Source organism: Amblyomma mixtum, chromosome 2, assembly GCF_055824585.1.
Source record: "Amblyomma mixtum isolate Tamu chromosome 2, ASM5582458v1, whole genome shotgun sequence".
Classification (NCBI taxonomy): domain Eukaryota; kingdom Metazoa; phylum Arthropoda; class Arachnida; order Ixodida; family Ixodidae; genus Amblyomma; species Amblyomma mixtum.
This window is the reverse complement of record NC_143013.1, coordinates 261402869-261530115: the sequence shown is the minus strand read 5'-3', so window position 1 is coordinate 261530115 and position 127247 is coordinate 261402869. Positions and strand designations below refer to the sequence as shown.

Genomic DNA, 127247 nt, shown 5'->3' with positions numbered 1-127247 from the left:
GGATCTTCCGTCGGGTAGGCTGCTGCACCTGGTTTAATGTGACCAAGGTGCCTACGAACCTTTCCGTTTCTGTGTTGAGAAGTCTCGTGGACTTCTGCGGAGCTCGTCACTCCCTTGAGTCCTCGCTGCTGCCTTGACGCACTTTTTGATGGCAGGGCCAGGTCCAAAGCACGCTTCTGGTGGAGACGATGTTGCAGACGTTGTCGTCAGCACTCCAGAGTTGCAGTCGGCTGTCAAACTTCTGAGGCTGCGACGTAGCTGCTGATCGAGTGGCTTTCTGTCGGCGTCGTCGATGTTGCATGCGTTGTCGTCAGCACTCCAGGGTTGCAGTCGGCTGTCAAACTTCTGAGGCTGCGACGTAGCTGCTGATCGAGTGGCTTTCTGTCGGCGTCGTCGATGTTGCAGGCGTTGTCGTCAACACTCCAGGGTTGCAGTCGGCTGTCAAACCTCTGAGGACTGCGACGTAGCTGCTGATCGATTTGCTTTCTGTCGGCGTCGTCGATGTCGCAGGCGCTGTCGTCAGCACTCCAGGGTTGCAGTCGGCTGTCAAACTTTTGAGGGCTGCGACGTAGCTGCTGATCGACTTTACGCCAGTTGGTCACGTCGCTGGAAACGTTACGGCTGTACAGCTCGGATGGTCTGCCATCGACGTGCTTCTGGAGAAGTGTGACTAGGTCTCCATAGCTTACTTCTCCGGGTGGTCTAGGATCGAAGTGCTTCAGGAGAAGTGTGACCATAGGTATCCATAGATGACCTCTCCGGGAGTCTAGGATCGAAGTGCTTCAGGAGAAGTCTGACTATAGGTATCCATAGATGACTTCTCCGGGAGTCTTCGGTGTGACCAGCACGCGAGCAGTCTCGAAGGTGTCGGTCCGCATAGCGTCAGGAGGAGCGCGTGCTTCTTTGCATCGTCGGGGACATCGTTTGCCACGAGGTAGAGTGAGGCGCTGAATCCACGATCCACAAAAAGGCTCGATGACACCGTGCAATCCTCCAGTAGCCATCGGCGACACCTCGAACTGCGTACGCTCTACATCCCACTTCTCGTCGCCAGTGTTAATGTTGAGTTGGTGCGGGGTGTGGGAGCCCCGCATGCGAGGAACCTCTCAACACGGTTGCTTATCGGAGACTGGAGGTTTATTTCAGTGAGTGGGAGAGAGAGGGGAGAGTGTAAAAGAAAGCACCTTCGCTGCTGTGGAATGCAGACGGTCACGGTAAGGGAATGGGGAATGCGTCAGTCGACGGGGCTGTGGGGATCAGATGCCGTCGGGGAAGACGCCTGCTAGCTTTTGTGGGTGCTAGCTTTTGTTGGAGCGGCCGGCCCGCGCTTGTTTCTGGGAAGCGGGCGGCGAGTATGCGCGGAGGAGGCAAAGGCTGTTGGAGCGGCCTGGCGTCGCTTGGTCGACGAACACAACACTCTCCCTGTCCTTCTTGTGGTAGACTCCCCCGTTGTTCCTCTCCCGTGTGCTTTTCTTTTGCCTTTACTATGTACAGGTGAATGCCAACCTTAACCTCGCGATTCTTGGCCGATCCCCCGGTGTGGGTATGTGCCATTCTGTCAAAGGCTACAACAACAACTTCCTGCACCAATGCCTGGTTCTCAAATAAGAGGTGTACGCAGTATTTCGCGAGGTTGTCACAGGCGTAGGAGGCGTTACGAGCGAGAGAAACGGGATGTTCTCCCACTTAAGTGGTAAGAAATTCCTGTTTGTCTTTATATGTGCATTAAAGTCCCCACTCAGCCTGGCACTCTAGCAGGTTGCAGGTAATGGTTGATCGCGAGAGTTCGATTACCGTTGTCTGCACTAACGCATGCAGCCCACATATCTCCGATCACTCCAAGTACTTATAGGCGCGATTCAGGCCCCGCTGACCCAGGGAGCCAGTTAGGCCCATTTCATTTCCTTATAATGATCGAAGAGTGAAACGTTGTCAACGCCAACGCCAATAAACACAACGAACGCCGAAAGCCTATGTCTTCAGCCCCGCGTTTCTGGCAGAACGTTGTCAATGCCTGCAGACCAAATCTCCGTCTCATTACCCTATGTATATGAGCGCGATACAGGCGTCCAATGTTCTAGGGAGCCAGTTATACGCATTTTGTTTTCTTAATATGATCGGAGTGTAAAACGTTGTCAACGCCAATGAAGACAACGAACGCCGAAGGCCTATGGCTTCAGCGCCCCGTTTGTGGCACAACGTTGTCAATGCCAACGCACGCAGCGCACATCTGTCACTAGCGCCACGTAGCTTAAAGCCCGATTGAGTTGTCCACTGTTATATGTACTTCCAAAGAACATATAACAGTGGACAACTCAATCGGGCTTTAAGCTATGTGGCATTAGTGACAAATGTGCGCTGGCGCCTGTGTGCTGTGCGATGTCAGCGCACGTAAAAGATCCCCAGATCCTCAAAAACCAATTTACCAATTTTTGTTTTACTACTGTTCCAAGAGGGTAGTAGTTATGCGGGTTCCTTCTGGTTCAGGTGTCCATCGAGATGTGAGAGACGGATATTGCGCGATTTACTTTCGTCAAAAACCAAGTTACCAATTTTGCCCTCTGCTTTGCAAGTACCTGCTCCATTGATTTCGCAGCTTAAAGCGCGATTAAGGTGTAAACTGCTGGTTACAACGGACAACGGGGACGGTGAGGGACAACGTCGACGGCGACTCCGCGAAACGCAGAAACGGGCGCGAAGGACGCTTAAGCTTCGGCTTTAAGAATGGAACGCGACAGTGTGCCATTACTGCCAGTGAGTCCAGGGAGACAGAGAGAGAAAATATTATTTATGGAGGCTTTGACGAGGTGGTGGTGGTGGTGGTGAAAAACATTGTTAATACTCAGAGAGAGTTTGGGGATCAGAAGACCCCGCTACATGGTCGGTATCCTTAGTCCGGGACACCGCACGACGAGGCACCATCTCGCGCCCGCTTTACCAGAGCCCTTTGGGACTCCAGTGTGGAGCAGGTGAGGAGGGCAGTCTCTCATGCCTCTCGGGTGGGGCTGGTGAAGGGGGAAGGTGAGGATTCTGAGTATATGTCCACACCATGTGAAAGATATCGCAGATCTCTCCGCAGTGCGGGCAGCGCCCATCTGGGTTCGGATCGAAGTGTTTTGCTATGGCAGGACAGAGAAGAGTTCCTGTCTGCAGGCGCCGCAGAGTTCGCTCCTCCGCCTTACTCAGCCCCTTGGCAGGTGCCGGGTAGAGGCGGTGGCTGTCGCAATAATGAATTAGGATTTCGCGGAACCGCAGAAGTGGTTTTTGAGCTCCTGAGCCAGGAGAGCTAGGATGAGGAGCCCGGTGTGTGAGCGCTCGGGCGGCCGCATCAGTGGCCTCATTGCCTCGTAGACCCTGGTGGCCAGGAGCCCAGATCACTGTTGTGCGAGTTGGATCGGCGGAAGCGCGTCTTAGAATTTGGGAGGCTAGAGGTGATATTTCCCCTGCAAGATAATGAAGGCTCCCTTCGGGCACAGGTAGTCTACTGTGGCTGGGTGGCCTTGATCTCTTGGATCTCGGCGGCTTGGTCAGCTCTCTCTGTGAGCAACTTTTTGCTCGAAAAATTGGCTGTGGTTTCACCAATGGCCATCCCGAGTAGAACTGCAGAAGCAACGGCGCGGCAATCGCATCGGCGGCGGCATCTCAGACGGCCCTTTGACTGTCTAAAGTGCGTAGAGGCGAAAGCGTTTCCCCGCACCACTTTGACTGCCGCTGTGGCACTGGTAGTACGTCACCACTAAATGGCGTCACACATAGTTAAGTACTTATTACTAAGGAATGACAAATTGCTAATTAATGGCTAATTACTCATTCATGTCTAAATACCAATTAACTGCTAATTAATGACGCTTAAGCTTCACCTTTATGAGTGGAACGCGACAGCGTGTAGAGGAGTATCTGTTCTCGCGTCGGCGAGCGCGGCTTCGGCCGCTTATGTTTTTTGAGCAGCGTCCGATCCGGCGGACGCAGCTGTTGCTGCGACGCGCGTCTTTTCTTTCTCTCTTTCCTCTGATCTTTTAAGGCGGAAGCCTTTAATGTCTCATCGTTGTAAGCAGCAGTTGTCGACAGAAAATGTCACGCTTTTCAATTGGTGGAAACGGTCGTGACGTCACAGTGCGCGAATTTCAAACGGGGCCAATTGTATTTTGGCTAGTAACCATGCAACCAATTGAAGGGATCTTATAGTGATGCTCCAATTAAGTGAGACTGAGCTTAGTTAATTGCTTAATTACGAATTAGCCTAATTAGCTGTACTAGTCAGGCCATATAAATAAATAAAACCGATTAAGAAATTGGTCGAGCTCGGGAATCGAACCCTAGTCTTCGGCGTGACAGACGAGCATGCTATCCACTCCGCCATGCCAGCTCGATGGTTTGGAATGAACAAAGGCGCGTCTAGTAAATACGGTGTCTTCACTCACTCTCATCCTCCTCCATTCCCTTCCGGCGAGGTTTAGGTGTCCACCGACAAATGAGAGACAGATACATTTCCTTTCCTCAAAAACCAATTTACCGACGAGCGAGGCGTAGAATCGAATGGGCGATGGCGTTCTATGGACTCCTTGGCAGCGTTACAAGACGCTGTCGCGTTCTACTCTTAGGGGAGAAGCTTAACATCTTAACCACACATCAGTGACCGCACTTTAGGTCAAAAAAGTGCCCCCCTGAATTTTGTGAGACAGTTACTGCGTAATTTCCTTTGCTCAAATACAATTTTCATTTTCTTCATTACGGCTCCTCTTTATCTATCTTCTTTCACTCCCCCTTCCTTCCTTCCTCTACGGTGCGGTTCAGGTGTCCACCGAGATAACAGAGAATTACTGCGCCATTTCCTTTCTTCAAAAAGCGTTGTGTTCAAAGGGCAAGGCATCGCGCTGAACGGGTGGTGGCCTTCCGTGGACTCCCTGGCAGCGCTACAACGCGCTGTCGCGTTCCACTCCTAAAGGCGAAGCTTAAGCGCCATTAATTAGTAGTTAATTAGTATTCCGACATTAATCAGTAATTAATCATTGATTAGTGATTTGTCATCACTTAGTAATTAGTACTCAATTATATGTGACGCCACCAGTGCCACAGAAACAGCGAAGGTGGTGCGGAAAACGCTTCCGCCTCTACCCACTTTAGACAGTCAAAGTGCCCCCTGAATTTTTAACCCTCCTCTGTCTGCACGTGGCAGCGGTGGTGGCTCGGGTCTAGCCAGTAGGCACGCCCGTGCAATTTCCTTATCATCCTTCTCTCAGTCACAACAACAACAGCGTGTCGTAGCGCTGCCAGGGTGTCCAGGGAACGCCACCACCCGTTCGGCACGATGCCTTGCCTTTTGAACGCAACGCTTATTGAAGAAAGGAAAAGGTGCAGTAATTTTCTGCCAGCTCGGTGGACACCTGAACCGCACCGTACAGGAAGGGAGGAAGTGGGAGTGAAGGAAGAAAGAGAAAGGGGGCATAATGAAGAAAATGAAAATTGTATTTGGGGAAAGGAAATTACCCAGTAACTGTCTCACATATCTCTGTGCACAGCCATCATTTGTTTGAAGAGGAAGGAAGTGTGAATGAAAGAAGAGAGAGAAAGAGGGGCCGTAATGAAGAAAAAGAAAATTGTAGTAAATCAGAGGAATGTCCCCTTTGCAGGCTACAAACTATGTCTTTCAATAATAAAGCTACGCTTTACGCCACTGAGCCCGAGTCCTTTTCAAAAAGCATAGTGCAAATTTTGTGGCCAGAAGGCAAACTTGTACCATACGGTATAGGCTTGTCAGAAAAATGAGAGCATTGTCATCATAAATCAGCCAACGCGGGAGGGCTGGGAGGCGACCCTGTCAAACTCGGACCTCGAGGAACAACGAGCCCTCGTTGCCAGAGCACGGGCAGCGGCTTTTACCAACGGCGTCCGGACTAGGGACCCGATCAGCCTCCCCTTCAACTAAGGCATTGTGGCTTTAATAAACGTTTTCATCATCATCATCATTTGAGGAACGGAAATTACGCAGTAATTACCTCACATTCGCTCCTCGCGCATGCGCAGTTGGGGCTCTCCGGGGCTCCGCGCAATCGCTCATACCTAGCTTAGTGTTGCTTCCGTAACGATTGATTGATTGATTGATTGATTGATTGATTGATTGATTGATTGATTGATTGATTGATTGATTGATTGATTGATTGATTGAGTGAGTGAGTGAGTGAGTGAGTGAGTGAGTGAGTGAGCGAGCGAGTGAGTGAGTGAGTGAGCGAGCGAGTGGGTGAGTGAGTGAGTGAGTGAGTGCGTGAGTGAGAGAGTGAGTGAGTGAACACATCTTTATTTGCTCAATATTCTTAGCGCATGTGGGTGGGTGCTTAGTCCGGTAGTCCACTGGCTGTTGGTGCTGCGCTGGCCCTCCCCACGAGCCAGCGCTGACGGTCAGGATCCCCGCTGAGCAGGAACACCAAGGTTCACACAGAGGTTTAGCGAAGATGGAGGTTAGGAAACTGTGTTCCGCGAAATTTGGCAGGAAAGGAGACGCGGTTCTCTGCCTTTTGGCCTACCGCTGCCTCAAAGGTGGTTGGTTGCATTTATCAGTGACCTGCTGTGAGTGGGGTGGCAATGCTAACGTACTCAGAAAGACTCCGCGTTTTAACGCGATAGCTTTAAGGGCCGCGTGCCGCAGGAAAGCCGGTGTCGTAGTCGCCGTTGTTGGCCGTGAGCGAAAAATCCCAGATGCATTAATAAATAAAAGTCTTTCGGGTGGTAGCTTGGATTAGCCTACAAGGTTTCAACTGAACTGATCTAGTGTATTGGCTACCAGGACGTCCTGTCAAAAACAAAACTTGTCTTGCAGGCTTTCGTCGGTACGGAAATGCGACTCCCGCGTTCGCCGTGTGCCCCTGCAAATTTCTCAGCATAGTGGGGGGGGGGGGGGGGGGGGTGATTGAAGCACACAGCCGAACAAACGTGTCACACTGCTGCTTCTTCCATTTGCTTTTACTTCACTTCACTTTATTACCTTAAAGGCCCCCAGGATTGGGAGTATTACATAAGGGGTGGGTTACATTGAAAAATCAGATTGAATAAACAAAGAAAAAACGTAAGATACAAATATTATTCCCTGTTAAAGGTAGCAGTTAAACAGACCCTCGTGCCCCTGTGCCTTGATGTAAGGCACGCGTGAGTGCCCCGGCCATATTTTAATCTCTACTTCCACTGCTCATCTGCATCCTAGCGTGTGATGTCTCACAACCCGCACATCTCTTACTCTGGGACTAAGGTCCCGCACATCTCTTACTCTGGGACTAAGGTTTAAAAAAACAACGAAAGGCATGACGGTCACCACTTGTCACCGCGATATTCAGTGACAGCTGTTAATGTGATATGTTGTGGTTGAGAATATTGTCACGTTGTAGTGACGGCAGTCCAGCAGTCAGTAAAACAGCAACAAGGCTTGCAAACGAAGCTCTTTATTTGGGCTGACTTGCGCCCGCAAAAGAACTGAATCACTCGGCGGCGGCGTAAGCAACAAACGTGCTCGTCAGTCGTCGAACTACGAATGCCCGGTGCTCGCGGCATCGCTCAATTTAAAGCCGGCAAGGAAACTTCGAGATAACAGGTTGAGATAATCTAGAGTAATCTGGAAACACGTAGATGCAGCTGTTCATGGCTGTGAACAATCGAGATTAGTCCGGTCGCTTCTCGCGTCACGAACAAAAATGATAACACCCCTTTTCTACGGCCTTGCGCGAACGAACGGACGATACAATGATACGTGGCATTACCCCCCTCCCAAAGGAGCGTCGCCTCGATGCTTTAAAATGAAAATAAACACGGAGAATGCAAATTTCGAGTTCATTAGCGTTCATAATAAGGTTTAAGGGCGATGGTAAAAGCTTCGAGTCTGGCCGTGTCGTCGGTGTCATCGTTTGTCGCCGTAGTCGTCGTAGTTGTCGTCGTAGTTGTCGTCGTAGTTGTCGTCGTAGTACTCGTCGTAGTTGAGGCATGGTCTTCTATTTTCGTCGATGGAGGATCTTAGTTCTTGCGCTCAGTAGCAACCTCACCTCCAAAGGCTACTTTATTCAGTTTAACCTGCGGGGGCTGGGGAAGCGTCCACGCACTGCGTAGCGTCGGCTAGGAGATACATAGCGCGGTGACGATGGCGACGGAGAACGCGATAGGCGACTCGGCGATGAGTATCCTTCCCGACGCAAAAAATCCTCGATTTCGGCTGGTCGCTGGCCGGGTCGGGGTCGTGGGGCGTCGTAAGAGAACCCTCGGATGCCCATTCTCCTGTATGGGCAGTACAGGAGAATGTGACCGGCTTCGCAGTGGAAGCATAGTGGGCGGCGCTGGTCGGGTGTGCTCCACCAATACCTCCTAGAAAGGTATTGGCTCCACCCGTCGCATTTGCTCGGCCGTGTGCGACGCTCGTAGGACGGGCGAGTTGGGGCGAGAGGGTGGCGCTCTAGCGCAGCTGGCTAAGGGCGATAGGGGCTTGGTTCCCGTCGTCGAGGTACAGGACGGCGCACTGCTGCGGCGTAAGTCATGGCTGGAGGCTCCAGAGGCTGCGTGGTAGACTGGAGTGAGGTCTTCCGGTGAATAACTCAAAGGGCTGGCGTCACGGCTTCTAGGGGGTGTCCGAAACATGGAAGGTTACCCAGAACCTCCACCAGATGTCACGTTGTAGTGACGGCAGTCCAGCAGTCAGTAAAACAGCAACAAGGCTTGCAAACGAAGCTCTTTATTTGGGCTGACTTGCGCCCGCAAAAGAACTGAATCACTCGGCGGCGGCGTAAGCAACAAACGTGCTCGTCAGTCGTCGAACTACGAATGCCCGGTGCTCGCGGTATCGCTCAATTTAAAGCCGGCAAGGAAACTCCGAGATAACAGGTTGAGATCATCTAGAGTAATCTGGAAACACGTAGATGCAGCTGTTCATGGCTGTGAACAATCGAGATTAGTCCGGTCGCTTCTCGCGTCACGAACAAAAATGATAACACCCCTTTTCTACGGCCTTGCGCGAACGAACGGACGATACAATGATACGTGGCAATATGAGCGCGACCTCTTATCTGCGTAGTGCTATGGAGCTCTTTTCGGTTGGTTGGTTGGTTGGTTTATAGGGTTTAACGTCCCAAAGCGACCAAGGCTATGGGAGACGCCGTAGTGGAGGGCTCCGGAAAATTTCGACCATCTGGGGTTCTTTAACGTGCACTGACATCACACAGTACACGGGCCTCTAGAATTTCTCCTCCAAAGAAATTCAACCGCCGCGGCCGGGATCGAACCCGCGTCTTCCGGGTCAGCAGCCGAGAACCATAACCACTGAGCCACCACGGCAGCGGGAGCTCTTTTCAGTATCCCACAGACAGTCGTTTACGGACGCGTCGGAAAAATGTCTATGATGCCAACCGTTTGCCGCAGAATGTTCCAGATGGTGTAATACAATTTAGCGTCTTGAGCAGCATAAACGTACCAGTTAAGTTAGAGAGCTTGCGGCACGAATTCAAACCGGCGACCTATAATCGGGGCTGCGGGTGTACACCGTGATGTGTGAGACAGTTACTGCAACTTCCTTTCCTCAAATCCAATTTTCCTTTCCTTCATTGCGGTACCTTTTTCTCTCTCTCTCTGGCACCTTTCATTCAAGCCTACCTCCCTTTCCTCATGGCTGGGTTCGGGTGTCCACCGAGTTGTGAGGCAATTATTTCCTCTCCTCAAATATGCTTAGCGTTCAAAGCTGTTTCCAACGGTCAAGGCGTCGCGCTGAACGGGCGATGGCGTTCCGTGGACAACCTGGCAGTGCTGCAAGACGCTGTCGTGTTCCACACTGATAGCGAAGCTTAAGCGTCCTCTAATTTTCATAGTGCTAGCAACGTGTAGTCTGCAATCAGATAGTCGAGGACAGAAACAGACTGCAAACGCACAATGGCGGGCAGAGGCTGCAGAAATATGCGTGGAAAGACTGGCTATTTCCGGAGTGTGGTGACATTGTAATGCTTCATACCGACACTTTTTCCCCAGAACACGTTTTTCAGGCCGGTAAGAAGAGAAATTTTCCAAATATATAAACGGAGGGTACTAATGAACACGTTTTTCGGGCCGGTAAGAAAAGAAATGTTAGAAATATATAAATAATCACTCTCGACATTTTCACGAAGCACTCAAAGGCGCTGTCAATTTTGTATCCCCTGGAGCGCAGTGAGTGTACTGAGCGCACAAGGAACTAAAGGTGTGTGTTGTAGTGACGGAGGTTGCAGCCTTCGGGCTACGGCCACGTTTTTTCAGCCAGCGTCCGGTTCGGCGGACGCGGTTGTTGCGACGCGCGTCTTTCTCTATCTCTTTCCTCTTATCTTTCAACACACTCCTATCTGCACATGGCAGCGGTGGTGGCTCGGCTTGAGCCAGTCGGCAGGCCCATGCACTTTTCCTTTTCATCCTTCTCTCAGTCGCAACGAACCAACCAGACGTTCATAGCGTTTATTAAACGTTGAGTACAATAACAACATATATGTCTATTGGACGTGCGAAAGGGCGCAGGGAAGATCCCGGAATCATCCTGGGGGCTGACTGCCATGACCAGGCGCCTCCACGTCCAGTTGGCCCGGCGTGAAATGACATGCGCGCGACCGGGACCCTGCGATGAAAGGAGAAAACAAAATTCAGGGGGCACTTTGACTGTCTAAAGTGGGTAGCGGCGGAAGCGTTTCCCGCACCACCTTCGCTGTTTCTGTGGCGCCGGTGGCGTCACATATAATTGAGTACTAATTACTAAGTGATGACAAATCACTAATTAATGGTTAATTACTGATTAATGCCTGAATACTAATTAACTTCTAATTAATTATGCTTAAGCTTCGCCTTTAGGAGTGGAACGCGACAGCGCGTCCACGGAACACCACCCGTTCAGCGCGATGCCTTGCCCTTTGAACGCAACGCTTTTTGAGGAAAGGAAATGGCGCAGTAATTCTCTGTGATCTCGGTGGACACCTGAACCGCAACGTAGAGGAAGGGAGGAAGTGGGAGTGAAAGAAGATAAAGAGGAGCCGTAATGAAGAAAATGAAAATTGTATTTGAGGAAAGGAAATTACGCAGTAACTGTCTCACAAAATTCAGGGGGGCACTTTTTTGACCTAAAGTGTGGTCACTGATGCCCCTAAGACTGGAACGCGACAGCGTCTTGCAACGCTGCCAAGGAGTCCATAGAATGCCATCGCCCATTCGGTTCTACGCCTCGCTCGTCAGTAAATTGGTTTTTGAGGAAAGGAAATGTATCTGTCTCTCATTTGTCGGTGGACACCTAAACCTCGCGGGAAGGGAATGGAGGAGGATGAGAGTGAGTGAAGACACCGTATTCACTAGACGCGCCTTTGTTCATTCCAAACCATCCAGCTGGGATGGCGGAGTGGATAGCATGCTCGTCTCTCACGCCGAAGACTAGGGTTCGATTCCCGAGCTCGACCAATTTCTTAATCGGTTTTATTTATTTATATGGCCTGACTAGTACAGCTAATTAGGCTAATTCGTAATTAAGCAATTAACTAAGCTCAGTCTCACTTAATTGGAGCATCACTATAAGATCCCTTCAATTGGTTGCATGGTTACTAGCCAAAATACAATTGGCCCCGTTTGAAATTCGCGCACTGTGACGTCACGACCGTTTCCACCAATTGAAAAGCGTGACATTTTCTGTCGACAACTGCTGCTTACAACGATGAGACATTAAAGGCTTCCGCCTTAATAGTGCGCATGCTTAGATTTCCACCACACCAACACATGTGTGGGTATCAAAATAACAGACTGAGAAGTTACGCAAGAGTCTTAACAATAACTCTCCACATATCCTTTACGCTTGAGTTAACTTGCGCCCGATCGGCTGAAGCACTCCTACTCGCCACGTGCAGTTTGTGGCGGGACTTGTGTCTCATAGAATCTATAGCTACAGTCGAGCAACACTAAAACAAGGCGGACGCAGCAAGTTATGGCCTGCAGGAAGATTCTCTCCACCTATCTGTTTTACATCGCTAGCTGTAGTAGCTTATATTCAGAGGCAAATATAGGGGGTTCAACGGTGGAATAAGCGTTACACCAAGCAGCATCACGCATTGAACTGTGGAAAGGAGGTAGACCGAGGGAGAGGAGGGGCAACCTGAAGGTTCTTGATTAATGCGCACCAAGTCGGTGAAAATCGTCTTTTCTGGGGCTAGTTGGTTTTTCAAGCTGTAGGTGCTAGCAGCGCACACGAGACAAGGACGGACAGAAAAAGGAAACGAAACAGCGCTGTCGGTGAACTTAGCTCGAAAATTTTTTTTAAACTCCAGTTAGAAATTTAATTCAAAGACGTGCTTCTTCGAAGGCGGGAATGCGTGTACTGATTTCAAAACTTTCTTCAGTGAGATCAGTGCGCTGAGTCAGTATCAAGTAGATAAGGCTATGGGAGCTAAAGAAGAGTTCCGTTGTTGGCAACACAGCCATGACCCTCCGACTTCTGGTCTAGTTTGCCTGCCGAGCGACACAGTGGACAATTCCTCATTACTGTGGGAGGGAAGACCTTAACAAAGGTCTTTGAGGACAAGCAAACGTACGTGTTCTATTAACGTATATTTCCAGCGAAAGCAAGAACCAGAATGAGAGGCACTATGTGAATCAGTGCTTTGAAACAAGTTACACTGCCCGGCGTTCTCAAAGGGCCACTGAGAGTGAACTGCAGTTGATTGGTTTGGTTTGATTTATTAAGGCGGAAGTCTTTAATGCCTCATCGTTGTAAGCAGCAGTTGTCGACAGAAATGTCACGCTTTTCAATTGGTCGAAACGGTCGTGGCGTCACAGTGCGCGAATTTCAAACGGGGCCAGTCGTATAGCGTTGCTCTGAGTAAGTGGGACTGAGTTTAGTTAGGTGCTTAATTACCCAATTAGCATAATTAACCCTTCTAGTCAGGCCTGATAAGTAAATAAACCGAGTAGGAAACTGGTCGAGTTCGACAATCGAACCCCGGTCTCCACAGTGCAAGACGAGCACGCTACCACTCCGCCATGCCAGCTCGATAGTTTGGAATGAACAAAGGCGCGTCTAATGAATACGATGCTTTCGTTCACTCCCATCTTCCTCCCTTCCCGTTATGGCGAGGTTTAGGTGTCCACCGAGATATGCGAGACAGATGCATTTCCTTTCCTCAAAAACCAATTTACCGACGAGCAAGGCGTACAATCGAACGGGCGATGGCGTTCTGTACACTCCTGGCAGCGTTGCAAGACGCTTTCGAGTTCCATGCACTCTCAGAGGCGAAGCTTAGCATCTTAACCGCACAGCAGTGACACAAGCAGCACCACTGTGCTTAAGGTCTTCGCCTCACCGCACTTTAGGTCAACGAAGTGCCCCCTGAATTTTTGGGGTTTAACGTCCCAGCGACTCATGCTACGAGGTACGCCTTAGTGAAGGGCTCCGGAAATTTCGACCAACTGGGGTTCTTTAACGTGCGCTTTCCCAACACAGCACACGGGCCTCTAAATTTCTGCCTCCATAGACATTCGACCACCGCGGCCGGGCTCGAACCCGCGTCTTAAGGTTCAGCAGCCGAGCGCTATAACCACTGAGCCACCGCGACGTTGGCCTCTACCCCTAGTTTACCATGTTCTGAGAAGAAAAACGCTACTGTTACCTAAAAAGGAGAATTTTATACGCTACACTTCGACAAAAAATGGTATTGAGCTCGTCAGTGGCATTTTAAGAATGGAGGCCGAACAGACGAACGAATCCACATACCTTTCAAAGTCACACACGCGCTTCCGCGGCACTCAGTGGCGTTCGCCTGAAGGAACTTTTCGCCTTCATTTCGCATGCCTGGCTTAAGATGGATGGTTCTTTAAGGCTTGTAGCAAACCGTTCAAATATGAGCTTCACTCATTTGTGGCACATCATATCCCTGTAGGCGCAGTCTAATCCGCTCATCTTACAAACTGCAGACACGAACGCCGAATCTTACATCTTACCTCTTATCAAGAAAGGCTATTTTACTATTATAAAGCTCAACAGTAGATTCGCTGACACAATCACGCCCATTTTTCTCCCATAAATTCACGTGTGATAGTGTTGCGGCTCTTGCCAAGGATTCTGCCACAGCAGTGGCCTGCAGTCCTGGTAAGTCAGGCAATGTTTAGGTAAATTTTTACCCTCCCCCGTTGACAACAATAGCTTATGTTCCCGTGTACGATCGTTAACGCAGCAACCCATCTGGCCTATTTTCTTCTTAACACAAGTTAATGGTATTTCGTATGACTCCGACGATGACGCACACCACAAACGACTTAGCGTGCCTCTTACCATAACCACTTTTCTTTGCTCCTTGTATGGTAATGCCGGGGCATAGCTTTGCCAGTTTTAATGGCGCAATAAGCGCCAATGCCACTTGTGCTTGTCCACCACGTTCTTTAGGTTGTGCGTCACCTCATGCACACAGAGCATAACTATCGGTCTTCCCCTGCTTTCTGACCACTGTCGAGCTTTTCCTGTCATTTGTTTCAAAGATGCGCGGTTCTGACAGCGCATGCCTGGTTGTTTTCTGCTCCCATCAAAGAGGGCCGGGTTCTGCGAATTTGGCAGTTTGCGCTCGTCCTGTACCTTGTCTCGTGTGTGTGTGCTTTTTAGCGCACCTTTACAATGTGAGAAGTAATTCACCATCTAGCCCGACAATGTGTCGTTCTTAAGTATATCCCTATAGGTGCAGGAGTAAAGAGTAGAGAGCCTTTCGTACTGCCCTTACTAGCCGAACGAACTGAGCGCTGCAGCCAGGCCCTGTTCCTTACCGGCTGCCCTGCGACTGTTCATGGATCCAGGGTGGCCGTTCCTGAGCACCCATCACGCCGGTCTTGGAGGTCGCCCTGGAACGCTTCCTTTGTAGCTTCCCGCGCGTCCTCCAGCAGCGGCACGCTCCCGCGGAGCTGCAGGACCGGGGTGACCAGGCGTCGCGCCTTGTCTAGAGAGCGCCTTTCGCCTCCACAGGCCTCCGGATGCCAGTCCACTGAAGCCGTCGTGGGACAGCTGCAGGAACTGCTGTTGCCGCCGACGATGAGGTGGGGCGGCTGGAACGGCGATGTCAAAAAAATTTGCTGTCGTAGAGGATTTCGCAAAATCTCTCTTTTGGATAATTGATTTGAATCGAAATGGTTCTCAAACTTTCAGAAGTTACAGCGAGTGCTCGCAGGTTACTCGAGAGGAAGAGATTTTGGTCTATTGAAAATACAAACGAAGCAAAATAGGCAGTTGAGGTAGCAGGTAAGGTATTCCTCAAGTGAACTGTGAAGGAAATGTGCATTTCAGAACTGCAAACAGGCATTTTCGACGCTACCTTGCCTTAAAATCTGCCAACAAGAAACCACAGGAAGCCCTAAATATATTCTGCGTTCATTGAAGGTTATTCAACACACGAAAGACAAGGTTTTATGGACTAGTGTATTAAAAATAAATTACTTGAAATTTCGTGAAGGCAATCGAAGCTCTAATGCCGTTCATATATAAAAAAATGCCGGATTGAGTTCCGCGCACTCGGAAAGAATTTCTTTTGTAAGAAGCTTGCAGCCGAACAGATGAACATTTATAGCATTCATACGCGCTGAAAATTTGCCTAGACAATGCCAAGAATTTATTAGGTATTTAATCTTACGCACTAAATAAATTACATTAATCATGTTTACGCAGCAAAACGTATCTTGTCTTCCGAGAGACATTGCTGTGACAGTCCAAAAATGTTCCCATATGGTTATCGAATGCCAACCAAGGCTACGGTACGTCAAGATGGGGGTTATCAACTGAAAGATTCGTCTCCCTTTCGCTTGACTGGAAGACGTGAAGGCGATAGCTCCGCGGCGTCTTAACTCTTTCAATTCTTAACCTACCATCCCATGCTTCCACTCAAGGCCAACATTTCGTCACATTAAGGCATATTGGACCATGTCGGGGGAACCCATTGCCCTGCCCAAGCATTCCTTGAAATGTGACATTCACGTGGATTTAACTGGATTAAACTAACGTTCACCAGTAGGAAAATTGCAGGGTTTATCGCTAGGTCATGCTATACCGATAGCAATGCCGTGCACTCCATTAATAATAAAACAGTAATTATTCACTGACAACCACCCGAACGCAGCCGTATAGCTGCGCTCGGGTGGATGTCATGCTTGCGATGCGGGTTGATGTCACGCTTGCGATGTCATGTAATCCATGATATCGGTAATAGATAACATGGTCTAACCACTGTCGCAGTTCCTCCATGGTCGACGCTCTTCCCCAGGTAAGTCAATGCGAGAGGCAAATAGAAGGTAGGGGGTGGGTGGCAGCGACCGCATGGAGTAGACTACGGTACCAACAACGTTCTCGAGAAAGCCCTCACGAGCTAAGAAAGGAGGCCCGCAAAAAAGCCCCGCAAAAATACGCTCAGTTTATGGGATGGGTTAGTGACTATGGGGGTCAGACCTTAGGCCTAAGGTCGCGGAATGGAATCCAGGCAGCAGCTGCATCAATTCGATGGAGGAGAAATGCTACGTTAACTTGGAGAGAGAGAAAAAAGGTGCGGTTCAACCACAGCTAAACCTGGTTAAAGGGCGAAAGCTGTCGCCTGTCAGGCAACTGTAAAGGGCTTGGCGTCTGTAACTTCGATTGCGTTCCGGACACTGGATAGGCAGCGAACCTTCCCAGCCACCCTGGCAGGTGGCACTTAATAGTTGATCGCCAGTCACCTATAACACGAGCGCTAACGCATGCAGCCCACATCAACGTCTCTCATCAACCCACGTATACCTATTAGCGAGATTCCGGCGTTCACTGACCCAGGGAGCCAGTTACGTGCACTTCCTTTCCTTAAAATCGCCACAGTGTAAAACGTTTCCAACGCGAATGAATGCGATGAACGCCAACGGCGTATGGTTTCAGTACCGCGTTTCTGCCAGAACGTTGTCGATGCCAACTCATGCACGCACATCTGTCACTACCGCCCCGTAGCTTAAGGCACGACTGAGGTGTCCACTGTACCAGGACGCCAGTTGTGCGTCTTTCCTTTGCTTTCGAAGCTGAACGTCATTTGAAGGGCAAATTTGCATGGTCCGCGAATGAAGCCCGAGGACCCGTAGTGAAGCTTTCGCTTCAAAAACAAGTATAAAAATTTGTTCAAGCCGTTCGCCAAACCTGCGTGTTGTGCGACGTGAAGCGAGGACACGTCCAAAAACTCGAGGCTGTCAACTTTCTCGACAGCGTCTGTCATGGGCCATGTGCACGTGTAGGACATTTAAACCCATCATACCATTCTATGCCGTAGTATCTCGTACACCATACCTTACCATGCCATATCATACATACACAATACCATATCATGCACTGACATATCCTGCAACATTTTGCAATATCTTACCAGATAAAAGAGTTTTAGGTAAAATCTGTAGAATGTGAAAGGGAAGAATAAATAAATTATCCTGAAGAAGACCTATTTTCAATGTTTACAGAACTGAACACAAGGCGCGCGAAATCCAGAACCTTCGGCACAAGCGTGCCAATTCCGAGTTACGTATTAATTTTATATAGAGTTACGTGCTAATTTTACAGGAGGATCAATTAGCCGGCGCAGCAAGCGATCACTGGCCAAGCGAAGAACGGAATGTGCATGAGCATTTTGGATTGGCCCTGAGTTGATTGCGTACGTTTTATTTGTTTAGGGTTGACTTCGTTGTCTTATCGCGTAAGAACGCCCGTTTGTGTAAAACTCACCTGATAGCAGAATAAACAAAACTGACACTATCCAGGAGCTGCTAAGCTTAATCTCACATTTGCTGCTGTTCCTAAATGGTAGTGGAGTAGCCACCTTTGTACGGAACGCAGAGTTAACCTACAACGCAAAAAAAGATAGATGCACCTGGGGTATCCAACTGAATCATACATCCCTCCATGCCTATTTTGAATCTAACAGTGCTGCTCAAAGCTGCCGCAAAATGCTGTTGACGCTCGAAGCTTTTCCTGTTAAGCATATTATAGACTACGCATGATTCGTTTCATACCGTCTCGGCCTGTGGTGTCCGTTCCTGCTCCTCCTGGATGAGAGGCCCTGCGGAGGTTACTGCAGCATCCTTCCGTGTCCCGTCCTGGACAGCGTGCTGTATTGCATGCCGCAGCATGCGTAGCTGCGTCCTCTCTGGGAGATTCAGGCGCTGGAAGCTCGGACGCTGAGCAGGGGGGCGCACGAACCGTGAGCCACCCCTGATGGCTTCCAGGTTCCAGGAATTGGCCGGGGTGCAACTGCGGTAGCTATCGAGGGTGTCTGCAGCCGTGATGACGCGACTGAAGACAACCGCGTCGCCGGTGTGCCCCAGCATCGATCTGTTCCGTGCGCTCACACTTGAGGGTGAACTGGCAACTGACTCAAGAGCGTCAGCACCTTTTGGCGTCTCCAAATCCGTTCACTTCCAGTGCCGTCAGCGTTGCTGCCGCAAATGACCCCGTACTATTGGCCCCATTTTAATTGGCGCACTGTGACGTCATGACCATTTCGACCAATTGAAAAGCGTGACATTTCTGTCGACAGCTCCTGCTTACAACGATGAGGCATTAAACGCTTCCGCCTTAATATCATCACCCGTTCGGCGCGATGTCGTTTGTGGACTCCCTGGCAGCGTTGCCAGACGCCGTCGCATCTATCCCCCACAACCCCACCAGAGAGGACTGGGAGGTGGCCCTGCTCGGCTGTCAAGACCTAAAGACCCAAAAATCCTTGCTTCACCGGACGCGGGTGGCGTTGCTTGCCAATGGGGCTTCGGAATAGGGGCCCCACCTAGTATTGTTAGGGGAAAGGGCCAATAGGGCCTACCCCAATCACCTCTGTAAAAATTTAATGCACGATAAATGTTTTTCACCACCACCACCGGCGCGATGGCTTGCCCTCTGAATGCAACGCTTTTTGAGGAAAGGAATTGGGGCAGAAATTCTCTGTCATCTCGGTGGACACCTGAACCGCACCGTACAGGAAAGGAGGAATTGGGAGTGAAAGAAGAATGAGAAAGAGGGGCCGTAATGAAGAAAATGAAACTTGTATCTCAGGAAAGGAAATTTTCTCACACATCTCGGTGGACACCCGTCATGCGTTTATAGAGGAAGGAAGTGGTAGTGAAAGAAGAAAGAGAAAGTGGGGCCGTAATGAAGAAAATGAAAACTGTATATGAGGAAAGAAAACTACGCAGTACCTGCCTTGAATACCTCGGTGGACACCCGTCATACAGGTGGTGGTGGTGGTGAAAACTTTTATTTTGGGAAAAAGAGTTTGTGAGCCACAGAGTGGCCCCGCTACATGGTCGGCGTCCCTAGTCCGGGACACCGCACGACGAGGCCCCGTCTCTCGCCCGTTTCACCAGAGCCCTTTGGGACTCAAGCGAGGAGCAGTTGAGGAGGGCAGTCTCCCATGCCTCTCTGGAAGGGGTAGGGAAGGGGGGAGGTGGGGATTTTGAGTACATGCCCACACCATGTGGAAGATATCACAGGTCTCCCCACAGTGTGGGCATCGCCCATCCGTGTTAGGATCGTAATGTTTTATTATTGCAGGACAGTGTAGAGTACCTGTCTGCAGGCGCCTTAAAGTTCGCTCCTCCGTCTTACTCAGCCCTTTTGCAGGGGCCGGGAAAAGGCGGTGGTTGTCGCTATAATGTGTTAATATTTTCCTGAATCGCAGCAGCGGCTGGTTAGTCTCCGAGCCAGAAGAGCTGGGATGAGGAGCCCGGTGAGTAAGCGCTCGGGCAGCCGCGTCAGCGGCCTCATTACCTCGTAGGCCCTGGTGGCCAGGAGCCCAAATGATTCGTTTGGGTGTTGGATCAGTGGCAGTCCGTCGTAGAATACAAGCAGCTAAGGGGGAGATCTCCCCTGCCAAGTAATGTTCACATGCTTTTCGGGAGTCCGTGATGATTATTCTCGAATTGGCATGGGCGGCAGCAAGCGCTATCGCTACTTCCTCGGCCCGCATTGAATTCGGGGCTCGAAAGGAGAGTCCATCAACGTGCATTTCCTGGTGAACGACAGCGGCCGAGTAAAATCCCGTGGGCGATGGCCCTGTTACGTCAACATAATATACACCGGGTCGGGAGCCGTGTTGTCTCTCAAGAGCCCGAGCCCGCGCTTGTCGTCTGTTTTCATGCATGTCGGTGTCCATGTTACGGGGGAGCGGGGAGACCCAGAGCATATGGCGCCATAGTACTGGGATACGCTCCGCCTCCTCTGGAGTGCAGTCGTGTTGGATGTGTAAGCGGTTTAGCAGGCGGCGCCCAGGAGCCGTCTGCGTGAGCCGCGTGTATTGGTTCACGAGGTGGGCCTCCCGCAGCTCCTGGTAGGAGTTTAGCACCCCCAATGCCTTGAGTTTGGCATTAGAGGTAGCCACCGGGAGATCCAGGGCTCGCTTAGTTGCCTTGCGGATGACGGCGTCTATTCGCGCCTCGTCTTGCTTAGTAGTGCGGAGATATGGCACGGCGTATAGGATCCGGCTAGTAACGAAGGCGTAGACGAGCCGAAGCGCGTCCCTGCCCCGCAGACCACCCCGCTTGTTGGAAACGCGGCGGATCATGCGCCCTACCTGTTCGCCTACTCTCTTGAGTTTCGCAATAGTGGAGTCCGGTCTGAGTCTCTGGTGAATGAAAAGGCCCAGAATACGGAGCTCCTCCACCTCTCTAATAGGACCTCCTGACAGAGAGATGTGTATTGCTGTCCTATCCTTTGGGTTCGCTCTGACATGCAGAAGCTCTGATTTCGCTGGAGCACATTGGAGCCCAGAGTCATTAGCATACGCATCGACTATGGAAGCAGCCTGCTGAAGGCGGTCCTCCATGTCCCCAAGGCTCCCCTGAGTGGTCCAAATTGTAATATCATCTGCATATAACGCGTGTCATACAGGCGCTGGTTGTAACACCGGACGGACTAAAGGGAGAATGAGCCGTTAAAGGCTTTCGCCTTCATATATGAGACCTGTCTCTGTTTGGTTGAAACCACCTGTGAGACAGTTGGGGCGACAGGAGGGCACGTTCCCAGACGGCTATATTCGGAACTCGCAGCCGGGGCTTCCTAAATGCCTGGCAGTCCCTGACGGTGTGACATGTTCCCCTCATAGCGTGCAAATGGCACTGTAGCTGGTAGGGTAAACTCGCTGGTAGCGCGCGAGGTTAGAGTAGCTGCCGGTTTGAAGTTGGAGAGGGGAAACGTTGTCTTCGCTGTGGAGGCGAGGATGAGCATGGTGGTATTGGCGGCATTGGTAGCGATAATGCTCTAAAATCTCGAAGAGTAGTGGTGTGAGGTCGTAACGGAGTTCCGGGTCAGCGGGGGCGGCGGATGTGAGCCCGGTTAAAACGAGCGCGGGCCCAGGCATGCGCCTTTTGATTACCCTCAAAAGCTTCGTGGTGTGCGATCCAGGTCTTAGTGCGAGACGAATCTCGAGGAGTTTGGTGACGGAGGAGTCGCATAACATTTGCGGTCTGCGGTGAGATCGCGGAAGCTTTGGCAAGCACAACGGGAGTCGGACAAGATGTAGTCACAATGAGCGGATCTAGGAATTGTCATGGCGAGGGCCGCTGCGAGTTTCAAGACCACTACAGGGTTCGAGGAGTGAATGGAGGCAGCCGTGAGTTGGCGACCATGACGAACAACTACGACCGATGGAAGGCAGGAAGGGCGCGGTATACGCTGCACTGTCTACGTATGCAACGGTGTCAAAGGAGCCGTAACCACGTTTCAGATAAGGACTGGCCTTGCGACGGCCAACATTAAGGACGGGGTGCATATGGACCGGGACGGCAGCGACGACCAGCGATGAGCTCAAGGAGCGAGACATGGTATTAGGGAAGCGACAACCGGGTGGAGGAGCGAAGGCCAGGGTAGAGAGAAGTTGTCTTCCAGGGGCGGAGAGAATGAGGCGGTAGTGAGCTTCGGTGGCGGTGTGAACTTCAATACTTGGAGCACTGTTGTGAAAGCAGAGTTGGAGGAGAAATTGCAAGTGCATTAGCGCACACTCCCTAACCTGGTCCTTAGGCGCGCAGTACACCACGTGCCCAAATGAATTGTTGCATTTTCTTCCTTTACGTTGATTTAAATGAGATCAATGCAAGGGACATTCGATGATTAGTTACTTCGAAACTACCCCGACGATGCTGCACTCCTTTATCGAAGCCTTTTGCACTGCAATCACTTTGATTGTGGTATACAAGGTGGAACTGGCATGCTTGAGCGAGCTGTAGTGTATAATGTCATAGATGTTTTCGCGAAAGGTGCGTTTTGCCTAAATTCACTTGAAATTTTGCGCTACCAAGAGGAACGGGAACGGCATGCGCGCTGGATGTGGAAATTTAGCGTTGCCTTTCAGTAAACAAAGCCAGACGGTATACTCTTTAAGTTAACCTATGGTGATGTATTGCTTCACAATGTTCTCTCAAAGACCAGCTTGCTGGTGTGATCGATTCTACGTTTCAGTGACCAATTGCTCGCTCTTCTCAATTTGATTACAGCAGAAAATCTGAACGATTGCTTCCGAGTATGCCTTGAGAGAGAGAGAAAGGAATTTTAATGAGGGAAAGGTGGAGAGGTCGGCCGGTGGTAACATGGTCCTGGCCTGCTACTCCACAAAGTATGCCTCGAATGCGTCACAGACTAATGTGTAAATTATCCGAGTTGCGGTAGCCTCAATAATTGGGCGTCGATCGGCAAATGCGTTTCCATAGTTACGCAATTTTTCACGGCTGTGATCAAGATTTTTGATGTAGGATGAACGCACACCTTACCCAAGGACGAGGAGGTAGCCTGACCAGCGTGGAGCTTTTATTCAAATCATCGGTCGGTTGATCCACGCGTATCACGGCCGCAGATATGCCGCGTAAAGAGCTCGCGCCATTTAGAAAAGCACGGCCTCTGCAGAGCCGGAACTTTCCAAGCTCATTTTGCGAAACGTCAACGCTTCTCACATGCGTTATCTTGGTAACATTGCTCTAAACATAATCGGTGCCTTATTGAAAGAATCCTCGGAATTTCGGACACCCATTGTCATGTTGATAGAATACAGTGTCATCTCGCTAAGTGGACCATTTAAGATGGGAAAAAAGTGGACAATAAAATGACATCAACGTTGAAGATGGAGAGGGCGAAAAAGTAATTGATAAACACTCACGACTTTCAATCAACATAAATTATATTTATTCGCCTATAAATTCGCATAATACCGCGCAGGCATTTTTTCGCTGCGACAATACATCAACCATAATCGAATTTCTTCACCGAATCTGCTGAAGAAAGTGGGCCATCGCATAGTGCTGGTGCACCACTTAAATCGGCAACACCTACGTATGATGGCATATATGTCTGGCAAAATGTGACGCAATCCGTCACGCAGTTTCCAGTAGCACGAGCTTCACTGGTGACAGTAATGAGTAGCATGTTATGACGAAAGCTGGGTTTGTGCTGGCATAGCCGGCGTCTCTCTCTGTGCAGTGCATCCACCGTGGTCTTAACGCCGTGGCAATCCTCTTCTCCTTGGCATTTTCTTGACGCAAGAGGCTGAATTTCTTCCCCCCCCCTTCACAGGTCTTGTGTAGACTGTGTTCCGTGTAATCTCGGCGCTTGAACGTAGACGCCGCGGCATCTGGGCAGCCCTAACTTCCGCCTCCCTCCCAGTTCGTCAAGACAGCGTGCTTGATCGCACTAGGCTGTATCAGGAAACTCTGCGTGTTTAAAAAAAAAGGAAGGAAAGCAATACAGAGGCATTTAATATTAATGCAACAATGTAACAGGTACATTTTCACTTCTGTCTGTCCGCGGAATTTTCTCGCTCCACCCTTCAACAGCATTACAAAATCAGTAACTCATACAGGGAGACCATCACAGCCGCGTGCATACAGAATGTAGTTGGCAGAAATTGATGGCAAAGAAAGATCATTTACGCCCAGGTGACTCGTAAGGCAGGCACCACCAGCTCGGTGTAGTATTTCATCTACTTAAGCGTCGTGTCCAGGTGTTCTCAGCAGCAACAGCAGCAGGTATCCCCCAATGAAGCATCCCCCCACCCCCCGCGCCAAGCATACAGTTCTTACAAGCCTATGGAAGAGCCGCCTGCTTGCGTAATAATTACCTTACAAAATCTACCACAAAATAAGACAACAGCGTTCACTATAACTGGCTCTAATGCAGCGAAACAGAACCAGGAAAATAAGGATTTTTATAATACCAACTGCGGTGGAACAGTATTTAGGACGGCCAGCTGCTGAGCTGGAGTACACGCGGGTTCTAACGCGACGGCGGAGGCCGCGTTTCGATGGAGGAAAAAGCTGAGAAGACGCCCGTGAGCAGTGGGGGGGTGGTGGCGAAAACATTTATAAGGCTATAAAATGTTAGCGCACATAAAAGATCCCCAGATGGCCGAAATTATTCCGAGGTCCTCCACTACGGCACCTCTTTCTTTCTTTCTTTCACCCCAATATTCCTCCGTTCTCTTACGGCGTCGTTCAGGTGTCCAACGAGATACGTGAGATAGACACTGCGCCATTGAAAAGATCTGTGACTATCTAAACAGATTATATGAACAGATCTTAGTCAACTTCTCTAGTAATAAACTGGTATCAGACATTTTATCTACGCCAGTAAAATCACTATGATCCTGAAAAATTTAAGTCAGAATGCCCATTGTTGAAAACTCTTGTTCGTTACCGAAGACACACAGTTCAGAAATTTCAGAATGCATTACAGGCAAGAAAGTAATCGAATATATTCTGATTCAGTTTGTAACCTACTGAAGATTGCGGGCTCCGGTTGGCTGGGCGCTTGAAGCTTTCGGAAGTAGGAGGAACAGTTGGAGGAATAGACTTCTCTTGACATACCAGGAAGTAGTATATTTGTGTATACGGTTTTATGACGCATAAGCAACACTGACCACAGTGCGCCAAATGCATGGTGTAATTTCTTTCAGAAATTGGCTGTCTTCGGTGACAGTCCTTGTGTAGACAAGGATTCCCAGGAGCCCAACAAACCAAGACCTCAGCCTTCTTCTCAGGCCTGAGAAAACGGATGAAATGGCTCACGAAATGCGCCAAAGAACAGGGTAAGAATTTTTAGAGGACAGCTCATCAGCAGTCTCGTCTTTTCGCTATATTGAGGCAATGAATTCGAGCAAGACATATATGCAGAATTACAGAAAACTCATTATTTTTCACACACATTCCTTCTTCAAAAACACTCCGCTAACAGTTCTTGTCATTAAGGAAGCACTGTGATCAGAGAAATCGATAAATATATGCTCGAATTACTGCACCAATGCCTCGTTCTCAAAGACGAGGTCTATGCAAGTATTTGGCGAGGATTTCAAGGCCTGGGTGGCGTTACGAGTGAGAGGAACGGGGTGTTCTCCCGCATAAGTGGTAATTCCTGTTTGTTTTTATATGTACACTAAAGTCCCCACCCACCCTTCCACCCTGGCAGGTGGCAGTTCATGGTTGTTCGATAGAGTTCGCTCACCATTGTCAGCGCTAACGCATACAGCCCACATCTCTCTCTCATCCACCCACGTACCTATAAGCGCGATTCAGGCGTCTACTGAATCAAGGAGCCAGTTATGCGCACTTTCCTTAAAATGATGAGACTAAAACAATGTCAACGCCAACGCCTACTGAACGCCGATGGCCTATGGCTTCAGCGCAGCATTTCTGGAACAATGTTGTCAATGCCGGAAGCCCACATATCTCTCTCTCATCCTCTCACGTAGCTATAAGCGCGATTCAGGCATCCACTGAACCAGGGAGCCAGTTCTGTCCACTTCCTTTACTTAGATCGGTGTGTAAAACGTTGTCTACGCCAGCGAACACAACGAACGCCGACGGCCTATTGCTTAAGCGCCGCGTTTCCGGCACAACGCTGTCAATGCCAATGCATGGAGCGCACATCTTTCACTATGGCCACTTAGCTTAATGCACGATTGAGGTGTCCACTGTTCCAAGAGGGCAGTTATGCGCCTTCCTTTTGGCTCAGGGGTCTACCGAGATGTGGGAGAGATACTGCGCCAATTACTCCCCCCCCCCAAAAAAAAAAAAAAAAAAACTGCCGACGATTGCGTTTTTCGTAATGTGAAATTTGAGCGCAGCTCATCAGCTGTTTCGCTCCACTACATGGCCCCTTAGTGCTTGAGTCGCTTTGAGATGTTAAACCTCCATAAACTACAAACAATATTTTCTTGTCTCACCATTGGCTTTTGTTTTTTCCTGGAAATGAGCTGCTTATAAGGATAATTTCTCCGAATAAAAAATATCAGCAGATACGCTTAAATCTGGTACGTGCGGGAATACGAAAGCATTGCTCTCCGTGTGTGCATTGACATCTAGCCGCCCACACACAGAGGTATGACACCATTGGTAACTTCCATTCGAAAATTGGCGTTTGAGGAAAGAAAATGGCGCAGTACCACTCTCACATCTCAGTGGACACGTCAATGGAGCCTTGAGGAACGAGTCTGGAAACGCATACAATTGAGCGTGCATACGTCATCACTTCTAATCTGTCGCAATTTAGCCTGCAAATTTAGCCCCAGCAGACTAGCAAGAAATCGCATGACACTACCCAGAACGCTGTACGACAAAAGTGCTCGCCGCGGTGGCTCAATGGTTAAAGCACTCGATTACTGAGCCAGAGTACCCGATTTCGAACGTTACCGCGGCGGCAGCGTTTCGATGGAAGCGAAAGGCAAAAGGCACCGGTGTGCTGTGCGATGTCGCTGCACGTTAAAGATTCCAGGTGGTCGACATCATACCTGAACCCTCTTTTACGGCATCTTTCTTTTCTCCGTTCTCTTACGGTGCGGTTCGGGTGCCCACCAAGATAAGTGAGGCAACTACTGCTCGATTTCTTTTCCTCAAGAATGCGTTGCGTTCAAGCATGTTTTAACGGGCAAGGCGTCGCACCGACCGATGGCGCCTACTATTAAGGCGAAATGACTCATACTGTCGTTAGCAGACGCTGTCGGCAGCCGTGTTGACAGACGCGTCGGCAGATTTGTCCACCTTTCGGCGTCACTGCTGAAAAGGAAACTGCGCCGAGGGTGGGAATCGAACCAGGGCCTTTGGAATTTGAAGCGGTGACGCTACCACTCCGCCACGAATGCTCAAGGTTCGAGCATGAATAAAGGCGCATCTAGTGAATGTATGGGTTTCATAAACAAAATTAAAAGAATAAAGTGCAGGAAACAAAAATTAAAAAATAAAAATAAGAAAATAATCAAAATAAGAACAAAACAAAAATAACGTATGAAAATAAAAATAAAAAACAATAAAAATAAGGAAAAGAGCAAAAATAAAAAATAAAAATAAACGAAATATGAAAAATAAAAAATAAATACAAACAAACAGTGCGCCAGGAAACGCATTCGCCTTGCAGCACTTTAGAGAGCCAAAGTGCCCCCTGATTTTTTTTTTTTTGAAGCGAAAGCTTCATTAGCGGACCACGTCCTTCGATCACCGTGTGCCTAGTTTTCACCTTCAAATGGCCTTCAGCTTCGAAAGCAAGGAAAGTAGCCTGACTGCCCTCTGGTACAGTGGACACCTTATTCGCGTTTGAAGCTACAAAACCAATGGAGTGGGAGCTTGGAAAGCAGAGGAAAGGCGCATAACTGCTCTCTTGGAACAGTGGACACCTCATCCGTGCTTATGCGGCGGCAGTGACAGATGTGCGCTGCATGTGTTGGCATCGACACGTTTTGACAATAACTTGTCATAGAAGCCATAAGCGGTCGCCGTTCATTGTGTTCATTGGCGTTGGCGTTGACAACGTTTTACACTCCGATGATTTTCTAACGAAAAGAAGAGCGTATAACTGGGTCCCTTAGTCAGTGGACAACTGAATCGCGCTTATGGGTACGTGGGGTGATGAAAGGGAGAAGTGGGCTGCATGCATTTGCGCTGACAACGTTGTGGCAGACACGATGTACTGCAGCAATAGGCCGCAGCCCTCATTGGGTAAGCAAACTCTCTCGATCAAAGATTAATAGCGGCCTGCCAGGATGGCAGGGTGGGTGCGCTGCCTATCCAGTGCCCGGAACACAGCGTTACAGAGGCCAAGCCGCTTACAGTTGCCCGATAACTCATAGCTTCTCCTCTCTAAAAAGGTTCAGCAGTAGTTGAACCGCTGCTAATTTTTTTTCTTCTTACCATCGGTGTCCTTTCCTGTACCATATACGAGTTACTAACACACACCGCTGGCTTTTCTCATTGTGTAATTAGTAGTGGTTTAGCCTTAAATCACTTGCGAGTCATCGATTCTGTGGCGTTTTTTTTTTTCATCTTTTGTCTCTTGTAGCGCGGTTTAACGATTGAATCAGTGCCAAATTGACCAAATGGCAGCTTTAACAGCAGCTTTTCACAATAGGAGCCTTATCTCCAAAAACGTTTTCCATACCTGCTTGGCCCGTGGTAGATATGGCACCAGCCCAGTGGGGTCCTCCTCAGCGCCTGCCTTCGATTGCGGTTTCTCGCGGAGAACGTGAGCAGCTCGGACCGGCCTCCCCCCAAATGCCTTGAGATATGAGTAGGTCATAGTGGTGCTGGTGCAGGACACGCTGATAGCGTCAGGGCTTGGCTGGTGCAGCTGAAAAGGTAACATAAATGATAGAAGCCTATTCCAGGCAAAGCATCCGGAAATTTGTTTTATGCTCAGCATATGGGCCCGGCTATAAATCTCGGACGACATCACGGGCTTCGCGAACAGTTTAGTGCTGCTGACTTTGAACGAAACAATAGGAAGCTGAGTTTGTCTCTAGTACATATATGATTAGCGGATGACATTGAAAAATTTTGAAGCGAAAGCTTCATTAGGCTATGTAAAGCCATGGTCACTACATCGCCGCGGTTCTCAGTGGTTATGTCGCTCGGCTGCTGAACCGAAAGACGCGGGTTCGATCCCAGCCGCGGTAGTTGAATTTTAATGGAAACGATATTCTAGAGGTCCGTGTACCAGTGACGTCAGTGCAAGTTAAAGAATCCCAGGCGGTCGAAATTTCCGGAGCCCTTCACTATGGCGTCCCTCATAGCATGAGTCGCTTCGGGATGTTAAATTCCATGAACCAAACCAGTAATAGCTCTCTTTAATCCATAGCCACGCTTGAGGTCCGACTTTGTGCACAAGTAATCCCATTCCGTGGACAAGCTGGGTCATATGGTCCCATATCACTGAGAATTGTGAACGCTGATATACCAGCTCATACGTCCACTAATGGTCAGGAAATTTTTAATCAATGCATCCTGCCCCGAAAGATTATTTGTTTTTTTTTTTGGAAAGGAGGTTAAACGGTTTCCCTGAGCTGTCCACAAACATTTACAGTGATCCCGTAACTAGGGCGAAAATATTCCTGGAACGGTGTCGTAAGCTTGTTCGAAAATTCGTGCTTTGTAGCTGGCGGTTCAGACGCAAAGCTGCTTGTATTAAGGCGGAAGCCTTTAATGCCTCATCGTTGTAAGCAGAAGTTGTCGACAGAAAATGTCACGCTTTTCAATTGGTCGAATTGGTCGTGACGTCATAGTGCGCGAATTTCAAACGGGGCCAATTGTACTTTGGCTACTAACCATGCAACCAATTAAAGGGATTGTATAGTGATTCTCCAAGTTAGTGGGACTTACTTAACCAATTAGCGTAATTAACCTTTCTAGTCAGACCAGATAAATAAATAAAACCGAGTAGGAAATTGGCCGAGCTCGGGAATCGAACCCCGGTCTCCGGAGTGCGAGACGAGCACGCTACCGTTCCGCCATGCTAGCTCGATGGCTTGGAATGAACAAAGGCGCGTCTAGTGAATACAGTGTCTTCGTTCACTCCCATCTTCCTCCCTTCCCGTTACGGCGAGGTTTAGGTGACCACCCAGATATGAGAGGCAGATACATTTGCTTTCCTCAAAAACCAATTTACCGACGAGCAAGGCGTAGAACCTTTCCTCAAAAAGCGTTGCATTCAAAGAGCAACGCATTGCGCCTAACGGGTGGTCGCGTTCCGTGGACCGCCTGGCAGCGCTACAACAGGCTGTCGCGTTCTACTTCTAAAGGCAAAACTAAAGCGTCTTTAATTTGCAGTTAATTAATGCGCCAACAGAATGTGAAGTGAACAGTCGCGTAGCAGAATGCAGCACTCAGGCTTTCGCCTTTCACCACTTTAGCCGCTAAAGTTCCTCGTAATTTTTGCTCACGTAGTAGCCTTATCTTGAAATGCGAATCAATGCCAGCAACAAAAGAGCCTTTGCAGTTAAGCATCCTCTAGATATTATCCATAACACAGTACATACCTGCTCTCCGAGCGTCGCCCTTGATGCTACCGCGGCCGCGTTGACTGCCGCGTCGCCCTGGGACTGGTGCTGCAGAGGGCGCTCCAACTCGCACTGCTGCGTCCTGACGCGGAGATTCAGACGCTGGAAGCCCGAGCTCCGCGGGGGACGTAAGCAGCACTGGGCGCCGGCCCCCGTGACATGCGGGTCGGAATGTCTTGGCGTGCTGCTGGTGCGGGATGTGGCCGTCTCGATGCAGTAATTCATGGCGACGCTTCTCAGTTCGGCCGTGCCTCCAGCGCGCCGCAGCCTCGCGCTCTGCCTCGTGGACGCACGAGTTGTTCTCGCAGGATGTCTCTTTGCAGCAAGAGCTCCCTTTCCTCGGCCGGTCTGTTCGCTCTTTGCGCTGTCAGCGTTTCCTCCGGAGTTGCGCCGCGCGAGACATGATGATGATTATGTTCTCCGGCTTAATGGCACATACAGAACGCGGGATGATGATGATGTCATCAGGCCCGCGTCCGATGCCACGATCGTTCCCTTTCTTTCTCTTTTCATGGTTAGGAACTGTCATTGCCGTACTTGGCGAGTATTTAACGCAATTGGTTTATATCTGAGGTGCGAGAGAGAGAGAGAGAGAGGGAACAACTTTATTGCCATAGATTGGTGGGATTTAGGGCAGGTGGGCTTGGTGTGTCCCCCAGGTGGGGGCGAGGTTGCGTGATGCTCGTACGAGAGGGAGAGGGGTAGCCAGCTCTTTGTTGTTAACGAAAATAAAAAAAATTGCCCACGGCTACGTTACTTCATAATGCGAAATTTGACGCAGCTTATCAGCTGTTTTCGGCTTTTCTATAGTGTGAGGATAGGATAGGATAACTTTATTTGGCTCTAGCACAAGTGTTTTTTTTTATGTGGTCAGATTAGTCCATCCGCAACGGTCGGTTGCCCCTATTCCAGGGCTCCGCTGGATGCTGCCGTCAGCTGAGCTCGCCGTATCAAACCGATCTGGTCATCGCGGCAGTCGCTGGAGAGCAGACCCTCCCATTGCTCCACACTTGGGTTTTGTATAACTGGGACGATGTCGACTTATTGACATGCCCATGTGATGTGATACAGTGTAGGTTTTTCATGGCACCACGGACAATTGTGTGCGTAAAGTGTGGGGTGAATTTTACTTAGTGTGTTTAGATTTGGATATGACCCCGTTTGAAGTTGTCTCCATGTGACAGCCTCTTCTTTGTTTAAAGATTTGTGCCGTGGTGGGTACCGCATCCTGCTGCCTTTGTAGTTGTTGAGTATGGCCGAGCATTCCTGAGGTACTGGCAGGGATTCCTCAAGGTCGTTGACGTTGGATGCTCGGTAGTTAGTATATCCTCGAGCTATCCTGTCTGCCTCTTGGTTTCCTGCCACCCCCGTGTGCCCCGGTACCCAGACGATCTGATGTTTGATCGGCTTGTGTGGTTTTACATGTGTTTGTTGCGTCTTGCAGTCTACAGAGCGGAGTATGCGGAGCGCTCTGTGACCGACTCTGCCGCAAAGATAGTTGCGGCAGGCTGCTTGTGAATCAGTAAGAATTGTCAGTGACCGCCCAGTCCGATAGCCCTCCGCTGCCGCTAGAGCGACGGCCGCTTCTTCAGCCTCAGCTATCGTGCAGTCTTGCAGGGAGGCGCTGGTAATCTCGTGTAATTCCGAGTTGACTACAGTTGCCACTGCGTTGTTGGCGCCTTGTCCCCTAGTCATGGCATATGTGGCAGCGTCGACATACACTGTTGTATCCTGTGATGCGTGTGTTTTCTGTAAGCGGTCGGCCCTTGCCTCTCTGCGGTCTTTGTGGAGGCTCGGGTCCATGTTTCTTGGTATTGGTGCCACCCTGAGCGTGCTGCGGTACTCATCGGGGATCGTTTTAGTTTTCTTTAAAAGAACTCTGCCTGTGGGGGTCTGCTGTAGTCTGCGCATTTGGGCAACATGGTGCGCTTCCCGTAATTCCTCGAACATGTTGTGCAGTCCCAAGGCTTTTCAGTTGAGGTGTTATGGGGTAGTCGAAGCGCGGTTTTATACGCTTTGCGTAAACTCGCGTCCGCCTGTTGTATTTCACTTTTGATATGAATGTAGTACGGGAGACTGTATGTCGCCCGGCTGACTACTAGGCTCCTGACCAGCTTGAGTGTGTCTTCTTCTCGCATGCCATGACGTCTGTGTGAGATGCGCGTAATCATGCGGGCCACTTGGAGTGTAGATGCCTTTAATAGCGCAAGGGTGTGAGTGCAGCGTTGATAGTGTGAGGCAAAGAATTCGAGCGACATGTATGCATGTACAATTACAGAAAACTTATTTTTCCTATACTCCTCCTTCAAGAAACACTCCACTAACAGTTCTTGTCATAAAGGAAGCTTTGTGGTGGAGGAAATAGATGGATATAGACTCGACTTGCTGCACCAATGCCTGATTCTCAAATAAGATGTCTACGCAAGTATTTCGCGAGGTTGTCAAAGCCGTAGGAAGCGTACGAAAGAGTAACGAGTAGCGTGCCTCCATGCCAGCCCGCGTGCCATGATGCCGCGGCGCTGGCATCATGGCATCCTAGTAACGAGCAGGATGTTCTCCCGCATAAGTGGTAAGAAATTTTTTTGGTTTTTAATGCGATGTTGATTGCCTCAGGGCATAAACCGGTACGTAATGATAAATGAGGATGCCTAAATAAATGAGAAAACGTTCGCTGATCTAATAAAATCGAGCAGTGAACGATTATGAGGTCCTTGTGTCATCGCCCCACGTACTTATACGCGCGAATCAGGCGTCCGCTGACCCAGGGAGCCCGTTAGGCCCACTTCCCTCCTTAAAATGATCGGGGAGTGAAACGTTGTGAACGCCAACTCCAATGAACACAATGAACGCGGACGGCCTATGGCTTCAGCGCCGCGTTTCTGGCAGAACGTTGTCAAGGCCTGCAGACCACATCTCTGTCTCATTACCCTGTGTACCTATAACCGCGATTGAGGCGTCCAATGTTCTAGGGAACCAGTTTTACGCATTTCCTTTCGTTAAAATGATCGGAGTGTGAAATGTCAACGCCAGTGGACAACGAACGCTGAAGGCCTATGGCTTCAGCGCCGTGTTTCTAGCACAACGTTGTCAAAGCCAACGCGTGCAGCGCACATCTGTCACTACCGCCACGTAGCTTAAAGCCCAATTGAGTTGTCCACTGCTATATGCAGTTTGGAAGTACATATCAGAGTTGACATCCCAATCGGGCTATAAACTATGTGGCGGTAGTGACAGTTTTGCGCTGGCGCCCGTGCGCTATGCGACGGCAGTGCACGTTAAAGATCCACAGGTAGTCGAAATAATTGCGGAGACCTCAACTACGGCACCTCTTTCTCTCTTTCTTTTTTCACTCCCACCATTTTCCCTTCCCTTCCCTTACGGCGCGGTTCAGGTGTCCGCCGAGATATGTGAGACAGGAAGTGCGCCATTCCCTTTCCTTAAAAACAATTTACTAATTTTTATACCACTGTTCCAAGAGGGCAGTTATGCGCCTTCCCTCTGGTTCAGGTGTCCACCGAGATGTGTGAGACAGATATTGCGCGATTTTCATTCCTCAGAAACCAATTTACCAATTTTGCCCTCTCAATTTATGTGCGATGTCAGTGCACGTTAAAGAACCCCAGGTGGCCGAAATTTTCAGAGCCCTCAACTACGGCGTCTCTCATAGCCTGAGTCGCTTTGGGACGTTAAACCCCATAAACCAAACCAACCAAACCAAACCTCTGCTTTCAAAGCACCAGCTTCATTGATTTCGCAGCTTACAGCACGATTAAGGTGTAAACTGCTGGATAGAACGGACAACGCGTCGGCGAGGGATAGCGGCGACGACGACTCCGCGAAACGCAGAAACGGGCGCCAACAAGCTGCGCTCTAAAATGGAAGACCCTTAAGCTTCGGCTTTAAGAATGGAACGCGGCAGTGTGTTTCAGCACTGTCAGTCAGTCCAGGGAGAGGGAGAGGGAAAATGAACTTTATTTATAGAGCCTTTGAAGAGGAAGGCTCCCGTCTGCGCGGGTGGGCTACTGTCGCTTGATCGCCTTGATCTCTTGGATCTCGGCGACTTGGTCAGCTTTCTCTGTGAGCACATTTTTGCTTAAAAAATTAGGTGTGGTTTCACCAATGGCCATCCCGAGTAGAACTGCAGAGGCAACGGCGCTGCAATCGCAATGGCGGCGGCATCTCAGAGGGCACTTTGAATGTCTAGAGAGAGTAGAGGCGAAGCAGAGGGGCGGACCACCCGGGAGTGGTCGGAATGCGGCAACGACAAAGCGCGAGTACGAAGAGATCAGACTACGTACGAGAAACGGAGCAACCATCCCGATAGTACACACAATTAGGGTCCTCGGCATGATAATCGAGGCCAACGGCGTCAACGGCGAAACGATCACTAAATTAAAGCACAAGACAGCTAACGCCATGCGAATCCTCAAGAGGGTCACTAGCAGAACAAACGGAATGAGGGAGGAGAGTCTCACACGACTCATACACTCTTTCGTCATTAGCCATATTGCGTACGTTGCGGTATTCCACAACTGGTACAAGGGAGAAGAAGCCAAGATCAATGTCCTCATTCGCAGGGTGTACAAGATAGCACTGGGTCTACCCGAGTCCACCAGCACGCATCGCTTGCTCCAGCTCGGACTTCACAACACGCTTAGCGAAATCGCCGAGGCGCAGCGCACTTCACAACTGGAAAGATTAACGGGAACGACTGCAGGCCGCCATATCATGGAAAGTCTCGGCATCCGTAACCACGTACAACAAGGCCAGAAAGTCGCCATTCCAAACGCGATCAGACAAACGCTAAGAGTCGACCCGATTCCACGAAACGTCCACCCGGAACACAACCGGGGAAGAAGAGTGGCCAGGGCCAGAGCTCTCCTGCACAGCCACGGAGACGATACGGTGACAAGGTTCGTTGACGCCGCGGAATACGCAGAACGCTCGCGATTCGCGGTTGCGGTCGTCGATTCGTGCGGCAAAACGCGCATAACGTCAAGTGTAGCGTGCGAACGCGCAGAAGAGGCGGAGGAAGCGGCGGTGGCACTCGCCCTCACGGATCCGACGTGCACCGTGGTTCTCTGCGACTCGCGTCAGACGGTTAGAAACTTCGCCAAAGGATGGATCTCACAGAGAGCGGCCCAAGTCCTGAGGAACCGGCAAGTCCAGCAGGAGGTAGAATTCCAAACCAGAATTCAATGGTTCCCGGCGCACATGGGAGAAGTATCGAGGACGTATCGCAACCGCAACGAGACGGCACACGCCAAGGCGCGCGAGCTCGCGAACCGCGCCGGCGACCGTCGTCCGTGGAATAGAACCAAAGACTGCTTGACCAGCTACAACGAAATTACCAAGGCCCTCTGCCTGGCCCGCCGAACCTTCCCTCCGCCCAGCGACAAGCTGGACAGGGCGCACGCGGTGATCCTCAGACAACTGCAGACACGTACCCCAACCCGGAACTATACCACAGGCTTTACCCCGGTACATACCCGACAAATATATGCAAGGTCTGCCACGCCAATGTAGCCACTTTAACTCACATGCTCTGGGACTGTAACAAAAACCTTCACGGTGCTAATTCCGGAACCCTCCCGCCGCGGTTGGCCGCTGCCTTGCGCAGCCCCAGCCTCGGGGACCAACTCTGGGCCGTCCAGCAGGCCCGCGAGGCGACGGCGAGGCAGCGCCTCGACGTCCCCACGTGAGAGACCTAAGGCCCCGTCGGCGAAAGCTCTGCAGGACTATGAATAAAGTTGTTACCAACCAAGTAGAGGCGAAAGCGTTTTCCGCTCCGCTTTGAGTGCCTCTGTGGTGACGTCACCACGAGATGACGTCACACATCATGAAGTACTGATTCCTAAGGAATTGCACATTACAAATTAATGGCAAATGACTGATTAATGTTTAAATACCAATTAACTGCTAATTAATGACGCTTATGCTCCGCCTTTATAAGTGGAACGCGACAAATCTTTCCAGGGAGTCAGGGAACGCCACCACCCATCCGGTGCGACGATTTGCCCTTTGAACGCAACGCTTTTTGAGGAAAGGAAATGGTGCAGTAATTCTCTGTCATCTCGGTGGACACCTGAACCGCACCGTACAGGAAGGGTGGAAGTGGAGTGAAAGAAGAAAGAGAAAGCGGGCCATAATGAATAAAATGAAAATTGATTTTGAGGAAAGGAAATTACGCAGTAACTGTCTCACATTCGCTCCTCGCGCATGCGCAGTTGGGGCTCTCCGGGGCTCCGCGAAATCGCTCACTTAGCGTAGTGTTGCTTCTGCAACAAAAAACGTTACGTTCAAAGGGCAAGGCATCGCGCCGAAAGGGTGGTGACATTCCGTGGACTCCCAGGCAGCGCTACAACACGCTGTTGCGTTCCACTCCTAAGTGCGAAGCTTAAGCGTCATTAATGAGCAGTTAATTACTATTTAGTCATTAATCAGCAATTAGCCATTGATGTGTAATTTTTCATTACTTAGTAATTAGTCGTTATTATGTGTGACGTCATTCAGTGGTGACGTCACACCATTGCTATAGAGGCAGTCAAAGTGGTGCGGAAAACGCTTGCACCTCTACGCACTTCAGAGAGCCAAAGTGCCGCCTGAATTTGTTTTGTCTGAGGTCCGATCTGCGCAGCGCGGTCTCCCACTGCTCCTCTGTGGTTATTCGGCTGAAATTGTTCTTACTGCAGGCCCACATGATGTGGTTGAGGTTAGCATACTCTCCCCAGCTTTTGCATTCTGCAGAGTATATGTCTGGATGAAGCTTGGCTAGTATTGCGGGGCATGAGAATGTGTGGGTTTGGGCTGCCTGAGAGTGGTTGCTTGCTTTTGCATGACCGTGAGATTGGAAGGGAGACATTCCATTCTGCTCCTTTGATAGAAAGTCGGGATTTCACTAAAGGTGAGTAGATGGTCCCTCGCCGAGCTGGCCCCGTGGTTTGGGAACGCGTCTGGTTCTGCCCGGATAGTTAGTTCTCGGGCTATGTTGTTCACCTTTTCGTTTCCTGGGAGGCCTGAGTTTGCGGGGGTCCATATTATTTTGATTCGAGTTTCTAGGCGGTATTTGCTCATTATTTTGCGGTCGGCAGCTGTACTCTACCTTTTATGAAGTTATGTATGGCAGTTTTCGAGCCGCTTATTATGGTATCTAGGATCCTGTGCAACATTTATGCACCTGGTGTATACTATTGCTGCCTCTTCTGCTTCTTCCGGACTTTTCGCTGGTATGGTCGCAGCTGCTATGCATTCTGCTCTGTTGTCAGCTCTAGCCACAAAATATGCCTCTTAGTGCCTGTACTCGGCAGCGTCGACATACAGCACTGACTTGTCTTTAAGTTTATTGTGCATATTTGCCGCGCGGGATTTCCTTCTGCTGATGCTGTGATAGGGGTGCATGTTTTTTGGGAGGGGTGGTATTATGATACGTCCCCTTATTTCTCTATCAAGAGCCATGATTTGAAGTGAGTGACAGTTTCTACAATTTTTCTGCCTGCTGCAGTTTATGATAGTCGTGTAATCTGCCCAGTCAACTGCGCATCAATGAGTTCTTCGCCGTATTTATTACGCCTAGACCCATGAGCCTAGCTGGTGGGGAATGTCCTCGCCCGTTCGGCGCGACGCTTTTCCTGTTGGACACATCGAAAATTGCGGTTTTGAAGCGGAAGCTTCCCAACGGGACCTCGGGCTTTAATGGCGGACCGTACAAATTTGACCTTCAAATGTCCTTGAGCTTCGAAAGCAAATGAAAGACGCAGTCAGTTTTGTAACTGCTGAAACACAGCGAGCGTACACAACGCACAAGGAAATAAAGATGTGTTTTGGTAGTGAAAGTATGTTCACACCCGTTTATTAAACGTTAAATCACATATCATTAAAAAAGAATATATCCACTGGACGAACAGAGTGGCGCAGTGGAGACGAATTTGCTGCTGGGGCCAGGTGGCCTTGGCCAGGCACGTAATAACATGCGCGCGTCCGGGACCCTGCGATGAAAGCAGAAAAGCGTAACACGCGTGTTAGTTATTTTCTACTCAGAACAACATATGTATGTGTATTAAAAGACCGGGCTGTCGCGGAGCACGAAGTGAAGGATGCGTGTTTTTAGTAGTTGATTATTTGGTACGTGGCATGTAGCTGAACGGTTCGTCTCTTAATTGCGGAAGCGTTTGCAACACTCTTATTCGGAAGAAAAGATTCATGTGCAGGATACTTAGGAATAAAATGCCGGCATGGTTCCCGAAGCTTTGTTCAATGAAAACGGGTGCTACCTCGCCAGCGCCCTGTCGCTATGACGCTTGTGTGAACGCAAAGTCTCATAAATAACGCCAGTAGCACAGGAAGGATTTGTGTATGTGCACAAAAAGTTATTGGAGTTACGCATGGAGAGCTACTGATCGAAGGCAACAGGATAGCGCAAAGAATCACAAGCTGTCCCCAGTTCGCCTCTCGAGAGTGAAATGAAAAAAGTTACGCTGAAAAGGTCCTAGAATGTCGACACTTGCTCGCCGTGTGGTGGAAGGAAAAACGAGCGCCGAGGGGACGTCATCCACAAGCGCACTGTTCTCTGTGTCAGGCCCGAAAGTCCAAAATACACTGCATCGGACTCGATGCGTCTGCTACAGTTCAAACAAGTCACTCAAAACTTTCAGCAATCACTCTCGACATATCCTTTACGCTTCAGTTAACCTGCGCCCAATCGCCTGAAGCAAGCCTCCACGCCCTGTGCAATTTGTAGCGGCACTTGCACCTCAATGGATCTAGCTGCCGCCCCGTAGCTGTGGAGGGAGGGAAAGAAAGAAAGAAAAGAGGAAATGGCGTTGCAGTGGAGGCCTTCGAAAGTATTTCTACCAGCTGAGATATTTAACGTGCGGTGACATAACAAGCACACGTGCGCCTTTTGCGTGTCGCTACCAGCGTAACGAGGCCTCCGAGTCAAGTATTCCGCCCGCTCCTTCAGCCTCAACTGCTGAGCGCCCCATCTACTAAGCCACCGTGGCGTGTAGCCTATTGAATGTACGTCCTTGGTCTGTAATAGTATATATAAACCGAAAGAGGGGTATTTAGATCTGATCTGGCATGAAAAGAGAGCCAACGATGGCTAATCGCGAGCTATTTATGTTTAAATTACTTGAGCATTTAGCGGTCTTAAAATTGCACTAACGCAGGTGAAGCACTTTTAAAACGTGGAGGACGCAGCAAGTTAAAGATTGCCTCTACCTAGCTACTTTACAGAGACAGCTGTAATGGCTTAGTCAAACAGCCAAACACAGGGGCTTCAATGGTGAAGTCAGCGTTACTACACGCAGAATCACCCATTACTCTGGGGAAATGAGGAAACTTCGGCGCGGGGGCAGCGGAGAGATGGGGAGAGAGAGCCCTTTGGTCGCCATAGCAACGGCTGTGAGAGCGCGCGCCTAAGAGAAAGGGCGAAACCTGCTACTTGCTTAAGCGAGGACAGAAGAGGAGGAGGCGTAACTAGAGCGTGGCGCCAGTGGCGAAACCCGAAGGTAGTTAATGCCAATGCCGGCAATGCCAATTTTTTTGTTGTTTATTAATGGGGTAAGCCGGTGAACTCACCCCTGGATTTCTTTTTTTTGAGTAAGCAATTTAATAAAAAGACGTGCTCCTTGGAACGCGGGAATGCGCCTACCAAAATCGAAACTTCCTTACAATGTGTCAGTATGAAGTAGATAAACCTATGGGCACGTTAAGAAGAGGGCCGTTGGTGGCAACACAGCCATGACGCTTTGTGTTGAGGTCACAGTTTGCCTGCCGAGCGATACAGTGGACAATTCCTCATTACTGTGAGAGAAAAGATAAAAAGAAAGATGCTTACGTGCGAAAGCAAGAACTAGGATGTGAGGCACTACGTGACTCCGTGCTTTGAAATTAAATATAGACTGCCTGGCGTTCTCAAGGAAACACAGAGCAAACTGAAGTTCGCCTCTGTCAATAGATTACCCCAGTATAAGAACAAAGACGGTACTTTAAGTTAAGACGGATAATTTTATAAGCTCTACTTGAACAAAACATGACAATCAGCTCATTATTGACATTTTAGAATGCATGCAAAACACACGAACGAATTCCCATGCGTTCCAAAGCCGCACAGGCGCTTTCGCGGCACTCAGTGGTGTTCATCTACAGGAACTTTTCGACTACATTTAGCACGCCTCGCTTAAGATATTTTACGCGTATCGCGAAGAGTGCAAATATCAGCCTCAGCCATTTGAGGCACATCATGTCGCCGTTGGCGCAGTCAAAACCATGCATCTTACAACCTGCAGATGCCAAGGCCGAATATTACAGGTTATCAAGAAAGACTATTTCACTGTTATGCAGCTCAACATAACAATCGCTTATGCCGTCAAGCCCATCTTTCTTCTATCAGTTAACCTGTGATACTATTGCGGCTCTTGCCCAGGATTCAGATATCACCCAGCAGTGGCCTGCATTCCTGCCAGGTCAGGCAATGTTTAGGAAAATTTGGACGTCCCCCGTCGTTAACGACAGGTCAGGTTCCCGTGCAGGATCGCTAACGCAGCGTCCACTCTCGCCTATTTTCTTCTTATCACAAGTTAGGGGCATTTCGTATGACGCCGCGGGTGCATTCCACAAAGGGCCTTGTTTCTGGCCATGACCACTTTTCTTTACTCCTTGCTTGGTGATGGGGGGGGGGGGGGGGGGGGGGGCATAGCTTTTCCAGTTTTAATAGCTCAGTAAACACCGATGGCACTTGTGCTTGCCCACCACCTTCTTTAGGTTTTGCGACACCTTATGCGCACAGGGCATCACTATCGGTCTTCCTCTGCTTTCTGCCTTTGTCGAGCTTTTCCTGTCATTTGTTTCAAAGATGCGCTGTGCTGACTGCGCATGCCTGGTTGTTTTCTGCTCCCATCAAAGAGTGCCGCGTTCTGCGAATAATAAATTAGCTGCTAGTTTGCGCTCGTCCTGTACCTTCTCTCATGTGTGCGCGCTTATTTCGCGCACCTTTACAATGTGGAAGTAATTCACCATCTAGCCCGACAATGTGTCGTTCTCAAGTATATCCCTATAGGTGCAGGAGTTTAGAGAGCCTTTCGTACTGCCCTTACTAGCCGAACAAACTGAGCGCTGCAGCCAGGCCCTGTTCCTTACCGGCTTCCCTGTGACTGTTCATGGATCCAGGGCGGCCGTTCCTGAGGACCCATCACGGCGATCTTCAAGGTCGCCTTGGAACGCTTCCTTAGTAGCTTCCCGCGCGTCTTCCAGCCGCGGCACGCTTTCGCGGAGCTGCAGGACCGGGGTGACCAGGCGTCGCGCCTTGTCTAGAGAGCGCCTTCCGCCTCCACAGGCCTCCGGATGCCAGTCCACTGAAGCCGTCGTGGGACAGCTGCAGGAACTGCTGTTGCCGCCGACGATGAGGTGGGGCGGCTGGAACGGCGATGTCAAAAAAATTTGCTGTCGTAGAGGATTTCGCAAAATCTCTCTTTTGGATAATTGATTTGAATCGAAATGGTTCTCAAACTTTCAGAAGTTACAGCGAGTGCTCGCAGGTTACACGAGAGGAAGAGATTTTGGTGTATTGAAAATACAAACGAAGCAAAATAGGCAGTTGAGGTAGCAAGTTAGGTATTCCTCAAGTGAACTGTGAAGGAAATGTGCATTTCAGAACTGCAAACAGGCATTTTCGACGCTACCTTGCCTTAAAATCTGCCAACAAGAAACCACAGGAAGCCCTAAATATATTCTGCGTTCATTGAATGTTATTCAACACACGAAAGACAAGGTTTTATGGACTAGTGTATTAAAAATAAATTACTTGAAATTTCGTGAAGGCAATCGAAGCTCTATTGCCGTTCATATATAAAAAAAATGCCTGATTGAGTTCCGCGCACTCGGAAAGAATTTCTTTTGTAACAAGCTTGCAGCCGAACAGATGAACATTTATAGCATTCATACGCGCTGAAAATTTGCCTAGACAATGCCAAGAATTTATTAGGTATTTAATCTTACGCACTAAATAAATTACATTAAATCATGTTTACGCAGCAAAACGTATCTTGTCTTACGAGAGACATTGCTGTGACAGTCCAAAAATGTTCCCATATGGTTATCGAATGCCAACCAAGGCTACGGTACGTCAAGATGGGGGTTATCAACTGAAAGATTCGTCTCCCTTTCCCTTGACTGGAAGACGTGAAGGCGATAGCTCCGCGGCATCCTAACACTTTCAATTCTTCGCCTATCATCACACGCTTCCACTCGAGGATAACATTTCGTCACATGAATATATATTGGACCATGTTGTGGAGGCCCATTGCCCTGCCCAAGCATTCCTTGAAATGTGACATTCACGTGGATTTAACTGGATTAAACTAACGTTCACCAGTAGGAAAATTGCAGCGTTTATCGCTAGGTCATGCTATACCGATAGCAATGCCGTGCACTCCATTAATAATAAAACAGTAATTATTCACTGACATCCACCCGAACGCAGCCGTATAGCTGCGCTCGGGTGGATGTCATGCTTGCGATGCGGGTTGATGTCGCGCTTGCGATGTCATGTAATCCATGATATCGGTAATAGATAACATGGTCTAACCACTGTCGCAGTTCCTCCATGGTCGACGCTCTTCCCCAGGTAAGTCAATGCGAGAGGCAAATAGAAGGTAGGGGGTGGGTGGCGGCGACCGCATGGAGTAGACTACGGTACCAACAACGTTCTCGAGAAAGCCCTCACGAGCTAAGAAAGGAGGCCCGCAAAAAAGCCCCGCAAAAATACGCTGAGTTTATGGGATGGGTTAGTGACTATGGGGGGTCAGACCTTAAGCCTAAGGTCGCGGAATGGAATCCAGGCAGCAGCTGCATCAATTCGATGGAGGAGAAATGCTACGTTAACTTCGAGAGAGAGAAAAAAGGTGCGGTTCAACCACAGCTAAACCTGGTTAAAGGGCGAAAGCTGTCGCCTGTCAGGCAACTGTAAAGGGCTTGGCGTCTGTAACTTCGATTGCGTTCCGGACACTGGATAGGCAGCGAACCTTCCCAGCCACCCTGACAGGTAGCACTCAATAGTTGATCGCCAGTCACCTATAACACGAGCGCTAACGCATGCAGCCCACATCAACGTCTCTCATCACCCCACGTATACCTATTAGCGAGATTCAGGCGTTCACTGACCCAGGGAGCCAGTTACGTGCACTTCCTTTCCTTAAAATCGCCACAGTGTAAAACGTTTCCAACGCCAATGAATGCGATGAACGCCAACGGCGTATGGTTTCAGTACCGCGTATCTGCCAGAACGTTGTCGATGCCAACTCATGCACGCACGTCTGTCACTACCGCCCCGTAGCTTAAGGCACGACTGAGGTGTCCATTGTACCAGGACGCCAGTTGTGCGTCTTTCCTTTGCTTTCGAAGCTGAACGTCATTTGAAGGTCAAATTTGCATGGTCCGCGAATGAAGCCCGAGGACCCGTAGTGAAGCTTTCGCTTCAAAAACAAATATAACAATTTGTTCAAGCCGTTCGCCAAACCTGCGTGTTGTGCGACGTGAAGCGAGGACACGTCGAAAAACTCGAGGCTGTCAACTTTCTCGACAGCGTCTGTCATGGGCCATGTGCACGTGTAGGACATTTAAACCCATCATACCATTCTATGCCGTAGTATCTCGTACACCATACCTTACCATGCCATATCATACATACACAATACCATATCATGCACTGCCGTATCCTGCAACATTTTGCAATATCTTACCAGATAAAAGAGTTTTAGGTAAAATCTGTAGAATAGGAAAGGAAAGAATAAATAAATTATCCCGAAGAAGACCTATTTTCAATGTTTACAGAGCTGAACACAAGGCGCGCGAAATCCAGAACCTTCGGCACAAGCGTGCCAATTCCGAGTTACGTACTAATTTTACATAGAGTTACGTGCTAATTTTACAGGAGGATCAATTAGCCGGCGCAGCCAGCGATCACTGGCCAAGCTAAGAACGGAATGTGCATGAGCATTTTGGATTGGCCCTGAGTTGATTGCGGACGTTTTATTTGTTTAGGGTTGACTTCGTTGTCTTATCGCGTAAGAACGCCCGTTTGTGTAAATCTCTCCTGATAGCAGAATAACACAACTGACACTATCCAGGAGCTGCTAAGCTTAATCTCACATTTGCTGCTGTTCCTAAATGGTAGTGGAGTAGCCACCTTTGTACGGAACGCAGAGTTAACCTACAACGCAAAAAAAGATAGATGCACCTGTGGTATCCAACTGAATCATACATCCCTCCATGCCTATTTTGAATCTAACACTGTTGCTCAAAGCTGCCGCAAAATGCTGTTAACGCTCGAAGCTTTTCCCGTTAAGCATATTATAGACTACGCATGATTCGTTTCATACCGTCTCGGCCTGTGGTGTCCGTTCCTGCTCCTCCTGGATGAGAGGCCCCGCGGTGGTTACTGCAGCATCCTTCCGTGTCCCGTCCTGGACAGCGTGCTGTATTGCATGCCGCAGCATGCGTAGCTGCTTCCTCTCTGGGAGATTCAGGCGCTGGAAGCTCGGACGCTGAGCAGGGGGGCGCACGAACCGTGAGCCACCCCTGATGGCTTCCAGGTTCCAGGAATTGGCCGGGGTGCAACTGCGGTAGCTATCGAGGGTGTCTGCAGTCGTGATGACGCGACTGAAGACAACCGCGTCGCCGGTGTGCCCCAGCATCGATCTGTTCCGTGTGCTCACACTTGAGGGTGAACTGGCAACTGACTCAAGAGCGTCAGCAGCTTTTGGCGTCTCCAAATCTGTTCACTTCCAGTGCCGTCAGCGTTGCTGCCCGTACTATTGGCCCCATTTTAATTGGCGCACTGTGACGTCATGACCATTTCGACCAATTGAAAAGCGTGACATTTCTGTCGACAGCTCCTGCTTACAACGATGAGGCATTAAACGCTTCCGCCTTAATACCATCACCCGTTCGGCGCGATGCCGTTTTGTGGACTGCCTGGCAGCGCTGCCAGACGCCGTCGCATCTATCCCCCACAATCCCACCAGAGAGGACTGGGAGGTGGCCCTGCTCGGCTGTCAAGACCTAAAGACCCAAAAGGCCTTGCTTCACCGGACGCGGGTGGCGTTGCTTGCCAATGGGGCTTCGGAATAGGGCCCCCCCCCCCCCCCCCCCCCCTAGTATTGTTAGGGGAAAGGGCCAATAGGGCCTACCCCAATCACCTCTGTAAAAATTTAATGCACGATAAATGTTTTTCACCACCACCACCGGCGCGATGGCTTTCCCTCTGAACGCAACGCTTTTTGAGGAAAGGAGTTGAAGTAATTCTCTGTCATCTCGGTGGACACCTGAACCGCACCGTACAGGAAGGGAGGAATTGGGAGTGAAAGAAGAATGAGAAAGAGGGGCCGTAATGAAGAAAATGAAACTTGTATTTCAGAGAGAGAGAGAGAGAACAACTTTTATTTAGAAAGCCTGCAGAGTCGGTTAGGCTCCCTCCAAGCAGGGAGGACAAGCTCTTATCGCGACGCTCCCACTACGTCAATCTCGTGCGTTGTGCTCCTTGAGGTCTTCCTCGCTACTTCCGCGGGTTCGAGAGGGCCGCCGCCCCCTTCCTGGGGGTGCCGCCCCCCTCTCCTCGGTTTCGCTCGGTCGCTGCCTCTCGAGAGCTGCCGAGACCTGCTGGACGGCCTTGAGTTGTGTCTTTTGATCACAGCTCCTCGTTGCAGCCTCTAGCTGCGGCGGGATCGTCGTCTTCTCGCTGGCTTCGCGCGGATTTACGCTACAGTCCCAAAGGATGTGAGCCGCGGTGGCTCTCTCCTTCGCGCACAGTCTGCATATGTCACTCGCGTACACACTCGGACACACGTGCTTAGCTAGCACCGGGGTGAGCAGGGACCCCGTCTGTAACTGTCTATATAACACTGCCTCCTTCCGGGTAAGCCCCGGGTGAGGTGGCGGCATAGTCTGTCTGTTCAGTCTGTACCATTTCACTATTTCGTTGAAGGTGGTCATCTTGTCCTTGGCACTGCGTCGCGACCAGGACTCCGAGTCGGCCGTACTTTCAGCCGCGCGGTAGGTTAGTCCTCGCGCGGCCGAGTTGGCCGTCTCGTTGTGGTTCACGTTTCCGCGTATCGACACGTCACTGCCCATGTGGGCCGGAAACCACTTGATCACCACAGGACTGTTGCGTCCGATGTCTTCGGCCTTGCGCAGTATGCGCGCGGCCTCACTACATACCCTACCCTTGGCGTAGTTCTTCACTGCCGTTCTAGAGTCACACAACACTGTAGTACATCCGGGGTCGGAAACGGCCAAGGCGATGGCCACCTGCCACGATAAATGTTTTTCACCACCACCACCGGCGCGATGGCTTTCCCTCTGAACGCAACGCTTTTTGAGGAAAAGAGTTGAAGCAGTAATTCTCTGTCATCTCGGTGGACACCTGAACAGCACCGTACAGGAAGGGAGGAATTGGGAGTGAAAGAAGAATGAGAAAGAGGAGCCGTAATGAAGAAAATGAAACTTGTATTTCAGGAAAGGAAATTTTCTCACACATCTCGGTGGACACCCGTCATGCGTTTATAGAGGAAGGAAGTGGTAGTGAAAGAAGAAAGAGAAAGTGGGGCCGTAATGAAGAAAATGAAAACTGTATATGAGGAAAGAAAGCTACGCAGTACCTGCCTTGAATACCTCGGTGGACACCCGTCATACAGGCGCTGGATGTAACACCGGACGGACTAAAGGGAGAATGCGCCGTTAAAGGCTTTTGCCTTAATATATGAGACCTGTCTCTGTTTCGTTGAAACCACCTGTGAGACAGTTGGGGCGACATGAGGGCACGTTCCCAGACGGCTACATTCGGAACTCGCAGCCGGGGGCTGCCTAAATGCCTGGCAGGCCCTGACGGTGTGACATGTTCCCCTCATAGCGTGCAAATGGCACTGTAGCTAGTAGGGTAAACTCGCTGGTAGCGCGCGAGGTTAGGGTAGCTGCCGGTTTGAACTTGGAGAGGGGAAACGTTTTCTTCGCGGTGGAGGCGAGGATGAGCATGATGGTATCGGCGGTATTGGTAGCAATAATGCTCTAAAATCTCGAAACCAGGGGTGTGGGGTCGAAACGGAGTTCCGGGTCAGCGGGGGCGGCGGATGTCAGCCCGGTTAAAACGAGCGCGGGCCCAGGCAAGCGCCTTTTGATTACCCTCAAAAGCTTCGTGGCGTGCGATCCAGGTCTATAGTGCGAGACGAATCTCGAGGAGTTAGGTGACGGAGGAGTCGCATAACATTTGCGGTCTGCGGTGAGATCGCGGAAGCTTTGGCAAGCACAACGGGAGTCGGACAAGATGTAGTCACAATGAGCGGATCTAGGAATTGTCATGGCGAGGGCCGCTGCGAGTTTCAAGGCCACTACAGGGTTCGAGGAGTGAATGGAGGCAGCCGTGAGTTGGCGACCATGACGAACAACTACGACCGATGGAAGGCAGGATGGGCGCGGTATACGCTGCACTGTCTACGTATGCAACGGTGTCAAAGGAGCGGTAACCACGTTTCAGATAAGGACTGGCCTTGCGACGGCCAACATTAAGGGCGGGGTGCATATGGACCGGGACGGCAGCGACGACCAGCGATGAGCTCAAGGAGCGAGACATGGTATTAGGGAAGCGACAACCGGGTGGAGGAGCGAAGGCCAGGGTAGGGAGAAGTTGTCTTCCAGGGGCGGAGAGAATGAGGCGGTAGTGAGCTTCGGTGGTGGTGTGAACTTCAATACTTGGAGCACTGTTGTGAAAGCAGAGTTGGAGGAGAAATTGCAAGTGCGTTAGCGCACACTCCCTAACCTGGTCCTTAGGCGCGCAGTACACCACGTGCCCAAATGAATTGTTGCATTTTCTTCCTTTACGTTGATTTAAATGAGATCAATGCAAGGGACGTTCGATAATTAGTTACTTCGAAACTACCCCGACGATGCTGCACTCCTTTATCGAAGCCTTTTGCACTGCAATCACTTTGACTGTGGTATACAAGGTGGAACTGGCATGCTTGAGCGAGCTGTAGTGTATAATGTCATAGATGTTTTCGCGAAAGGTGCGTTTTGCCTAAATTCACTTGAAATTTTGCGCTACCAAGAGGAACGGGAACGGCATGCGCGCTGGATGTGGAAATTTAGCGTTGCCTTTCAGTAAACAAAGCCAGACGGTATACTCTTTAAGTTAACCTATGGTGATGTATTGCTTCACAATGTTCTCTCAAAGACCAGCTTGCTGGTGTGATCGATTCTACATTTCAGTGACCAATTGCTCGCTCTTCTCAATTTGATTACAGCAGAAAATCTGAACGATTGCTTCCGAGTATGCCTTGAGAGAGAGAGAAAGGAATTTTAATGAGGGAAAGGTGGAGAGGTCGGCCGGTGGTAACATGGCCCTGGCCTGCTACTCCACAAAGTATGCCTCGAATGCGTCACAGACTAATGTGTAAATTATCCGAGTTGCGGTAGCCTCAATAATTGGGCGTCGATCGGCAAATGCGTTTCCATAGTTACGCAATTTTTCACGGCTGTGGTCAAGATTTTTGATGTAGGATGAACACACACCCTACCCAAGGACGAGGAGGTAGCCTGACCAGCGTGGAGCTTTTATTCAAATCATCGGTCGGTTGATCCACGCGTATCACGGCCGCAGATATGCCCCGTAAAGAGCTCGCGCCATTTAGAAAAGCACGGCCTCTGCAGAGCCGGAACTTTCCAAGCTCATTTTGCGAAACGTCAACGCTTCTCACATGCGTTATCTTGGTACCATTGCTCTAAACATAATCGGTGCCTTATTGAAAGAATCCTCGGAATTTCGGACACCCATTGTCATGTTGATAGAATACAGTGTCATCTCGCTAAGTGGACCATTTAAGATGGGAAAAAAGTGGACAATAAAATGACATCAACGTTGAAGATGGAGAGGGCGAAAAAGTAATTGATAAACACTCACGACTTTCAATCAACATAAATTATATTTATTCGCCTATAAATTCGCATAATACCGCGCAGGCATTTTTTCGCTGCGACAATACATCAACCATAATCGAATTTCTTCACCGAATCTGCTGAAGAAAGTGGGCCATCGCATAGTGCTGGTGCACCACTTAAATCGGCAACACCTACGTATGATGGCATATATGTCTGGCAAAATGTGACGCAATCCGTCACGCAGTTTCCAGTAGCACGAGCCTCACTGGTGACAGTAATGAGTAGCATGTTATGACGAAAGCTGGGTTTGTGCTGGCATAGCCGGCGTCTCTCTCTGTGCAGTGCATCCACCGTGGTCTTAACGCCGTGGCAATCCTCTTCTCCTTGGCATTTTCTTGACGCAAGAGGCTGAATTTCTTCCCCCCCTTCACAGGTCTTGTGTAGACTGTGTTCCGTGTAATCTCGGCGCTTGAACGTAGACGCCGCGGCATCTGGGCAGCCCTAACTTCCGCCTCCCCCCCAGTTCGTCAAGACAGCGTGCTTGATCGCAGTAGGCTGTCTCAGGAAACTCTGCGTGTTTAAAAAAAAAGGAAGGAAAGCAATACAGAGGCATTTAATATTAATGCAACAATGTAACAGGTACATTTTCACTTCTGTCTGTCCGCGGAATTTTCTCGCTCCACCCTTCAACAGCATTACAAAATCAGTAACTCATACAGGGAGACCATCACAGCCGCGTGCATACAGAATGTAGTTGGCAGAAATTGATGGCAAAGAAAGATCATTTACGCCCAGGTGACTCGTAAGGCAGGCACCACCAGCTCGGTGTAGTATTTCATCTACTTAAGCGTCGTGTCCAGGTGTTCTCAGCAGCAACAGCAGCAGGTATCCCCCAATGAAGCATCCCCCCGCCCCCCGCGCCAAGCATACAGTTCTTACAAGCCTATGGAAGAGCCGCCTGCTTGCGTAATAATTACCTTACAAAATCTACCACAAAATAAGACAACAGCGTTCACTATAACTGGCTCTAATGCAGCGAAACAGAACCAGGAAAATAAGGATTTTTATAATACCAACCGCGGTGGAACAGAATTTAGGACGGCCAGCTGCTGAGCTGGAGTACACGCGGGTTCTAACGCGACTGCTTAGGCCGCGTTTCGATGGAGGAAAAAGCTGAGAAGACGCCCGTAAGCAGTGGGGGGGGGGGGGGGGGGCGAAAACATTTATTAGGCTATAAAATGTTAGCGCACATTAAAGATCCCCAGATGGCCGAAATTATTCCGAAATCCTCCACTACGGCACCTCTTTCTTTCTATCACCCGAATATTCCTCCGTCCTCTTACGGCGCGGTTCAGGTGTCCAACGAGATACGTGAGACAGACACTGCGCCATTGAAAAGATCTGTGACTATCTAAACAGATTATATGAACGGATCTTAGTCAACTTCTCTAGTAATAATCTGGTATCAGACATTTTATCTACGCCAGTAAAGTGACTATGATCCTGAAAAATTTAAGTCAGAATGCCCATTGTTGAAAACTCTTATACGTTACCGAATACACACAGTTCCGAAATTTCAAAATGCATTACGGGCAAGAAAGTAATCGAATATATTCTGATTCAGTTTGTAACCTACGGAAGATTGATGGCTCCGGTTGGCTGGGCGCTTGAAGCTTTTGGAAGTAGGAGGAACAGTTGGAGGAATAGACTTCTCTTGACATACCAGGAAGTAGTATATTTGTGTATTCGCTTTTATGACGCATAAGCAACACTGACCACAGTGCGCCAAACACATGGTGTAATTTCTATCAAAAATTCGCAGTCTTCGGCAGTCCTTGTGTGGACAAGGATTCCCAGGAGCCCAACAAAACAAGACCTCAGCCTTCTTCTCAGGCCTGAGAAAACGGATGAAATGGCTCACGAAATGCGCCAAAGAACAGGGTAAGAATTTTTAGAGGGCAGCTCATCAGCTGTCTCGTCTTTTCGATATATTGAGGCAATGAATTCGAGCAAGACATATATGTAGAATTACAGAAAACTCGTTATTTTTCACACACAGTCCTTCTTCAAAAACACTCCACTAACAGTTCTCGTCATTAAGGAAGCACTATGGTCAGAGAAATCGATGAATATATGCTCGAATTACTGTACCAATGCCTCGTTCTCAAAGACGAGGTCTATGCAAGTATTTGGCGAGGATTTCAAGGCTTGGGTGGCGTTACGAGTGAGAGGAACGGGGTGTTCTCCCGCATAAATGGTAATTCCTGTTTGTTTTTATTTGTACACTAAAGTCCCCACCCACCCTTCCACCCTGGCAGGTGGCAGTTCATGGTTGTTCGATAGAGTTCGCTCACCATTGTCAGCGCTAACGCATACAGCCCACATCTCTCATCCACCCACGTATATATAAGCGCGATTCAGGCGTCTACTGAACCAGGGAGCCAGTTATGCGCACTTTCCTTAAAATGATCAGACTAAAACAATGTCAACGCCAACGCCTACTGAACGCCGACGGCCTATGGCTTCAGCGCAGCATTTCTGGAACAATGTTGTCAATGCTGGAAGCCCACATCTCTCTCTCTCATCCTCTCACGTAGCTATAAGCGCGATTCAGGCATCCACTGACCCAGGGGCCAGTTCTGTCCACTTCCTTTCCTTAAATTGATCGGACTGTAAAACGTCGTCTATGCCAACGAACACAACGAACGCCGACGGCCTATTGCTTGAGCGCCGCGTTTCTGGCACAACGCTGTCAATGCCAATGCATGGAGAGCACATCTTTCACTACCGCCACTTAGCTTAATGCACGATTGAAGTGTCCATTGTTCCAAGAGGGCAGTTATGCGCCTTCCTTTTGGCTCAGGGGTCCACCGAGATGTGGGAGAGATACTGCGTCAATTGCTCCCCTCCCCCCCCCCCCCAAAAAAAAAAAAAATTGCCGACGATTGCCTTTTTCGTAATGAGAAATTTGAGCGCAGCTCATCAGCTGTTTCGCTCCACTACGGCGCCCCTCAGAGCTTGAGCCGCTTTGAGATGCTAAACCTCCATAAACTACAAACCATATTTTCTTCTCTCACCATTGGCGTTTGTTTTTTCCTGGAAATGAGCTGCTTATAAGGACAATTTCTCCGAATAAAAAATGTCAGCAGATACACTTAAATCTGGTACGTGTGGGAATACGAAAGCATTGCTGTCCGTGTGTGCATTGACACCTAGCCGCACACACACAAAGAGGTACGACACCATTGGTAACTCCATTCGAAAATTGGCGTTTGAGGAAAGAAAATGGCGCAGTACCACTCTCATATCTTAGTGGACACGTCAATCGAGCCTTGAGGAACGCGTCTACAAACGCATACAATTGAGCATGCATACGTCATCACTTCTAATCTGTCGCAATTTAGCCTGCAAATTTAGCCCCAGCGGACGTTATAACAAGAAATCGTGTGACACTACCCAGAACGCTGTACGACAAAAGTGCTCGCCGCGGTGCCTCAATGGTTAAAGCACTCGATTACTGAGCTAGAGTACCCGAGTTCGAACCTTACCGCGGCGGCAGCGTTTCGTTGTAGGCGAAACGCAAAAGGCACCGGTGTGCTGTGCGCTGTCGCTGCACGTTAAAGATTTCAGGTGGTGGACATCATACCTGAACCCTCCTTTACGGCACCTTTCTTTTCTCTCTTTTACGGTGCGGTTCGGGTGCCAACTGAGATAAATGAGGCAACCACTGCTCGATTTCTTTTCCTCAAGAATGCGTTGCGTTCAAGGATGTGTCCAACGGACAAGGCATCGCGCCGAACGGGCGATGGCGTTCCGTGGACTCCGTGGGAGAGTGAAAACACGCTGCCGCGTTCCGCTCTAACGGCCTACTATTTTTGAAGCGAAAACCTCAGTACCGGACCACGTCCTTCGATCGCCGAGTGCCTAGTTTTCACCTTCAAATGGCCTTCAGCTTCGAAAGCAAGGAAAGGAGCCTAACTGCCCCCTGGGACAGTTGACACCTTAGTCGCGTTTTAAGCTATATACAAAACCAATGGAGTGGGAGCTTGGAAAGCAAAGGCGCATAACTGTTCTCATGGAACAGTGGACACCTCATTCGTGCTTTAAAGTATGCGGCGGCAGTGACAGATGTGGGCTGCATGCGTTATCATCGACACGTTTTGACAATAACACGGCATAGAAGCCATAGCCTGTCGCCGTTCATTGATTGTGTACATTGGCGTTGACAACGTTTTACACTGATGATTTTCTAAAGAAAGGAATAGAGCATAACTACGTCCCTGAATGAGTGGACGCCTGAATCGCGCTCATGGGTACGTTGGGTGATGAAAGGGAGGTGTGGGCTGCATGCAATAGCGCTGACAACGTTGTGGCAGACAGTGGGCACTGCAGCAATAGGCCGCAGCCTTCATTGGGGGAGCAAACTCTCTCGATCAAACATTAACAGCGGCCTGCCAGGGTGGCAGGGTGGGTGCGCTGCCTATCCAGTGTTCGGAACAAAGCGTTACAGACGCCAAGCCGCATATAGTTACCAGATACGCGATAGCTTTCGCTCTCTAAAAAAGTTCAGCAGTAGTTGAACCACGGCTAATTTTTTTTCTTGCCATCGCTAGGCTTTCCTGTAGCATATGCGAGTACACATACTAACACACGCCGCTAGCTTTTCTCGTTGTGTAACTAGCAATGGTTTTGCATTAAATCAGTTCCGAGTCATCGATTCTGTCGTGTTTTTTTTTTTCATCTTCCGTCTCTTGTAGCGCTGTTTAACGATTAATCAGTGCCAAATTGACCAAATGGCAGCCTTAACTGCAGCTTTTCATAATGGGAGCCTTATCTCCGAAAACGTTTTTCATACCTGCTTGGCCCGTGGTAGATATGGCACCAGCCCAGTGGAGTCCTCCTCAGCGCCTGCCTTGCTTGCGGTTTCTCGCGGAGAACCAAGCGCTGCAATTCGGTCACTGTGACGTGAGCAGTTCGGACCGGCCTCCCCCCAAATGCCTTGAGATCTGAGTAGGTCATAGTGGTGCGGGTGCAGGACACGCTGATAACGTCAGGGCTTGGCTGGTGCAGCTGAAAAGGTAACATAAATGATAGAAGCCTATTCCTGGCAAAGCATCCGGAAATTTGTTTTATGCTCAGCATATGGGCACGGCTATAAATTTCGGACGACATCACGGGCTTCGCGAACAGTTTAGTGCTGCTGACTTTGAACGAAACAATAGGAAGCTGAGTTTGTCTCTAGTACACATATGATTAGCGGATGAGTTTCAAAAATTTTGAAGCGAAAGCTTCATTAGGCTAGGTAAAGCCAAGGTCTCCACACCGCCGTGGTTCTCAGTGGTTATGCCGCTCGGCTGCTGAACCGAAAGACGCGGGTTCGATCCCGGCCGCGTTTGTTGAATTTCGATGGAACCAAAATTCTAGAGGTCTGTGTACTGAGTCATGTCACTGCACGCTAAAGAGTCGCAGGTGGCCGAAATTTCTGGAGCCATTCACTACGGCGTCCCTCATAGCCTGAGACGCTTCAGTACGGTGAACTCCATGCACCGAACCAAACCAGTAACAGCTCTTTCTAATTCATAGCCCCACTTGAGGTCCGACTGTATGCTCAAGTACTCCCATTCCGTGGACAAGTTGGGTCATATGGCCCCATATGACTGAGAACAGTGAATGCTGATATATCGGCTCATAAGTCGACTAATGGCCAGGAAGTTTTTAAGCATGAAATGCTTTTAGCTCCCGTTGTCGACAGTGTGGTGACGTCACGCCGAGACCGAGCGCCAACATCCCGGCACTGAATTCCACTCATCCGGGCACTGAAACGAGAACATCCGGGCACCGTACGAGATTTAACGAGATTTAGCGAGGCTCTCACAGCCCTCCTACAGGACAAGCATTGAAGCGCCGGTAGCTTCGCGCCGAACGGGTGGTGGCGTTTCTCCCATCCTTTACGGGGCCGTCCGGGTGTCCACCAAGATGACAAGAATTACTGCGCCATTTCCTTTCGACAAAATGCCTTGCGTTCAAAAGGCAAGGCATCGTGCCGAACGGGTGGTGGCATTCCGTGGACTGCCTGGCAGCGCTACATGCTGTAGCGTCCCACTTCTAAAGGCGAAGCTTATGCTTCATTAATTAGCAGTTAATTAGTATTTAGTCATTAATCAGTAATTAACCACTAATTAGTAATTTCTCATTACTTCGTCATAAATTGACGTAATCCACTGGTTACGTCACCAATGTTACTTAGGCAAAGTGGTGCGGAAAACGCTCTTGCCTCTATGTAATTTAGACAATTTCGAACGCGCTGCATATACATTCTTGTCAGGCCTGCGTCTCGTCGTGTTCGCGTACGCGCCTGCATCGTCCTGCATTTCATGCTTTCTCTACTCTCGGTTAGGGGGAGGCAGATATTTTAATCCATGCAACCTGCCCCGAAAGCTTATTTTTTGTTTGGAAATAAGTTTAGACGGCTTCGCTAAGCTGTCCAAAAATTTTTACAGTGATCCCGTAAGCAGGGCGAAAATATTCCTGGAACGATGTCTTAAGCTCATTCGAAAATTCGTGCTTTGTAGCTGGCGGTTCAGGCGCAAAGCTACTTGTATTGCTAGCGCAGCAGCCTCATCTTGAAATGCGAATGAATGCCAGCAACAAAATCAGGCTTCGCAGCTAAGCATCCTCTAGATTTTATCCATAACGCAGTGCATACCTGCTCCCCGAGCGTCGCCCTTGATGCTAGCGCGGCCGTGTTGACTGTGGCGTCGCCTTGGTACTCGTGCTGGGGAGGCCGCTCCAACTCGCACAGCTGCGTCCTGACGCGGAAATTCAGACGCTGGAAGCCCGGGTTCCGCGATGGACCTAAGCAGCACTGTGCGCCGGCCCCCGTGGCATCCGGGTCCGAGGGACTTGCCGTGCTGCTGGTGCGGGATGTGGCAATCTCGACGCAGTCATCCATGGCGACGCTACTCAGTTCGGCCGTGCCTCCACTGCTGCGCAGCCTCGCGCCCTGCCTCGTGAACATGCCTTCGCAGCAAGAGCTCTCTTCCCTTGGTCGGTCCGTTGGCTTTTTATGTTGTCCGCGTTTGATGATGATGATGATGATGATGATGATGATGTCCTCGGGTTCCTCCGGAGGTGAGCCGCGCGAGACATTTAGAACGCGGGATGATGATGATGATGATGATGATGGCGTCATCAGGGCCGCGTGCTACCCCAATCGTCCTCTTTCTTTCTCTTTCCACGATTAGGAACTGTCATCGGCGTACTTGGCGAAACTTCAAGGCAATTCGTCGATATATGGTTGCGTGATGGTCGTACCAGAAGGGGAGGACTAACGAGATCTCTGTTATTAACGAAAATAAAGAGAGAGAAAAATTAATTTAATGGAAGGAAAAGTGGAGAGGTCTGCCTGTGGTAGGGAGCACTTTCGAGCTCATTTGCTATCCATTTTATTAAATGACCGTAATTATCAAGACAGCAAAATGCCTTTTGGGCCCAGCCACGTAACGTTGCAAACTATAATAGAGTATGGATTTTTATTTAGTTCGATTCCTTTACTGTTCGTAATCTCGTTTTCTACTTCAATATAGTTAACAATGCATAATCCAGGATGTTGGGTTCGAGTGCAGTCATTGGAAAACCTTAGCTTGACATAATAAAAATTTCGTTGAGTGAGCAAGCATTTCTTATAGAACTCAGTGTGGACGAGCGTTTCTGCGAAATAAAAAAAAATTCAGGGGCACTATGACTTTCTAAAGTGCGCGCGTAGAGGCGAAAGCGTTTTCCGCAGCACTTCGACTGCCTCTGTGGCACTGGTGACGCCGCCACTGGACGATGTCACAGATAATTAATGACTGATTGCAAATTACTAGTTAATCGTTAATTACTAATCAACGACTAATTATTAATTTAGTGCTACTGAGTGACGCTTAAGCTTCGCGTTCAGAAATGGAACGCGACAGCGTACTGTAGCGTTGCTAGGGTGTCCACGGAGCGCCGCTACCCGTTCCAACGTTACTAGAACCTAGTCTAGCAACGTTGACCCGTTCGGCCCGATTCCTTGCCCTTTGAACGCAACGCTTTAATGCCTAATACTGTCGTTAGCAGCTGTGTCGACAGCTGTGTCGGCAGCCGTGTCGGCAGATGTGTCCGCGTTTTGACGGGTGTCTACCGAGATGTGCAAGGCAGTTACTCCTTTCCTCAAATACAATTTTCAGTTTCTTCATTACGGCCCCTCTTTCTTCTTTCACTGCCACTTCCTCCCTTCCTGTACAGTGCGGCTCAGGTGTCCACCGAGATGACAGAGCATTACTAGGCCATTCCCTTTCCTCAAAAAGCGTTGCGTTCAAAGGGCAAGGCATCGCGCCCAACGGGTGGTGGCGTTCCGTGGACTCCCTGTCAGCGCTACAACACGCTGTCACGTTTAACTCCTAAAGGCTAAGCTTAACAGTCATTAATTAGTAGTCAGTTAGTACTTACTCATTCATCAGTAGTTAGTCATTAATTAGTAATTTTCATTACTTCGTCATCAATTATGTGTGACGTCATTCAGTGGTGACGTCACCAGTGTCCCATAGGCAAAGTGGTGCGGAAAACGCTTTCGCCTCTACGCACTTTAGACGGTCAAACTGCCCTCTGAATTTTTTGAGGAAAGGAAATGGAGCATGATCACACCGTAAAACAGCGCGCTTACACGGGACGAAGAAAGAAGACACGCACACACACAGCGCTGAACTTGGAGCAGTAATTCTCTGTTATCTGACCCAGGCATACAGAGCCTCTCGCCAGCTCTACCCCCCGCCCCACCCCTCCCTAGATAACAGACACGCAACACTCTGGCGCAGATTACAAACACATACTCTCCCCTCGCCCCTTACCCTAACCCACTATCATCCGTCCTTCCCCACTCCTGCTTGCGCCCTATGCCCAGAACCCTTCGCTTCTTCCCTCCACATCCTTTCCCTCTGCCCGGCGGACCCTCCCCCGCGGGACCTAGAGAACCTCAAGACCTGGGAGGACTGGGAGACCCTGCTGCGCTCGGAGGACCCGGCCGTGCAGACCATCGCCACCGGCCGTGCTGCCAGTGTTATGGACCTCAGGAACATAAACACTTGAGTGCAGTGGGGTCGTGCGGGGACCCTGGGGCGTGCCCCGAATTCCTTTGTAAATAAAGTTTTCTCTCTCTCTCTCTCGGTGGACACCTGAACCGCACCGTACGGGAAGGTAGGAAGTGGGAGTGAAAAAGAAAGAGAAAGAGGTGCCGTAATGAAGAAAATGAAAATTGCATTTGAGGAAAGGACGAGGGAGAGCGAGAGAGAGTGAGACTGTCTGCGAGGCTATGTACAACACGCGGCGGCGGCGGCGGCTCCAGCGGCGGCCCCGGCGCGAATGCTGCTGCTGATGATGATAACAACTTTATTTTCCGGCAGATAAGGAAGCCCCCTACTCCCCGTCCCCGGCACGCAGGCCTTGGTGACGGGGTCCGGGACCTCCGCGATTAGAAGCAGGCGAAGAGGTCTTGATTCCTCGCGACTTCTTCCGCCAGGCGGATGGCTTGTTGCTGTGAAGCAGGGGCCTCGCTCCGCTGCAGGGCTTCCCAGGTTCCTCTACAGTTTATGTTTGCTTTAGCCCCCGGGTAGCTAGTGCATTCCCAGATTATGTGGTCGAGGGTCCCTCTCACCCCACAGTGCTTGCACTTATCATTTTCTTTATCTCTCTGAACAAGATATGCCCAGACCAGGTTTACGAAGTTCCCAGCTTGGAGGCGTCGCCATTCGATTGCCTCCCTATTGTTTAGACGTTTATCCGGTGGTGGCACCAGTCTCCTCTGTAGCCTATAATTTTCAACAATTTTGCAGACGCTCGTCCTCGTTCTGGCAGTCGGGCGGTTCCACAGCTACCCGGAAGTAGAGAGCTCGGGCTAACTCAATTTTGCAGACGCTCGTCCACGTTCTGGCAGTCGGGCGGCTCCACAGCTACCCGGAAGTAGAGAGCTCGGGCTAACTCGTGAGCCGCGTCATTGCCAGGAATGAACGCGTGTGCGGGAGTCCAAATTAGGCTAACTCTTCTGTTTAGCTGTCTACTGGCCAGAATCCTCGCCGCTTTCGGCATGATCCTACCCTTTCCAAAATTATAGATGGCCGTTTTGCTATCGCTAATATAAAATTGGCTTCCGTTCCAACGCAAGCGAGCGCTATCACAACTTCTTCAGCTGTTTCCGCGTTGCGGCTTTAATGGTGGCTGCCGATGGTGGCTCTGTCAGGAGATAACTAGCATGATGTATTGGTACATCTTGGTTAAGCATGTTATTTGCTTGGTCTCTCCCCTGTTAAAGCTTGAAATTTCCGCACGTGTAACTATGACTAAAAGACGAGACAGTGTGCAGTATAAATAGTGAAGCGTTTATTTATTTCTCATAATTTCTCTTCTCCTCGTTCGTGAAGCCATACGCTGTCGGCGTAGCTGAAGCCACAGGCCATCGGCGTTCGTTGTGTTCATTCGCTTTGGCGTTGACAAAAAAAGGAAGTGCGCATAACGGCTCCCTGTGACAGTGGACGCCTGAATCGTGCTGATAGGTACGTGGGGTAAGAGAGGGATGTGGGCTGCAGGCATTGACAACGTTGTGCCAGAAACGCGGCGCTGAAGCCGTAGGCCGTCGGCGTTCATTTCGTTCCTTGGCGTTGGCGTTGACAACGTTTTACACAGATCATTTTCCGCAAAGAATGTGCGCATAACTAGCTCTCCGAGTCAGCGGACGCCTGAATCGCGCTTATAGGAACATGGGGTGGTGAGAGATGTGGGCTGCATGCTTTAGTGCCGACAACGGTGAGCGAACTCTCGCTATCAACCTTTAACTTCCACCTGCCAGGGTGGCAGGGTGGGTGGAGACTCTGATGTATGTATAAAGAGGAATTTCTTACTTTTTTTGCGAGAGAACAACCCTTTCCTCTCGCTCGTAATGCCTCCCACGGCTGTGACAATCTCGCGAAATACTTCACATACCTCGTCTTTGAGAACCAGGCATTGATGCAACAATTCGAGCATAAATCCATTTCTCCGACCACAAAGCTTTCTTCATGACTATCAAGAAGTGTGAATGGAGCGTTTCTAGAAGGAATGCGTGTGAAAAATAAGTCTGTAATTCTACATACATCTTTTGCTCGGATTCTTTGCTTCAGTCATCGAAAAGCTGGAAAAGCTGATGAGCTGCGCTGTTGTTTAGCATTAGGAAGTAACGTAATCATCGCATTCTTTTTTTTAAACGCAGGTTAACAGGCCCACTGTCAACCCTACACTAACACTAACTAGCCGCTGAAAGAGACGGCGGACGTCGGAACCTATCGGCGGTACCAAAATTTTCTATACTTACCTGTTTTCAAAAGTGCACTAAAGAACATAACAAAGGCAAGAATTGAACGCGACGATACGTGGACTGGGCACAAAACATCGTTTAATACATTAACACGCTATTAATATCCGTCGGGGTGACATATACGAGCGTATCGGGGATGAAGATGAGTATTGTCAGTAGGACCACCTTGACTGGTCCTGGTCAAACTCCGCTTTGTCAGGAGAGCAATGTGGGAGCCACGAAGTGGCGGATTCGTCGTCCCTGAGAAGATGAAAGGCAGAGCAAAGGTATTTTTTTGGAACGGAAAGGAAACCGTTTTCTCAATGCCTTCCTGGATGCGAAAGCACGGCTGAGCATGGTAGGCAAACGTGACTCAGGGTTTCGAAATAACTGCAACTACCTGGCATTTTCAACGCATCGCTCAAGGAAAACTCATTAGCATCCTCTCAAGCGCACCTATACGGCTGCTAAGCAAACCTTTAAGTGTTTTATAGAAGTTTTGCAGTTTGAAGAAAAGTTCGTCCTGTTCCTTGGTTCGAACCGGAGACCACATCATTTGCGCGAGAGGTACGCTGCAAAATTATCAGTCCAAATACGAACTTCTGTCGAAGCTGCTTAGCTTTTCTTCGTAGCCGTATGGATACTCTTGGGTTAATGGTAATCAATAAATGTACCCTATTAAAAAATTACGGAAATATTAAAGCATTACGTAAAAATCGAAGATTCCCCTAAGAGACGTTAGAGAGTTTTAGTATAGCGGGCTTTGCGTAATAGCGTGCATAGCGGAATAGCGGAATAGCGGGTCCAAAGTGCGCATGCGCAGAACGCTAACGGTAAAATAGCGTTAGCGGACGCACGCAATTTTCAGAAGTTAGCGGTGCGGCTTTTGCGTGTTTAGCGGGAAAACATGGCGGCGTCCTCCCAAGCGAGAGCCGCCCGCTTCAGCCGATTCAGCAGTCCTTGCGATTCCGGTCGGCACGTTTACCGGCAACTACTGGTGTAGTTGCTTTTCGCTATGACTTACCTTGCTTCGACGATAAAGTATAAGCTGCCATTCAGTCCAGTTTTTGAGCTACGCTCTCGATTCTGGAGCGCGCAAGCCTAATGGGACCTCCAGCTGCACTGCTACCGTCTGCAACTGCCCGAAAGACAGCCGAAACCTAGCACAAACGTCCGGAACGAAACAAAAATAGATATGGAGCTTTTTCGAAGTGTTTTATGGACTTAAATGATGTAAAGCGAGTTTATATTAAATTTCAAATAGTTTTTTTGACATTACACGTCATGTGATGGCAAATATTCTTGCTCGAACGGCTTGTAGTTAACATTGCCTTGACTAGATGGCGCCACTTCTTTACGTTTGTTTATTCATTTTATTTTATGGCATCTTCGATAAACTCGCACCAGAATTGCCCCAAAACCACTGCGGTGCTCAAGGACCCGCGGTAGTGGCCGAGCTCCAAGCCGGGGCAACATCGAATACAAACTGCATCGCGCCTTCCTTCCTCCATGATCGCACCGCCGATTTTGTCGGTGCGCCTTGGGGCAACAAAAAGTGCCCCCAGACGGTGCGCCCCATTTATCGAAGACGTCTGGTGCGCACTGGTGCAATTTATTGAACATAAGATTTCGCACCGGTGCGCACCGGTGCGCACCAGTGCTGTTTATCGAATATGCTATAAATTTCGGGTCATTTTGCAGACGAAAATAAGCACTACAGTAATAATTCGTTTAAAAAACTCGTAAATATTATATTTTGGCAAGGTAGCGGCAGTGGCGTCCATTTTAGAAGGACCGTTCGCATCTATGTCAAGCAGGTGGCGTTTAACGTTTTCAGAACGCTATACTAAAACTGTCTGTGGAGATAAGTTGCTTGCGGCACGCTAACGTAATTTCCCTTAGGTCCGCTATCACGCTAACGCTATACTAAAACTCTCTATTGGCTGACAACATTCTCGCTATTTAGGTGATGTTCTGTAAGCATAGAGACAACAAAATTTTCGGATGTGTGTTTTTTCTATGAGAGGTGCGCTATTTCTCTCATATGTAGCAAAATATTTCTTCTGAATTGCTTCCATCGATCGCATCGAACAGTTAACACTGCCCTAGAAAACTTTTGGGAAATGCGTCTGACAATAGCACAAACATAAATACAGCCCTCGGGTAATCTGCAGTTATATTGATAGTTATATTGAAGTTTTCCAATATATAAAAAATATTGGCTTCATAAATGGTATCGCGCTGAAAATTGCTTCTGTGCAGAATTGCTGGGTATGAATGAAATAGGGACATGATGGAAGCTGCAGCCCATTAGCTAAGGTTTTGAGAACAGGACGCGCCTATGCCTCAGCTCAAAGAGAAGTCATGTCGAAACGTTGGTCAGCTGAATGAGGCCTCCCTCCGAGCCCTTGTTCACTTAGTGTGTAGCAGATGTCCCTCAAAGCGCAAAAAAAATGCAGACAACGACGGGAGCTTTTCCAAATAACAAAAGGTAGACTATGTACTACGCGTTTCCTACCTTCTCATCCTGCGCCCGCTCCTGCTCCTCTTGCTGGGAATACGCCGCTACGATGGCGACAACACACCCCAGGGCGCATGCTAGGCTAGCGTGCTGTTCAGGCCATCGCAACCCGAGCAGCTGCGTCCTCGCTCGAAGATTCAGGCGCTGGAAGCCGCCGGGGCGTTGAGCCGAGCGCAGGAGCCGTGCGCCACACCCGATGGCCGCTGAGTTGCAAGAGTTCGTCATGGTGCTGCTGCGGTATCTCCCCAGCGTGTCTGTAGCCATGGTGACGTGGCTGAAGCGGGCCTCGTTGGGCAGCGCTCTGTGCCTTGTACCAACACATCAGCGTGAAGAGGGAAACGCCTCGGAGGTCTGTGCAGGTCTTGCCTCCGCCAGACGCGTTCGCTGATAAATTCTGTCAGCGCTCCTGCTACTCTGATGATGATGATGACGTCCTCAGGCTTAATGCCACTAATCCAGGGCGCGAGACGTACGGAACATCTCGTGCACATGCGCAGCGCAATGCTTCCTTTTCCCTGATTAGCGCACTTTATTGTATTGTAGAATATTTATTGCGTCGAGTGTAGGTTGCAGGATAGGATAGGATAAACTTTATTTGCTCTATTTTACAAGTCATTACGGTCGCTAGAGGTCGGCGCCCCTATTCCAGGGCACCGCTGAGCTTGGCTGCTGGCTGGGCATGGATGACCAGTTCTCTTTTAAGAACGGGGTTGCCGCTAGAGAGCACTCTCCCACTGTTCCACACTCAGATTTTGTATTCTATGGAAAGCCTCGTTACTTTTGCATTCCGACGTGATATGATATAGGGTGGGTTTGGCCCCACACCATGGGCATATGTCCCTGTACTGATCCGGGTACATTTTGCTTAGTATATGTAAGTTCGCAAAGGTTCCCGTTTGCAGTTGCCGCCAGTATACTTTTTCTTCTTGGTTTAAAAGGTTTTGTGGGGGAGGATACTTTGCCCTCATTCCTCTGTAATAAATCAATATCTCCGAGTACTCCGGGGCTACCCGGGAGAACTCCGGGGCTACCCGGGTGTTGAAGCGCTCGCTCGGTTCGTGTGCTCGCGAGCTACTTCGTCGGCCCTCTTGTTGCCCTCGATTCCAGTGTATGCCGGTATCCAGAAAATAGTGTGTCTGACTGGTTCTTTGGGAAAGTCTGCGCGAAGGAGAATGCGAAGTGCTTTCCGACTGGTTGCAGAAGGCACGTACTACATGGCCACTAGCCCATGGCTTGCGGCGACCTCTCTGGCCCGCTCGATCACCCGTACTTGAACCTTGGGGTCCGAGCTGACCAGCATGGCCTCCCACCGCTCGGTGGGAGCTGTATCAACTACGCCGGAGGAGGATCATTTGCGCAGTTCCACAGAATGTGGTTGTATGTGGCCCTTTCACCACATTTATGGCAGTTTCGGTCGTACTGGCCGGCGTACATGAGGGCAAGCACTGCCGTATTCAAAAGGGAGCGTGTTTGCAGTCGGCGCAGGTAACTTCCTGCGCTTTTATGATTTGTGGGGAGGGGGATATGCGCGCCTCCCCAGCGCGCTTGAATGTTGGTGAAAGCGGACACAGGTAAATTGGTAAATTAGTTTTTTAGGTAAGGAAATGACGCAGTATCTGTTTCAGTTGTCGTACAGAGACGGAGAGAATGAGCCGGTAGTGTTGAGCGGCTGGGTGAGCCTCAATGATTCCGCGAGCTGTGTTGTAAAAGCCGAGTGCGAGGAGACATTGTGTGGACGTTAGAGGATTCTCCCAAAGCTCGCCCTTTGGCGCGCAGTGATTACGTGCGCGAATGAATTGTTTGTTGCATTTTCATCATTTCGGACAAATTAAATGAGATCATGGCAAAATTAGATGGAGCAAAACTGCCCCGGTGACGTTGCATTGTTTTATGGAAGCCTTTTGCAATGCCAACGCACTGAGGTATAAAAGAAGTCGCCTGCGTGGGCGAGCTGTAATGGGGATATTGCGTTTTCTCGAACGTTGTGATGAATAAGAATTTTGATGTAGAATAAGCGCCCACCCCTCGGGTGAACGGCCACCCCACAGAAGGTCGAGGGAGGTTAACCAGATGAATGTGCAGGCTTTCAACTTCTTATCATAATATTCTCCACTTTTCTTCCCATTTTCGATCGCGAATTTTGATTACTCTGTGCTCTATGAAGATAGCAAAGGGTATCCCACGCTTAGCGCGGCGGCAGATATGCCCTGTACAGAGTTCGCACTGTTTAAGCAGGAGAACCGGAACCTTCAAAACTCATTTCGTGAAATGTCAACACACCTCACATGTGTTTCCATGGTACGATGTCTCCGAACATAAAGGGTGGCATTCTTGAAACAATCTTCCTAATTTGGGATCCCCTTTGCTATCTTCATGGAACACAGAGTAATCAAAATGCGCCATCAAAAATGGGAAAAAAAGGTTTGGTTTGGTTTGGTTTATGGGGTTTAACGTCCCACAGCGACTAAAGCTATGAGAGACGCCTTAGTGGAGGGCTCCGGAAATTTCGACCACCTGGGGTTCTTCTCGGCCTGTTGGCTAAGATCAAAGTGTAAAAATGGGAAACAAAGTGGAGAATATTATGATAAGAAGTTGGAAGATTGAGAGGGCGAGAAAGAAATTGATACAAACGCAAGGCTTTCAATCAACATAATTTATTTTCAATCACCGATAAATTCGCATAAAATCCCGCAGTCATTTTTTGCTGCGATTATCAACCATAACCACTTTCTCAATTTCATAAAATTTGCCGTATAAAGTGGGCCATCGCATATTGTTGAGGCACCACTAAACTCGGCAACACCTACGTATGATGGCATATAGGCCTCGCAAAACGTGACGCAGTCCATCACCCAATTCCCCGTAGCACGAGCCTCACGAAAGCTGGGTTTGTGTTGGCGCAGTCGACGTTGCTCCTCTTGCAGTGCCTGAACTTCTTCCCACTTCACAGAGCTTGTAAACTGCACTCCTCGTCATGTCGGCACTTGAACGTAGGCGCCTCGTCACCTGGACAGGGCTTTTTTCTGCCTTCCTCCCAGCTTCATCAAAACAGCGCACTTGACCGCACTGGGCGGGCTTCGGAAGCTCCTGGGTGTTCCGAAAGGGAAGGAAATCAAAACAGAGGCGTTTATTATTAATGCAGCAATGTACGAGGTACTTTCGCACCTCCTTTGCCCGCAGAATATTGTCCCTCTACCCTTCAACAGCACAAAAAATTAAAAATGACTGCCTCCAACAGGGCGACCATCACTACCGCCAGCAGACAGAAGGGCTTTGGCGCGGAAAGGTCGCTTGCATGCGTACTAATTACCATGCAAAAACTGCTAGAATAACCACAACAGCGTTGACAAGAACTGGCTCTAACACGGCGAAGCAGGATGAAGAAAGCAAGGATTTTTATAATTCCTGCCGCGGTGGCACAGTATTCAGGACGCCCAGCTGCGGAGCTGGAGTGCACGGCATCGAACCCGCCTGCAACGGCCGCGTTTCGATGGAGGCGCAACGCAGAAGGCGCCCGTGAATTTTTAGGCGAAATTCTAGAGGCCCGTGTACTGTGCGATGTCAGTGCACGCTAAAGAACCCCAGGTGGTCGACAGCGTCGCTAATAGCCTGAACTGCTTTTGGGCGTTAAACTTCAATAAACCAAACTAAACCAAACCGATTATAGTTCGCCGGTTCCTCCGAATATACATCGGAGGTTTGAATCCCTGCCGCAAGAAAGGCTCAAACTTAACTAGTAATTAATAAGTTTATGCGGCACGAAACGCTGAATCGCATGACACCATTCGGAACATCAGGCTGCCTTTCATTGGTTCGGGCATCGTCCAAGACAACTGAGACCATTACTGCGTCATTCATTTCCTCAAACGACCATTTTTCGATTTCCCTTTCTCCAACGGGCAAGGAGTCGCGCCGAATGGGCGATGGCGTTCCGTTGACTCCCTGGCACCGCTGCGAGACGGTGCCGCGTTACATTCTTAAACGCGAAGCTTAAGCTTCCTCAAAATTTTCCATAAAGTCGATTGCCTTAATGATTTGCAAGTACAGTTCAAATATATGAGAAGGTGCAAAGCGCTGATGATGATCGGCTAGTCGTACTTCGGTGGGCTTGCTTTGTTTGTGAAACGAATGATTGCCTGTACGTTGGCGAGTCCCAATGCGCGAGAATACAGAAGAGCGTTGAGCTGTAAGCACTGATCAAGAGCCGCATAATAATTATATTTATGCTGGAGCGTTCAGTGCAAAAGCAGCGCTCATACTGCTAGTGAGAGCGTGGTGACCGGCTCTGGGATAAGCGTTTTTGACACCCGCCATTTCTCGCAGCAAGATTCGAGGTAACCTGCGACATAACTCCCAATAACAAACTACGAATCTTTTCGCCCTCTCCTAATTTGAACAAACGACAGTAAAAGCCACCGCGGTGGCCCAGTGCTTATGGTGCTCGGTTGCTAACTCGAAAGCACTACGGCGTCCCTGGTAGCCCGAGTCGCTTTGCGTCGTTAAACTCCATAAACCAAACCTAACCAAACCAGTAACAGCTCTCTGTAACCCATAGGCACACTTGAGGTCCGACTGTGTGCTCAAGTACTCCCATTCCTTGGACAAGCTGAATCATATGGTCCCATATCACTTAGAACTGTGAACGCCGATATACGGGCCCAGGCGTCCACTGATGGCCAGGGAATTTTTTATCATGGTACCCTGCTCCGAAAGCTTGTTTTTCTCTCAAAGTGCTTCACACGGCTTTGCTCAGCTGTGCGAGCTGTTTTGACCGCGATCCCGTCATTAGTGTGAAAATGTTCCTGGAATGTTGTCTCAAGCTTGTCCGAAAATTTTTGCCTTGTTGCTGGCGGTTCAGACGCCAAGCTGCTTGTAATACTCACATAGCGGCCTTTTCTTGAAATACGAATGCATTCCAGAAACAAGATCAGTACATACCTGCTTCCCGAGCGTCGCCCTTGATGCTGTCGCGGCCGTGTTGACTGTGGCGTCGCCCAGGGACTCGTGCTGCGTAGGCAACTCCATCTCGCACAGCTGCGTCTTCACACGGAAAATCAGACGCTGGAAGCCTGAGTTCCGCGATGAACGTAACCAGCACTGTGCGCCGGCCCCCGTGGCATCCGGGTCCGAGGGACTTGCCGTGCTGCTAGTTCGGGATGTGGCCGTCTCGATGCAGTCGTCCATGGCGACGCTTCTCAGTTCAGCCGTGCCTCTACTGCGCCGCAGCATCGCGCCCTGCTTCATGGATGCGGCCAGTTGTCGCAGGATGTGCCTTCGCAGCAAGAGCTTCCTTTCCTTGGTCGGTCCGTTCGCTGTCTGCGTTGTTAGCATTTCCTCCGGAGGTGCGCCGCGCGAGACATTTAGAACGCGGGATGATGATGATGATGATGATGATGATGATGATTATGATGTCATCAGGCCCGCGTCCGATATAGTAGTAAGAAACTCTATGCGATATCCTGAGCGACCTCTTTCTCTTTCCACGGTTGACACCCTTGGCGTAAGGCGATTGGTGGTATATGATGGTTTGGTTTGGTTTATGGGGTTTAACGTCCCAAAGCGACTAAGGCTATGAGAGGCGCCGTAGTGAAGGGCTCCGGAAATTTCGACCACCTGGGGTTCTTTAACGTGCACTGACATCGCACAGTACACGGGCCTCTAGAATTCCTCCTCCAAAGAAATGAGGTTTCGTGATCATCCTAGGAGAGGGAGAAGGCTAACCAGCTGTGCATTATGAACGGAAATAAAAGAGAGACAGAAACTAATTTAATGGAAGCAAAGATGGGCAGGTCGGTTGGTGGTAAGGAGCACTCTCTAGCTCATTTGCTATTGATTTTGTTAATTGCCAGTTAATTAATTATTTGGTTAATTTATTTGGTTAATTATGAAGACAGGAAAATGAAATTTGTGCTCAGCCACGAAAAATTGTTAACTATAATCTAGAATGGATTATAATTTCGTTCGATTGCTTTACTGATCGTATTCTCTATTTCTATTTGAATGCAGGTTTGGTTTGGTTTATTGAGGTTTAATTTAACAAAGCGACTCAGGCTATGAAGGACACCATAGGGAAGAATAGCTCCGGAAATTTCGACCACCACCACCACCACCTGGGGTTCTTTAACGTGCAGTGACATCGGACTCCATAATGCTCGCCGTTGGGTCGCGAGTTTCGCCCTGTGGGCAATCTATTCTAGCAGAACTGAGCGCAAATGAGCATTTCTGGTAAAAGAAAAAAACTTCTGGGGGCACTTAGCCTAAAGTCCGTAGATGCGAAAGCATTTTCGAACCACTTTCTCTCTGTGGCACTGGTGACGTCACCACTGCATGACGTCACAAATAATGACAAATTACTAAGTAGAAATGACTAATTAATGGCTAATTACATAATAATCGGTAAATAACAATTAACTGCTAACAATTAACTGCTAACAATAACAATTAACTGACGCTTCGGCTTCACCTTTAGGAGTGGAACGCGACAGCGTGTTGCAGCGCTGCCAGGCAGTCCACGGAACGCCACCACCCGTTCGGCGCGATGCCTTGCCCTTTGGTGGTGGTGGTGTGACACTATTTATTAACAGCCTTTATGTTAGGCGTTCAATAGGTCCTGGGCCAAGGTCACGAGGGCGCGTTGCAGGTTCAGGTCCCGGGAGGCAAGCCAGATGGGCCACGGTGGGGGTGGCGGGAAAGGTAGGGCGGGGGACAGGAAGGCTACGTGGCACTGTGTAAGGCAGTGTTCTATGTCTGCATATGTGTGTGGACAGTTTGGGCGTGTGCCGGTACAGATAAAGTTTGGCTGGTGTACGTAGGAGATTAAACTGTATTCGGTGAAGAATGCGAGCTTCACGGATCGATAAGGTTTGGCTTGGTTTATGGGGTTTATCGTCCCAAAGCGACTAAGGTTATGAGAGACGCCGTAGTGGAAGGCTCGGGAAATTTCGATCACCTGGGGTTCTTTAACGTGCACTGACATCGCACAGCACACGGGCCTCTGGAATTTCTCCTCCAAAGAAATTCAACCGCCACGGCTGGGATCGAACCCGGCCACGGATCGATAAGGATGGGTGTGGTTTGAACGCAACGTTTTAAGCATGAAATGCTTTTAGCCCCCGTTGTCGGCAGTGTGGTGACGTCACGCCGAGACCTAGAGCCATCATCCGGGCACTGAAATCCACTCATCCGGGCACTGAAATCCACTCATACGGGCACTGAATTCCCGTCATCCGGGCACTGAAATCCACTCATCCGGGCACTGAATTCCAGTCATCCGGGCTCTGAAACGAGAACATCCGGGCACCGTACGAGACAACGAGATTTAACGAGACTCTCTAAGCCCTCCTACGCGACCGGCATGCAAGCACCGGTTGTCTCCAAACGAGACCAAAAAATAACTGCTGCCAGTGCCTTCTCAATGTTTATCAAGATATCAGTGGAGCTGTGGGTTTGATAATGCACGGAATTATAATTTCCGATTTCTAATAAGGCGTGCAAGAAGCACATAAATGCCACGTTACACTTCGTTGTCATACGTGATCCGGGGGAGAAGCGCTGCGTTCAAAGGGCAAGGCATCGCGCCGAACGGGTGGTGGCGTTCCTCCCTTCCTTTACGGTGCGGTTCGGGTGTCCACCGAGATGGCAGAGAATTACTGCGCCATTTCCTTTCCTCAAACTGGGTGTTTGAGCTGATGCCGAGCGTTTTGACCTTTAAGACCTCTCGGCGGAGGCAACACACCACTTTGGCCCACGGTGTACGTTGGCCCCAGCTTCCTGTAGACGGCACCTCCGGCCTGACCCGACTAGAGTTACTGTATATGCTACCAGTAACTCTAGACCCGACCGGGGAAAAACCTTGCGTTCAAATGGCAAGGCATCGCGCTGAACGGGTGGTGGCGTTCCTCCCTTCCTGTACGGTGCGGTTCGGGTATCCACCGAGATGACATTAGGCCCGTAAACATTTCATGCTTACTCTACTCTCGTTTACGGGAGAGGCAGAGATTTTTTTTAGGAAAGGAAATGGAGCAGTAATTCCCTGTCATCTCGGTGGACACCTGAACCGCCCCGAACAGGAAGGGAGGAAGTCAGAGTGAAAGAAGAAAGACAAAGAGGGGCCGTAACGAAGAAAATGAAAATTGTATTTGAGGAAACGAAATTAAGCAGTAACTGTCTCGCATATCTCGGTGGACACCCTTCATCCGTTTGTAGAGGAAGGGAGGAAATGAAAATTGTATTTGAGGAAAGGAAATTAAGCTGACACACCTGCTGACAACCTCTTGCTGACAACCTTGTACGCGACATCGGATACAGGTCATTGGGTCGAAAAGCCGTCGGCGTCGTAGTTGTGAGCACCGGGCGTCGGAAGAAAATCGTATCATGCCAACCGTTTGCCGCACAATGTTCGTAATGGTGGGATACGTTCAGCGTTTTGTGCAGCATAAATTTACTAGTTAAGTTAGAGCCTGGTTCACTGCAGGGACTCGAACCAGCGACCTATAATCGGGGGAACAGGCGACCTATAATCGGGGGCTGCGTATCAGGCGTGGTTCCGGTGTACACCAAGACAAGTAAGACGGTTACTGCGTGATTTCCTTTCCTCAAAAAAAACAAAAAAAACAGTTTTCTATTCGTCGAACGGGCTAGGCGTCGCGCCGAACGGGAGATGGCGTTCCACGGACTCCCTGGCAGCGCTGCAAGACACTGCCGCGAAGCTTAAGCATCCTTCACTTTTTTTTAGATCTAAGATTACGGTACTGGGCATTATTCAGCGAACGCTGATTGGCATTAGCAGCTGAGAGGTCAGTAGTCGCAGGCTTATTTGGACGTTTGGCTTATTTGGGCGTAACGTGTCACACAACAGTTGTTGTGCCATGTGCAAAGCAATCACTGCTTTCATTGTAAAAACAATTTCCACTCTATATGCGCCAGTATAAGTGGACGCCTAATACCTAACTCTGTGAGTACCGCCGGTCTGGCATCTTACAAAGACCAGGAAAAATGACCATTTTTAATGTCTACAAGTTGGCTGTCACCATTTGCAAACTGATCAAAAAAGGACTGCACGGGCCCACAGTGAGATGAAGATGAAGTGCACACAGTACTTGGCAATGCTGGACAAGGGCGTCTGGTGTCGTCTGATGAACGGCTTCTTCTTCACTCATATTGTAATACACAGAAATTACACCTGTATTTTATATGTAAACAGAGCTATTCCACCTTCTATGTCATTTGCGATTACTGTAATTTTCCCCTAATGCATTTTAAAAGGGTTCGTTTGGCGATTATCAAAAATGGGCAAATCAAAAAATGTTTTTCTTGCTATAATCTGTATATATTGGGCTGTTAAGGCTGCAAAGTAGTACACGCGATTTTTTTAGGCTTAATACACATCAGGCCTCTCTTTCCTTCTTAAAAAAACTTATTCATTCGTTCCCTTAACGGACAATTTTTGTTGTGCTGAGTAAAAATTGGTTCACTGGCCTATGTCGCTGTGTTGACGTACGGCGGCGAAGAACACATTTCTAGCAGAGAGAGTCGGAATGAGAAATCTTCTTTCCGGTCGATTCAAGATCGTGACGTCGTGCCCCAAAAGGACGGGTTGCAAAACGCATCGACCAGTCGGTGGTACAGATCGGACGCCTCCTTAAGCGAGTTTCCAATAAGCATCATGGTATGCGAGAGTCCAACATCCTGCGTCTCGTTCAAGCCTTCATCTGCTCCCACATCACCTACTCTGCGCCCTACCTACGTCTCACTCGTGCCGAAAGCGAACGGCTAGAGGCGTCACTCCGAAAAGCGTACAAGACGGCCCTGGGCCTTCCCATGTTCACAGCTACGATAAGCTCATGACTCCCCGAATCTCCAATACCGTGAGCGAACTTATTGAAGCAACCCTCACTGCCCACTACGAGCGGCTCTCACTCACACACGCTGGCAGAGCGGTACTGCAGCAAGTTGGGATCTCCCCGCCGAGAGCGGCCCCAAGTTATGCTGAGCTTATTCCGGAATATTGCCAAAATCTCCGCATCCCTCCCATTCCCAAACGGATGCACCCGGAACACCATGCCGAGAGACGGGCCGACCGTGGACGTCAACTCGAGAAATGCTCCAGCGGACGTCCGGACGTCACGTATACGGACGCCTCTTACCATCCCTCGAAGCCAGCGACGGTGGCGGTAGCTCTCGCCCCTCACCGCTGCTGGTACACAGCCTGCAGCATTCGCAATGCAGAAACAGTCACCGCAGCAGAGGAGGTTGCCATTGCGCTAGCGCTAGCTGATCCTGATACCAAAGTCGTCATCAGTGATTCTCAACAGGCTATCCGCAACTACGATGCTGGCCGTATCTCTTGCCAGGCGTTACACATTCTCCTTTCTACTGCACCCTCTTCCAACTCTCGCTTACTTTGGGCTCCAGCCCACGAGTCGCTCAGCGGAAACGCCCAGGCGCACACTCTCGCCCGAGATCTCAGCTGCCGAGCAAAGTGTATGATCAGCCTCCCTGCTTCCTCTGACACTAATATCTCACGCGCTTCTCTACTCACCACTTACACGGACATACTCCAACACTACCGGCTCGAAAGATGTCTCTATCCTTCCGCACACCATGATCTAACAAGACGCGAGGCCGTCCAATGGGGCAAATTACAAACTGGCAGTTTTCCAAACCCCCTCTTGTACAGCAGGATCTTTCCGCAACAGATAGACCCCAGGTGCAAACACTGCTCAACTCCAGCCTCTCTCATACACATGGTGTGGACTTGTACACATTACAACACAAACAACCCTAACACCCCAGAGACGTGGGAGTATCTCCTGCGTACTTCCGAGCCGGCAGGCCAACGCCGGCTTATCCAGCGCGCGGTGGAGGCCGAACATCCCAAGGGATCCCCGCCGACCTCCTCTAAGCCAGCGCAACCGGTCCTTGGACTGGTCCCCTGTTTTTGGGAGTAATAAAAGAGATCACCACCACACCAAATGTTTTCCAGTGTATGTCAGTATATATAGCTAGCCTCTGGGATCTGTGTCAAAAAAATTCAGGGGGCACTTTGACTGTCTAAAGTGCGTAGAGGCGAAAGCGTTTTCCGCACTACTTTCAGTGCTTCTGTGGCACTGGTGGCGTCACATGTAATTGAGTACTAATTACGAAGTGATGACAAATCACTAATTATTGGTTAATTACTGATTAATGCCTGAATACTAATGAACTGCTAATTAAGCTTAAGCTTAAGCTTCGCCTTTAGGAGTGGAACGCGACAGCGTGTTGTAGCGCTGCCAGGGAGTCCACGGAACGCCACCACCCGTTCGGCGCGATGCCTTGCCGTTTCAACGCAACGGTTTTTGAGGAAAGGAAATGGCGCAGTAAATCTCTGTCATCTCGGTGGACACCTGAACCGCACCGTAGAGGAACGAAGGAAGTGGAAGTGAAAGAAGAAAGACGAAGATGGCCCGTAATGAAGAAAATGAAAATTGTATTTGAGGAAAGAAAATTACCCAGTAACTGTCTCACATATCTCGGTGGACACCCGTCAAAATTCAGAGCATGTGGGGTGCACTTTTTTGACCTAAAGTGTGGTCACTGATGTGTGGTTAAGATGTTAAGCTTCGCCTCTAAGAGTGGAACGCGAGAGCGTCTTGCAACGCTGCCAGGGAGTCCATAGAACGCCATCGCCCATTCGGTTCTACGCCTCGCTCGTCGGTAAATTGGTTTTTGAGGAAAGAAAATATATTTCTCTCTCAAATCTCGGTGGACACCTAAACCTCGCCGGAAGGGAAGGGAGTAGGATGGCAGTGAGCGAAGACACCGTATTCACTAGACGTGCCTCTGTTCATTCGAAACCATCGAGCTGACATGGCGGATCGATAACCTCAAGCTTTGCTTTAACTTCGTTGATAAGGTCACTGTATAGTCCCGGAGCTCTATTTTCCTCTGTAATTAATTCTTTCAACATCTGTTTTAGGTTCTTCTGTTTCGCTTTCTCAGCGTGCTTGATTTCTACGGACCTTTCAATAGCCCTCATTTTGACATCAATTTTGAATTCCTCCCACTTTTCTGCCCAACTTTTTCCATAATTCAACTGAACTTCTTCTAACACGTTCTTTGTTTCTAAAACAAACGAATCGTCCTTTAGTAACTTTGCATTCAGTTTCCACAAGTCCCAGCTGAATTTCGCTTGAGGTGTCACATTCCTGCCAATGGTGAATATGACACAACAGTGATCGCTAAACGTAACCGGTTCGACGATGTAGTTATCGCAAATAGCCGCCAGCTCAAGGGAAACGTAAGCTCTATCTAGCCTAGCATGACTACACCCTTGAAAATGTGTATAATGACGCCTCATTCCGCCCTTTGCAAACTGGGCTACGTCTTGAAGTGAATACTTTTCAATGTTTTCTTTCAAGAAAACAGCACTTTCGCTTTCGGTGACTGTTGAGCCTGATCGGTCATCTGCACTGAGAACACAATTGAAATCCCCTAAAAGAATGACAAGTCTATTGCATTCCAGATACGCACATAGTTCCTGGAAAAACAAAAGTCGTTCACGGGGTTTCGTAGGAGCATACACACAGATAACTCTCAAATATTCCTCCCCGTACAACAGATCACAGAGCACAAACCTTCCCCTCGTGCAATACACCACTGCTTGTTCCTCGATATTAAGACTGTTCTTAATTAACAGAACACAGCCCGCTGATGTCCCCACTGCATGACTAGCACGCACGTTATATCGCGGCTTGAACTGCGCAACTATAGCGTCTGTCGCGCTCGCACTCTCTACCTTTGTTTCTTGTACTGCAAGAATGTCCAGGTCTTTCTCATAGAGCAGGCGCCTTAGCTGACATTGTTTACGTCTAGCTGCTAGTCCACGCACGTTTAACGTGCCGCATTTTAAATTTGACGGAAGACAAGCCATGCTGAAATCCTGAGCACAAAAAGGTACAAGTCCCTTACCAGGCGTACGCCTTACCCTCCGAGAAGGGGCGATTAATCAGCGCTCCTTGCGCTGCGCACGGGAGACGCGGACGATGAACGACACTCAGGCACATACTTCCCCTTGGCCCCGGTGGGTCTGAGCCACTGGCGCTCAAGGCGTTGCGACCTGATCTCGGTGGAAGGTTGTGAAGGGGACGGCAACACCGTCTTGGCACGCTTAGCCGGACCGAAGGTGTCATGTGATGCCCTTTCATCCTCGACTGGCTCCGCTTCGGCGTTCATGGCAGACGCCTGGTCACTCATCGGCGGCGTTTCAGTCGCGTTGCTCAAAGCTCGTTGTTTGTTCGGCGTCTTGCTCGAAGTTTCCATGTTTCCGTTGGAGACGCTTCCCTGTTCCCCAGGCGCACTCTTCTTTGGACGGTCATCAGGGGCCGCCGTTTCAGCTTCCTCAACGTCCATGATATCCTCTTTATCATCACAGTCCTCTGAGGCCGCCCCTATCACACTGGCGTACGTACGTATGCAGTCCTCACGGACATGACCAAAGGCTCGGCACTTAGTGCAGCGAGGCGTCTGGCAGTCGCGGCGGATATGCCCGCGTCTGCGACATCGGAGACAAACAGGCGCCCTACCGGGCACAACCACAAGGACGGAGCCCCCGTAGAATTTGAAAAGATGCGGTAGCTCCTCCGCCGTGACTCCCTCTTTAAGCACCATTCGAGCGACACGTGTTGTCGACTCCGCCGATTCAAATCCTGGAACACTCCATTCCTCATGCTGAATTTCCATCACTTCCCCAAACTCGCTCAGGGCCTTCCGTAGGGTCTCACTGGGTATGTGAAATGGCACCCAGTGAATCTTCACCTTGATCTCCTTTCGACAGGGATCAATAATGGCACAGTAACCGCCTTTCACACTCAGGCCCCCGGCCGCAAGTACAGTGTCCTTCGCCTCCTGGGTGCGGAACCTCACGAGCCAGAGGTGGCTCATCTGGTAAGCGCCAATGCCGCTGACATCCCTAAGGACGCCGACATCTTCTAATGGTTGACGAAAGTCCTCTATTCGATACGGACGCTTCGAGGTATCACCGTGCAAGAAAACACACAAACGCATACCTTCGTCAGCCGGCAGTGACGGTAGCAGAAAGCGATAACCAGGAGGTGGTCCAGACACCGATTCATCCCGACCAACAAAGGCCGTTGCGACACCTCGCCCGGAGCGAGCCACATCGCACAGCACGCACATCGCCCTCACATCGCACAGCACGCAGGCCTACATCGAAACACGGCCACGGCGGCCGGGTTTCAACTTAGATCCATGAGTTTAGCAGCCGAGCACCACCATTGACCTACCACGCGGGTCACCTTTTTCGTTCATTCTTGCAAAACATGTTAACAGGCCTGCTGTCAACCATTTACTAACTCTGGCGAGCCGCTGAAGGAGACGGCAGACGTCGGCCACTATCGCCGGCCTCAAAATGTTCTCTACTTAGTTGCTTCTTAAAAAGCCCACTAAGGAGAAGGAGGATAAACTATTTACGCCGACAAATGTATCTGACGGTGTGGGGTTACAGCTCCATCAAGTGGCCATGAGCCCGTGGCGTTTGGCGACTTCTAGGGCTCTTGTCACAACCCGGATCTGTGTGTCCGAGTCGGAACTGAGCAATGCGTCCTCCCACTGGTCTGGATTCAAGAGCTGCAAACCTCGAGGACGGGAGTCCCGAGGGCAAGCCCAGAGTATGTCGGATAGAGTGGCATGTTGGCCACAGTTAAAAACCCACTAAAGAACATAAAGGCAAAATATCTTGAACGCGACAGTACGTGGCTGAGCTTATAACAACGTTTAATACAACAACACGCTATTTAAATCCGTCGAGATGAAATATATGAGCCTTTAGGTGGCGAAGATGAAGGTTGTTGCTACTACGGCCACCTTGACTGGTTCTGGTCAAGGCCCGCTTTGCCTGGACAGCCACGAATTGGGCGATTCGGCGAACCTGAGAAGGTGAAAGACAGAGGAAAGGGAGTTTGTTTGAAGCGGAAAGTAAACCATTTGCTTAGTGTATTTTTGCATGCGAAAGCAGCGCTGAGAATGAGCGGAAAGACATGACGAGAGGTTTTGAGATTCATCCGACTGCCTGGCATTCTCAACGCGTCACTCGAGGCAAACTTATTAGCATCCACCCAAGAGCAGCTATACGGCTGCAAAGGAAAGCAAGAGATTTACAGAAGATTTGCAGTTGAAGAAAAAATTCGCCCTGGTTGGGGGTCGAACCCGGGATCGCCACCTATTCGCGGCAGTCGCTCTGCAAATTTCTAACTACAGAGGTTCTGCCTAAGCTGTTAAGGTTTCCTTCGTAGCCGTATGGATGCGCTTGGGTGAATACTATTCACCAATGGAATTGTATGAAAATTGAAAATGCCTTGTGCGGATACCGCAAAGGGTTCAAAATAGAGGGTGTTTTCTGAGCTGCACCAAATTTGCATATAAAGATGGCTCACGTTACAACAATCTTTTCGGTCGCTGTTAGCTTGCAAGGCATGGTATCAAGCCACTCAATAAACGAGTGCTTGTGCACTAAGGTGGTTAATTCACAAAATTATTTTGATTAACTTTTTAAACATTGAGTTTACAGTGTATGTTGCAATAGGGAAATTTAAGGGAAGCCTAGCCATGCTCCAGCTGCACTGTGTAATCAAAGGACAAAATATTGCATATCATTTATTTATTCTTCCTCCTCATCCGAAACTGGTGGGCAAAATAGTTACGCAGTATTGCGCCATGGCAAGCGCTATGACTGCATTCCTCCCCTCTGTTCTCTTTTCTGGTGGAGGAAAGAATCGGTTCAGGAGAGGATGTTACGTCAAATTTCCACGTCACCGGCACTCTTTCGCCGACCAGTTTCGGATTGAAGTGGGTTGCAGAGGGGAAATAATTTCGCCTGTAGAACCCACAATTTTTTTATTCCTTTCTTTAAACGCTCCAGCTGGTGCATGCGCAGGTTTCCCTTGAACTTCACTATTGCGGATTGCATTTTAAAGTCAATATTTAAAAAAATTAAATAAAATAGTTTGATTAAAGCCGACTCATGGTGGAAGTGCCCATTATTAAATGGCTAACTGAAATAAAAAAGTGGTAATGTGATCAGTCTTGCATGAAAATTTGGTGCGCATAAAAAAAAAGAGAGAGTGTATGAGCTTCAGCCATCTGTGTAATATTTTCTCTGTAGTAACCGAAGACGATCAAAAAACAGTCTGCGCAAACCTATGTGTACTTCGTGACTGAAGGAGATGGGGGTTAAGCGACAAGCGACTTTAATGCAACACAGACTTGAGTACTGTAGCCAGTAGTTGTTACCTACCGGCTTGCCCTACACCGCTTCTAGGAGATCCAACGCCCGTCCCAGAGCCGTCCTCCCGATGTTGACGACGTAGACCTGGAACGCTTTCTGGACTGCTTGCTGCTCATGGAGCTGCAGGACCTGGGAACCCAGGCGTTGTGACTTGCGTACGAAGCGCCTGTCCCCCCCGTAGTCCGTTGTGCCCGTGTTGAGGATGCCGTGGGAGTTGCTGGCGGCGCTGAAGCTGGATGGCGAGATCTAGGGCAGTAACACAAAAATATTTTGTTGTGCGATTGGCTTTCTTTACATATATTTATTGAAAAATACAACTAAAAAATATATCATAGACAAATTCGCAGAGCCGCCAGAAAGTGCTCGTGCGTCATCCGAGAAGATCAGGGAATATTGCCTAAAGAAACTCTAAATTATGTGTGAAGCCATTTCTAACTTACAATGTACAGAGAGGGACCAAGAAGGAAGGAAAGACAAAGGCTAGACATCTCCGCTGCCTTGGTCCTTTATATATGCGCCATTCACTTTAGGAATGGCAACTCACCTTCTCGAGTACCCTCCTTGTCTTATCAAGCCTGTTTAACGCCCCCAAGTATAATGAGCTACTAACATAATCTATACTTCGTCTCAACTAGCCCGTATTGCGTCTCCAAGTGTAATTACTACTTACCGACTATATGTTTACATAGTTGTATATTTGAACTGTATTACTGAATTATTGAAAGAGAAAGACCCTTTCGATACATGGCGGTTCAGTGTGGGGACACTGCGATTCCTTTGATTTTTGACTAAACATGCACAGAAAAGGCTCGGAAATACATTCGCTAATTTATCGCGTGACAGCCAGAAACATTATGCTGACGAAAGCCTTCTAATAAATTTTCTGAACCATAAGGACTACCACAACTGTCTGTTTCCCTTACAATGGATGATAGACAGAAGGGGCTTCACCGCACTTGGACATAATTATTTCTCACAAGCAGCCTGTATGCGGAGGTTAACTTTAGCGATGGAACAGCTTAAATACATAGCCCCATTAAAGCTGTTTGCCAGACGAAAATCCTGCGCCGAAGCTAAGTTATAGACGTGTGCGAATAATAATTTCTCATGCGCAATAATAAATTGGGCACGTATATAACCAAAACGGTTATTCCATAGATGAGCAATCTGTGGTCATTCTTGACGGCGTTTCTCCGACGTTTGTGGAAGAAGTGGAACGTTTCAAAGGCGACATGAGTTGTAGATATTGTACGGTAGGGAATTGTCGAGGAGAGCAGCGATCACAGATATGGGGCGCACAAGTTTGCGAAGTTACAGGCGCTATGCATGCCTGGGCTGCAGCGTCCGTGTGGAATGATTTTCTCGTTGGAGGTTTCTCGCGATATTTGCCAGTGCATTTAAAACATTCGAAATATCACCATCCAGGGAGAGAGGTGACAAAGATGGCTGTGTCGCCCACTTTACAAAAATGGCAGCAAGCAATCATTGTCGAGGTAGAATAGCTCATACTACAGAGCGAGCACTGCTTCTCCCATGTTGTCCCCATGGCCCCCTAAAAGTTCGTAGAAAAGTTGCTCCTCTGAACGCGATAGCGTAAAGTAGCTCATGTGGCCAAAATTCGGAGGTTTTCATCAGCGTCGTTCACCATGAGCAAAAAAACCATTGAAAATACCCATAGAAGCAGTGGACCACCTAGGTTGCGTAACCTTGTGGCGTTATCCCAACCTGCCCAATGAATTGTAACTGCGTACCGTGGCAGGCGGCTCTTAATAGGTTGGGTGAGCCACACCGGCAGCACTTGCAGTTATCTTTTTTATTACACTTGATCTTAATGCCACGTCATGTGTCTCCATTCCGCTCACTGCGCAGACCTTTGCAAACGCTGGAAGCGTGACGTCACCGCGAACAAGGAACGCCGCATTCTGTTTTTTGCAACATATATGGTGCAGAAGTGGAAAGAAAGATAGACTTCTTAAAAATAGGTTTTGAGGAAAGTAAATGCAGTTACTGTCTCTTCTCTAGGTGGACACCCAAACCGCGCCGTAAGGGAAGGGAAAAGCAGGGAGTGAAAGAAGAAAGTTTCAGTTCAGTTTATGGCGGTTTGACCTTCCAAACATACTCAGGCTATGAGGGACGCCGTAGAGAAGGGCTCTGGAAATTTCGACCACCTGGGGATCTTTAATATTCTTCTAAATTGGTTTTCGAGGAAAGGAAATGGAGCAGTATCTGTCTCACATATACCGGTGGACACCTGAGCCGCGCCGTAAGGGAAGGAAGAAAGGAATGCTGTAGTGGTAATCTCATGAATTTCGATCAACTTGGGACCTTTAACGTGCACTGACATCGCACAGCACAAGCACGCCTTTTGCGTTCTGCCTCTATCGAAACGCGACCACCGCGGTCGGGTTCGAACCCAGGTATTTCGGCTCGACAGCTGAGCACTCTATCTACTCAGCCACCGCGGCGAGTTAACGTGTTGCTTCAAAGCACAAATTGATCAACAATTGATCAACAATGGCGGAAAGGCACCACTTTGCAGTAGCCACTGCTTCGACAAGAAGACTTGTCTTTCTGGTCAGACGAAGTCTGATAGAAACGCTGGCTAGAAGGCTGAGGCTTCCTGTCGCCTCTTAATATTTTTCGCCTGTAACGTCCCTTACTCGAAGTGCATGAAAAATGCCCGCAGACTAGCAGCTTTTCCCACTCGGGATGGCATAGACTACATATGAATTGATCTATACCTTTCTGTCCCCTTGCGCTCCTTCCTTCTCCTAGGAAGAAGGCGCCGACTCGGTGACTGCCGCACCCAACAAGGCCCCTTCCAGGGCGGTGTGCTGCTCAGGCCGCCGCATGTCTCGCAGCTTCGGCCTCTCGCATAGGTTCAGACGCTGGATGCCCGGGCACAGAGCCGGTCTTATGTAATACGCTCCACCCCCGAGGGCCTCCAGGCTCCAGGAACTCGTCAGGGTGCTGTTGGGGTAGTTTCGCGTCCCATCGTCAGCCGCGGTGATGCGGCTGTAGTCAATCGCGTCGCTGTTGCGTCCCAACATTGTTGTCTGTCCTCCGAGGAGACTTGAGGGCAAACTGAAAACTCACTCGGAAGCCTCAGCAGCTCTTGCCTTCTCGAAATCCGTTCGCTGTCAGTCCCGTCAACGTGATGGCTATGGTTATAGCTACTAATCGGCCACGCGATACGTTCGGAAGGTCTCGTGCGCTCGCGCGCTCGCGCAACCAACTTCTCTCTTTTCTTCGAGGATATTGCTGGATTCTTGTGATATTTGATGATGATGGTGATCTCAGGCTTAATGTGATATTTAAACAGAGACAGGGTCTGGTGGTGGTGGTGAAAACTTTTAATTACTGAAATAGAGTTCGGGAGCCACAGAGTGGCCCCCCTACATGGTCGGCGTCCCTAGTCCGGGACACCGCATGACAATGCCCCGTCTCTCGCCCTTTTCACGAGAGCCCTTTGGTACTCAAGCGAGGAGCAGTTAAGGAGGGCAGTCTCCCATGCCTCTCTGGAAGGGATAGGGGAAAGGGGGAGGTGGGGATTTTGAGTACATGCCCACACCATGTGGAAGATATCACAGGTCTCCCCACAGTGCGGGCATCGCCCATCCGTGTCAGGATCGTAATGCTTTAAATTGCAGGACAGAGTAGAGTGCCTGTCTGCAGGCGCCTTAAAGTTCGCTCCTCCGTCTTACTCAGCCCCTTTGCAGGGACCGGGAAAAGGCGGTGGATGTCGCTATAATGCGTTATAATTTCCCTGAATCGCAGCAGCGGCTGGTTAGTCTCCGAGCCAGAAGAGCTGGGATGAGGAGCCCGGTGAGTAAGCGCTCGGGCAGCCGCGTCAGCGGCCTCATTACCTCGTAAGCCCTGGTGGCCAGGAGCCCAAATGATTCTTTTGGTTGTTGGATCAGTGGCAGTCCGTCTTAGAATACAAGCAGCTAAGGGGGAGATCTCCGCTGCCAAGTAATGATCACATGCTTTTCGGGAGTCCGTAATGATGATTCTCGAATTGGCGTGGGCGGCAGCAAGCGCTATCGCTACTTCCTCGGCTCGCATTGAATTCGGGGCTCGAAAAGAGAGTCCATCAACGTGCATTTCCTGGTGAACGACAGCGGCCGTGTAAAATCCCGTAGGCGATGGGCCTGCTACGTCTACATAACCTGCTACATAGCCTGCTACGTCTACTAACGAAGTTCCCAGCTTGGAGGCGTCGCCATGCGATTGCCTCCCTATTGTTTAGACGTTTATCCGGTGGTGGCACCAGTCTCCTCTGTAACCTATAATTTTCAACAATTTCCGTATAATTTTGCAAACGCTCGTCCACGTTCTGGCAGTCGGGCGGCTCCACAGCTACCCGGAATTAGAGAGCTCGGGCTAACTCGTGAGCCGCGTCGTTGCCAGGAATGGACGCGTGTGCGGGAGTCCTAATTAGGATAAGTTTTCTGTTTAGTTGTCTACTTGCCAGAATCCTCGTCGCTTCCGGCGAGATCCTACCCTTTTCAAAATTATAGATGGCCGTTTTGCTATCGCTAATATAAAATTGGCTTCCGTTCCAACGCAAGCGAGCCCAATCATAACTTCTTCAGCTGTTTCCGCGTTGCGGCTTTAATGGTGGCTGCCGATACGGGGGCACCGTGGCCGTCGACCACTGAGGCTATCGCCGAATGCTCTGCGTCGTGTGACGTCGCCCGCCCCTTACGCATGCGCAGCTTGGGCTTTCCGGAGCTCCGCGAAATGGCTTAGTGACTAGCGTGGTGTGGGTTTCGCATCGAAAAAAATTGGCTGTGGCTTAGCTGTCAGGAGATAACTGTCAGAAGATAACTAGCAGGATGTATTAGTATATCTTGGTTAAGCATGTTATTAAGGCGAAAGCCTTTAATGCCTCATACATTCGTTAGCAGACGCGTCGGCAGCCGTGTCGACAGACGCGTCGGCAGTAATGTCGACAGGCGCGTCGGCAGCCGTGTCGACAGACGCGTCGGCAGATTCGTCCGCCTTTCGGCGTCGCTGCTTAAAGGCTCAAGGTTCCAGCATGAATAAAGGCGCATTGCATGGGCTTCATAAATAAAATAAAATGAGTAAAGTCAAGAAGAGGAAAATAAAAATAAGAAAATAAACAAAAATAAAAACAAAATAAAGATGTGGAAATAAAAATAAAAAACAATAAAATTAAGAAAAGGAGCAATAAATAAATAAAAACAAAATATGACAAATAAAAAGTAAATACAAATAAACAGTGGCCAGGAAACGCTTTCGCCTTGCAGCACTTTAGAGAGCCAAAGTGCCCCCTGAATTTTTTTCTTGGCCTCTCCCCTGTTAAAGCTTGAAATTTCCGCACGTGTAACTATGACTAAAAGACGAGGCAAAGTGCAGTATCAATTGTGAAGCGTTTATTTGTTTCTCGTAGTTTCTCTTCTCCTCGTTCGTGAAGCTATGCGCTGTTGGCGTCGCTGAAGCCATAGGCCGTCGGCGTTCGTTGTATTAATTCGCGTTGGCGTTGACAACGTTTTACACTCCGATCATTTTAAGAAAAGGAATTCAGCATAACAGCTCCCTGGGACAGTGGACGCCTGAATCGCGCTTATAGGTACGTGGGGTAAGAGAGGGATGTGGGCTGCAGGCATTGACAACGTTGTGCGAGAAACGCGGCGCTGAAGCCATAGGCCGTCGGCGTTCGTTGTATTCATTGGCGTTGGCGTTGACAACGTTTTACACTCCGATCATTTTAAGAAAAGGAATTCAGCATAACAGCTCCCTGGGACAGTGGACGCCTGAATCGCGCTTATAGGTACGTGGGGTAAGAGAGGGATGTGGGCTGCAGGCATTGACAACGTTGTGCGAGAAACGCGGCGCTGAAGCCATAGGCCGTCGGCGTTCGTTGTATTCATTGGCGTTGGCGTTGACAACGTTTTACACTCCGATCATTTTAAGAAAAGGAATTCAGCATAACAGCTCCCTGGGACAGTGGACGCCTGAATCGCGCTTATAGGTACGTGGGGTAAGAGAGGGATGTGGGCTGCAGGCATTGACAACGTTGTGCGAGAAACGCGGCGCTGAAGCCATAGGCCGTCGGCGTTCGTTGTATTCATTGGCGTTGGCGTTGACAACGTTTTACACTCCGATCATTTTAAGAAAAGGAATTCAGCATAACAGCTCCCTGGGACAGTGGACGCCTGAATCGCGCTTATAGGTACGTGGGGTAAGAGAGGGATGTGGGCTGCAGGCATTGACAACGTTGTGCGAGAAACGCGGCGCTGAAGCCATAGGCCGTCGGCGTTCGTTGTATTCATTCGCGTTGGCGTTGACAACGTTTTACACTCCGATCATTTTAAGAAAAGGAATTCAGCATAACAGCTCCCTGGGACAGTGGACGCCTGAATCGCGCTTATAGGTACGTGGGGTAAGAGAGGGATGTGGGCTGCAGGCATTGACAACGTTGTGCGAGAAACGCGGCGCTGAAGCCATAGGCCGTCGGCGTTCGTTGTATTCATTGGCGTTGGCGTTGACAACGTTTTACACTCCGATCATTTTAAGAAAAGGAATTCAGCATAACAGCTCCCTGGGACAGTGGACGCCTGAATCGCGCTTATAGGTACGTGGGGTAAGAGAGGGATGTGGGCTGCAGGCATTGACAACGTTGTGCGAGAAACGCGGCGCTGAAGCCATAGGCCGTCGGCGTTCGTTGTATTCATTGGCGTTGGCGTTGACAACGTTTTACACTCCGATCATTTTAAGAAAAGGAATTCAGCATAACAGCTCCCTGGGACAGTGGACGCCTGAATCGCGCTTATAGGTACGTGGGGTAAGAGAGGGATGTGGGCTGCAGGCATTGACAACGTTGTGCGAGAAACGCGGCGCTGAAGCCATAGGCCGTCGGCGTTCGTTGTATTCATTGGCGTTGGCGTTGACAACGTTTTACACTCCGATCATTTTAAGAAAAGGAATTCAGCATAACAGCTCCCTGGGACAGTGGACGCCTGAATCGCGCTTATAGGTACGTGGGGTAAGAGAGGGATGTGGGCTGCAGGCATTGACAACGTTGTGCGAGAAACGCGGCGCTGAAGCCATAGGCCGTCGGCGTTCGTTGTATTCATTCGCGTTGGCGTTGACGTTTTACACTCCGATCATTTTAAGAAAAGGGATTGAGCATAACGGCTCCCTGGGACAGTGGACGCCTGAATCGCGCTTATAGGTACGTGGGGTAAGAGAGGGATGTGGGCTGCAGGCATTGACAACGTTGTGCGAGAAACGCGGCGCTGAAGCCATAGGCCGTCGGCGTTCGTTGTATTCATTGGCGTTGGCGTTGACAACGTTTTACACTCCGATCATTTTAAGAAAAGGAATTCAGCATAACAGCTCCCTGGGACAGTGGACGCCTGAATCGCGCTTATAGGTACGTGGGGTAAGAGAGGGATGTGGGCTGCAGGCATTGACAACGTTGTGCGAGAAACGCGGCGCTGAAGCCATAGGCCGTCGGCGTTCGTTGTATTCATTGGCGTTGGCGTTGACAACGTTTTACACTCCGATCATTTTAAGAAAAGGAATTCAGCATAACAGCTCCCTGGGACAGTGGACGCCTGAATCGCGCTTATAGGTACGTGGGGTAAGAGAGGGATGTGGGCTGCAGGCATTGACAACGTTGTGCGAGAAACGCGGCGCTGAAGCCATAGGCCGTCGGCGTTCGTTGTATTCATTCGCGTTGGCGTTGACGTTTTACACTCCGATCATTTTAAGAAAAGGGATTGAGCATAACGGCTCCCTGGGACAGTGGACGCCTGAATCGCGCTTATAGGTACGTGGGGTAAGAGAGGGATGTGGGCTGCAGGCATTGACAACGTTGTGCCAGAAACGCGGCGCTGAAGCCATAGGCCGTCGGCGTTCATTTTGTTCCTTGGCGTTGGCGTTGACGTTTTACACTCTGATCATTCTGAGGAAAGAAAGTGCGCATAACTAGCTCTCCGAGTCAGCGGACGCCTGAATCGCGCTTATAGGAACATGGGGTGGTGAGATTTGTGGGCTGCATGCTTTAGTGTCGACAACGGTGAGCGAACTCTCGCTATCAACCTTTAACTGCCACCTGCCAGGGTGGCAGGGTGGGTGGAGACTTTGATGTATGTATAAAGAGGAATTTCTTACTTTTTATCCGAGAGAACAACCCTTTCCTCTCGCTTGTAATGGTCCCCACGGCTGTGACAATGTCGCGAAATACTTGCACATACCTCATCTTTGAGAACTAGGCATTGGTGCAACAGTTCGAGCATATATCCATTTCTCCGACCACAAAGCTTTCTTCATGACTATCAAGAATTGGGAATGGAGCGTTTCTAGAAGGAATGCGTATGAAAAATAACAAGTCTAATTCTACATACATCTTTTGCTCGGATTCTTTGCTTCAGTCATCGAAAAGCTGGGAACGCTGATGAGCTGCGCTGGGGTTTAGCATTAGGAAGGAATGTAATATTCTTTTTTTTAAACGCATGTTAACAGGCCCGCTGTGAATCTTACACTAACTAGCCGCTGAAAGAGACAGCGGACGTCGGAAGCTATCGGAGGTACCAAAATTTTCTATACTTACCTGTTTTCAAAAGTGCACGAAAGAACATAACAAAGGCAAGTATTGAACATGGCAATACGTGGACTGGGCACAAAACATCGTTTAATACATTAACACGCTATTAAAATCCGTCGGGGTGACATATATAAGCGCATCGGGGGTAAAGATGAGTGTTGTTAGTAGGACCACCTTGACTGGTCCTGGTCAAACTCTGCTTTGTCAGGAGAGCCATGTGGGAGCCACGAAGTGCCCAATTTGGCGTCTCTGAGAAGGTGAAAGGCAGAGCAAAGGTATTTTTTGGGAACGGAAAAGAAACTGTTTTCTTAATGCCTTCCTGGATGCCAAAGCACGGCTGAGCATGGTAGGCAAACGTGACTCACGGTTTCGAAATAACTGCAACTACCTGGCATTTTCAACGCATCGCTCAAGGAAAGCTCATTAGCATCCTCTGAAGCGCACCTACACGGCTGCTAAGCAAACCTTTAAGTGTTTCATAGAAATTTTGCAGTTTGAAGAAAAGTTCGTCCTGTTCCTTGGCTCGAACCGGAGACCACGTCATTTGCGCGAGAGGTACGCTGCAAAATTATCTGTCCAAATACGAACTTCTGTCGAAGCTGCTTAGGTTTTTTTGGTATAGCTATATGGGTTCGCTTGGGTTAATGGTAATCAATAAATGTTCCCTATAGAAAAACTACGTAAATGTTAAAAAAAATTACGTAAAAATCGAAGGTTCTCTTAAGACACATTGGCTGACAACATTATCGCTATTTAGGTGAAGTTCTGTAAGAATACAGACAACAAATTTTCGAATGTGTGTGTTTTTTTCTGAGTGATGCGCAACTTTTCTCATATGTAGCAAAATATTTCTTTTAAATTGCTTCCATTGATCGCATCGGAATGTTAACGCTGCCCTAGAAAACCCTTTGGAAATGCTCCTGACAATAGCAGAAACGTATGAAGACAGCCCTCGGGTAATCTGCAGATATATTGATAGTTATATTGAAATTTTTCATTATATAAGAAAATTGGCTTCATAAACGGTATCGCGCTGAAAATTGCTTCTGTGCAGAGTTGCTGGGTGAGAATGAAAGAGGGACATGATGGAAGCTGCATCCCACTAGCTAAGGTTTCGAGAACAGGACGCGCCTGTGCCTCAGCTCAGACAAAGAGAAGTCATGTCGAGACGTTGGTCAGCTGAATGAGGCCTCCCTCCGAGCCCTTGTTCACTTACTGTCTAGCAGATGTCACTCAAAGCGCAAGAAAAATGCAGACGACGACAGGAGTCTTTCCTAATAACAGTAAGTAGACTATTACGTGTTTCCTACCTTTTCGTCCTGCGCCCGCTCCTACCCCTCTTGCTGGGAAGACGCCGCTACGATGACGACAACACACCCCAGGACGCATGCTAGGCTGGCGTGCTGTTCAGGCCATCGCAACCCGAGCAGCTGCGTCCTCGCTCGAAGATTCAGGCGCTGGAAGCCGACGGGGCGTTCAGCCGAGCGCAGGAGCCGTGCGCCAAACCCGATGGCCGCTGAGTTGCAAGAGTTCGTCATGGTGCTACTGCGGTATCTCCTCAGCGTGTGTGCAGCCATGGTGACGTGGCTGAAGCGGACCTCGTTGGGCAGCGCTCTGTGCCTTGTACCAACAACTCAGGGTGAAGTGGGAAACGCCTCGGAAGTCTTGCAGCCCTTGTCTCCGCCAGACGCGTTCGCTGATAAATTCCGTCAGCGCTCCTGCTGCTATGATGATGATGACGTCTTCAGGCTTAAAGGCACTAATCCAGAGCGTGAGATGTTGTTGTTGTTGTTGTTGTTGTTGTCCTCTAGATAATGGCGCGTACCCACTGCGGGGGATTGGCCAAGGCACAGGCGGCAACTGATAGGTGCACAAAATGTTAAACTAGAAAATAATGATGGGGAAAAATAAACTAATAATGATAATGTTCGGAACATCTCGTGCACATGCGCAGTGAAATTCTTCGTTTTCCTCTATTAGCGCGCTTTATCGGATTGCAGAATATTTATTGCATCGAGAGCAGATGCCGGAGGCACGTGCTAGATGGCCGCTAGCCCATGGCTGGCGGCGACCTCGTGAGCCCGCTCGATTGCCCGTACTTGAATCTTGGGCTGGCCAGCACGGCCTCTCACCGCTCGGGAGAAGAGGCTGTAGCAACTCCGCTGTAGGTAGATCATTTGCATAGTTACACATAATGTGTTCGTATGTGGCCCATTCACCACATTTATGGAAGTTTGGGTCGTTCTGGCCAAGGTACATGAGGGTGAGCCCTGCTTGATTCAGAAGGGAGCGTGTTTGCAGTTCTCGCCAGGTAACTTCCTGCGCTTTTGTTAACGATTTGTGGGGAGGCGGATATGCGCGCCTCTCCAGCGCGCTTGAAAGTTGGTGAAAGCGGGCAGCGGTAAAGTGCTAAATTAGTTTTTGATGAAAGGAAATGGCGCAGTATCTGTTTCAGTGGTCGTCCAGAGGCGGAGAGAGTGAGCCGGTAGTGTTGAGCGGCTGGGTGAGCTTTAATGATACCGCGAGCTGTGTTGTAAAAGCCGAGTGCGAGGAGAGATTGCGTGGACATTAGAACTCTCATCCAAAGCTCGCTCTTTGGCGCGCAGTAGACCATGTGCGCGAATGAATAGTTTGTTGCATTTTCACCATTTCGGTCGATTTAAATGATGGTTGATTGGTTTATGGGGTTTAACGACCCAAAGCAACTCAGGCTATGGAGAGACGCCGTATTGGAGGGCTCCGGAAATATCGACCACCTGTGGTTCTTTGTTGTGCACTGACATCGCACAGAACACGGGCCCCTAGAATTTCCCCTCCATCTAAATTCGACCGCCGCGGCCAGGATTAATTGAAATGAGATCATGGCATTTGAGATTCAAAAATTAGATGCAGCAAAACTGCCCCAACGACGTCGCGCTGTTTTATCGAAGCGTTTTGCAATGTGATCGCTTTGACTGCTGTATAAAAATTCGCCTGCGTGGGCGAGCTGTAAAGGGGATATTGCGTTTTCTCGAACGGTGCGTTTTGTCCAATTTCATTTGAAGTATAACGCTACCAAGAGGAATGGGAACGACATAAGCGCTGGATGCGGACAATTAGCTTTTACTGTTATTAGAGAAACCGATGCGGTGTACGCCTTACATTGACCTCTGCAGATTTAATGCTACCATATGTTGCGCTCTCGAAGATCCGTTTGCAAGTTCGATCAGTTATGCGTTTCAATGCGCAGTTGATGCTCGTCTAAATTTGATTTGTACCCCAGCAAAGCTGCACGATTGCTTCGAAGTGACTATGCCATGGGTAAGTCACAGACTAACATGTAAATTATCTGACTGACGGTAATGAATATTAGTGCGTAGACTGGCCAATACAGTGCCCTTGTTGTGGAATATTTCACGGTTGTGGTCAATATGAATTGTGATGTAGGATAAGCGCCCACCCCTCGGGTCTACGGCCACCCCACCAAAGGACGAGGGAGATTAACCCGATCAATATGCAGGCGTTGGTCAGATCAGACAGTTGACCCAAGCGTAGCGCGGCGGCAGATATGCCCTATACAGAGTTCTCCGTTTAAAATGGAGAACCGGAAGTTTCAGAACTTATTTTGTGAAATGTGTGACACACCTATGTGCTATCATGGTACGAATCCTCCGAACATAATGGGTGGCATTTTTGAAACAATCCTCCGAATTTCAGATGCCCGTTGTTATCTTGATGGAACACAGTGTCATCTAAGTGAGCGATAAAAGATGGGAAAAAGTGTACAATATTATGACATGAAGTTAGAAGATACAGGGCGGCGAATAAGAAATTGATACAAACTCAAGGCTTTCAATCATCATAATTTATTTTCAATCACCAATAAATTCGCATAAAATGCCGCAGTCATTTTTTTGCTGTGACAATACATCAACCATAATCGCTTGCTCAATTTCTTCATCAAATTTACCGTATAAAGTGGGCCATCGCATATTGTTGAGGCACCACTAAACTCGGCAACACCTACGTATGATGGCATATAGGCCTCGCAAAACGTAACACAATCCATCACCCAATTCCCTGTAGCAGGAGCCTCACGAAAGCTGGGTTTGTGTTGGCGCAGTCGACGTTGCTCCTCTTGCAGTGCCTGAACTTTTTCCCACTTCACAGAGCTTGTAAACTGCACTCCTCGTCATGTCGGCACTTGAACGTAGGCGCCTCGTCACCTGGACAGGGCTTTTTTCTGCCTTCCTCCCAGCTTCATCAAAACAGCGCACTTGACCGCACTGGGCGGGCTTCGGAAGATCCTGGGTGTTCCGAAAGGGAAGGAAATCAAAACAGAGGCGTTTATTATTAATGCAGCAATGTACGAGGTACTTTCGCACCTCCTTTGCCCGCAGAATATTGTCCCTCTACCCTTCAACAGCACAAAAAATTAAAAATGACTGCCTCCAACAGGGCGACCATCACTACCGCCAGCAGACAGAAGGGCTTTGGCGCGGAAAGGTCGCTTGCATGCATACTAATTACCATGCAAAAACTGCTAGAATAACAACAACAGCGTTGACAAGACCTGGCTCTAACACGGCGAAGCATTATGAAGAAAGCAAGGATTTTTATAATTCCTGCCGTGGTGGCACAGTATTCAGGACGGCCAGCTGCGGAGCTGGAGTACACGGCATCGAACCCGCCTGCAACGGCCGCGTTTCGATGGAGGCGCAACGCAGAAGGCGCCCGTGAATTTCTAGGCGAAATTCTAGAGGCCCGTGTACTGTGCGATGTCAGTGCACGCTAAAGAACCCCAGGTGGTCGACAGCGTCGCTAATAGCCTGACCTGCTTTTGGACCTTAAACTTCAATAAACCAAACTAAACCAAACCGATTATAGTTCGCCGGTTCCCCCGAATATACATCGGAGGTTTGAATCCCTGCCGCAGAAAAGGCTCAAACTTAACTAGTAATTAATAAGTTTATGCTGCACGAAACGCTGAATCGCATGACACCATTCGGAACATCAGGCTGCCTTTCATTGGTTCGGGCATCGTCCAAGACAACTGAGACCATTACTGCGTCATTCATTTCCTCAAACGATCATTTTTCGATTTCCCTTTGTCCAACGGGCAAGGCGTCGCGCCGAATGGGCGATGGCGTTCCGTTGACTCCCTGGCACCGCTGCGAGGAGACGGTGTCGCGTTCCATTCTTAAAAGCGAGGCTTAAGCTTCCTCCAAATTTTCCATAAAGTCGATTGCCTTAATGATTTGCAAGTACAGTTCAAATATATGAGAAGGTGCAAAGCGCTGATGATGATCGGCTAGTTGTACTTCGGTGGGCTTGCTTTGTTTGTGAAACGAATGATTGCCTGTACGTTAGCGAGTCCCAATGCGCGAGAACACAGAAGAGCGTTGAGCTGTAAGCACTGATCAAGAGCCGCATAATAATTATATTTATGCTGGAGCGTTCAGTGCAAAAGCAGCGCTCATACTGCTAGTGAGAGCGTGGTGACCGGCTCTGGGATAAGCGTTTTTGACACGCGCCATTTCTCGCAGCAAGATTCGAGGTAACCTGCGACATATCTCCCAATAACAAACTACGAATCTTTTCGCCCTCTCCTAATTTGAACAAACGACAGTAAAAGCCACCGCGGTGGCCCAGTGCTTATGGTGCTCGGTTGCTAACTCGAAAGCAGTACGGCGTCCCTGGTAGCCCGAGTCGCTTTGCGTCGTTAAACTCCATAAACCAAACCAAACCAAACCAGTAACAGCTCTCTGTAACCCATAGGCACACTTGAGGTCCGACTGTGTGCTCAAGTACTCCCATTCCTTGGACAAGCTGAATCATATGGTCCCATATCACTGAGAACTGTGAACGCCGATATACGGGCCCAGGCGTCCACTGATGGCCAGGGAATTTTCTATCATGGTACCCTGCTCCGAAAGCTTGTTTTTCTCTCAAAGTGCTTCACACGGCTTTGCTCAGCTGTGCGAGCTGTTTTGACCGCGATCCCGTCATTAGTGTGAAAATGTTCCTGGAATGATGTCTCAAGCTTGTCCGAAAATTTTTGCTTTGTTGCTGGCGGTTCAGACGCCAAGCTGCTTGTAATACTCACATAGCGGCCTTTTCTTGAAATACGAATGCATTCCAGAAACAAGATCAGTACATACCTGCTTCCCGAGCGTCGCCCTTGATGCTGTCGCGGCCGTGTTGACTGTGGCGTCGCCCAGGGACTCGTGCTGCGTAGGCAACTCCATCTCGCACAGCTGCGTCTTCACGCGGAAAATCAGACGCTGGAAGCCTGAGTTCGGCGATGAACGTAACCAGCACTGTGCGCCGGCCCCCGTGGCATCCGGGTCCGAGGGACTTGCCGTGCTGCTAGTTCGGGATGTGGCCGTCTCGATGCAGTCGTCCATGGCGACGCTTCTCAGTTCAGCCGTGCCTCTACTGCGCCGCAGCATCGCGCCCTGCTTCATGGATGCGGCCAGTTGTCGCAGGATGTGCCTTCGCAGCAAGAGCTTCCTTTCCTTGGTCGGTCCGTTCGCTGTCTGCGTTGTTAGCATTTCCTCCGGAGGTGCGCCGCGCGAGACATTTAGAACGCGGGATGATGATGATGATGATGATTATGATGTCATCAGGCCCGCGTCCGATATCCTGAGCGACCTCTTTCTCTTTCCACGGTTGACACCCTTGGCGTAAGGCGATTGGTGGTATATGATGGTTTGGTTTGGTTTATGGGGTTTAACGTCCCAAAGCGACTAAGGCTATGAGAGACGCCGTAGTGGAGGGCTCCGGAAATTTCGACCACCTGGGGTTCTTTAACGTGCACTGACATCGCACAGTACACGGGCCTCTAGAATTCCTCCTTCAAAGAAATGAGGTTTCGTGATCATCCTAGGAAAGGGAGAAGGCTAACCAGCTGGGCATTATGAACGGAAATAAAAGAGAGACAGAAACTAATTTAATGGAAGCAAAGATGGGCAGGTCGGTTGGTGGTAAGGAACACTCTCTAGCTCATTTGCTATTCATTTTGTTAATTGCCAGTTAATTAATTATTTGGTTAATTTATTTGGTTAATTATGAAGACAGGAAAATGAAATTTGTGCTCAGCCACGTAAAATTGTTAACTATAATCTAGAATGGATTATAATTTCGTTCGATTGCTTTACTGCTCGTAATCTCTATTTCTATTTGAATGCAGGTTTGGTTTGGTTTATTGAGGTTTAATTTAACAAAGCGACTCAGGCTATGAAGGACACCATAGGGAAGAATAGCTCCGGAAATTTCGACCACCACCACCACCACCTGGTGTTCTTTAACGTGCAGTGACATCGGACTCCATAATGCTCGCCGTTGGGTCGCGAATTTCGCCCTGTGGGCAAGCTATTCTAGCAGAACTGAGCGCAAATGAGCATTACTGGTAAAAGAAAAAAACTTCTGGGGGCACTTAGCCTAAAGTGCGTAGATGCGAAAGCATTTTCGAACCACTTTCTCTCTGTGGCACTGGTGACGTCACCACTGCATGACGTCACAAATAATGACAAATTACTAAGTAGAAATGACTAATTAATGGCTAATTACATAATAATCGGTAAATAACAATTAACTGCTAACAATTAACTGCTAACAATAACAATTAACTGACGCTTCGGCTTCACCTTTAGGAGTGGAACGCGACAGCGTGTTGCAGCGCTGCCAGGCAGTCCACGGAACGCCACCACCCGTTCGGCGCGATGCCTTGCCCTTTGGTGGTGGTGGTGTGACACTATTTATTAACAGCCTTTATGTTAGGCGTTCAATAGGTCCTGGGCCAAGGTCACGAGGGCGCGTTGCAGGTTCAGGTCCCGGGAGGCAAGCCAGATGGGCCACGGTGGGGGTGGCGGGAAAGGATGGGCGGGGGACTGGAAGGCTACGTGGCACTGTGTAAGGCAGTGTTCTATGTCTGCATATGTGTGTGGACAGTTTGGGCGTGTGCCGGTACAGATAAAGTTTGGCTGGTGTACGTAGGAGATTAAACTGTATTCGGTGAAGAATGCGAGCTTCACGGATCGATAAGGTTTGGCTTGGTTTATGGGGTTTATCGTCCCAAAGCGACTAAGGCTATGAGAGACGCCGTAGTGGAAGGCTCCGGAAATTTCGATCACCTGGGGTTCTTTAACGTGCACTGACATCGCACAGCACACGGGCCTCTGGAATTTCTCCTCCAAAGAAATTCAACCGCCACGGCCGGGATCGAACCCGGCCACGGATCGATAAGGATGGGTGTGGGTTGAACGCAACGTTTTTTTAGGAAAGGAAATGGAGCAGTAATTCTCTGTCATCTCGGTGGACACCTGAACCACCCCGAACAGGAAGGGAGGAAGTCAGAGTGAAAGAAGAAAGACAAAGAGGGGCCGTAACGAAGAAAATGAAAATTGTATTTGAGGAAAGGAAATTAAGCAGTAACTGTCTCGCATATCTCGGTGGACACCCGTCATCCGTTTGTAGAGGAAGGGAGGAAATGAAAATTGTATTTCAGGAAAGGAAATTAAGCTGACACACCTGCTGACAACCTCTTGCTGACAACCTTGTACGCGACATCGGATACAGGTCATTGGGTCGAAAAGCCGTCGGCGTCGTAGTTGTGAGCACCGGGCGTCGGAAGAAAATCGTATCATGCCAACCGTTTGCCGCACAATGTTCGTAATGGTGGGATACGTTCAGCGTTTTGTGCAGCATAAAGTTACTAGTTAAGTTAGAGCCTGGTTCACTGCAGGGACTCGAACCGGCGACCTATAATCGGGGGAACAGGCGACCTATAATCGGGGGCTGCGTATCAGGCGTGGTTCCGGTGTACACCAAGACAAGTAAGACGGTTACTGCGTGATCTCCTTTCCTCAAAAAAAAAAAAAAAAAAAACAGTTTTCTATTTGTCGAACGGGTTAGGCGTCGCGCCGAACGGGCGATGGCGTTCCACGGACTCCCTGGCAGCGCTGCAAGACACTGCCGCGAAGCTTAAGCATCCTTCACTTTTTTTTTTTAGATCTAAGATTACGGTACTGGGCATTATTCAGCGAAAGCTGATTGGCATTAGCAGCTGAGAGGTCAGTAGTCGCAGGCTTATTTGGACGTTTGGCTTATTTGGGCGTAACGTGTCACACAACAGTTGTTGTGCCATGTGCAAAGCAATCACTGCTTTCATTGTAAAAACAATTTCCACTCTATATGCGCCAGTATAAGTGGACGCCTAATACCTAACTCTGTGAGTACCGCCGGTCTGGCATCTTACAAAGACCAGGAAAAACGACCCTTTTTAATGTCTACAAGTTGGCTGTCACCATTTGCAAACTGATCAAAAAAGGACTGCACGTGCCCACAGTGAGATGAAGATGAAGTGCACACAGTACTTGGCAATGCTGGACAAGGGCGTCTGGTGTCGTCTGATGAACGGCTTCTTCTTCACTCATATTGTAATACACAGAAATTACACCTGTATTTTATATGTAAACAGAGCGATTTCACCTTCTATGTCATTTGCGATTACTAGACCTCTAGATTCGCTTCTCGCTAGCTGTGGAAACCCAATTCTCATGGCTGGCGATTTCAATTCACACCATGTGTCTTGGGGCTACCGCACAAATCTATGTGGGAAGCGCCTTTGGGACTGGGTTTCTGATAACAGCCTTACGTGTTCAAATTCTGGATCAGCCACTTACCTTTGCGCTCAGTCTAAATCTGTTTTAGATCTTACATTCACCAGTCCTGGAATTGGCATAATGAATTGGTCGACTGTTGATTGCGGCTCCTCAAGTGACCACATACCTGTTCGTTTTGATATCTTATGTCGTGTAACTCCTGCGGCTCGTCCGTTGCGGACGCATGTAATTTATGACAAATTTGAGACGATGTTGCGCTCTGCCCTCGCATCAGTTTCTAACATCGCCGAAGATCACCAGTCAACAAGCATATGCCTGGCTTTAGAGGATTGCCGGAAAAAGTCAGAGTTCCTGGTGCGGCCCTCAAATGGGAATTCCTCTAATCATTGGTGGAACGCGGACTGTACGAGGGATTACAGGCGGAGGAAGGCAGCATGGAAAAAGCTTCTTTATAACCAATGCCCAAATAACTGGAAAGATTATAAATTCATAGCAGCCACCTTTAAACGCACAGTTTCTCGTGCGAAAGAGAAATATGACTCTGAACATTTTGATTTTCTTTCGAAGTCAGGCAACCGACGGGCATTATTTGGCTTTTTACGGTCCAGGAAACAGGTCCTGCCTTCTCGTGATTTACAGTCATTAGTTATGTCTCCAAAGGAAGCTATCGAGGTGGTTGAATCAATTGCCGCGGGCTTGCATTAGCGGTTCTCGTCTCTATTTCCTTTGCGTCCCGTGTTTGCGCACAGGACGCCAGATAATTATTTCACTAAAGTCACTCTTTCGGAGCTTTCTCAAGTTGTTCAAAGATTACCAGGTTCTGCTCCCGGTCCTGATGGTGTTACTTCAAAGATGCTCAAGATTCTATTTGAGGCGTCTCCGAACTCTTTGTTACACCTGGTCAACTATTCTATCAAACTCGCTTGGATCCCTTCTGAGTGGAAGCTGGCCAAGGTGATCCCTTTACTTAAAAACCAGGGCGGAGGCTATGAATTGGAAAATATTAGGCCTATTTCTCTAACATCAAACGTGGTAAAATTAATAGAAAGGGTGTTACTTATGCGGGTTTCTGCTTTTGTGGACCGCAGAACTATTCTCAGCCCGTGTCAACTCGGCTTCCGGCCGCGATGTTCGATATGGCATGCACATGTAGATCTTGAGAGTCGTATTCTTCTAGCTCGTCGTCAACGCCTGTATGCTGCTTTGGTTACGCTCGACGTCTCTAAAGCTTATGACAGTGTAGAGCATTCCATCCTAATACACAGGCTACAGTCCCTCCAGTTTCCGGAATATCTAGTTGCTTGGATATCTGCGTTTCTCTATAACAGGGAATTCTTCTGCGTCCATAATGGGGTAAAATCCGAGAGGTACAAACAGACGAGAGGTGTTCCGCAGGGAGCTGTCCTTTCGCCTGTGCTGTTCAATATTCTCATGAGCTCCATTCCTCTCCACCACCATGTTCGCACTTACCTCTATGCGGACGACATAGCATTTTTTGCGGCTGCGCCTGATATACATTCCCTCTATGATCAGTTTCAGTCATATTTGAGTTCTCTTGAGCTCTGGTTGAGCAGTTTACACCTCTCATTAAATGTTAACAAGTGTGCCGTCCTTGTTTTTCCTCTACAGGATCCTGTCGTGCTCTCTCTTTCATGCAAATTTCAACCAATTCCTCAAGTTCAATCCCTAAAATACCTGGGCGTCATTTATGATGACAAACTCACCTGGCGGCCTCACATTGACCATGTTGCTGTAAAAGGGACTCGTGCCGCAGGCATGTTACGGAGGTTATGTAGTCACAGGTACGGCATGCGCAGGGATACGCTCCTAATGATTTACGTACTGTATGTTAGGCCAATTTTAGAATTTGGCTCTGTGTTGTTTTCAGGCTCGGCTTCATACAAACTTCGTCCTCTCATCCTTTTGGAGAGGGAGGTGCTTCCGATGTGCCTTGGCGTCCCCAAATTCGTGGCTACCAATGTGCTGTACCTTGAGGCCCGCATTCCTCCTCTGTTAACCCGATTTCACTTTCTAACTGTGCAGACTTTCCTCAAAATCTTTGAATCCCATTTTCACCGTTCGCAAAGCATTTTCTGTTGCCAGCCGACCTCCTTTTTTGGTGTCCACTGGCCTCGTTTTCATACCCCACAGGTTGTGTTCGTGCAAAGGCTGCTTGAGCCTTTAAACGTGCAGATTTACAACATCCTTCCAGCATTAAGCAGTGGGTCCTCTGTCCACATTGTTTTCGACAACATTTTTCCTCAAAACGCGAAACTTTTACCACCCCGTATTTTAAATGGCCTATTAGAGGATCATTTAAGGTCTCTACCTACAAAAATTGCAATAGCAACCGATGCCTCTCAGTGCAACGAAAAGGCAGGGGTGGGAATTTACTGTCCGAGTTTAGACTGGTCCTTTTCGCTGCGCCTTCCGGATTACACCCCTATTTTTCAAGCTGAGTTTCTGGCAGTAGTTCTTGCTCTGCGCAAGCTTGATCCTTCTATTTCTGCAGTGGCAGTCATTACCGATTGTTTATCTTTGTGTTCGTCCCTCGCGTCGCACGTTGACTGTCCCACTTTAAGCACTTTTTTATCGCTTCTTCCTTCGCATTTGAGCCTTGTTCACTTGATATGGGTACCCGGCCACAGCAGCGTGACTGTCAATGAGATCGCGGATAACCTTGCAAAGGCTTGCCTAGGCGGCCCTGTGTTGCCCATCATCCCGGCTACAGCGTATATCACAGCATCTAGGTTCCGGCGTCGAGCGTTATTAAGCGTGCAAGACACAACACTTTTAACATCGGTGGAATATCAGCATCTGAAATATTCATGGAGCAGGAAAATTTGTCCATCTCGGCAGCTAGAAGTATCTCTGACGAGGTTGCGCTGCCGCATCCCCCCTCTAAATTTCTATCTGCACAGATCTGGTTTGGCGTTATCTCCCCTCTGTGCATTTTGCCGTGAGCCTGAATCTATCGATCATTTTTGGCTCCATTGTCGTCGTTTCACCTCTTTGAGAAGAAGACTGCTGGAGTTGCCCTTACAGCAACTTGGCCTCAGTTTGAGCAGCCCACACTTGCTATCATTTGGTGCCACCACACTTGGGTTCAGCCACAGGTCTGTTTGTGACGCTGTTCAAAATTTCTTGCTGGAATCTCATCGACTACCTTGCTAAAGCTTTCAGTATTTTCTTTTTATGCTTCATTTTTTCTTTTTTCTTTTCGAATTATTCTCTTTTCTCTCTTTCTCTCCAATCCAATCTCCTTTATATATATATATATATATATATATATATATATTATGATTATTATTATTATTATTATTTGTTTTTAGTTTTGTTAATTTTTTTTCCCATCCTCTCCGTGCCCTTCTTGTGGTAGACTCCCCCGGTGTTCCTCTCCCGTGTGCTTTCCTTTTGCCTTTACTACGTACAGGTGAATACCAACCTTTTCCACCCGATTCTTGGCCGATCCCCCAAAGTGGGTATGTGCCATTCTGTCGTAGGCTACAACAACATATATTGGGCTGTTAAGGCTGCAAAGTAGTACACGCGATTTTTTTAGGCTTAATACACATCAGGACTCTCTTTCCTTCTTAAAAAGAACTTATTCATTCATTCCTTTAACGGACAATTTTTGTTGTGCTGAGTAAAAATTGGTTCACTGGCCTATGTCGCTGTGTTGACGTACGGCGGCGAAGAACACATTTCTAGCAGAGAGAGTCGAAATGAGAAATCTTCTTTCCGGTCGATTCAAGATCGTGACGTCGTGCCCCAAAAGGACGGGTTGCAAAACGCATCGACCAGTCGGTGGTACAGATCGGACGCCTCCTTAAGCGAGTTTCCAATAAGCATCATGGTATGCAAGAGTCCAACATCCTGCGTCTCGTTCAAGCCTTCATCTGCTCCCGCATCACCTACTCTGCGCCCTACCTACGTCTCACTCGTGCCGAAAGCGAACGGCTAGAGGCGTCGCTCCGAAAAGCGTACAAGACGGCCCTGGGCCTTCCCGTGTTCACAGCTACGATAAGCTCATGACTCTCCGAATCTCCAATACCGTGAGCGAACTTATTGAAGCAACCCTCACTGCCCACTACGAGCGGCTCTCACTCACACACGCTGGCCGAGCGGTACTGCAGCAAGTTGGGATCTCCCCGCCGAGAGCGGCCCCAAGTTATGCTGAGCTTATTCCGGAATATCGCCAAAATCTCCGCATCCCTCCCATTCCCCAACGGATGCACCCGGAACACCATGCCGAGAGACGGGCCGACCGTGGACGTCAATTCGAGAAACGCTCCAGCGGACGTCCGGACGTCACGTATACGGACGCCTCTTACCATCCCTCGAAGCCAGCGACGGTGGCGGTAGCTCTCGCCCCTCACCGCTGCTGGTACACAGCCTGCAGCATTCGCAATGCAGAAACAGTCACCGCAGCAGAGGAGGTTGCCATTGCGCTAGCGCTAGCTGATCCTGATACCAAAGTCGTCATCAGTGATTCTCAACAGGCTATCCGCAACTACGATGCTGGCCGTATCTCTTGCCAGGCGTTACACATTCTCCTTTCTACTGCACCCTCTTCCAACTCTCGCTTACTTTGGGCTCCAGCCCACGAGTCGCTCAGCGGAAACGCCCAGGCGCACACTCTCGCCTGAGATAGCTGCCGAGCAAAGTGTATGATCAGCCTCCCTGCTTCCTCTGACACTAATATCTCACGCGCTTCTCTACTCACCACTTACACGGACATACTCCAACACTACCGGCTCGAAAGATGTCTCTATCCTTCCGCACACCGTGATCTAACAAGACGCGAGGCCGTCCAATGGGGCAAACTACAAACTGGCAGTTTTCCAAACCCCCTCTTGTACAGCAGGATCTTTCCGCAACAGATAGACCCCATGTGCAAACACTGCTCAACTCCAGCCACTCTCATACACATGGTGTGGACTTGTACACATTATAACACAAACAACCCAAACATCCCAGATACGTGGGAGTATCTCCTGCGTACTTCCGAGCCGGCAGGCCAACGCCGGCTTATCCAGCGCGCGGTGGAGGCCGCGACATCCCAAGGGATCCCCGCCGACCTCCTCTAAGCCAGCGCAACCGGTCCTTGGACTGGTCCCCTGTTTTTGGGAGTAATAAAAGAGATCACCACCACACCAAATGTTTTCCAGCGTATGTCAGTATATATAGCTAGCCTCTGGGATCTGTGTCAAAAAATTCAGGGGGCACTTTGACTGTCTAAAGTGCGTAGAGGCGAAAGCGTTTTCCGCACCACTTTCAGTGCTTCTGTGGCACTGGTGGCGTCACATGTAATTGAGTACTAATTACTAAGTGATGACAAATCACTAATTATTGGTTAATTACTGATTAATGCCTGAATACTAATGAACTGCCAATTAAGCTTAAGCTTCGCCTTTAGGAGTGGAACGCGACAGCGTGTTGTAGCGCTGCCAGGGAGTCCACGGAACGCCACCACCCGTTCGGCGCGATGCCTTGCCGTTTCAACGCAACGGTTTTTGAGGAAAGGAAATGGCGGAGTAAATCTCTGTCATCTCGGTGGACACCTGAACCGCACCGTAGAGGAACGGAGGAAGTAGAAGTGAAAGAAGAAAGACGAAGATGGCCCGTAATGAAGAAAATGAAAATTGTATTTGAGGAAAGAAAATTCGCAGTAACTGTCTCACATATCTCGGTGGACACCCGTCAAAATTCAGGGCGTGTGGGGTGAACTTTTTTGACCTAAAGTGTGGTCACTGATGTGTGGTTAAGATGTTAAGCTTCGCCTCTAAGAGTGGAACGCGAGAGCGTCTTGCAACGCTGCCAGGGAGTCCATAGAACGCCATCGCCCATTCGGTTCTACGCCTCGCTCGTCGGTAAATTGATTTTTGAGGAAAGGAAATGTATTTCTCTCTCAAATCACGGTGGACACCTAAACCTCGCCGGAAGGGAAGGGAGGAGGATGGCAGTGAGCGAAGACACCGTATTCACTAGGCGTGCCTATGTTCATTCCAAACCGTCGAGCGTACATGGCGGAGTGGATAGCATGCTCGTCTCGCACTCCGAAGACCGGGGTTCGATTCCCGAGCTCGACCAATTTCTTACTAGGTTTTATTTATTTATATGGCCTGACTAGAGAAGTTATTTAGGCTAATTGGGTAGTTAAGCAATTAACTAAGCTCACTCCCATTTACTTGGAGCTCAGTCCCACTTACTATATGGTCCCTTCAATTGGTTGCGTGGTTACTAGCCAAAGTACAATTGGCCCCGTTTGAAATTGGCGCACTGTGACGTCATGACCGTTTCGACCAACTGAAAAGCGTGACATTCTCTGTCGACAACTGCTGCTTACAACGATGAGACATTAAAGGCTTTCGCCTTAAAATATCTGGCGATGCACGCATTTCAATGCGAAATAGGACACCGGTGGCGACACCTGAATTCAGTTTTTGGTGTTTTCTAGCTTAGAAAAGCTCAGTTTTCGATGGAACTCGTCTCTCTGCAATTCGAAAGTGTTACCCTATCGTTACAGGCAAACTCCACGATTGTGCACTATTCTCTCGATTGAAACAAAATGAGCGGGGACGGCACATTGGCAGGGCACATTGGCTGGCCGTGCTCCGCTGCTTGGTACACCAGATGTCACCACGACGCAATTGGTATTGTGTCCATATGCGCAGGCCGGGTGACGATAATCGTATTGCCAATCAATGAAACTTTCTGGAATGAAACTTGCGTAATGTGCCCGGCCTCATGGATTAAACCAGAAGAAAACGCGTTGCTCGTGTGCTGTATGCTATATAAAGCGTTCTAGTCTCTACTTACTTTGTCCACTGATGCTTGAAATGTTGACTGAATATCATGATATCGCGGGAATCGCTGTACTCCGTAGACCTACTTATCCTCATAAAAGTCGATTCCTGCAGGCAAAACATTGGGTAAATTGGTTTGGTTTGGTTTATGGGGTTTAACCTCCCAAAGCGACTCAGGCTATGAGGGACGCCGTAGTGAAGGGGTCCGGAAATTTAGACCAGCTGGGGTTCTTTAACGTGCACTGACATCGCAGAGTACACGGGCCTCTAGAATTTCGCCTTCATCGAAATTCAGCCGCCGCAGCCGGGATCGAACCCGCGTCTTTCGGGTCAGCAGCCGAGCGCCCTAACCACTGAGCCACCGCTTTTATTGCGTAACCACTAATCCGATGGATACCAACGTTAACCAAAATCAATCGTTGTCTGTTCCCTTGTCAGCTCACAGCTTCCCTAGCGCGAGCGCTCCGTCCCGTGGCACTGCCCGCTCCTCGTCTTCTACGAAGCACAAATCCGGGCTTTACACATATTCGAATGTAGTAAACATTCTCTATTTTTTCTGTTGATACCTCAACCACGCTGTGAGGGGAGGGATGTGGGAGGGAGTAAAAGAGTGAAAGGAGGGCCATAGTGTAGGTTGGTGGTGGTGATGGGGAAAAAAATGGCTGAGGCTTAGCTAAGGTTAAGCCTAGTCAGATGCGAAGCATATTGATGGCTAGGCTTGGTAATACATGGCTTTCCTTGGTTGAATACTTGGTCATTTTAATACAACCACTAGAAGCCTTCGTCGTGGGGGAAGACAACGGCATGGCTACAGCGGAACGCCGACCAACCCCGAGAAGCGCGTTGGGTGAGCGCCTGGATCGCCACGGAAGCCGCGTCCGCCTGCCCGGTGGAGCGAGCGTTTCACCTACACCGAGTGTGAACGCGCGTTCGAAATGCGCGGGAATGCCGCTCGAGGACATTCCGGCGTCTGTGCGATGGCATCGTTCTCCCTCTCCCAGCGCGTGACGGCGATCTGTCGTGACGTCATTGTGTCACGTGGTTTGACGTCACCATACCACGTGGTCTGCACGGCGTGCAACCGCAGCGACGGCACAAGTTGGAGCCCCGTCTCTCATCTGTCGTGACGTCATTGTGTCACGTGGTGTGACGTCACCATACCACGTGGTCTGCACGGCGTGCAACCGCAGCGACGGCACGAGTTGGAGCCCAGTCTCACATCTGTCGTGACGTCATTGTGTCACGTGGTGTGCACGGCGTGTAACCGTCACGAAGGGCTTGGGTTACCTATTGTAATATGCTTCGCATAAAACTGTTGCAAAGGAGACTGGGAGACCGGTCCTCGTGAACGGAAACCTCAGTCCAGGACTCCGACAGTTACTATCCTGCGTGCCCCCGAGGTCGTTGTTGATTGCTCAGGCTACAGCTTAACCGAGCGGTGGCCGTGAAGAGCCCCAACAAATCGGGAGAAGGCTCCCGAATAATTGCGGCCACGGGGTTCTTTAACGTGCCCTCACATCGCACAGCACGCAGGCCTACATCGAAACACGGCCACGGCGGCCGGGTTTCAACTTAGATCCATGAGTTTAGCAGCCGAGCACCACCATTGACCTACCACGGGGGTCACCTTTTTCGTTCATTCTTGCAAAACATGTTAACAGGCCTGCTGTCAACCATTTACTAACTCTGGCGAGCCGCTGAAGGAGACGGCAGACGTCGGCCACTATCGCCGGCCTCAAAATGTTCTCTACTTAGTTGCTTCTTAAAAAGCCCACTAAGGAGAAGGAGGATAAACTATTTACGCCGACAAATGTATCTGATGGTGTGGGGTTACAGCCCGATCAAATGGCCATGAGCCCGTGGCGTTTGGCGACTTCTAGGGCTCTTGTCACAACCCGGATCTGTGTGTCCGAGTCGGAGCTGAGCAATGCGTCCTCCCACTGGTCTGGATTCAAGAGCTGCAAACCTCGAGGACGGGAGTCCCGAGGGCAAGCCCAGAGTATGTCGGATAGAGTGGCATGTTGGCCACAGTTAAAAACCCACTAAAGAACATAAAGGCAAAATATCTTGAACGCGACAGTACATGGCTGAGCTTATAACAACGTTTAATAAAACAACACGCTATTTAAATCCGTCGAGATGAAATATATGAGCCTTTAGGTGGCGAAGATGAAGGTTGTTGCTACTACGGCCACCTTGACTGGTTCTGGTCAAGGCCCGCTTTGCCTGGACAGCCGCGAATTGGGCGATTCGGCGTACCTGAGAAGGTGAAAGACAGAGGAAAGGGAGTTTGTTTGAAACAGAAAGTTAACCGTTTGCATAGTGTATTTTTGCATGCGAAAGCAGCGCTGAGAATGAGCGGAAAGACATGACGAAAGGTTTTGAGATTCATCCGACTGCCTGGCATTCTCAACGCGTCACTCGAGGCAAACTCATTAGCATCCACCCAAGAGCAGCTATACGGCTGCAAAGGAAAGCAAGAGTTTTACAGAAGCTTTGCAGTTGAAGAAAAAATTCGCCCTGGTTGCGGGTCGAACCCGGGATCGCCACCTATTCGCGGCAGTCACTCTGCAAATTTCTAACTACAGAGGTTCTGCCTAAGCTGTTAAGCTTTCCTTCGTAGCCGTATGGATGCGCTTGGGTGAATACTATTCACCAATGGAATTGTATGAAAATTGAAAATGCCTTGTGCGGATACCGCAAAGGGTTCAAAATAGAGGGTGTTTTCTGAGCTGCACCAAATTTGCAATAAAGATGGCTCACGTTAGAACAATCTTTTCGGTCGCAGTTAGCTTGCAAGGCATGGTATCAAGCCACTCAATAAACGAGTGCTTGTGGACTAAGGTGGTTAATTCACAAAATTATTTTAACCTTTTAAACATTGAGTTTACAGTGTATGGTTGCAATAGGGAAATATATGGGAAGCCTAGCCATGCCCTAGCTGCACTGTGTAATCAAAGGAAAAAATATTGGATATCATTTAATTATTCTTCCTCCTCATTCGAAACTGGTGGGCAAAATAGTTACGCAGTATTGCTCCATGGCAAGCGCTATGACTGCGTTCCTCCCCTCTGTTCTCTTTTCTGATGGAGGAAGGAATCGGTTCAGGAGAGGATGTTACGTCAAATTTCCACGTCACCGGCACTCTTTGCCGAACAGTTTCGAATTGAAGCGGGTTGCAGAGGTGAAATAATTTCGCCTGTAGAACCCACAATTTTTTTATTCCTTTCTTTCAACGCTCCAGCTGGTGCATGGGCAGGTTTCCCTTGAACTTCACTATTGCGGATTGCATTTTAAAGTCAATATTTAAAAAAATTAAATAAAATAGTTTGATTAAAGCCGACTCATGGTGGAAGTGCCCATTATTAAATGGGTAACTGAAATAAAAACGTGGTAATGTGATCAGTCTTGCATGAAAATTTGGTGCGCTTAAAAAAAGGAGAGAGACTGTATGAGCTTCAGCCATCTGTGTAATATTTTCTCTGTAGTAACCGAAGACGATCAAAAAACAGTCTGCGCAAACCTATGTGTACTTCGTGACTGAAGGAGATGGGGGTTAAGCGACAAGCGACTTTCATGCAACACAGACTTGAGTACTGTAGCCAGTCGTTGTTCCCTACCGGCTTGCCCTACACCGCTTCTAGGAGATCCAACGCCCGTCCCAGAGCCGTCCTCCCGATGTTGACGACGTAAACCTGGAACGCTTCCTGGACTGCTTGCTGCTCATGGAGCTGCAGGACCTGGGAACCCAGGCGTTGTGACTTGCGTACGAAGCGCCTGTCCCCCCCGTAGTCCGTTGTTCCCGTGTTGAGGATGGCGTGGGAGTTGCTGGCGGCGCTGAAGCTGGATGGCGGGATCTAGGGCAGTAACACAAAAATATATTGTTGTGCGATTTGCTTTCTTTATATATATTTATTGAAAAATACATTTAAAAATAAATCATAGACAAATTCGCAGAGCCGCCAGAAAGTGTTCGTGCGTCATCCATCCTAGAAGATCAGGGAATATTGCCTAAAGAAACTCTAAATTATGTGCGAAGCCATTTCTAACTTCAAATGTACAGAGAAGGACGAAGAAGGAAGGAAAGACAAAGGCTAGACATCTCGGCTGCCTTGGTCCTTCGTGTCTGCGCCATTCACGTTAGGAATGGAAACTCGCGTCTTTTCGATTACCCTCCTTGTCTTAACTAGCCCGTTTAACGCCTCCAGTTATAATGAGCTACTAACATAATCTATACTTCGTCTCAACTAGCCCGTATTGCGTCTCCAAGTGTAATTACTACTTACCGACTATATGTTTACATAGTTGTATATTTGAACTGTATTACTGAGTTATTGAAAGAGAAAGACCCTTTCGATACTTGGCGGTTCAGTGTGGGGACACTGCGATCCCTTTGATTTTCGACTAAACATGCACAAAAAAGGCTCGGAAATACATTCGCTAATTTATCGCGTGTCAGCCAGAAAAATTATGCTGACTAAAGCCTTCTAATAAATTTTCTGAACCATAAGGACTACCACAACTGTCTGTTTCCCTTACAATGGATGATAGGGGCTTCACCGCACTTGGACATAATTATTTCTCACAAGCAGCCTGTATGCGGAGGTTAACTTTAGCGATGGAACAGCTTAAATACATAGCCCCATTAAAGCTGTTTGCCAGACGAAAATCCTGCGCCGACGCTAAGTTATAGACGTGTGCGAATAATAATTTCTCACGCGCAATAATAAATTGGGCACGTATATAACCAAAACGGTTATTCCATAGATGAGCAATCTGTGGTCATTCTTGACGGCGTTTCTCCGACGTTTGTGGAAGAAGTGGAACGTTTCAAAGGCGACATGAGTTGTAGATATTGTACGGTAGGGAACTGTCGAGGAGAGCAGCGATCACAGATATGGGGCGCACAAGTTTGCGAAGTTACAGGCGCTATGCATGCATGGGCTGCAGCGTCCGTGTGGAATGATTTTCTCGTTGGATGTTTCTCGCGATATTTGCCAGTGCATTTAAAACATTCGAAATATCACCCATCCAGGGAGAGAGGTGACAAAGATGGCTGTGTCGCCCACTTTACAAAAATGGCAGCAAGCAATCATTGTCGAGGTAGAATAGCTCATACTACAGAGCGAGCACTGCTTCTCCCATGTTGTCCCCATGGCCCCCTAAAAGTTCGTAGAAAAGTTGCTCCTCAGAACGCGATAGCGTAAAGTAGCTCATGTGGCCAAAATTCAAAGGTTTTCATCAGCGTCGTTCACCATGAGCAAAAAAACCATTGAAAATACCCATAGAAGCAGTGGACCACCTAGGTTGCGTAACCTTGTGGCGTTATCCCAACTGTTAAGAGTGGACAACGTGGTCCTGGAGCCGGGTGTGACTCATCGCAAAGCAAGGGACATGACGAGGCCTGGCGCCGGCGGCAGAAGCATAGACGACGACGGCCGGGGCTGTTGCACTCCAAATCACCGAACCTCCGAACCGATCGAAGGACGCTGTGTCCCACGGGCCTGGGAGAAATTACTGTCAGACGAGTGTCGTCGTTAGGCAAAGATGCGGCGAGAACTTGTGACAGCAGCAGCAACGCTGGAAGCAGAGATGCACAGGAAGCACGGCGAAAGCAGCGGTATACGTTGGCCGAGTCGGCCTTCGGGTCACCGAACGGGATGATGCTACGCAAGGTCACGCTGAGCGAGGCTGCTAATTGAAAGACGCTGTGTCGAAGGGGTCTCGTGCTTCGGCCATCCGGCGGGGGAGTTCGAGAAGGTTCAACCACCTGCGAGGAGACTGCGGGATTCTGCTTTCCCACGGAGGCAACGCACAGAAAACTTGCGGCAGTGGTCAAGGTGACGCACCTGTGTTTGATGACTGTCTTCCCCTTCTCATCCCCCGGGCTGTGAGAGAGCGAGAGAGCTTCAGCACCGCCCCGTGCCGTGGGTGGTACCGCCAGCGTCCTCAATGGCCCATCCGATTGGACAACGTTATTCGAACCAAGTTCCCCAGTCAGGGATCTAGGGAACGCGAACCGTATTTAACGGGATGTTGTTGTGTGATCGGAGCATTGCATTCGATTCGATTCTCATCTGTAAATTTGTAGAATAAACCCTTCTGTACAGTTTCCTCGATAACGCAGTCCGACATCGTCATTCGGAGCCGGTACCTGCGAGGCTAAACGAGTTAGTCATCTCCAGGACCCCCCCATCGTTAACACTGGATCCACCGGCGGGATAGCAGCCCCATCTTTAACACTGGTTCCAGCGGTGGGCTTGTGGCCCGTTCTCAACACAGGCGGCAGCAAGGGGAGTGTGGCCCCGTTCCCAACACTGGTTGGCAGCAGGTGGGATGGACCGTGCGACATCGTGCTTTCTCCACGGGTGAGCGTTTTGGTTTTGCTATGGGATTCGCCAGGCTTTAAGATTCAGAGAATAATCTTGACTGGGAATCAGGGCTTTGTCGTTTGAGAGGGGTTATTCTCAAGGCATTGTGGTGTTAGTAGAGCCAAAGCGGAGAAAGCGTTGTCATGGACCTAATGAGGTTGTACAAGTCGGACTTGCTGTTGATATGCGAGGAACTGTCGGTTGAAGTGCCTAGCAAACTAACCAAAATTGAATTGGGCGAATTCATTCTTAAACAAGTCAAGCATAACGATCAGTTGCTGGTAGATACGTGGAATTTGGTACAAGGGGAAAAAGCCCGCAAAGTAAAAGCCGACCAGGAGGCTAAAGAGAAAGCCGACCAGGAGGCTAAAGTAAAAGCCGACCAGGAGGCTAAAGAGAAAGCCGACCAGGAGGCTAAAGAGAAAGCCGACCAGGAGGCTAAAGAGAAAGCCGATCGGGAGAAAAAAGCACGTAAGGAGCAAGCTGATCGAGAGTGGGAAAAAGAGAAGGAACGGCAACGGCAACAGTGGAAGGTTGAAATTGAAACAAGGAAACTAAAGATATTAGAACTTCAAAACGAAATACGAAGAAAGGGCGGTAGTGTGAGAGCCGGAACTCCTGAAAGAGCAAGCGATGCTTATGAAATAGGTCCGCAGGCAAGACCCGCAAAGTCTGTGACCGTAGCCGAGTTGGTAAATCGCGACACCACGAGGGAAGTGGCAGAGAACGTGTGCAACTGGTACGGTAGTCCAAGGAAAGCCGCAGAATCCGAGACCGTGTCCAGTGTAGTTGGACGTAATGCTAAGAGAGAGCATTCCGAGATAGCGTCTCAACGACGCGAGTGCGAGGATTCTCCTCCAAGTGAGGTAGGAGTGGCAATGGACAGCTTGGTCGGGACAGTTACGAGCGCGACCCTTTTCAGTAGAGTCGATACAGGCGTCAAACCGGCAGAACCGCGAAAAGGGAGATTTTCCTAGCGAGAAAGGTTTCGAAGTTGAAACAGCGGAAACCCCTTTTGAGAGTAACAACCGCGGTAAGAGCGAGTTGGGATGTCACAGTGGCTTCAGTGACAAAGGCTCCGGAGAGGCTACCTTGGTAATACTGGCACAAGAAGAGTGCGAGGCTGCCGAGGAAAAGGATAGCCATAAGAGCCAGGCGGGCTCAGTTGTAGCTGAGCACTGCAGTGCAGAGAATGGCGCGCAGAGCGACAGCCAGGCGGGCTCAGTTGTAGCTGAGCACTGCAGTAGAGAGAATGGCGCGCAGAGCGACAGCCAGGCGGGCTCAGTTGTAGCTGAGCACTGCAATGTAGACAATGGCGCGCAGAGCGACAGCCAGGCGGGCTCAGTTGTAGCTGAGCACTGCAATGTAGACAATGGCGCGCAGAGCGACAGCCAGGCGGGCTCAGTTGTAGCTGAGCACTGCAATGCAGAGGATAGCGCGCAGAGCGACAGGCAAGCTGGAGAGGACAACTCCCAAAGGAATGAGCTAGGGATCTCAGGGACAGATTCATGTCCGTCTGTCAGCTGCGTGGAGCTGGCACTCTGCTGCGAAGGCACAGAGGCCAGTTTGGAATTTAAGGAAAATTTCCAAAGTGCGACTGAGAAACTAGAGAGAGCTAGTTGCGATCAAGAAACGCACGCGGTACAGTCTAAGCGCAGAAAAAGAACAAGGGCAAGAACCAAGAAAAAACGAATCAAATTCAAAGCCCTAAATTCGGTTGCGCGGACAGGTGAGAAAAAAAGAAATGCGGTGGAAGGAAAGGCGAAGCCTTCCCGCGTTGCGCCTCGTAAACTTGCAGCTGCAGTTGATGATCTCGCGACGCGTGCAGCTCGTTCGAAGGCTGACGGCAGTGATGAAAAGGGAAGAGCGCGTCTTCCAAGCAAAACTGGCGCGAAGTGCATAAAGGGGCATCGGCCTGCAAGAAAGACTAGACCGCGCCGTCCGGACAAAAAGCCAGTTAGGAAAAAGGCAAAGCGGCACAAGAGATCAGAAACCGCAAGGTTGCGCGGCACTCAGCGCATGCGAACGCAGGCGTCGAACAACCGAGACGACACATGCAGGCGTGTTCGGCGGGCGCACTTGAAAAGGAATCGTCCTTCACATTTGGCACCGCATTCTAGGAAGCGCGCATGGCGAATGGGTAGCCGAGCTTCCTGCTTGGGGCGAGAGAAAGAGGTACCTTCTCGCGCTGGTCACTGCTCGTCGTCCAGAGCCAGAGTCGGTTATCGACATTGTAGGCACGACCAAGGTTTTCGTAGAGCCTCGAGGGGGCGCGGAAACGACAGGGAGAGTCGGGGATCGTTTTTTTCTGCAGCCTTTTGTCACGAGTTGACCGCAGTACAATCAGTCAAAGCGCGACCCCGGCGGGCGCGTCTGAAAGACTAATCCTTTCAACTCGGCGGCGGGGAGTCAGCTTTCCCCCCCGCGTGGCGACTCGAAGTAGCTGTTTCGTTTTTTTTTTATTCCTCTTTTTTTTCTGTGTGTGTTTATGAAATCAGGCAGGGAAAGGCTACTTTTCAATTAAAACAAGTTGATCGGAGGTTACTGTTTTTTTTCCTTACCTTAGACAAAGGCTATGGCGTCTCTGAGTTAGAAATCACAGGTGTTGATTTCCCATGCTACCAAGAGATAACGGCACTCACAGGAGTTCAGCTCGCGTAGAACTACGCTTAGAGTCGCGTAGACGGAGATTTGATCCCTTAATTGTCTGACACCTTACCAAAGGGAGCCTCACTGACATACACTGAAATGACCGAAGAGAAAACTCGTCTGCGGGAAGCGCTCGTGTCCAGACCTTTGATTCGGGCCACTTATTTTGTTAAAGAAGTTCAGTGTGACGCCAGTGATAGAGGACTGGGTGCTATTTTAAGTCAAGTTGGCGACGGCCACGAAGAGCACCATGTTCAGTACGTCAGCCGCAGGCTGCCCTGTAGAGAAGAAGCGTTCAGCGCTTCAGACAAAGAGCGCGCGTTTGGTTTAGACGGCACAGATGTTGTCGGGTTACCAGAGCTACTTGAACGGCGCAAAGTTCATATTTGAGACTGATCATCGTCTCAAACATGCTTATGACAGTTTTGTCCCCCCAAAGATGGTCGCTTGCTTAGACGGAGTCCTGCTCTCCAAAAACAGAATTTCTCGATGCGTTTCAGGAACGGAAAACCGCACGGAAATGCTGATGGATTCAGCCGATTGTTGTAGACAGGAGTACTTGGTAGGACCACCTACTGTGTGTGGGTTATTGTTTTTAACCTTGGTCCAAGCAGTCCGTCTTTGGCGATTTCAAAGGGGATATTTTGCGCTTTCTTGGCACCAAAATTACGACAAAATTCAGTAATGTTTTAGTAAACCTTTGTTGTCATTGTGGGAAGCCTGGTGGGTCTTTGGCAAATTCCGAGCGCTTGCTTGTGGGTCAGTGCCCTGTCTCGTGGAACAGTCCACTGATGCCATTCTTTGTTGAATGTTCGAGCTTGGATGCCATTTCTGGAAACCAGCCCTTCCACCCGACTCCGGCCTCATCTCTTCCTGCCCAGCGGTCGTGAACGCTGGCCATTCGAGATTTTTCGGGCCGCGGACGAGCTGTTAAGAGTGGACAACGTGGTCCTGGAGCCGGGTGTGACTCATCGCAAAGCAAGGGACATGACGAGGCCTGGCGCCGGCGGCAGAAGCATAGACGACGACGGCCGGGGCTGTTGCACTCCAAATCACCGAACCTCCGAACCGATCGAAGGACGCTGTGTCCCACGGGCCTGGGAGAAATTACTGTCAGACGAGTGTCGTCGTTAGGCAAAGATGCGGCGAGAACTTGTGACAGCAGCAGCAACGCTGGAAGCAGAGATGCACAGGAAGCACGGCGAAAGCAGCGGTATACGTTGGCCGAGTCGGCCTTCGGGTCACCGAACGGGATGATGCTACGCAAGGTCACGCTGAGCGAGGCTGCTAATTGAAAGACGCTGTGTCGAAGGGGTCTCGTGCTTCGGCCATCCGGCGGGGGAGTTCGAGAAGGTTCAACCACCTGCGAGGAGACTGCGGGATTCTGCTTTCCCACGGAGGCAACGCACAGAAAACTTGCGGCAGTGGTCGAGGTGACGCACCTGTGTTTGATGACTGTCTTCCCCTTCTCATCCCCCGGGCTGTGAGAGAGCGAGAGAGCTTCAGCACCGCCCCGTGCCGTGGGTGGTACCGCCAGCGTCCTCAATGGCCCATCCGATTGGACAACGTTATTCGAACCAAGTTCCCCAGTCAGGGATCTAGGGAACGCGAACCGTATTTAACGGGATGTTGTTGTGTGATCGGAGCATTGCATTCGATTCGATTCTCATCTGTAAATTTGTAGAATAAACCCTTCTGTACAGTTTCCTCGATAACGCAGTCCGACATCGTCATTCGGAGCCGGTACCTGCGAGGCTAAACGAGTTAGTCATCTCCAGGACCCCCCCATCGTTAACACTGGATCCACCGGCGGGATAGCAGCCCCATCTTTAACACTGGTTCCAGCGGTGGGCTTGTGGCCCGTTCTCAACACAGGCGGCAGCAAGGGGAGTGTGGCCCCGTTCCCAACACAACCTTCCCACCGAATTGTAACTGCGTACCGTGGCAGGCGGCTCTTAATAGGTTGGGTGAGCCACACCGGCAGCACTTGCAGTTATCTTTTTTACTATACACTAGATCTTAATGCCACGTCATGTGTCTCCATTCCGCTCACTGCGCAGACCTTTGCAAACGCTGGGAGCGTTACGTCACCGCGAACAAGGAACGCCGCATTCTGTTTTTTGCAACATATATGGTGCAGAAGTGGAAAGAAAGACTTCTTAAAAATAGGTTTTGAGGAAAGGAAATGCAGTTACTGTCTCTTCTCTAGGTGGACACCCAAACCGCGCCATAAGGGAAGGGATAAGCAGGGAGTGAAAGAAGAAAGTTTCAGTTCAGTTTATGGCGGTTAGACCTTCCAAACATACTCAGGCTATGAGGGACGCCGTAGAGAAGGGCTCTGGAAATTTCGACCACCTGGGGATCTTTAATATTCTTCTAAATTGGTTTTCGAGGAAAGGAAATGGAGCAGTATCTGTCTCACATATATCGGTGGACACCTGAGCCGCGCCGTAAGGGAAGGAAGAAAGGAATGCTGTAGTGGTAATCTCATGAATTTCGATCAACTTGGGACCTTTAACGTGCACTGACATCGCACAGCACAAGCACGCCTTTTGCGTTCTGCCTCTATCGAAACGCGACCACCGCGGTCGGGTTCGAACCCGGGTACTCCGGCTCGACAGCCGAGCACTCTATCTACTCAGCCACCGCGGCGAGTTAACGTGTTGCTTCGAAGCACAAATTGATCAACAATGGCGGAAAGGCACCACTTTGCAGTAGCCACTGCTTCGACAAGAGGACTTGTCTTTCTGGTCAGACGAAGTCTGATAGAAACGCTGGCTAGAAGGCTTAGGCTTCCTGTCGCCTCAATATTTTTCGCCTGTAACGTCCCTTACTCGAAGTGCATGAAAAATGCCCGCAGACTAGCAGCTTTTCCCACTCGGGATGGCATAGACTACATATGAATTGATCTATACCTTTATGTCCTCTTGCGCTCCCTACTCCTCCTGGGAAGAAGGCGCCGACTCGGTGACTGCCGCACCCAACAAGGCCCCTTCCAGGGCGGTGTGCTGCTCAGGCCGCCGCATGTCTCGTAGCTGCGTTCTCTCGCATAGATTCAGACGCTGGATGCCCGGGCACAGAGCCGGCCTTATGTAATACGCTCCACCCCCGACGGCCTCCAGGCTCCAGGAATTCGTCAGGGTGCTTTTTGGGTTGTTCCGCGTCCCATCGTCAGCCGTGGTAATGCGGCTGTAGTCAATCGCGTCGCTGTTGCGTCCCAGCATTGTTGTCTGTCCTCCGAAGAGACTTGAGGGCGAACTGAAAACTCACTCGGAAGCCTCAGCAGCTCTTGCCTTCTAGTCACCGCTGGTGGTGACGTCACTTCAGGGAGGCGGGAACACGGATTTTGTTTACGTCACGAGACATGTCAATCAAGTGAAAGAACGCGTTCGGTCGCTGTGTGCGGAACTCTGAAAGTGGCGTTCGCTTCAGCACGAGGAGAGACATGCCGGTACCTCCCGCCGCCCCGCTGTTGTTCGCGGTGCTCAGTGAATGTGATCGGCGGCCTCGGCGGTCGCGCGTGCATGACAATCCTTTCGACATGCCTGACGATGCTTTCTGAAGGCACTTCAGGCTGTCGAAGCTACTTGTACGCCAGCTATGCGAAGAGCTCAAACCCCACCTTGGACCAACGAGGAAAAGTGCGCTCACAACAGAGCGCAAAGTACTCTGCGCCCTACGGTTCTTCGCTACCGGGGGCTTCCAGGCGGCAGTCGGCAGCGAGGCAACTATACGGCTCCCGCAGTCGTCTGTGAGCCGGACGATTTTGGCCGTCGCTCAGGCAATCGTGCGTGTCGGCACGGAGAAAAACTGGGTGTCGTTTCCTTCGACTCCCGAGGAGAAGTCCCGCGCCAAGGCAGAGTTTTTGGAGCGTGGTCTCATCCCCCGCGTCGTCGGGTGCGTCGACGCTACGTTGATCGCCATAAGTGCGCCCAATAATCTTAGCCCCGGCGAGACGCAGGCTTTTACAGCTGCGCCTTTCGCGCCTTCGTGATGTGCTGACTGAGCTCACACGAAGGCTTCACCATGTAGGTATGTTCCTCCATGAACTCAACGAGCACTTCACGCTGGCGCATCGAGACGTGCGGGCCCAGGCGACAACCTTTGTGCGTTGACATGACGACTAGTGAAAATGTCAAGCTGACAAGTGCTGAAACGTGAAAAGTCTCCCGCGCAAGTTCAAAATGCCTATCGCCCTCTCGCGAACACAAAATAAAACAACACAATTGAGAGCGCCCTCTCGGGAACGCAAAAGAAAACAAACCAATCAAGAAGCATTGAAACCGTCTAAAAATAAATTCTATGCTTATTTTATAGTCTCTGAGTAATAAATTTGCAGTATTGTAGCCAAATGCATTCATTTAGATTTAGAGGTTAAAAAATTACCGACGATTACGTTACTTCCTAATGCGAAATTTGAGCGCAGCAAATAAGCTGTTTCACCTTTTCGATAGTGAGTCAACCCCAGCTGCGGAGTTTGTTTCATGGACAACGCCGCCGATGCCGACACAAACAATATGATACCCTCGCTTCCGCAGCGCTAAGAACCAGGTCTAGCCGTGGGAAGGTGGTCACGTATTCGTCGACGTGCCGGGGCCTACGTGAAATAACCGGCGCGTCGGCAACTGAAGAGCACCCTATCCGCCACACAAGAACAGGGGGGGGGGGGGGGGGAACCCTTTCCTCCTCTTTCTGCATGGCGGCGACGGTGTTCTATGCAGTCACGTTATCTTGACTCTCTAGCGGCGTCAGCGGCATCCAGCGGTATCAGTCGGTCGTTATCAGTCGGTCGCTGCTAGCGCTGGGGGGATGAAAGGGGGGCGGAGCTGGTTACGAGGCCGACGCCGACGACGACGCGAAACCCAGGAACGGACGCCAAAGAGCTGCGCTCTAAAACGCAAAGAAGTTAGCATATGGCCCCTTAAAAATACAAGCAACCGAGATGGGACCGCCCAAGAAAGCCGATTGGCTGTTGCCTGCCCGTCGTCCTCCCGCAGTGTTCCTCCCACCGCTCTCCCGCCGACGTCAACGTCAAACTGACGTCACGGCAAAGCGAACGCGTTCCAAAGCGAACTCTTTCGTGGATTCGGCCCCTGGATTCCTGTGATATTTGATGATGATGATGATCTCAGGCTTAATGTGATATTTAAACAGAGACAGGAGGTATAACCGTATTGGATCTGTCCTCGCATCGGCCGCTTATCTGTTTTTTCAGCAGCGTTCGCTCCGGCGGACGCAGTTGTTGCTGCGACGCGCGTCTTTTCTTTCCTTTTTCTCTTTCCTCTGATCTTTTAACTCTCCTCTATCTGCACGTGGCAGCGGTGGTGGCTTTGCTCGAGTCAGTAGTCAGGCCCGTGCAATTTCCTTTTCATCCTTCTCTGAGTCACAACAACAACAACAACTATAACCGTATTGTTACGGTGAACGTTTCACACGGAGATGTACGCAGGAAGGTAGAGCCAGTGATCTGAGCCATCAAAGCCGCTCGCACACGTCTACAACTACGTCGGTGCTATTATCGCGTCCTCAGAAAATTGTTTATACGCGCTTGGTTATTTGCCTAAGAAGGAAGAATTGAGTCTGACTGCGCGCTGATTCTGGGCAAATAAAAAAAGGGGTAACGATTTTCCATGATACTAGCTTAGAGAGAACAAAGGAAGGATGAGTAATGAAAAGATCGCAGCGTCACGTCTGCGTCATCCGTAGCGCTCATAGTCACTTCATCTTATTCTAGCGTTTTTCTTACCATAACTATCCTTAACTAAGCTACAGTGTCGGCTAGGGAGGCACAGTCATTCATTACCTGTGTGGAACCATTGCCAGAGTGAACTCCGTTGGTGACCTGTTTAAAAGCTTGAGTTATCGCAACAAACTTTTGAAGATCGAATAGAAAAAATGGCTGAGGCTTAACTTGGTTAAGCCTGGAGAATGCGAAGCATCATCGTGTCGCGTAATTTGGAGGCGCACAACCACAGCGACGGCGCGAGGTGGGCCCCCGTTTCTGCACTGTTGTGACGTCATCAGGTCACGTGGTGTGACGTCATGTATCACGTGATTTGGAGGCGCACAACCACAGCGACGGCGTGAGGTGGGCCCCCGTTTGGATGGATGGAAAAAACTTTATTGTCAATAAATTGGTGTTCGTGACCCTTACGGGTCACTGGGCGCCGTGGTCGATCCTTGGTCCAGGATGCCGCACTTGACTGCTGCCATCGTGGCTCGGCGCACAAGGAATCGTTGCGCTTCCTCGTCCTCGCTGGCCAGCAAGTGCTCCCACTGCATCACACTCGGGTTTATTCTTGGCTCTAAGTCTGCCTTAGGGCAGGTCCATGTGATATGTTCTAGTGTAGGTTTACCCTGACACCACGGACATTCGTCTGCATATTGTGTAGGGAAAATCTTGTGTAGTTTGTGAAGGTGTGGGTAGGTACCGGTTTGTAGTCTGCGCCAGTCTACCGCCTCCTCTTTGGTGAGCCTTTTGTGTGGGGCTGGGTAGCGTTTCCGCTGACCCCTGTAATGATCGAGTATATCTGAGTACGTGGGGGTAACTGGGTCAAAGGTGCCTGTGGTGCAAAATGCTGAGTCTGCTCGGTTGACGTATCCTCGAGCTAACTCGTCTGCTGCCACGTTGCCCCTCATCCCCTCATGTCCCGGAACCCACACTATACTATGTTTAGTGTTTTTGTGTCTTCTCGTCGTGTGTAGAATATGATTGGCGATGCTGTCGATCCTGCCTCTTGTGTAGTTTCTGCATGCTTGTTTGGAGTCCGTCACTATAGTGAGGTTGTGTCCTGTTGCGTTGCCGTGCGATATTGCCAGAGCAATGGCGGCTTCTTCAGCTGCTTCTGTGTTTGGGTTGTTTATCGTAGCGCTGGTTATTTCTTGCCCTCCTTCGTCTGTTACAACGGCGATCGTTTTGCGTTGGTATCGGTACTTTGCTGCGTCCGTGTAGACTACGTTGGGATTGTCGCTGAGTTCCCTGGTGAGTGCTCGGACTCTGGCTTGTCGTCTTTCATGATGTAAATTCGGATCCATGTGTCGTGGTATTGGTCTTACCCGGATGTTGTTTCTGTCTTCATTATTAATCTGTTCCTTGTCTCTTTGTGTACCTAGAGGTAGCCGTAATTTCTCCAGTAGGTGTCTTCCCGTTCTGGTTTGAGTGAGTCTGTCTAATTGCGCACTACGTTGCGCTTCTTGTAGTTCGTCGAAGGTGTTTGATACTCCCAGGGCCATTAGTTTTTCGGTTGGTGTGGACATTGGAAGTTTGAGCGCCGTTTTGTACGCTTTGCGTAGTATGGTGTCGATTTGTAGAGTCTCTTGCTTGTTTGGTTCGTGGTAGGGGAGGCTGTACGTAACCCTTCTCGTGACGAGGCTGTCAATGAGTCTTAGGGTGTCCTGTTCTCTCATCCCCTTCTTTCTACTGCTGATTCTTCGCACGATTCTGGCGACTTGCTCTGTTGTATTCTTAATAGAGGCAATGGTTTTGCTACATCGGCCTGTGTTTTGCAGCCACATTCCAAGTACCCTGACTTCCGTTTTCTCAGGTATTGTCTCGTTTCCGAGTTTCAGGGTGATTTGCGAGTCGTATTTTCGTGTACCTTTTTTGATTCTTACGTATTCTGATTTTTCTGCTGAGCACGATAATCCTCTGGCCCTGGCGTATTGTTCAGTATGGTCGATCGCTTTTTGTAGCCGCTCTTGTTTAGCTGCTAGGGAGCCTGTGGTTGTCCATATTGTTATATCATCACAGTTATGTCCAATTGGACATAACTGTGCAACCACTGTGTCACACTCTAAGACAATGCAACTTGAGGACAGAATAGTAAAACTAGAACAGCGACTTGCTCAAAGCGATCAAAGGGTCAAAGAGCTAGAAGAACAAAACACGCATCTTAAAATAGAACTCCAAAGACAAAAAGCACAATACATGGGCCCCCGTTTCTCCACTGTCGTGACGTCATCGTGTCACGTGGTGTGACCTCATGTATCACGTGATTTGGAGTCGCACAACCCCAGCGACGGCGCGAGGTGGGCCCCCGTTTCTCCTCTGCCGTGACGTCATCGTGTCACGTGGTGTGGCATCATCGTGTCACGTGATTTGGAGGCGCACAACCACAGCGACGGCGCGAGGTGGGCCCCCGTTTTTCCACTGTCGTGACGTCATCGTGTCACGTTGTGTGACGTCATGTATCACGTGATTTGGAGGCGCATAACCACGGTGAAGGGCTGAAGTGGTAGCTAAAGTAGTATGCTTCGCATAAAATGTGATGCTCCGCACCACATTCATTGCAATAACGTACGACTCTTCGGGTATTTTTACAGTTTTGAGTTAAGGTTAAGTGCTGTTAATAAAAGGAACCAGCTCTTTCCTTTCTCAAAAATTACCGAGCCAATACCTATTGCTTGATCAATATGAACCCTCAGGAATAGGGCTACTGTGGTAACATTTATATTGGCTGCCTTAACCTGGTTTTTTTGCCATACTATGCGAGGGCGATAGTGGTATTATTTACATGATAGAACCTTCCCCGTCCCTTCTGCGTCTGTAGCCGTCGAAGATGTGTTCCTTCATATGGAAACAAGCAAAACTCGATCAGTAACAATGGCTTACAGGTAAAATTCATATAAGAAGAGTGCACCTCCAAAAGTGCGCCATTCCTTCGGCCACGGCGGCTGAATTCCTTTTCACTTCTGCTGCACCTCCGAAGTGGTGGTGGTGGTGCAAAACATTTATTTATACTATGTACTATCGCGCTCAATATGAGTTGCAACGCGCGGTCATCGACCGGGGCTCGTTCCGTGGTGTGCCTCCTCCAAACAGTCGCTCGGAATTCTAGGAGAAACTTTTTCCTGAGCGGGGGTGCTGTTGTTTCCTGGAACAGCAGTTTCTCCCAGAATTCCGAGCTACTGTTTGGAGGAGGCACACCACGGAACGAGCCCCGGTCGATGACCGCGCGTTGCAACTCATATTGAGCGCGATATTACAAGAGAGGTATTGCTTTGACCGTGCCTGAAGGGCCCGGCCTTCACAATCACTAGGAGGGATCCCTAGTCCGGGACCCCTGTGGCCTCCGCGGCGGCCCGGGCTCTTGACACCAGGGCTCGTTGGTCCTGGAGAGTTGAGCAGCCGAGCAGGGCAGCCTCCCAGTCATCTCGGGTGGCGGGGGGGGGGGGGGGGGGGGGGGAGCAGGATTGGCAGGGCATGTCCTCACCATGGGATACGTGTCCGCACACACTTCCCCACCGTGTGGACAATCGCCCGAAAAGGCCGAATTGAAATGTTTAGGCACTGCCGGGCGCAGTATCGTGTTGGTGTAGAGGCGAAGAAGCCAACGTTCCTCTGCCTTCTTGAGGCCTTTACAGGGCGTGGGCATCGGCCGTGAGCGTTTTGATACAGGAGAGAGATCTCTCGAAAATTAATAGCCTGATTATAATCAGTAGCCAGATCAGGCGGCGAGAGAGGCGATGCCCGGTGGTTAAACGTGCGGGCGGTAGCGTCCGCTACCTTATTTCCCTCTATCCCCGCATGTGCTGGGGCCCAGATGATGATGCGCCGGGTTGGGAAATCCCGGTACTCACACCTATGTAAAATTTGGAAGGCACGATCAGGAATTTGGCCCTGTTCAAAATTGCCGCAACCTTCCCTTGAGTCGGTGATAATGACTCGGGACGCTGGATCTGCGGCTGCAAGTGCGATAGCAACTTCCTCCGCGAATGTAATGTTGGGGGCGCGGAAGGTGAGGCGCTGAACTGGGTTGTTTTGGTGGACAACGGCACGAGGAGTGGCATTGTTCATTCCTATTAGGCCGCTCGTCGAGTTTGCTGTCGCTGGCTGCAGACGAAAAAATCTAGACAAAAATGTTGAGACGGTTCACAAACATGAAAAGGCTGGGCACCTCATTTCCGCCGTTAGAGGAGGAATGAAGGAGGGAGTAATATGAGGAAGGTAAGCAGGAAAACGAGTTGTTTGCTCGAAAAGCACAAATTTCTGACCCACATTTCGTAATATTTTGTCCAGTAGGTGAATTAAAAGCATCGAGCCTAGGTATGGCCTTTACAGTATCTACGAAATCACAACACGCGACAACGTACACAGCTCGTTCGGACAAAAAGCTGTCGACATCGTAGTTGTAGTTGTCGGCACCGCGCGTCGGAAAAAAAAACATCTTGCCAACCGTTTGCCGCAGAATGTTCCAGAAGGAGTCATACGATTCAGCGTTTCGTGCAGCATAAGTGTACTAGTTAAGTTAGCGCCTATCTATCTGTGGCAGCGAATCGAACCGGCAGCCTATCATCGGGGGCTGCGTAAAATCGTATCATGAGCGGTTCGGGTGCCCGCTAAGACAGGTGAGACTATTACTATTTCCTTTCTTCAAAAACCAATTTTCGAGTTGTCCAACGGGCAAAGCGTCGCGCCGAACGGGCGATGGCGTTCCGTGGACTCTCCGACAGCGATGCAAGAGGCTGTCGCGTTCCGCTCTCAAAGGTGCACTGAAGAGGCATCTGAACTCGTCTTTTTACCGCAGGAACTCGATCTGCACGTTTCCAGCATTCTTAAAACCTCGAATTGTTGTCCTGTGCGGCCGATTTCCATAATCTAAATCGGTTTAAACGTCCCTGACTCCCGCCTTTTTTTGAACTCGCTGCAGACGATAGAAGCAGTCAACCAACCTTTCGGCCAGTATCGTGGCGGCTTGTCGCTCTGTCATCGGCGGAGTGATACGTACCGACCGGCGAAAGCAAAGAGACCGCGCGTATTAAGGCGAAAGCCTTTAATGCCTCATACTGTCGTTAGCAGACGCGTCGGCAGGAATGTCGACAGACGCGTCAGCAGGAATGTCGACAGACGCGTCGGCAGATTTGTCCGCCTTTCGGCGTCACTGCTTAAAAAGAAACTGCGCCTAGAGTGGGAATCGAACCAGGGCCTTTGGCATTTGAAGGAATAAAGTCAAGAAAAGGGAAATAAAAAAACAAAATCAGCAAAAATAAAAACAAAATAAAGTAGGATATGAAAATAAAAATAAAAAACAATAAAAACAAGGAAATGAGCAAAAATAAAAAAATATATGACACATAAAAAAGTAAATAAAAACAAACAGTGCGCCAGGAAACGCTTTCGCCTTGCACCACTTTAGACAGCCAAAGTGCCCACTGAATATTTTTATTTCTGTGGGCCTAATTTGCGGCTATGTAGCCTCTGACTGGATCTATTTATTCACGGCAACCTAAAAAACAAAATAAAATAGAAAGCAAAGCCACCACGCGACTTCCTGAAAGGCACTCCACGTGTTAGTAGTTACAGGCACCACGCCAAAGGTTTGTTATAAGTTATAGGTACCATCAACAAGATATAGGTACTGAGCATAATACTCAGTGAGTGTAAACTCATTTTCAAGGCACAAATATGGTCCTTATGAAGTAATTAGCGTCGCTTGTATTTCACCGCCAGGAGCTAATGTGTTGGTGCTTTTGTGTTGTCCCATCAATTCTCTTGTTTGCGGTTCATTCGTTGCGATTGTACATGTCTTGTTTTTCGTATTTAACGGCATTTTAAAATTTTTGGCTAGGAAGCAAAGGATGATGGGCGTAAGAACTGCTAAATACTGCAGATGCTGAGATGTGAACTGCGACTTCGCGGTGAACGGCACAGCAATATGTTTACGAGTGTACTGATCTAGCTATAGACGAAGTAATGATCTCAATGACAAGTTCAGATATAAGCTATCTTAGCACACGGCTGGTGAGCGCATTTGTCAAGAGCTGCAATAATGCGTTGTCGCTTCGGGCCCGGCACACAACACAGCGAAGAGCCCGTATTCCAGCGAAGTGAAATGTGTCTTGCGTGAATGGGGCATGCCAGGCACTGCTGCTGCGCCGCAATTCTAATCAAACTTATAAAGACTACAATATGGCCTCGATTGACCACGCCCGGTTTACGGTCTGCTGAGACAACGTCGTTGCCGATTTTATATCCGATCATTATGCATAGCAGAGTGGACACAACGCACAAGGAAAACAGAAAGGCACCGTGTTAACGTGAAATTATGAGCCACATATTTATTCAAGAATATAATTCAATAATAATGCAATCAAGTGCGTCCACAGGACGCTGTGCGGACGCAGCGGATGCGCGTTGGTGTTCCGCCCGGAGGGGAACAGACTTCACCACTGAAGTGCTTCCGTCCAGTCCACCCGGCGAGTGATAACTCCGACGCTCTTTGTGCCCTGCGAAATAAACGGCAAAAAAGATTACAACTAAAAATTTTGACCTTTACTAGAACAAGCGTTGAATCAATGTTAATGTGCGCTAACGCACAGGACGTAGCGAGAGGCAGAGGCGCGCGTGATTTTTACCAGTCCCTTTGCAGTACTACATGGGTGCACCAATCTAACTCTCCCTTTGCAGTACTGCATGGGTGCACCAATCTAACTGAAGTGGGCGTTGTTTAAAGAATGACACGTGCTCTATTCCACAGAGATGCCTAATTAACTGTAGGTTGTTCGAGAATAAAGGTTGTGCATCTTAAGAAATGGCCGGTCAAGGAAGCAGTCCTTATGATAGGTCAAATTAATAAATGCTTCTTACAAGACGTGAACAACGTTTCACGTCATGCCGTTATGCGTCGTAGTAGTTAGCACTGCGCGTCGGAAAAAATCGTATCATTCGAACCATTTGCCGCAGAATTTTTCGGATGGGCGTTCGGTGTCGGCGTTGTGGGCAAAAAAAGCAGAAGTTCCGCGAGTCGCTACCCGTAGCACGCACCAAAGCGAGCTTCTCCCACATTCACTTCACGCGAGTTGCATGGATAGCATCAGAAATCGCCATGACTTGCCCACCGTGGATTGTAATCTAGAGCATCGAGTCGACAGAGTCCGGAATGCGCTTATCTCAAGCTAACCACAAAATTCCGAAAACCATCGCCTCAGTTATCTAGTTTCTACTCCCGACAAGTTGCGAGACATTGTCAGCTATTGTCGTAGACATAGCCAAGAGGCTTGCGTTAAGGCCGCGCTCCCTCTCCTGTAGCATACCTGCTTGCCATGAGCCAGCTGGGGATCCTGCTGCGTTCCAGATAGAGCCACCTCGGCGGTTTCTTCAGCATCACACGGGGCTCCTTGCCGAGCCTCCTTAGTCGTGCGCTCGCCTCTTCAGGTGCAAGAAGCCCACGACGACCAAATTCAAGCATTTAACGACCAGGTGCAGAGAAGCCGTGGACAAGCAGGATGATTCAGGCGCAGGAAGCCAGGCGGCTGCGACGGACGCACGAAGCTTCCGAAGCCACCCTCAAAAACCTCCTGGTCTGTGTAGCTGGAGGTCGTGGTTAGGCAACCGTTGGAAGTCCTCGCCATGCCACAGCCAGCCCTGGTGACATTAGTGAACGTGACAGTGTCACCGGTGTCCGCAAGCATCCTTCGAATTCAAGCTGCCAGCTGAGTCTGAGCTCGAGACGGTCAGTAGGATACGTCAGCTATGGTTGATCGCCTCGGCCAGTGTCGCTGCTTTTCGTTCGTCACGTGCCACGTTCAGAACAGAGCGTTTCATATGGGCTCCCTTTTTAGAGGGCAGCTCTTTATCTGCACGTGGCAGCGGTGGTGGCTTGGCTCGAGCCAGTAGGCAGGCCCGTGCAACTTCCGTTTCATCCTTCTCTCAGTGACAACAACAGCTCCCGTTTCTGCGTTTCGTGTCGTCGACGTCGCCGTTGTCCGTTGTAACCAGCAGTGGACACCTTAGTAGCCCTTTAAGCTGCGAAACCAATGGAGAGGCAGCTTGGAAAGCAGGGTAAAATTCGTAAATTGGTTTTTGAGGAAAGGAAATGGCGCAGTATCTGACTCACACATCTCGGTGGACACCTGATCCAGAGGGAAGGCGCATA

The 127247-nt window shown here is 49.5% G+C and overlaps 5 protein-coding genes, 2 long non-coding RNA genes and 1 pseudogene across 8 annotated transcripts; all 8 read right to left on the bottom strand.

Moving 5' to 3' along the window:
• Positions 1-10429: 10429 nt before the first annotated feature.
• On the bottom strand, positions 10430-18607 carry LOC149363766 (uncharacterized). Its single transcript, XM_089573707.1, has 3 exons — positions 18004-18607; positions 14767-15042; positions 10430-10600 (listed from the first exon to the last, which is right to left on the bottom strand). Exons 1-2 carry the CDS (start codon positions 18316-18318, stop codon positions 14785-14787), a joined length of 573 nt encoding a protein of 190 aa, XP_089429833.1. The 5' UTR covers positions 18319-18607; the 3' UTR covers positions 10430-10600; positions 14767-14784.
• A 4531-nt stretch (positions 18608-23138) lies between these two features.
• LOC149363765 (uncharacterized) lies at positions 23139-30719 on the bottom strand. Its single transcript, XM_089573708.1, has 3 exons — positions 30264-30719; positions 28391-28579; positions 23139-23679 (listed from the first exon to the last, which is right to left on the bottom strand). The coding sequence occupies exons 1-3, from the start codon at positions 30507-30509 to the stop codon at positions 23611-23613; spliced, it is 504 nt and encodes a 167-aa protein (XP_089429834.1). The 5' UTR covers positions 30510-30719; the 3' UTR covers positions 23139-23610.
• Positions 30720-38098: 7379 nt separating this feature from the next.
• LOC149363764 (uncharacterized) lies at positions 38099-45084 on the bottom strand. 2 transcript variants are annotated; one of them, XR_016289113.1, is made up of 4 exons: positions 44663-45084; positions 41424-41699; positions 39957-40088; positions 38099-38269 (listed from the first exon to the last, which is right to left on the bottom strand). XR_016289113.1 is itself a non-coding variant. In XM_089573706.1 (3 exons), the coding sequence occupies exons 1-2, from the start codon at positions 44975-44977 to the stop codon at positions 41442-41444; spliced, it is 573 nt and encodes a 190-aa protein (XP_089429832.1). In that variant the 5' UTR covers positions 44978-45084; the 3' UTR covers positions 38099-38269; positions 41424-41441. The 2 variants fall into 2 exon arrangements, 1 of the variants encoding a protein (XP_089429832.1); XM_089573706.1 differs by lacking the exon at positions 39957-40088.
• Positions 45085-54060: 8976 nt separating this feature from the next.
• On the bottom strand, positions 54061-56403 carry LOC149363763 (uncharacterized; annotated as a pseudogene).
• A 9320-nt stretch (positions 56404-65723) lies between these two features.
• LOC149363762 (uncharacterized) lies at positions 65724-68417 on the bottom strand. Its single transcript, XM_089569984.1, has 2 exons — positions 68018-68417; positions 65724-66166 (listed from the first exon to the last, which is right to left on the bottom strand). Exons 1-2 carry the CDS (start codon positions 68408-68410, stop codon positions 65954-65956), a joined length of 606 nt encoding a protein of 201 aa, XP_089426110.1. The 5' UTR covers positions 68411-68417; the 3' UTR covers positions 65724-65953.
• Positions 68418-77834: 9417 nt separating this feature from the next.
• Positions 77835-79665, bottom strand: LOC149363761 (uncharacterized). The gene is made up of 2 exons (XR_016288585.1): positions 79371-79665; positions 77835-78005 (listed from the first exon to the last, which is right to left on the bottom strand). It is a non-coding gene; the product is annotated as an uncharacterized LOC149363761 (long non-coding RNA).
• Positions 79666-91768: 12103 nt separating this feature from the next.
• On the bottom strand, positions 91769-94515 carry LOC149363760 (uncharacterized). The gene is made up of 2 exons (XM_089573712.1): positions 94080-94515; positions 91769-92225 (listed from the first exon to the last, which is right to left on the bottom strand). The coding sequence occupies exons 1-2, from the start codon at positions 94470-94472 to the stop codon at positions 92013-92015; spliced, it is 606 nt and encodes a 201-aa protein (XP_089429838.1). The 5' UTR covers positions 94473-94515; the 3' UTR covers positions 91769-92012.
• An 11956-nt stretch (positions 94516-106471) lies between these two features.
• Positions 106472-116667, bottom strand: LOC149363759 (uncharacterized). The gene is made up of 3 exons (XR_016288584.1): positions 116289-116667; positions 107974-108210; positions 106472-106612 (listed from the first exon to the last, which is right to left on the bottom strand). It is a non-coding gene; the product is annotated as an uncharacterized LOC149363759 (long non-coding RNA).
• Between the last annotated feature and the right edge of the window lie 10580 nt (positions 116668-127247).

Excerpts from the sequence above, each read along its gene's own strand:
- LOC149363764 (XM_089573706.1), bottom strand. The coding sequence starts at position 44,977 with ATGCTGGGGCACACCGGCGACGCGGTTGTCTTCAGTCGCGTCATCACG. Across the intron at positions 41,700-44,662 it reads GGACACCACAGGCCGAGACG|CCGCCCCACCTCATCGTCGG; the intron begins GTATGAAACGAA and ends TCGCCGTTCCAG.
- LOC149363765 (XM_089573708.1), bottom strand. The coding sequence starts at position 30,509 with ATGAATTACTGCATCGAGACGGCCACATCCCGCACCAGCAGCACGCCA. Across the intron at positions 28,580-30,263 it reads GGGCGACGCTCGGAGAGCAG|CTGCACCAGCCAAGCCCTGA; the intron begins GTATGTACTGTG and ends TTACCTTTTCAG. Across the intron at positions 23,680-28,390 it reads ATCTACCACGGGCCAAGCAG|AGTTTCCTGATACAGCCTAG; the intron begins GTATGGAAAACG and ends TTAAACACGCAG.
- LOC149363760 (XM_089573712.1), bottom strand. The coding sequence starts at position 94,472 with ATGCTAACAACGCAGACAGCGAACGGACCGACCAAGGAAAGGAAGCTC. Across the intron at positions 92,226-94,079 it reads GGGCGACGCTCGGGAAGCAG|GATCTTCCGAAGCCCGCCCA; the intron begins GTATGTACTGAT and ends CGGAACACCCAG.
- LOC149363766 (XM_089573707.1), bottom strand. The coding sequence starts at position 18,318 with ATGCTGGGGCACACCGGCGACGCGGTTGTCTTCAGTCGCGTCATCACG. Across the intron at positions 15,043-18,003 it reads GGACACCACAGGCCGAGACG|CCGCCCCACCTCATCGTCGG; the intron begins GTATGAAACGAA and ends TCGCCGTTCCAG.
- LOC149363762 (XM_089569984.1), bottom strand. The coding sequence starts at position 68,410 with ATGCTAACAACGCAGACAGCGAACGGACCGACCAAGGAAAGGAAGCTC. Across the intron at positions 66,167-68,017 it reads GGGCGACGCTCGGGAAGCAG|GAGCTTCCGAAGCCCGCCCA; the intron begins GTATGTACTGAT and ends CGGAACACCCAG.